The sequence below is a fragment of the Equus asinus genome, chromosome 15, assembly GCF_041296235.1.
Source record: "Equus asinus isolate D_3611 breed Donkey chromosome 15, EquAss-T2T_v2, whole genome shotgun sequence".
NCBI lineage: Eukaryota > Metazoa > Chordata > Mammalia > Perissodactyla > Equidae > Equus > Equus asinus.
Window position 1 is genome coordinate 25,144,966 of NC_091804.1, and position 142,459 is coordinate 25,287,424.

Sequence of the window (142,459 nt, forward strand, 5' to 3'; positions counted from 1 at the left end):
AAGCCATGGGGTGATGCAGAGGCCTGGCGTTGGTATGGAGAAGCCTTCAGAGGGGCCGATGTGCCCAAGGTAGTCTCAGCACCAAGTAACTGAGAATGGGCCTTGTCAATGCACACACGCATGCCAGCAAACATCAAGGGGCCTATCCAAAGGGAGTGACACCCTACACAGCAGTGCACACAGTAGATGTGTGTAGAATAAAGACACAGTTCCAGCACACAGTAGGTGTTCAATGAGACCTTATATGCATAATCCATAAATGGAGGAACAGTGCATAGTATGTAGCTGTCATGAAGATTCAACGAGATGATACACGTGAAGCACAATATATGCGCTCTGCGAATGTTAGCCGTGATTACGACGAATCCTGCCTATTATGCAGGAATCAGTCTCTCTCGTGACAATAACTGAAATCGGTAACCCAGTTAAGCTCTAGTGCTATTTTACCCCTTACTGGGACAAAGCACATTCACACATATTATCTTAGTGAATTCTATCAACAAGCCCAATGTAGCTAAATATTACAGTTATCTGAGGAAGAAAGGACTCAAGCAAGGACATTCCCCATGCCCCTCTGGTAAATGGAACTTGGACTCAGATTTCTTGTTGCCTAATCCAGCAGAAAATTGATCAGTCCAGCCTAACAAGGGATAAGTGACTATTTATCCATCCATTTACCTATTCATCTATCCCTCTATCCTCCCATCCTTGCATCTTCTCTCCCTCCTATCCATCTTCCCACTCTTCCACCTTCCCACGCATACATTCTCCCATTGTTCCATCTTCACAACCATCCATCCATCATCCCATCCTATTATCTCTGAGCAGAAGTCACCTCTCTGGCCTCACCTATTAAGCAGGGTGATTTTCAGGCTGCCGGCAGGGTGAGTGCAGCTGTCAAGGACCAGGGGGATATTCTTCTGTTCACCTTGCGCAGTTAAGAGTTCTGCAGTGATGTTTAGCTTCACACCCCCCTTTAACAGACTTCCAACCAGGGGCCTGTGGAGGAGACAGTCTGCTACCACATTCCAAGGTAGAGGAGGCTTTTCTCCTTGCCAGGAATGTCAGCCTCATCTCACTCCATCTAGCGCATACCTGTACTCATCTCATTTCTCAATAGGTGAAACCAAGTATCAAAGAGGTCAAGTGAGTTTCCCAAGTGACCCAAGGTCACTCACCATAGGAGCAAAAGAATTGAATTGGAGGCTCATGTCTGTTAGACTCCAATGTACCCTTTTTGGCTCCCCATGGTCATCAGAGTCTTCTTTGGTGAATCATCTTCCCATCCTCCCTTGGAGCCCACTCACACATTCACATTGAGGATCATGTCCAGAGGGATGGTGACATAGAAACGGCTGCCATCAGGGCTCTTCAAAAGGTCAAGATCCAGCAGTCGGGGATGAGTGATCTTCACACTGTCCAGGGAGCATCATAGGAGACAGAAACATTAGGTCCTGTAGCACAAAACCTAGAAACCACATTAACACAACTTTACCCATCCCAGAGGTGGAGCTGCCCATGATGGGGAGTCTCGCAGCAAAGGCCAGGTGGGTTTTGAGTCACGCATCAGTCTTTGTCAACCTCTGCACTGAGTCAGATCCTGACATGCACGTGGCCTTCTCCTCATCTCAAGTCCATGAGCTATTCCAAGATAGAGACTGTGTCTTGGTTATATTTGAATCCTGTATGCCAACTTAGAGACTTACAAAGAAAGGGGTTACTCCACACTGGTTTACTTTGTGGATTGATTAGTTGATGAGTGGATAGATATGTGTGTGAGTGGGTTGGAAAAGTAAATGATTAGATCAAAGGAATGATAGATGAATGGATGGGTGGATAGATAAGTGGATGAGTGAGTGATGTATGGGCAACTGGAGTAAGTCTTTCATAAACATTTATGGCTAGGAATCACTCATCCGGCCGTGACCTTCAGTGGAAGCTCAGTCAACAATGTTTATCAGGAAGACTGAGGAGCAGGGAAGTCAGGGAGAATGGAGAAAGGATGGAAGTAAGCCTCTTTTCTGGTCCAGCCACTGTGCCAGGTGATTTACGTCCTCTCCTGTCCCCCCAACAGTTTCTCTTTGTGGGTACCATAATCTTCCTTTTACAGATGGAAAAACCAAGCACAGAGAAACTGAGTGCCTTGTCCCAGGTAACTCAGCAAGTAAATGGTGAATTTGAAATCAAACTCAAGGCTAACTGTCCGTCTTCAAGTTAGGAGCAAGCATGTGAGCGGGAAGGAAGCTTGGAAATAGCTTTGATCCAGCCCTCTGAAGGACTCAGACTTCTCCAGCTAACTGGCACCAAGCTTTCCATTATGGTTCCTTGTGTAGAGAGCTCTCACATTTCTCATGGGAAAAACCATGTTAAATTATTCCATGGACATCACAGTGATGATGAAATTGAGGAGAGGAGCTTACACATTCTTGCTTACATCAAAGGCCACCTGTGTTCTAAAGGATTCCACAGGTGAGGAGAATGAAATTACCATGTGTAGTGAAAAAAGCCTTGACTCTGGACTTAAGTAAATTTGAGTTAGGTCCCTTGCTCTGCATCACTCTAGTTGTGTGGGTACAGGCTCCTTTCTGTGCCTCTGTTTTTCCATCTGTAAACTGAGGATTATCAAATTGACCTCAAAACATTGTTGGGAGGATTAAAGATGATGCTGGGGGTCTCAGGACATGCTTCTGGACTGAGGGCAATTACTGGTTCAAGAGGGCCATTATTACTTACTAGACTGTGAGAAGGGGCTCAGACTGAACCTGGGCTCATATTCAGACCACCCCCGCCCTCCTTCCAGGCCACTGCCTGGGACTGTCCGATCTCCAATGGGCCTTATTTCAGGGCTACTCACTCAATGATGTTCACGAAAGGGATCACGGTAGCAATTTTCCCCAGCAGGCCACCAAACACGGCTCTGGAAGTGACTCCTTCAGCCTTCAGGGTGCTCGAGAGTGGAAGTTTTTTGAGTCTGCCCAACAGACCCTCAGAGAGCAAGCCATCACTGAGAGCTGGAAATGGATATAGGGGTCCTCAGGAGTCAGATCTGACAATTCCAGATCATTAGCCCCACTCCCCCATTCCTCTCTCCCCTCCTCCCTCCAATGGGAAGCTGGACATAGCTCACACAGATTGTCACAGATGCTCACTTACCACTGGTCAAGCTTCCAGAAAACTCTGTGTGAACCAGCCTTAGGGATGGAGTCACAGTCAAGTGCAGGGTATGGTTCATGGGTGAGGACAGTGTAGGGTTCAGAGGTGAGGGCGGGGTCTGGTTCAGCACTGAGGGCGGGGTCTGGTTCAGCGGTGAGGGTGGGGTCTGGTTGAGGGGTGAGGGCGGGGTCTGGCTGAGGGGTGAGGGCAGGGTCTGGTTGAGGGGTGAGGGCAGGGTCTGGTTGAGGGGTGAGGGCAGGGTCTGGTTCAAGGGTGAGGGCAGGGTCTGTTTGAGGGGTGAGGGCAGGGTCAAGTTGAGGGGTGAGGGCAGGGTTTGGTTGAGGGGTGAGTGAAGGGTGTGGTTCAGGGGTGAGGGAGGGGTCTCGTTGAGGAGTGAGGGCAGGGTCTCGTTCAGCATTGAGGGCAGGGTCTGGTTGAGGGTTGAGGGCAGGGTCTGGTTGAGGGGTGAGGGCCAGCTCTGGTTGATGGGTGAGGGCAGGGTTTGGTTGAGGGGTGAGGGCAAGGTCTGGTTCAGCGGTGAGGGCCGGGTCAGGTTGAGGGTTGAGGGCAGGGTCTGGTTCGGGGGTGAGGGCAGGGTCTGGTTGAGGAATGAGGGCAGGGTCTGGTTCAGGGGTGAGGACAGGGTCTGGTTGAGGAATGACGGCAGGGTCTCATTGAGCGGTGAGGGCAGGGTCTGGTTGAGGAATGAAGGCAGGGTCTCATTCAGCGGTGAGGGCAGGGTCCGGTTGAGGGGTGAGGGCAGGGTCTGGGTGAGGTGTGAGTGCAGGGTGTGATTGAGGGGTGAGGGCAGGGTGTGGTTGAGGGGTGAGGCCAAGGTGTGGTTGAGGGATGAGGGCAGTGTGTGGTTGAGGAGTGAGGGCATGGTCTGGTTGAGGGGTGAGGGCATGGTCTGGTTCAGGGGTGAGGATAAGGTATGGTTCAGGGGTGAGGGCAGGGGCTGGGTCAGCGGTGAGGGCCGGGACTGGTTGAGGGGTGAGGGCAGGGTGTGATTCAGGGGTGAGGGCAGGGTCTGATTGAGGGGTGAGGGCAGGGTCTGGTTGAGGTGTGAGGGCAGGGTCTGATTCAGGGGTGAGGGCAGCGTCTGGTTGAGGGGTGAGGGCAGGGTGTGATTCAGGGGTGAGGGCAGGGTCTGATTGAGGGGTGAGGGCAGGGTCTGGTTTATCAGTAAGGACAGGGTCTGATTCAGGAGTGAGGGCAGGATCTTGTTCATTGGTGAGGGCAGGTTCTGGTTCATTGGTGAGGACAGGGTCTGGTTGATGGGTGAGTGCAGCGTCTGGTTGAGGGATGAGGGCAGCGTCCTGTTGAGGGGTGAGTGCAGGGTCTGGTTCATTGGTGAGGGCAGGGTCTGGTTGAGGGGTGAGGGCAGGGTCTGGTTGATGGGCGAGGGCAGCGTTTGGTTGAGGGGTGAGTGCAGGGTCTGGTTCAGCGGTGAGGGCAGCGTCTGGTTGAGGGGTGAGGGCAGGGTCTGTTTGAGGAGTGAGGGCAGTGTCTCGTTCAGGGCTGAGGACAGAACTTCCAGCGGGGCTGCTTTGTGGGCCAGCAGCCCACAGAAGACAATGAGGCCGCCAATTTCAAACATCTTGTCTCTTCCTTTGAGGCCGGAATGAGTGATCCAACGTGGTACCTATACCAGAGAGGAATTCATTCACCTGTCCCCACTCCCAGAACAGCTGGGAGAGCAGAGCAATAGCTAACCCTGCTCCCCATTTCCTCTGAGCCAGGCATTAGCCTGAGAGCTCCACACTCAGTAACAGCTGTCATCTCAGCCACACCCTAAGGCATGGGCACTATCACTTGTGTTGCACAGCTGAGGAAATGCAGGCCTAGTGAATTTAGGTAACCACCCCAAAGGTGGCAAGTACACAATGGAGATGGGATTTAAAAGAAGATCTGTTTGACCCTGAAGCCTCTGTTTAAATTAAGTGACCATCAGTTTTACTCTCCAATTTGGGTTGCTCACAATGGCTTGAATCAGACAAAGCAAATAAAAAGCTTTTATTGCTACATGCAACATGCTAGTGGCTGAGGCACTGAACTGCTTTGGCACTCTCCCCATTAAGTCTTTTCGTCTGGGTCCAGCCCTCAATGGTTTGTGGAAGTCGGTGAAAGTCACAGATTATCAAGCTCACACTGTCATAGCCACCCTTTCATCCAGATAAGTGTTGGGGGTTTCCTGGAGCCATCCAAAGTCCTCATTGCACAAGGAGAACCAGGGGAACAGAGAAGAGTAGTGAATTTCCTAGGGTTACACAGAAAATTGATGGCAGAGTTGTGGTTGAAGGTAGGTCTCTGAAACCTCCTATCACCTCCCCTCACCCCCCCCACACACACACACACTATATTTTCTATACCTTTCTTTTTTCTCTTCTTCCTCAAGCAAACCTGGACAAACATTTGGGGCAACCCCTGACATCTGGCTGCCTTATGCACCATCTGCACCATCCTCTCCCAGATGCCACCAACCCTCTCCTGGGCCTATTTACAGCCAGCAAAGTTGTCCAAAGCTGGAACTGGTGCCTACACTTCTGAGACACCTTGCTGCCTTGGGCAAAATTCCATCAACTGGCTGATTTCACCAAAGCACAGTCATTGTTATGGCTCTCTTCGATCGAAAGGGTTTTTTGATCCAAAGAGCCAGTTGTGGCTGGCCTGGGCAGGCAAACTCGGATAGGGGCCTCTGAATCCCTTTTGGGAAACATCTTTTATGGATCCAATGAAAGCTAAGGAGCCTAGTCCCAGAAAAATTCATCAAAATGTATAAAATTGGGTGGATATTAGGAGGTTTGTGAATCCTGGTCTGAATCCAAAAGGGCAACCTCATGTTAGAATTCTTACTGTAGAGATTTTGATTTAGGGTATGAACAGCAGACACATGAAAGAACCCGAACATGGAATTTCTGCAGTGTCCCCTGCAACCGTGTGCTCCCCGTCACCATCCAATTCCCTGCTGCTGAACATTTCTACATTGTGGTTACTGGTCTCTTAGGGAAGCAGAGTGAATGGCCATCCCACACCCCCAAAAATGGCCAGCTCTATTTCTCTTGAAAGACCCACAATCAGTGATCCTAACTGCAGTCAGCCAAGGCCCACCCCACAGTGAAGAGCCTGGTACCCCCACTACCATGGGCAGCGGAGCAGAAGCAGATCAGGCAGCTCTCACCTTGGCTTCTCAGAGGTCCTGGCGACTGTCCTGGTCTCCTCTTCCCTCTCCTGTTCACTTCCGCTGAGAAGGCAGCCTCTTTTATAGTGTGGGAATCAGGAAATGTGCGATCAGATGATGGGTTTCTAGATAATTCAGAATTCTGCAGTCTGATGGTGTTCTTCAGGGCTCTCCAAAGTAAATAACTGTCAATCACATAAGTAGGTGGGACAGTTAAGCCATTTGATCAGCAAATTAAACAGAGAACAACTTGAGATGATGATGTTTCTCAAGACGTCATGGTTTCATGAGGACGGCTCAGGCTGGGGACTCATGCTCTGAGTTAGCCTGGAAGATCAAATTTGGAACACGGGGAGAAGCAGCCAACTGGAGCCAGGAAGGGACCTCAGGCTCCTATCTAGGCCCTTTTCCATTCCTGGTCCAATTCTTTCTCTCCAAACTGTCAAAGTGTCAAAAAGAGAATCTGTCTCTGATTTCCCTACATCTAGGACTGTCTGTGTCCCTATTGCATGACAGTTCCATGCTGGGACAAGTGCCCAAAGACACAGAGACACTGTGGCAGAGTTAGAATGCAACTCGCTGGATAACAACAACGATATAGTGTCAACAGCTAACATTTGCTGAGCTCTTGCTGTGGCCTGGCTTTGCTTTTCACGCACATCATCTTGGGAATCTTCATAACCTTGTGTGAGGTGGGAATGAGGACTCCCATTTACAAGGGGGAAACTGAGGCTCAACTTGTGAGCTGATACATCCAGAGTTGCACAGTGGGCATGGGGCCAAGGCATCTGTGCTCTGCTCCTGTCTCTGAGTCATTGTGCTGAGGGATGATGATGAATTTTGAATAATCACTGACCATTTTGCTTTCCTGCGTTTGTGAATTTCATGCTGTCCTCAAATTTTTATATCCTGGAAAAGACTTTCCACCTTCCCATCCTTTAGGGATGCAGTGCATCCTGGTCTCTACTTTTACCCTTTCTTCTTCCATTCCCCACAGGAAATAATAAGCTTTTGTCCCTGCCACGTGGGCCTTTGGAGTCTCTTTTATAGACAAAAGTACTGAAGCATAGAGAGATTAAGGTCTTAGAGCGGTGAGAATATGTCTTGCCCTTCAGAACCTAACACCTTATGAGCAGAAGCGGCGAGAGGAGGAAGTGCACATTTATTGAGCCGCTACTATGTGCCAGGGGATCTCCTTATTGAACCTCATCTTGTCAGGAGTGGTTGGTATTGTTTTCCCTCAAAAGTCAGATAAGGAGACTGAAGTTCCTAGAGGATGACTGCCTCCCAGGGACACACAGCAAGTGAGTTGTGGTCGCAGAATTCATCCTCCTGTCTGATGCCCCTGTGATCAGTGAGCCATGCTGTCTTCCCTCCCTCTAGATCTTCTTATGAGAGTCTGGCCTATGACTCCAATGAGCCAGGGCAGTGGCTTTGACGTGATTATCCATTCAAGCACTCGCTAGAGTCTTCCCAAAACTTGTATTTTTTCAGTCAGACTCAAAGGGGTCCCATTGTTTGTTACCTTGTTGCAACCCCTATGGGTTGGGTCAGGTTGCTACTATCTTTTTGGAGAAACAGATGCAGGTACATAAGGGGTCTGATTCAAGTTGTGGACAGCTTACAGCCTCTGGTTTGAAGCCAGGAGGCTGCCTCTGTTATTATAGGAGAAAGGGGATGGATTTGGGTACAGATGGCCCTGGTTAAGATACTGTGACCCAGGGAAAGTCACTCCAATCCTTGAACTCCAGTTTCCACATCTGCCAAAGGGGTACCCCCCACCCAGTATCTACCTCACAGGGCAGTGGGGGATAACGTCGGGGGAGCTGGTGGGAATCCTAGTCCATAAATTCACGTGTCTAGATGTTTTTCTTTCTAATCTATCTATACTTTTGTTACCATATCAAATGCCATTTTGCTGGGCAACAGAAACTTCCCCATTTTCCCTTGGGGTTTTATTTATGTTCTAGAGACTTCATTTGTGCCGAGGGATCTGACGGAGGCTGCCCTGTCCCTGTTTTGACTGGAAATACAGAGACATCCATATTCCATCTTACCCTCCAATAGCCAAGACTCTGTCCTACCCTCCTGCCCAGAAGACTCTTTGATTTAGCATTTACTTCTCACTCCCTTGTTAGACCCCTGATTTTTCTGCTGTTTCTTGTTTCATTGGATAGACCAGGGGGAGCCAGCCCAGCCCATCTGCCTGGTTACATCTAGACCCTCCATTTACCCTTCTCTCCCTGGGGTCTCGTCATCTCTCTTGGCTCTGGAGGGGAACATGGGCAGAGACACCCCCTGTTCTTGAATCCATTGACTTAAGTTTTCTGTGTCCCTCCTCCCATGCCAGGTTTTGCCTGGGGAGTCGCAAGGGCATGAGACACTTTCCAGAACCCACCAGAACTATGTTCTCTTAATTTCTCTTGGATCCTCACACTCCACCAACCCAGCATGGGGAGTTTTCTAGTCTTGGGGACAATTAACCTTGCTTCAATTCACTATGTGTGCTATCCTTGATGTCGCCTATGCTATTAGTTTTGAAACTGAAAAACTCAGACTTAAAAAAACTTAAAGCAAATTAACCTACATAAAATTAGCTTTTGTCTTTTGGTGTATATTTCTATGAATATTGACTCATGTATGGGTTTATGTAGCTGCCATAATGATCAGGATATAGAACAGCTCCATCACCTCCAAAACCCCCTCTTCCCGCCCTTTTATAGTCACACCCTCCCCCAACCCACTGATCTGTTCTCTGTTACTAACATTTTGTCAAAGACCCAGGCTGTAGAAACTCAAAAGCTTTCTCTCTGCTTCTGATGAAGTTACCCTTCCTTGAAGCCACAGGGCTGCATGTTCCACTGTCCCAAGCAGGGAGGGGTCGTGGGGCGTGAGGAAACGTGGAAGCCCATGCCCCTGACATTTGGAGACAGTGTTTTCCGCATTGGTGACGTCAATGCCTTCCCTATGTGTTCCTCAGAAACTGCAGGGGGTGCCCTTTTCTTCCCACATATCACAGTGTGATTGTGGCTGAGAGCCTTTACTGGTATCATTTTTGTGAATCAAGGGATCCGTTTTTAAAGGGCAGAGCTAATTTTATTTTTCAAGCGGCTCTGACCTGTGCAAGGTCTGTTTTCCAGAACTTGGGAGTGAGATCCTGGTTCTGTTTCCTGGGAGGAGGGTCAGGAGGGGGCTGAGTTGGAAGGAGGCCTTCCGATGGCTTTAGAAACCCCAATGGTTTTTTTGAGGGGCAGAGGGCAAAAAGGGTTCACAGAGAACCTGGTGCTCCAATTTTAATGAGAAAAATAAGTTTTCCTAAGCCGAGTTTGCTCAAGTCAAGTTCCACTTACCTTGCAGATTAATCTTCCTCCCTACATTTACAGCGAATAATTATAATAGCTTTCCATGTGACACTAGCACTTTATCCCACCTCTAAGAACCCTATAGGGGCACTGAGGCTCAGTAAAGACAGTGACCTGCCCAAGGTAACCTCAGAGGGAAGAGGTGATGTCACACTCTCATTGGGGCTGTCCAGCTTCAGTGTTCTTAACTTCAGGAGCCAGTTAGAGTCACAGAATCTACAGTTCAGCAAGTGCCCGCTCATGTTCTCGGGAGCCTCCCCACCTGAGAAATCAGGCAGCTAGAGCTCCAAACCCAGCTCAGCACATGACTCTGGGCACAAGTCTTCTGCTCTTCAAGCCTCTGTTTCCTCATCTATCGTGTGGAGCTGATGGAACCCCTGTCCTGGACTGGGAGAGGGTTACATGGGGCTACATGCAGCTCGCAGCCCAATCCCTGGCACAGAGTCAGCCCTCTGTAGTGGAAGGGCCTGGAAGTTAAAAGCACAGACTGGGAGCACTGGAGAGAGCTCCTGAGCACTTGGGGCTGAACTTCCCCCCACCCAAGTATCATAATAGAGATCTATTGTGAAACAAGCTCTCAAACCCAAGGAGGCCCCTTGAGGAAGGAGGCCCCCAATCTGCCCTGGAGGATTAGGGAGTCAGAATTGAAAGATGGAGACATGGGGCTCTCTCCATATTTTCATCTCTGAGCTGTGGACACTTCCTTCCCTGAGCTTGTCAATCCAGCTGAGCACGTATTTCATCGTTTCCCCTCAGCGTGTGGGGAGGGTGTCAGAAGGAAGGGAGGGAAGACTGCAGGGGGGCATTTACAGAGGTCAGGAGTGTGGGCTCTAGAGTGTGGCTGCCTGAGTGCAGTCAACTTGGTCTTTCCTGGCTGTGTGACCTTGGGCGAGGGACTTTCTCTCTCTGAGCCCAGTGTCCTCATGCATAAAATAGGATAGCAGGTTTGTACTTCATGGGGTTGCTGTGAGGATTTGCTGAGATTCTGAATGGAAGCTCTGAGCACCCAGCTTGGCATACGCCAAGTCTTACCATGTGTGTGCTCCTATTATTAATACGTCTAGGTTATCTCCCCTTGATTCCATACTATACTTTCCCTCCCCTTGTGTGGAGGAGGGCAGGAATCAATATTTAATAATTGAAGAGTCATTAATCAAATAATTAGCAATGAATTAAATGACTTCTAGTAAGCATTTCCCATGGACCTAGCACACAATAAACATATTGCAAGTTTTTTTCACATACTCCTGCAAACATCCTGCATGTTAAATATTTTTTATTTTTAAAATTTTTATTAGGAGCCAGCCCAGTGGTGTAGTGTTTAAGTCTGATATACTCCCCATCGGTGGCCCTGGTTTGTGGGTTCAGATCCCAGGCAGGGACCTACACTACTCCTCAAGCTATGCGGTGGTGGTGACCCACATAAAAACAGAGGAAGACTGCCAACAGATGTTAGCTTAGGGTAACTCTTCCACATCACAAAAGCACAATTGTTAATTATAACATACATAAGAAAAACACACATAATTGACTAGCTCAATGAATTTTCATAAGCTGAACATCCTCTCCATAACCAGCACCCAGATCAAGAAACTGGATGTTACCAGTTCTCCAGAAGGCCCTCACACCCTTCCCAGGCATGAACCCTCTCCCAGGGGTCATCACTATCTTGACCTCTGACAGCGTGTATTAGTTCCACTGTTTTTGAACTTCCTATAAGAGGGAGATGCACCATGTGCTCCTTTGTGGAGCTTTATTATGTGCGTGAGATCCGTCATGTGGTCGTGTGTGGCTGGAGTTCATTTTCATCACTGTAGAGAATTCTGCTGGCTGACTAGCCCACGGATATTTGCCCATGCTATTTAGCCATTCTTTTGATGGGCATTTAAGGAGTTTTTACTCTGTTGCTGGGAGCAATCTTGTACATGTCTTGTGGTGCCTATGTGCACATATTTCTGTTGACCGCACAGCTGGGAGGAGAACTGCTTGGTCAGAGAGCAAGCATAAATTGGGCTTTAGTGGATGCTGCCCCCTGGTTTGATAAAGTGGTCATACGACTCACCTCCTACCCACAGTGTGAGGGCCCCTGTTGCTCCACATCCTGTGAGATTTCTGTTCCCACTTTGCAGGTGAGGAAGAGCAAAAGGGAAAGTGCCTTGTCCCAAACCTAGCTAGTGAGTCACAGGACCAGCATTCACCCATGATTTAACCTCAGACATTTGCTGAGCTCATATGCTGTGCCAGCCCTGCACTGGGGTGGTGGGGAGGGGGCGTCATTGGTCTCTCCAATGCGTGTGGTCCATACCCTCATGGAACTGCTCTTTAGACTGGATTGAATTTGAATTCAGATCTGTTCGGTGCCAACACATATGCTTTTCCCCTCTGTCACCTCTTCTCTACGCTCCCTTGGAGCCCAGCAAAGTGCTTGACGTGTAGGAGGTGCTCAATAAGTGTAGGTGGACTGAATGAGGGAATGGGAAATCTCCACAGAGCCTCCCCTGCATTGATGAGCAAACCCATAGATGGGCTTCTGGCTGCAAATTACAGGAAAAGAAAGAGTGTGTTCTTGGATATTTCTGGGCTGATGAGCAAACCCAGGTATATTTAGTCTCAAGATGGACCTTCGTCAAGTCTGACTTCTGGACCCTAAACCTCAGGGCCCAGGCCAGGGGACCTCTGCACCTTCAGAGATAGAATTTATTATGGGAGAGGACAGGATGTCCACAGGGCCTGTGGTAAAGTTTTTCGGGGCAGTGGAAGCCCCACTCTAAAGGAGGCGTAACGTCCCAGGGTGTGGAATCTCCTTCTGATCATCAGTGGGCAGCTGGAGGACACTAAGTCTGACATGCAGGGGGTTGGCTGATTCACAGTTGGTTGAGTTCCTGAGTAGCAGCCTGTTCTATAAGAAGAGGCGGTGTCAGTCACCAGCATGTCTGTCCCTCCAAATCCCACGTCCACACTGAAGGGAACCCTCATCCATCCATGCCGACCAAGGGCAGTGCCAGGAGCATTTGTGTTAGAACTCTTTCCAAGTGATAGCTAGTGATGTGCTCCTTGCTGTCTTCCATTCTAGAGACTGTGAGCGCCGTGAGGGCGGGGACCATATCTGTTTATCTGCAACTCAAGGGGCATGGTCTCAGTCTGGGGTGGGGCCAGTGCTCCCTAAAGGATTGAGTGGAAATCTTGGGAGAAGCCACAAGCTCTGGTGAGTGGTAGGTGTGAGTGACTTGGTGGGGCACAGCCGGCTTGGTAGGGATCCCCTCTGCTGTCCCAGCTTTCTCACAGGACAGTAATGGTCATCATCATGTGGTCACCTCTAAGAGATCTCAGAGCACGTGCAGACCCCCCTGAGCAGGCCTCGCTGGGAGCTCCATGGGGCACCTCTTCAAGCCATTTGCCACTCCTGAGTCCGCCTCCCTGGATGGACACAGAGTCACCCATGAGGCTTTTCAACAGTTTCACATCCAGCTGCCTGAGGACTTCACCGGTCAGAGGACACACCTGGGCCAGCGGCACAGACAGAAGGGTCAGACCAGAGACCAGGAAAAGAACCCTAGAGGCCTGTGGCTAGAAGCTTAGACTCCACTGGATTTCCACAATCCCTTGTATTGAACGCCAACCACATGCCATGCACAGCACTTTCTTGCTTTGTCTCTCTCAATCCCTGTGACATCTCTATCAGCTAGGGACCACACTGGTTCCCATGCTACAGATGGGAAAACTGAGGCTCAGCAAGGCTAAGTCACTTGCCCAAGGACACACAGCCAGCAGATGGCAAAACCGAAATTTTTAATAGAGATCTTTCAGGTTCTGAAACCCAGTGTTTGAAACTATTTGCTGGGCTGCCATTAGATATGCCCCGACCCTCAGACTCGAGGATGCCCACGGAAAAAATATTTTTCTCAGGCTTACGTGACTTTCTACCAGGTGTGGGATAACTTTTTTCAGATTGTGTCTGAAGTTGCGGAGAAAATGTTTCATCTTTGGTGGGCAATCTCTAGAAAGAGAGGCAGACGTACAGAATAGACAGATAAACACAGGCAGTATAAATGCCAGGTGCTAAGTGTTGAGTACACCTCACACAGTCGTTGAATCCTCTGCCAGCCCTGTCCAAGATGCATCGCCATCAGCAACAGTCAAAGGGGCAACTCAGAGGGATGATGTGACTTGTCTAAGGTCACATGGCTCCTAAGTGCTGATTAGACCAGAACAAGGTGAGCAGAGCTCCAGGGTCCACAGTCTGCCCCCTGCACTGTCCTGTCCATGAGCATCTGGCATGATCTAGGCATTCAGTGAAAGTCAGATGAATAAATGAATGGACATCCACCTAAGACTTCATTGCTTCCAGCATCCTGGAATTCCAGAGAGAAACCTGATGCAAAGCTTGCCCTTGAGGGACTCAGTGTGTTGAGGCTGGCAGACTTGGTCAGCGAGGGTATGGATCTTCATTTACCTGTTTTTTCTGTCTTGTTCACCACTGTATCCCTAGCATCAAGCATGCCATGCCTGGCACACAGTAGGCTCTCAGTAAATGTTTGTTGAATGAATGAGGGATGAGGAGGAGCTTTAGAGAAGAAGGGAAGGGTATTCCAGGCAAAGGATCAGCATGTGCAAAGGCACGATGGTGTGAAGATGCATGGCGTGTTGAAGGAGGGATGGGTCCTTCCAAGAGACTATAGGGCAGAGAGCTGCAGAGTAGGGCAGGGGAGAGGACAGTAGGGTCTTGAGTGACATCCAGCAGTTTGCTGTTCATCCAGAGGGCTCTGGAGAACCACTAGAGGGTTAGGAGCAGAGACTGCAGTCATGACCAGTTTTCTGTGTTAGAAAGTTACTGCTGCTGCAGGAGAGAATGCACTGAAGGAGGTGAGGTCTGAGTCAGAGGAAGGTGGAGGAGGCTCCCACAAAGGTTCAGGAAGTGGACTATGAGTCAGTGGCTGTGGCTGTGGGATGGAGAGAAAGGGACCAAGTCGGGGTGGCCAGGAGGTTATTGATGGGAGCGGGTGAAGAGGGGCTGTGGGGAGTGAGGAGGGAGAGTCTGGCTTCTGGGAGGTGGCAGGGCTGTCACTGGGGTGGGGAGGTGGGAGGACGAGCAGATCCTGGGGAAAGGGTGACATCCATTTTGGGCTCGTCCAGGAGGTGGTAGAGCTGTGCGGCCACAGCTAGGGCTGGTCACCCTGGGGAGGGGCAGCTGGGACCTTACTGAGTCAGGACTGTCGTGTGGACGCTGCTGGGCTCCACGCGGCAATCGCCTATCACCGGATCATGTGCACATGTGCCTTTATGATCTCATTATTGAAGGACCTGGGGACAAGAGAGAGGAGGAGGGGAAAGGGCAGGAGACGGAGGAAGAGCAGGGGTGGAAGCAGCTGAGGAGAAGAGTTGCTCTTTAGACAAATTGACAAACCGGCCCGGTGGGCTCCTCCTGGCCTGCATGTTGAGTCCTGCAGTCGGTGATTATGAGAAAACCGCTATGAGCCAGAGGGGCTTCTGAAAGTCCTTTAAATAGACCAGATTAGTGGCCTTTGGAAATTCAGAAGTTGAGAGTTAATCTTATTTTTAAAATCTTCACATCTTAGCTGCAGCCTCCTTTTCTTTGAGGACAGTGGATCTTAAAGGATGGTTTGACTAGGTGGAAGGAAGGTTGATGAGATAATTAGAGAGTTTCTCTCTTTTTATTATGTCAGTGTAGTGAACTCACATAGGGTTAAGTGAGCAAATGACCTGCTTCCACTGACCAATGATGGCCATCCACATGTCAGCTGAAGAAACCAAAGAACAGAGACCTGAAGTGACTTGCTCAAGATCACACAGCAAGTGAGTTCAGAAAGCAGGATTTGAAACCAGGTTGGAGTTAGAAAGATCTGGGTCCCCAGGTTGCCAAATTCCCCTCCCCCGCAGTGCCGGGTTCCCATCAGGAGGAACAGCACCCCTCAGACCCCACTTCTGTGTGATGCACAGTCTCAGGTCATTGCCGAATGCAAGGGAGGTGTTTCAGAGAACCACTCCTTCTGGAAAGATATCTGGATCTCGCCACAATCTAGCTGAATGTTGGTGATGTTGGCGCTGCACAAGGAGAGAGCAGAGGCCCCGCAAGAGGGAGGGACCACAGACGTGAAGGCCTCGGGCTGACAAACAGGACTGGCCCATCTGTAGAAAGGGCCTGGCAGTGGGATTTGGAGTCAAATCCTTTTACAGCTGCTCTGAGGGCAGGAAGCCCCTGCAGGAGCCCCGGGCTGCACGCTGTCCCAGGGTGTCCTGACAGATCCACACAGCTGATCTGTGCAACCCACAGCCTACTGCAGACCCAGACCCTGGGCCTGTTCTCAGACCAAGCCTCCCCTCTCACAAGATGGCCCCACCATCACCCTGGTGACCAGGCCCAAAACCCAGGAGCTGTCTGTGACTTCTCTCCAGCCCTCACCTCCACATGCAGCCCATTAGCAAATCAGGTTGGCTCTGTCTGAAAAATATATACTGAACTTGGCCACCTCCCACCACCTCTGTCACTTTCACCTGGTCCAGGTCACCATCACTTCTTGCCTGGAGATGCTCTAGTTTCTGGCTCCTTGTCATGAGCTTGGTCTCTCTTCAAACTTTTCTCCATGTGGCAGCCAGAGTGGCCCTAACACTCCTTGTCACTCAACATTCTCCACTGGTTTCTCACTGCCCTTGGAATAAAATCCAAACGCCACACCATAGCTCTTAAGACTTGCAGGTCTGGCCCCATCTACCTCTGCGACCCCATCTCCTACCATCCTCCCCCTTCTCACCTAGCCACACAGGACTTTTTCTCTTCCTCAAACACACCAGTCTCTTCCCTAACTCAGGGCCTTTGCACTCCCCACTCCCCATGTCCTTCACATTGCTTGCTTCCTTCTGTTCATTCAAGTTTCTATGTAAGGGTCATCTCTTTATAGGGCCCTCCTAATCAGCCCCGTCACTCCCTCTCACCCCTTATCTTGCTAAATTTGTCTTGCATATACCCCTCCATCTGAAATTATTTATTTACTTTGATGGCCTATCTCACTATGATGTGAGATCCAAGGCAGTGACCCTATGTCGGGTTTATAGCTGTCTTCCTGGTACCCAGCCCAGGTCCTGGTATGCAATAGGCACTCAATAAATAATTGTAACAACTATTAAAGGCATGAATGAAGGGAGGTGGTCATGACTGCACATATCAAGGAAAACCCTGCTGGTGAGTACTGGTGCTCATGAAAATGAGTGAGGGATTCGAATCAGAGAGATGGGAGCTTGAGGCTGGAGTGCTGGGGTTGCAGTTGATCAGCTTGGAGAGTGGGAAGCTGAGGGAAAGGGGAGGTGAGCAGGACAGGCCCAGTTCTGTGAGGTTCATGTAGCAACCAGAGGCTGTGCATCCACCGTGTGCAGCAGAGAAAGCTCCTAACCACTCCTGTGGGCGGGGACAGTTATCATGTCCATTTCACTGATGAGGACTAGAGGCCCAAGCTCAGGTTGCTCAAATGCCTTGCGCAGAGTCACACAGCTGTCAAGCAAGACAGTGGGGTTCGAATGTCTGACTCTAGTCCTGGGTCCCTTTGGCTCCCCAGATGTTTATCCAGGCAGTGCTTTCTGGGTTCCCATGTCATAGATGAGGCCAGAGTGGTTTCCTCAAGGTTGGTAGCAGAGCCACGATTTAAATGCAGAAACTTTTACTCCCAAGCCTTCACTTTTAATTACCTGATAGGCCACCTCCCCAAATGACCCCTTGTATTGGGGTCCCTACTCATCTTCTATTGGGCCTTACATCTCCTCCTTCTAATCTTCCTTTTCTTTCCCTCTTCACAGGCTTTGCGCCTCCATCCCCTCAGCTCTGCCCTCTGACCCAGAGTTTTATTAAGAGTCCCTGGGGCAGGGCTGGGGTTCAGGGTCTCACCTGCCTTCTTGATGCTGCAGGAGGTTCATGCTGCCAGTTAGCCAGCCCACCATCCCTGTGGCCATCTGGCCCGAGGCATTCAGACTGTCCAGGAGGTGGATGTTCTGGATTCGGCCTTTTGTGTTGTGCTTCATGAGGCCCTGGACAATAACTGGAAATGGACAGGGAACAAGTGACATGGCACAATGTCAGGGAAAAGCTGAGGAGTTTAGAGTCAGGAGGCCTAGGTTGCAGGCAGGTGCACCCACTTCTTGCTGAGTGATTGGCACCTGTCATCCCCTTCGCCCCCAACCCTGAGACCCACATTCTTGATTTGTGAAATTGTGCTTTGCAGAGTTGATGTGATGCACCTGCAGAGGGTCTGGCAGGCAACAGCTGCTCAAAGGAGAGGTTATGGTTGAAAGTTCTCCCATTGCTGTATCCCTGAATCTTGGACACAGAGCCTGGCATACAGGATGCAGATCACGATAAATATTGAAGAGAAAAATAGGTGGGCAAACACTCAGCTGCAGTCCTGAGACAGCTGATAAGAGCCTTGTAGACTGGAGGCCTACACCAACTGTAAGCCCCTGAGCCTAGCAACAAGCCACGCTGGGGTCCTGCTCACTTAACAGAAAAACTGCCACAGGAATCTGCTATTAGTTGTTGCAGCTGACTGTGCTGAGATTCCTCATGCCTGATAAAGTGACAGAAGAGACCATAGCAGCCACATGCAGCTGAACACTACAACCAGCAAGTCGGGGGTAGAGCCTAGCCTCCCTGGGAACCAACAGCAAGAGCAACCCTGCCACAACAGAAGGACACAAGTAGCCCATGTAGGGGACACCTCTGGAACATTTGAAACTGTTGATGAGTGGGAAGCACACTACTGGGCCTCATAAGATACCTCTCACATAAAGCCACCTCTCAAGTCGAGTTGTAGCTGACCTACTCAATACATAGATATAAGCAAAGAGAAAGAGGCAAAATGAGGAGGTGAAGGAATATGTTCCAAGTAAGGAAACAGGACAAAATCTGATAAAAAGAACTAAATGAAACAGAAATAAACAACCTACCTGACAAAGAGTTCAAACAGAAAGTCATAAGGATGCTCACTGATCTTGGGGAAAGAATGGATTAACTCAGTGAGAACTTCAACAAAGAACTGGAAAATATAAAAAAGAACCAATCAGAAATGAAGAATACAACACTGGCAATGAAAACTTCACTAGAGGGACTCAATAGCAGAGTAGATAATTCAGAAAAATGGATCAGTGAGCTCAATAAAAGTTAGAAAACATCCCCAAGCTGGACAGATAAAAGAAAAAAGAATTAAAAAGAATGAGAATAGTCTAAGGGACCTCTGGGACAACGTCATGTGCACTAACATCCATATTACGTGTCCTAGAAGGAGAAGAAAGAGAAAAAGGGGCAGAGAATCTATTTGAAGAAACAATAGCTGAAAACTTTCCTAACCTAAGGAAGGAAACAGACCTCCACGTATGGGACACACGGAGAGCACCAAACAAGATAAACCCAAAGAGGGCCACACCAAGACACATTATAATTAAAGTGTCCAAAATTAAAAATAAAGAGAGAATCCTACAAGCTGGAAAAGAAAGGCAACAAGTTACATACAAAGGAAACCCCATAAGGCTACCAGCTTACTTCTCAGCAGAAACCTTACAGGGTGGAGGGGAGGGGCATGATATATTTAAAGTGCTGAAAGCGAAAAACCTACAGCCAAGAATGCTTTACCAGCAAGGTTATCATTCAGAATGGAAGGAGAGAGAAAGAATTTCCCAGACAAGCAAAAACTAAAGGAGTTTATCACCAAGAAACCAGGTTTACAAGAAACGCTAAAGGGATTTATTTAAGTGGGAAAAGAAGACCACATATAGGAATGAGAAAATTATTTTTTAAAAAAAACAGTAAAATCACTAGTGAAGACAAAAATATAGTAAAGGTAGCAGATCAACCATCTATGAAGGTCAAAGGACAAAAGTACTAAAATTAACTAATTCAATGATAAGAGGGTAATGGATACACAAACACAAAAAAGAGTTTAGATGTGATATCAAAAACATAAAATGTGAGAGGAGGTGAGTAAAAAAGCAGAGCTTTTAGAAAAAGGTCAAACTAACGAGACCATCAACTTAATATAGATTGCTATATAGGTGGGTTATTATATATGAACCTCATGGTAATCACAAACCAGAAACCTATAATAAATACACAAAAAATTAAGAGAAAGGAACCCAAACATAATACTAAAGAAAGCCATCAAACCACAAGGGAAGAGAGCAAGAGAAGAAAGTAACAGAGAAGAACTACTGAAACACCAAGAAAAAAAGTAATAAAATGTCAATAAGTACATATTTATCAATAGTTACTTTAAATGTCAACGGACTACATGATACAATCAAAAAGCATAGGGTGGCCAAGTGGATAAAAAAGAACAAGACCAATATAAATGCTGCATACAAGAGATGCACTTCAGACCTAAAGACAGTCACAAACTGAAAGTGAAGGGAGGGAAAAATATAATCCATGCAAATGGTAATGAAAAAAGCTGGGGTAGCAATACTTATTTCAGACAAAATAGAAAATAAAACAAAAACTGTAACAAGAGACAAAGAAGGGCACTACATAACTATAAAGGGAACAATCCAACAAGAGGATATAACACTTGAAAATATCTATGCACCCAACATAGGAGCACCTAAACATATAAAGAAATTATTAACAAATGCAAAATGAGAAGTAGACAGTAACACAATAATAGTAGGGGACTTTAACACTCCACTTACACTAACGGGTAGATCATCCAAACAGAAGATCAATACAGAAACATTGGCCTTAAATGATACATTAGACAGGATGGACTGAGTAGATATGTACAGACTATACCATCCAAAAACCGCAGAATATACATTCTTTCAAATGCACATGGCACATTCTCGAGAAGTGATCAAATATTAGGCCACAAAACAAGTCGCAACAGATGTAAGAAGATTGAAATAATACCAACATTTTTTCTGATGACAACAATATGAACCCAGAAATCAACTACGTAAACAAAATCAGAAAAGCCACAGACACATGGAGATTGAACAAAATGCTATGGAACAAGAATTGGGTCAGTGAAGAAATCAAAGAAGAAACCAAAAAGTATCTAGAGGCAAATGAAAATGAAAGTATGACATGCCAAAATTAATGGGATACTGCAAAAGCAGTTCTAAGAGAGAAGTTTATAGCAAAAGAGGCATACCTAAACAAACAAGAAAAATCTCAGATAACAATCTAAAAGTTCACCTAAGGGAAGTGGAAAAAGAAAAACAAACAAAGCCCATCAGCAGTAGGAGGAAGGAAATTTTGAAAACCAGAGCAGAAATAAATGAAAAAGATATTTAAAAAAATAGAGAAATCAATGAAACCAAGAGCTGGTTCATTGAAAAGATAAACAAAATTGACAAACTTTTAGTTAGATTCACCAAGAAAAAAAAGAGAGAAGGCCCAAATAAATAAAGTCGGAAATGAAAGAGGAGCAATTACAAGGGGTGAGAAATACAAAAGAATGTAAGAGGATACTGTGAAAAAGTGTACACCAACAAATTGGAAAATCTAGAAGAAATGGACAAATTCTTAGAATCATATAACCTTCCAAACTGAATCAAGAATAAACAGAGAATTTGAATAGACCAATCACCAGTAAGGAGATTGAAACAGTAATCAAAAACCTCCTGAAAGATAAGAGTCTAGGACTGGACAGCTTCCCTGGTGAATTCTACCAAACATTCAAAGAAGACTTAATACCTATCCTTCTCAAAGTCTTCCAAAACATTGAAGAGGAGGGGAAGCTTCCTCACTCATTCGACTAAGCCAACATTACCCTAATACCAAAACCAGGCAAGGACAATACAAAAAAAGAAAATTCCAGGCCAATGTCACTGATGAACACCAATGCAAAAATCTTCAACAAAATACTGGCAAATTGAAAACAAAAATACATTAAAAAGATCATAGAGAGGCCGACCTGGTGGCACAGCAGTTAAGTTTGCATGTTCTGCTTCGGTGGCCTGGGGTTTGCCGGTTTGGATCCCGGGTGTGGACATGGTACCGCTTGGCATGCCGTGCTGTGGTAGGCAATCCACATATAAAGTAGAGGAAGATGGGCACGGATGTTAGCTCAGGGCCAGGCTTCCTCAGCAAAAAGAGGAGGACTGGCAGTAGTTAGCTCAGGGCTAATCTTCCTCAATTAAAAAAAAAAAAGATCATAGACCATGATCAAGTGGGATTTATTCCAGGGATGCAGGAATGGTTCAACATTCACATATCAAACAACCTGATACACCACATTAACAAAATGAAGAGTAAAAATCACATGATCACCTCAATAGACACAGAGAAAGCATTTGACAAGATAGCATCCATTTATGGTAAAAACTCTGAATAAAACAGGTGTAGAAGGAAAGTGCCTCAACATAATAAAGGCCATATATGACAAACCCACAGCTAACATCATTCTCAGTGGAGAAGAACTGAAAGCCATCCATCTAAGAGCAGGAACCAGACAAGGATGCCCACTTTCACCACTCTTATTTAATATAGTGTTGGAAGTTCTGGCCAGAGCAATCAGGCAAGAAAAAGAAATAACAGGGACTCAAATTGGAAAGGAAGAAGTGAAACTATCACTATTCGCAGATGAAGTGATTTTATATAGAGAAAACCCTAAAGAATCCACAAAAACACTTTTAGAAATAATAGATGAATACTATTAAGTTGCAGGCTACAAAATCAACATACAAAAATCAGCTGCATTTCTATGCACTAACAACGAAGTAGCAGAAAGAGAAATTAAGAATACAATCACATTTACAATTGCATTAGGAAGAATAAAATACCTAGGAATAAACTTAACCAAAGAGGTGAAAGATCTGTACACTGAAAACTATAAAACATTGTTGAAAGAAATCGAAGAAGACACACAAAAATGGAAAGATATTCCATGCTCTTGGATTGAAAGAATCAACATTGTTAAAATATCTATATTTCCTAAAGCACTCTACAGACTCAATGCAATCCCTAACAAAGTTCCAATGACATTTTTCACAGAAATAGAACAAAGAATCCTAAAATTTATATGGAACAACAAAGACCCCAAACAGCCAAAGGAATCCTGAGAAAAAAGAACAAAGCTGGAGGCATCACACTCCCTGATTTCAAATATACTACAAAGCTATTGTAACCAAAACAGGATGGTACTGGCACAAAAATGGACACATAGATTAATGAAACAGAATCGAAAGCCCAGAAATAAACCCACACATCTATGGACAGCTAATTTTCGACAAGGGAGCCAAGAACATAAAATGGAGAAAGGAAAGTCTCTTCAATAAATGTTGTTGGGAAAACTGGGCAGACACATGCAAAAGAATGAAAGTAGACCATTCTCTTACGCCATATACAAAAATCAACTCAAAATGTATTAAAGACTTGAATGGAAGACCTGAAACCATGAAACTTCTGGAAGAAAACATAGGCAGTACACCATTTGATATTGGTCTTAGCAGCATATTTTCAAGTAACATGTCTGACTAGGCAAGGGAAATAACAGACAAGATAGACAAATGGGATTACATAAAACTAAAGACCTTCTGCACAGCAAAGGAAACCATCAATAAAACAAAAAGACAACCCAAAAATTGGGAGAAGATATTTGCAAATCATATACTTGATAAGGGGTTAATATCCAAAATATATAAAGAACTGATGCATCTCAACAACAACAAAAGTAAGAACTCAATTAAAAAATGGGGAAAACATCTGAACAGACCTTTCCCCAAAGAAGACATACAGATGGCCAACAGGCACAAGAAACAATGTTCAACATCATTAACTATCAGGGAAACCCAAATCAAAACTACAATGAAATATTATCTCACTCCCGTCAGAATGGCTATAATTAATAAGAGAGGAAACAAGTGTTGGAGAGGATGTGGAGAGAAGGGAACTCTCATACAGTGCTGGTGGGAGGGCAAACTGGTGCAGCCATTATGGAAAACAGTACGGAGACTCTGCAAAAAGTTAAGAATAGAACCACTGTACGGCCCAGCTATTCTACCACTGAGTATTTTTCCAGAGAACATGAAAACATGAATGCATAAAGATACATGCACCCCTATGTTCATTTCAGCATTATTCACAGTAGCCAAGACTTGGAAGCAACCTAGGTGCCCATCCAGGGATGAATGGATAAAGAAGATGTGGTACGTATATGTACAATGGAATACTACTCAGCCATAAGAAATGATGAAATCCAGCCATTTGTGACAACATAGATGGACCTTGAGGGTATTATGCTAGGTGAAATAAGTCAGAGGGAGAAAGTCAAATACCGTATCATCTCACTCATAAGTAGAAGAGAAAAACAACCACAAATGACCACATAGAGGCAGGAGTTCGATTGGTGGTTACCAGAGGGGAAGGAGAGAGGGAGGAGGGTGAAAGAAGTGATTAGGCACCTGTGTGTGCTGATGGATTGCAATTAGTCTCTGGGTGGTGAACATGATGTAATCTACACCGAATCAAAAGATAATGATGTAAACCTGAAACTTATATAATGTTATGAATTAATGTTACTGCAATAAAAAATAAATAAAAACTTAAAATTAAAAAAAAAAGAAAAGAATTGCCTTTCAGAAAATCTTCTAAGTTATTTAGCTAGAGCATGTGCCAAAGAAGAAATCTTGACCAGAGATGACCATAGAACCAAGATCCTCCTTCCCATGGAACACAAGGACCGGGAGGCGATTAGAACTTGAAAGTCACACTCATCCAAAGCAAAGGGTCTCTCATTCATGAAGATCCTGTGTTAAAATTCCTTCTCCACCTCATCAAAAATATTTAGATCCCCATCATAAGAGTTTAGAACTTCATCCCAACTGTTCAGAACCCCATCATAATTGTTTAGAACCTCACCATAAATGCTTGAAGCCCTCCAGTCAAAACCTGTCCCACCAGCATTTCCACGTGCCAGCCTGTTCTCCCTAACCTCTTAAATTCTGCCCCAAATCCTGAGTCGGGGTGACAGATCTGAGGGCACATGCCCACTGTTCTCCCTGCAGATGGTCTCAAAGAATAAAGATTCTCGAGGGCTGGCCCTGCAGCCAAGTGGTTAAGTTCACGCGCTCCGCTGCAGGCGGCCCAGTGTTTCCTTGGTTCGAATCCTGGGCACGGACATGACACTGCTCATCAAACCACGCTGAGACGGCGTCCCACATGCCACAACTAGAAGGACCCACAACAAGGAATACAACTATGTACCGGGGGGCTTTGGGGAGAAAAAGGAAAAAAATTAAAAATCTAAAAAAAAAAAAAGAATAAAGATTCTCTCTTTTCCCAAAGGTTGATGTTGTAATCAATTGGCTGTTTATGTGCATCAGGCAACAGAACCCCAATTTTGTGTGGAAACAGTTTCTTTCTCTGGTGTAATCAATCTCAGACCTTTACCAGTAAGAGGAATTCACAGGGGCCTCCTTCAGGGAACTTGTGTCCCTGAAGACTCTTCAGTTATTGTAAAATTTTGGTTAATTTTCTCTAATAGTACATATCTTTCTTGACACTTTCAGTGGTCCTTGTGATTTACCAAAGGTAAAGAATCAGTGCTTTAGGAGGAGGTAAAGTTTCACTGCACAGGCTTTGGGTCCAGACTCACCTGGGTGTTAATCCTGGTTCAGCTACCTACTGGTGTGTGGCCTTTGGGTCCAACTTCTCCATGCCTTGGTTTTGTTATCAAGTCAGGTTTGTTTTTGCCCATCACCCAGAAAGTCAAGCTCCGAAACAGCAAGTTGTAGCAGAGAGAAGGTTTTAATCACAAGGCAGCCAAGTTTGGAAGTGAGAGAATGAGTCTCAAATCCACCTCCTCAAAAATGGGAACTCAGGGATATTTATGGGGTAGGGGGCAACGTGGTCTGAAGTGTGGAGATAGACGAGTGGAGGTGAGGAAAGCTGAGGTAACTGCTGATCTGTGCAAGCATAGTCAAAATTCATCCCTCCTCATAGGACGCATGTTCACAAACGATGGCATTAGCATGATCTGAGGGTGGAGTTTTTAGCCTCTTAACGTCAAAAGGTCACTTATGGGCACCTGCACAGGTCCAGTTGATGGATTAGTGGTCTCGACCAGGCTAAGTTGGACAAGGGGGTCCTAATTCCTGAAAAACAGCTCAAACATCCATTACCATGGTGACCCAAGTGCCTGGGAGGTGTTATCTATAGGAACCCTATAGATGTTATCTATAAGGCACTCAGATGGCTTATTGCCCAAGCAGCACAGTTAATAGCGGGTGGGTGAACAAGTAAAAGCTATAGCTAGTATTTGAAAAAAAGTTTAGTTACTAGTTCCCTAATCATCAATGTCTAACTGTTTACCAGTTTCAGTTTCCTCATCCACAAAGTAGGAGTAATTTTGTACCTATCAGAGGGTTGCCACGAGGATTAAATGAGATGAAATATGTCAGGTGATTAGCACCATGCTTGGCACAGGTGAGTTTTCCATAATTTACTATCATCATCATCATCATCATCATCATCATCATCATCATTTACTATTGCATCAGCTATCTTCAGCTTTTTCCCCACCTTTATGTCAGATTTTATACCATTTTCCTAGATTTTACCTAGATTTTGGTGACTACTTATACCTTGTTTGCAACAAGAAAATAATGGATTTTGGGGCATGTTTCTTTACCCCCCAAATGGATCCTTTACACTGCTTTTACCAGAATGAAGGCAGGTATAGAGACATTTTAATCTCTCTCTGAAGTTTTTATTTTCAGTGGGAGGATAGAGCTTTCTTGACACATTTTACTACAACTACACATGTGAATACACCTTGTCACAAAAGCATAAGAGGTTTCAGAAGGCTAAACATTTACTTTAAGACATGTTTGTAGCTGTCTCTGTTTTGGCCCTGTTCCTTTCCACCCAACTGGCCCACAGATGTCAATGTCCAGTGTTAAAGCTGTGGGTTCTACGTCGTAAGTCAAAGTTGAGTATGTCTATGCCAACAGGAGCTTTTCATTCAGTCCCAGGGTGGCAAGTGGCTGGGGCGCACTTTGTTTTTGCTGCTTTCCCTCTGAGCATTCTGCTACTTTGCCATCCACTGGCTACACATTGCTGATGCTGGAAGTGCAGTGGCTCCATATACAGCTGTAGGTGTCACTCTGGTGGCATATGCCTATGGATTCAGCCAGCTTGGGTTGTACATGTGGGGGAACTAGCTTTGCCTGAGACGGAAAGAAGGATCATGTCATGGAAACCACACAGAAACTTGAGTCATAAGGCTGCAGCCACAACGACCAAACCCCTACTAATGAGCGCTCAGAAAATGATTTCCACCCTTACAACAACCTGTCATCAGCAGCAGCAGCAGCAGCATCACCATTGTCACCCACATTCCCACTTAGAGATGAAGAAACTGTAGCTCAGAGAGGTTGAGATACTCCTCTACAGAAGTGGCAGGGCTGTGATTCAAGCCCAGATGTGCCTGAAAACAAAGCCTTGACCTAGGACATGCTGTTTGTCTTCTTGTTCCGCTAGTCCGGGAGATTCTCAGAGGCTGGGGCGTGGCTTATCTTGTGCATCTCTGTCTCCACCTAGCGTTGAACAAATGAATGAATGGGCCAACTTCTCTGAGCCTCAGGTTCTCTGTCTGTCAAATAGACTAACAATTTCAGGGGGGTTATGGGAATCAGATAAGACAGTGGCTCTCAGTACGGAACGAGACAGCCCTACATGAGGCAGGGAAGTCCCTCCATCTTCAGCCCTCCTTTCTCCTGTCTCCATCCTTTTCAGAATAGCATTGGACAGAGATATGGGCTCCCTCAGGTGGTCAGTTTGGATGGCTCAGGGATAAGCCCCCTGACTTCCCACAATAAAACAGACTTTGGATTTTCCCCCAAAGCTCTGGGGGTCTGTAGCTTTGTATCTCTGGCTCAATCTCTTTTCTCCTAAAAATTTTTAACATAATTCAGATCCCATAACTCTGCAGTGATTCACCTTTTTACCCAGAATAACACCTTTATTTTTGGCCCTGGCCGTGAGGCCCTGTGGTTTGACTGTAGCCTGCCTCTCACCTCATTCCCCAACACTTCTTGCTAATCTCCTTAGCTGCACTGGCTTTCTTTTGGTTTCTCGGATATGCCTAGCTTGCTCCCACCTCACCTCTGTACATTCTTTTTTTTTAAAGATTGGCACCTGAGCTAACATCTGTTGCAATCTTCTTTTTTTTTTTTTTTGGTTTCTTCTTCTCCCCAAAGCCCCCCAGTACATAGTTGCGTATTCTACTTGTGAGTGCCTCTGGCTGTGCTATGTGACACACCACCTCATCATGGCCTAATGAGCAGTGCCATGTCCACGCCCAGGATCTGAACCATCGAAACCCTGGGCCTCTGAAGCGAAAGGCACGGACTTAGCCACTCAGCCACAGGGCTGGCTCCTCACCTTTGTACATTCTGTTTCCATTGCCTGGACCCCTTTCCTCCACATTTTGCTTCACTCACTCATCCTGCAGGTCTTGGCTCAAATATCTCCTCTGAGAGGCCTTCCCTGGCATCTCATCTAAATCAGGCTGCCCCTGCCTTACTCTCTCTCCCAGTATCCCCCCGCAGGTCTCCTTCTTGACCCTCACTGGCATTTGTAGTCGTGTGTCTTTTCGTTCACTAAGTTGTTGAATGTCTTCTCCCTCTCAAGCTTCACAAGAGCAGAAGCATTCTCGCTTTGTTCTGCTCACATGGCACAGAGCAGGTGCTTGAAACGTATTTATTGAATGAGTGAGAACATTTTTTTCTCTAATGATAAAAGTCAACCATATTCACCATAAAAAGTTTAGAAAAAATATTAAGAAAATAAAAATCATCTATAGCCCTACCACTAAAGCCTGCTGACAACCACAGCCAGTATTTTGAGTTAATTTATTTTACGTACATTCAAATCTGGGCTCATATTCTAAACAATTTTGTATCCTGACCTTGCTGAGCATTTTCTTTTGATAGCAAATGCTCTTTAAAAGTGTTTTAATGCATTTAAAAGCATTGAAAGTGATTTTAATGGCTCTGCAACATTTCTTATTAAGAATTTGTCACAAAATAAATCCTCTCTTGGGCTTCTGGGTTGTTCCCAAATTTTCGCCATGAAACCAATGCTGCGGCAACCAGTCTTGCCCTTAAATTTCTCTCCAAGTCTCCGAGTGTTTCTTTAGGAAGTCCCCAAAGGTGGGAATTTATCACATGCAGTTCAAAAAATAGTAATATTTTCAGGATCATTCTGAGCCTCCATCCTGCCCAGGGTGGGGATTTTATCACCAGCTGCAGTTTCTCCTCAAGTGCCTTTTCCTGGGACCAGACCTCACTTGCTGTGGGCTTTGGCAGGTGCCCAGGTGTGAGGGGGCATCTGCCTGCTTTCTCATCTCCCCACCCCTGGCAACCACGGAGCTGTAAACATCTCTGACTGCCAAGCCCTCTGGGGCCCGGCCTGTCTCTGCTCACTGCCCTGCCCCACCTGAGCCTCATGGGACTGGGGTGTTGCTGGGCAGGGGGCTCCTGGCTCTCTGCCTCGATGGCATTGCTCTTGGGCACAGAAAAATCACGCTGCTGCTTGCCACACCTTTAGGGGTCAGGGGAGGTCTGAGGGCGGCTGTCTCACAATCATCCACCAGGACCTGGGTCCCCTCTTGGGGGTCTGGCTGCTCCCTTGGCCCCTTTCCTCTGCATTCAGGTCCTCCCAAATATCTCTGGGGTCCTGAGCTCCCCCTTTCTTAGAGACCCCAAAACTGATCTTTCCTGCTTCCTTCCTCTTCCTGCCTCTTGACCAGGGAAACTTTCGTAGGTGTGCAGGGTCCCCGCGTCCTCCCTGCTCCCCGTCCTCTCGGGCTTTTGAAGCTCAAGCCCTTTCTGCACTTTCTGAGGCGTCTCCTTCCCTGGGACACTCAATACCGCATTCAGAATTCCTCTCTGAGGGGCCGGGGGAGAACAGGGACTCTCGGGGAGAAAACTCTCCCTTTAGACACTCCCAGACGGCCCCGCCACCCCCAGAACCCCCCAGCATACTCAGAACCAGACTCCCTCTCCAGCAAGAATCATCTTTATCGCCGCTGAGATTTTCCACTGTGGCTGCAGCCATTCCTGGACCCCGAGGGTCTGGAGCGCTTGGGGCTGAGGGGAGGGGCTGGCCCGCGGTGAGAAGCAGCTATTCCTCCGGGACGGTCAGCAGCATGTAATCCTGTGGATAGAAGCGGATGCACCCCATCCATCCGCGCTCACCAAACCGGCTCTCCCTGAGCTGCCTGGCCACACCTGAGAGGGTCCGTGTGTCCTGAGGACACACCTTCCCCGTGGCAAGAAGGAAGGGTGGGGGACCCACTGGACAAGGGAATAGAATGGAGGGAGAGGGGGGCCTCGGGAATGTTTGTGAGGAAGGAACAGACCAGTCTTTAGGGCCCTCCCCCAAAGCCTGTGTATCAAGGGGCTGCTAATGTTTCTGCCGCATTGGGGTTCCTCCTGCTGGGGTTGCTCCCACCCACGATGCCCCAACCTCTGCCAGACCCAGCTACACCCCTGGAATCCATCTGCTCCTGCACCTGTTTTCCCCACCAAAATGGGACCTCCTGGAGGGTTAGGGACTGGGTCTAACTCATCTCTGTCTCAGCATCACCCAGCACAGGGCCAGGCACAGAGCAGCCAGTGACATATACTGACTGAATGAATGAGTGATAGTGAGTGAGTGATCAGGGCAGGCATGTAAGGATGTGCAGACTGTGCACTGCCCAACTCTAGGTGGTGTCATTCATGTAAACTACAGTATAGTGGTGCACCTGGAGTGGTGTAAGATGTAACCGGCACAGCAGTCAGGCACCTAGAAGTGAGTCAGCGAGTGAGCCGGCGAGCCCACCCACCCTCCCTCCCCTTGCCACTGTAGGTCTAGTTATGAGACACTGGGGGGGCTGGGCCCTGACTTTGCTCTTTTTGGCATTCAGAGCTATGGGGGCCCCTGCCCTCTCGGGCCCACCTCTCCAGGGTCTGTGGCATCATTTCTGGAGCAGCCCCAGCCCCTGTACCACCCACAGTGGCTCTCCCAGCCCTGACCTGCTGGGGTCACCCTGGGCTGAATCTAGGGGAGGCCTGAGGGTGGGGGTGGGGGAGGAGCACAGGCCAGACCTTCTGCACAGAAACTCCCGGTTCCCGGAAGCAGATGTCTAGTGTCTCCTGAATGTCAGGACTGGGAACTGGGAACTGGGAGTCCTGGGTCCAGGGCTGGGCGTAGGCTGAGGGTCCTGAAGTTCACACTTTGTGTCCGGGGTGGCGGGTCACATTCTGTCAAATGCTGGCGTGGGGCTGGTGGAACCAGCGTTCCTAACAGTCCCTTGTGTTGGTGAGGGGAACCCCCACTTCCAGCTCGGGGGGAGAACTGTCTTTACGTCCATTTTACAGACAGAGACAACAGGCTGAGAGAGGGGCAGTGGCTTGCCCGAGGTCACCCAGCCAGGAGCTTCTGTGTGATGCTCTCTCCCCGCCTCGCCCCTGAAGTCCCTTCTGAGCTGCTGCTTAGGAGTGGGGCTCTTTTGAAGGCAGGGCACGAAGAAATGAAGGGCCTCTCTCAGCTCCGCCCCTTCCCACCGACTCCCCCCCCGTCAGCCTCTTCTCAGGTCCACCCCACAGAGGGGAGGGAGAGCGCCGAGGAGGCAGGGCGGCCCCAGGGGCAAATGCAGAGCTGGCAGATTCCCCTGGAAGCCCCTCTGCGAGTCTTCTCTGCTCTCTGGTCTCTGCTGCATCTTTCCTCCCTGGCTTTACCCAGCCTAGGGCTGGCCCTGGTTCCCACCCTCTGGCGGTTCACAGACAGCAGGCGCCGGAGGCAACAGCCCTGTTCTGGGGATCGGGACACCAGATTCTAGAGTGGGGGGTGGAAGTCAGATGAACCCCAGTTGGAATCCTGTCTCGCCTGCCCTGGGCAAGTTTCTCTGCCTCTCTGAGCCTTAGTTCTCTCTTGCGTAAAATGGGAGAAATAATAGCATCCACTTCATGGGGCTAATTGTGAAGATCACCTGTGTAAGGCACCCACGCTCTGGGCGAGCCTTGGCTGTGGCGCCCTGAGGGATTCATGGAGGCCCTTGGAGCCTCAGTTTTCTCATTGTAAAGGGGCATCACGTCCAGGATGGCTGTGAGATAGGGGTGGTAAAGGGCTTGCCACGTGGAGGGCCTCCTCTGCCCGAGCCTCAGCCTCTGCCCTGCAGGGTGGGGACAAGGCACCTTGGGCCCCAAGGCCCTCCCAGCTCTGCCCTCCCACGTGTGTCTCAGGAAGCTCCTTTCTCAGCGCTTACCTCGGAGGGCTCCATTCGGGCCTGGTCGAAGGAGATGCCCTTGATGCTGGGCAGCGGGAGGCCTTGCTCTCTGAGCAGCTCTGCGAGAGGGGCAGGTCGGGGAGCTCAGTGCCCTGGTGGGCGGAGGCGTCTGTGGTGCAGGGCAGGGGCAGCGAGGGCCAGGCCAGCTGAGCCCCGGCTGCTTCACTGCCCAGATCAGGGAAGGGACCGGGGGTGCCCCCTCCCGCCTCCCCTTCCTGGGGGGGCGCTATCTCCATCCCGCATTGGGCAGCCCCACTCCAGACAGCCGGGTCTCTGAACAGCTGCTCTGCCCATTTACTAAGAACGTATCTGAAGGGAATTTCAGTAACCATGGACACATTCTCATGGAGATGCTCTTCCTGGCAGCATTTTAAGGAATGTTCGATTTGTTGAAGGCTTCTTAGGAATCTATTAATGAATTTTATTCTTCTTGTTGAATTGAGGGAAATGACTGAAAACGCTATGCGTTCCTCAAAATACTAAAATGGTGGCAGAAACAGAAAATGTCTCAGCAAAGGATTAGAAAGAAGTCAGCATAAACTGAAAATTACCCTTAAAACACTAGAAATTTGGTTATATTCATTAGAAAATATCCATTAAATATATCAAAGAAAAAATATTCATGAACATACTCATTTATCAAATATATGAAAAATAGTACTTCAAGTAAGTTTTTGGTAAATTGGTAAATGTACTAAACTTGGAAAATTGGTAATTTTGCAAATTAGGTTTCAAAGAGTTAACCGTTTGACCAGTTGATTTTTGGCAAACTGAGTTTCTGAGATTCGACCTTGAGGCCTGGCCTGGGCCCTCCTGCTCCCTCCTCCGCACTGGCCGGCCCTCTCCCCACGCCCGTCATAGCTCTGGGCTCAGGGGGAGGTCTGCCACCCCTGCTGGTCTGATGCGTTGTCCCCCCCAGTGAGGTGGGGGCGGACGGAGAAGAGGGACAGGTGTCTCTGGTCCTGTCTGTCCTCTGATCTTCAGAGGCCTCCTCACCAGCCTGCCAGCTCCCAGCCTCGGCACCCCCTCGTCTCACTCCTCTCTCTGTGTTGAACCCAGATGACCCTGCGTGTGGCACAGGCTTTCGTCAGTCTCTCCCCTGCCAATTCTCTCACCCTCAGGCCGCTTCTTGCAGGCAGTCCTCCCGCATTTCCTCAGTGGCTTCGGCCCTGCTCTTTTTCTCCTTGTGGGGGAGCTTTGGACAGGACTCTAGTGTGAACAGCACCCCTGGTGCTGTGCATCCCACTGGCCTGTGTTCACACCCTGCAGGACCATATAGGCTTCCCGGGTCAGGCCTAGCCCCTGGGTCATCTCTTGACCCTCGCCATGGCTCTCTGTGGTCCAGGATCTAAGATGCACTTGTTGTGTGAGCTGCCCATGGGAGGCACTGGCATGGGTGGGGCCCTTTCTCCCTGGTTCTTTGCCCCCTGCCAGGTCACTTTGCATCCTTGCCCACCTGGCCTCTCAATCTGGCTGCCTTGCTGGACCTTCCATCACCACTGTCCCCCACTGCCAACTGGTCCCCCTTCTCGAACACAAATCTGCTCACTTCGTGCCCAGAACCTTCCCTGGTTTCCATGAGCCAAACCCTTCAGCCTGGCCAGCATTTGAATCCCAGCCTGCCCTTCTGGCCTCACTCTGCAGTCCTAACACGAGTCCTCGAGTTGGAGAACAGAGAAAAGCCCCTTTTGAGGAACCAAGAAGCCAGAGTTCTGGACTCAGCTCTGCCAGAGACTTGCTGTGTGACCCTGGGTAAGTCACTTAACTTCTCTGGGCCCATCGGAAAGACAAGGAGGCCGAGCCAGATGATTTCTCAGAGGTGAGTAAGGTCTGAGCTGTTTATCCTACATGCACTTCCTGAGTGTCTGCTGGGTGAAGGGAACATGAGGGAAAACAAAGACAGGGGTCCCTCCCCTCAGGCAGCTTACCTTCTGGTTGGGGACACAGGTGCTGACCCAATAATCACGTGGGTGGGTGGGTGGTTGTCACTCAGCCCACCTCAGTGGAGGTGTAAGGTCAGGAGGCGGTGAGTTCTGGGGGAGAGGAGCCTGTCCAGGCTCCTCACTCCCGTGGAGCTCACGTCGACGCCCCTCCAGCTTTCTGGGACCACCTCCCCAAACCCCTGCACCCCCTTGTCTCAGGTCTGCTTCTGAGGGAGCCCAACTAGGGCGGTGGTGTCAGGAAAAGTTTGATTTGTCGCTGATGTCTAAAGATGGAGGCGGGGCCTCAAAACGTTCAGCGTCCTGCATCCCTCACAGAGGAAACATAGCTGCCCCGCTGGCGACATCGACTGAGCTGAGTGTGGCACCCACTGCAGGTGGGCGCGCTGGCCAGGCCTCCCCGGGCCGCTTCCTTTGGGCTGTGCCCTGCCCGGTCCTGCAAGCCTGGAGTTGCAGCGGTGTCTCCACCACTCCAGGGGCCCTTCCTGTCCTCACTTTCCACGCTGCTCCCCGCCTCCCCCCAGAAGCCCTGCGTGCCCACTGGCCCTGCCTCCGAGCTCCCATCACCACTAGCTCCCTGGGCGAAGGACAGGAGGGCCCCCGTGGCCCCTTCCCCACCCCCTCACACCTCAGACTTCAGCCTCCACCCTGCCTCCTCCGGCCTTGACCGTGGGCCATCCCTAACCAACCCCGGGGGACAAGGCAGAAGCCAGCCGTCTGTGCAAAGCCCCGGACATGGACGATGCTGCTCCAAGCTGCACGGAAAGTGGCATGAGGAGAAACAGCTCACCGTTGTGATGGGGCAGAAACGTCCTCTTCAGAAGCTCTAAGACCAAGGCCTCCAGACGTTCTTCCTACAACAATGAAAGAGGAACAGGAAGGTCGCCCCAGCTGGGTTGGCAGATTCTGACCACGGGAATGGGGGGCTCCAGTGTATAGGTACCGACAGGAAGTCAGGAGTGTCCTGGGGACTCCACTTTTAAAGGGCAGTGGAGCTGGATGACTAGTTAGTGAGGGGCCTGGGGAAAGTTGAGGGGCCTGAGAAAGAGCCACCCTCACCCCGGGTCTCTGACTATCTTCATGTCTCTTCAGGGCAGCCCAGAGGGGAAATAGGTGGGCACGAGGAACCTGGGGCCAGAGCCTCACAGGACCAACTTTGGGTCAGTCCAGGGAGGAGCTTCCAATGCTGAGAGTTGCCTGCTAATGGGGCAGGAATCTTCTCATTGCCATAGCAAGCCTCCTGTCACTGAGGGTGTTCAAGAGGTCTTGATCGGGGCTGCTCCAACCCATTTGGACAGACTGGAGAAGGACTCCCTTTCTTCAGGACACTGTTGTCCCATCTGTTTGCAGACTGTCATAAACACGTTCACATCTGTATTGTCTGTGATGTGGGTGGCTTGTACAGTGCACAATCTGTCCAACCATACGCTATAGCCCTGGTCTGGATGATGGCCCTCTGATGATGTCACAGAAGGGATCCCTGACCAGCAAAGATGATCTTTAGGACCTCCCGACCCTAGGTGTCTGTGCCAGTAAGGCTGGAGCGAAGCCTGAGGTAACAAGGATGGTAATTTTGAAGTGTTTCCTGGTACATGTTCTCAACTGACCCTTTTGTTCTGTGGTTTTTCCATCTTGCAGCCTTCCCCCATTAGGGCTAAGGCACGAGGCTCACAGTCCTGTGGATGTGGAGGATTGTGGGATGTCCCAGGGTGGGGACAAAGGGCAGTTCCTTTATGGGGCTCCCTCAGTCAAGCAGGCACAGTGAAAGCTCTTCTGGGGTAGGAGTGAGATCAGCCCCTGGGGAAGAGACCTCGTGCTGGTCCGGTGACTCGTTCACAGGGAGCAGGGAGGGCCAGACCAGTCACACCGCAGCAGAGTCCCCGCACCACCACACGCGGCGCAGGGGCCACAGGTGGCTCAGGACACCATGCTGGGAAGCTGAGGGGGGAGGAAACCCAGAGTGGGGACGCAGGGCCCTGCAGGGGGTGTACACTGGGCGCTCTCCCGGAAGAGGCCGACGAGGCCCTTTCCAGCCTGCAGAGGGGGAGGCGCCTTCCAAAGCCTGGCATCCTCCTGGACGTCTCTCACTGCTCTGCATGTCTAGGAGATCCTGCCAGCTCCACTTCCAGAAGACATCCAATCCCCACGGCCGCTCCCCCCTTGGCCGCCTGCCACCACCTGTCAAGCCTCATGACCCTCTGCATCACTCTGCCAGCTGCCCAGTGGCTCCCTGCCCCCAATACCGCGCCTCTGGTCCTCTGCTCCTCTGCTCAGAACCCGTCATCACTTCTGTCTCACTCGGAAAAGCCAGCCCCCTGTAGGAGGCTCTGCCTCGGCCCCTCTGCCCCAGCCCCCGGCCCTGAACCTCCTGCGCTCCCCTGCCTTGGGGCCCTGGGTCCCCTCTTCCCCACACCCCACAGCTCCCTCCCGCCCCCTCCAGTCTTTGCTCAATTGCCCTGTTTCTCTGAGGCCTTCCTTGACCTTCCTTTATTAATATTTCCCCCTCCCACCCTCCCCATCCCCCAGCCCCTCCTCTGCTTTTTCCGTAGCCTTATCCCCTGCCTGCTTACTGTGTGATTTACCTTTCTGTGCTTATGTTTATTATCTGGCCTCACCAAGCTAGACCGTGGGTTCCCTAATGGCAGAGACCTTTGTTTTGTTCACTGACACATCCCAGTACCTAAGACGAGGCTAAGCGTACAAAAGAATGACATGGATGTGTTTAAGTGCTGGGGGCTCCCGCTACCCCCCACGGGGGGCACAGGGCTCCAGGGCAGGATGAGATCCATGATAGAAAGCGAGGGAGTCTTTCAACCCCTACAGCAATGACCCAGGGCCTGCTGGGGGTCCTTCAGGACCAGGGGGCGAGGCTAACGAAACAGACTCACCTGACCTGCAAGGCCAGCAGGGTGGGGACCCAGGGTGACCGTGCTGCTGCCAGAGAAAAGAGGTCACCCTTTCAGGTCGTGGCCACTGCTTGGGGGGTGCAGTGCTCAGGGGCTGCCAGTCTTCCCTCCCTCCTTCCCTCCCTCCTTCCCTCTCCCCCCTCCTTCCTGTAACCACTCCGTGCAGCTGACAGCAGGCATGGAAACCTGCGCCCCTGAACCACACTCTCTCCCCCCATCTCTCTCTCTGTGAGCCGCCTTGTTTTGCTGAACATCCAAAACCAAAAAAATAATCACCTGTTTGGAGTGAACTGGAGTTCTAATTCCTGATTTTTTGAGGAAAACATGGCCTTTGAAAGGAGTTTCTATGAGGAATTAAAATTAGGTCAGAAGAGGAGAGGAATTGGCGTTCCAGCAGAGGGACTCCCTTCACCCCAGCCCCCTGAGTCCTTGTCCAGCGCAGTCCCCCCACTGGTTCTCTCCCCGCCCCAGCTGCTGGTCCACGGGTGCTCAGACCATGAAAGTGTGCTGTTGCCACAGGAGAGGGCACGGTAGGTGCTGGAGCTCCTGGGGGCAGGGGAGGCCGGGGCTGGACACGAGGGAAGGGGGCGCAGCTTGGGGGCGGGAAGGCCTTCTGCATCGAGTCACTTGGCTGTGGAATCACTGTTGTGGAAGCCAGAGGACCCCTTGGTTTTGAGGGATTTGTCTATGGGCCTCCATGTTTCACGCGGTCACCTTATAGACCAGAAACAGGACCTTCACCGGCAGCCAGAGATGACCGCCTTCTTGGCCGCAGACTCATGCCAACGAAGACCCCAGGATCCTGTTGTACACACTGGATGCTCTTGGACTCACCTAGTGTGGGGCGACCCTCCCGCCTCCTTAACTGAGGCCCCTTCAAGGGGGCCAATTTCAAGGTCCGTGGAATTGGAAATAGGAATCCCAAGGGGCTCCAGACAGAGAAGTTGAGACTTTGGGGGGCTGTATGTCCCCAGAATTCCTCCCAGGTCCAGCCGGGCCAGCTCTCGGGGAGGAGAGAACACAGACCCCTGCAGCCCCTCGTAAGCTTCATTTCTCTGACTTTTCTCCCAGGTTTGTAGACAAGGGCTTCCGATGCAGCCCAGTGCAGGGGGACGGCCAAAAGCCTTAACAGCCCCCCTGCAGGGCCACTGAGAGAGGGTCTCAGACGCAAAGCCCTCTGGTTGCTGAGGCCACCCTTGGGGAGGGCTGGGGCTGCACCTGGGGGAGCGGGTGTCCGAGTAGACAGTTTGAAGCCTGGCACGCCTCTTTGGGTGTGGACTGATGGAGTGTTAGCGCGGTGTGGCGGGAGGTTTCCTGCTGCCCTGTGCAGCCCGCCCTCAGTCCACCTGCCCTGGACGGGCCTCAAGTGGACCCAGGAGCCCAGGGAACAAAGGACTGCGAGCTTTACTCACCCAGGAAACGGAGACAGAGGAGGTGTTGCTGGGCCCCCGAAGTGCCAACGAGCCTGGCTGGATGGCCTTGGCCGTGTGGCCATCCAGGCGGACAGTGGGAGGGTCAGGGGTGCTGACGGTCAGTCCCACGCTCCCTCTGGATTGGCCAGAAGTCTGCATAGGGTTAAAGCAGAAAAGGTGCAGGCAGGAACAGTAGAGGTGTTCCTTAGCCCTCAGCTTGGAGGATTGGGAACAAGACCACCTTAGGAGTCAGGCTGTCTGAGTTTCATTCTAGCTCTGCAGCAACTTGCTGTGTGACCTTGGGAAAGTCACTCACCCTCCCTTGGCTGCACTGAGGTGAGATGACATCCTCCTTCTCCTGGGCATGCATACCAGGTAAGAGCATAGATTTTGGAGCCAGAGTCCCAGCTCCACCACTTGCAAGCTGTGTGGCCTGAGACAAGTTTCCCAATCTCTCTGTGTCTCAATTTTCATCTTGTAAGATGGGGATGATAATCGTACCTACCCCATAAGGTTGTTGTGGAGACTAAATGAGTTACTTTGTGCAAAGTGCTTAGAACAGAACGCGGCACCTAGTGACGCTGTACACCTGTTAGCTGTTGTGGTTATTGTTACTATTGTTGTTTGTCCATCAGGGGCCATATTCTAAGAGCCTTTGTAAAGAGGCCATTGAGCATGGATTTCAGAGTCCGGGACCGTGTTCAGATGCTGGTTCTGCCGCGTACTGAGCAGTGTGAGCGTGGGCCAGTGGATTCAGCCTGCGGAGCCTTGGCTTGCTCCCATGTGAGAAGCGGGGAGCGCCCAGGATTGGGTTGACCCAGGGGAGGGGCCTGGCACAGCCACTGCTCGCTGTTATCCACCGTGTGCACATCCGTCTGCCTCGGCAGGATCGGGGTTTCGTTGAGCCGTGGACAATAACGACAGCCAGTGCCGTGGTCGCCCGGGCGGGACCGTGGGCTGAGCGCCTTACTTGAATCGCCTCCTTCAACCTCACATTGCGCGAAGCACATGCAGGGATCTTTGGATCCAGCAGGAAACCCTGGCCGACTGAGCATGCGCTGTGGCCCACCCCACCCTGCCCCGCTCCCAGAGTCCCTCCCGAGATCCTGGCCAGGGTGCTGGGGGAGCAGCTGCAACACACCCACCTCGGGCCCGGGCTCCAGCTCTCTCAGTGACAGCAGCTGAATGAGGGCGGCCGCCTGGACAAAGGGCAAAGTGCGTGTTGGCCTTTAGAATCCTGCAGGTCCGTCCTGAGCAGGTCCAGGGGGGCGTCAATGGGTTCAACGAGATGTAACTGTCCCCAGCTGGAGACACCACCTGCACACCTGCCAGTCTCAGCGCGGGAGGACCATTCGCCAGGCTTCCCATCATGATCTCTCTGGAAAGTTCTTTTTCTTTGTTTCACTGATTTCTCCCCCAACATTTTATTGTGAAAGCTTCCACACTTACAGCAAAGTTGAAAGACTTTTATAGAGAACGTCTGTATACTTATCACCTAGATTCTTCTGTTAACCTTTTCCTATCCTTGCTTTATCACATTTCTATGCATCTATCTGTGCTCCATTGATTTTTGAAAACCGAAAATCATTATAGAAAACAGTGCAAAAAAGTAAAAAATAAAAGTCCACCCTAACAGCTCCTCCCCTTTTCCCCTAAGTCCTATTCTCAGGGTAACCACCTTTGCCATTTTGGAGCATATCCTGACAGACTTTTTCTACACACGTATAAACATGGATAGATGGGAACATTCTAAACACATGGTCCCGCACCTTGTTTGCTCCTCTCAATGTCAGCACGCAGAGAACAACCCCATTCTTTTTAACAGCTGCCTAGTATAGTGCGTTGTATGAACATAAGCTGACTTATTTTACCAATTCCTTATCGATGACACCTAGATTTTTATTTTTCACTCTATAACAAGTGAGGCTGCAAAGACGCCTTGCACGTATGTCCTTGCCCACTGCTGTAAGAATCTCTGCAGACGTAGAATTGCAGGGTTTACTTCCAGCTGTCTCAGAGCTGCCAACCTGTGTGGGATGGAGGGAAGGGCAGGGGGAGGCAGGAGACCTGGCTCCAGTCCTGATCCCGCCTGCTGGGGGACCTTGGGAAAGTCACTTTCCCTGTCTGGGCCTTGGTTTCCTCATGTGAAAAATGGAACAACTACATTAGATCTCCTCCAGATATGGATCTTAGGGTTTCACACTTCAACATTTACTGAGCACCACTGTGTGCCCTTCACAGAGTATACCATCCTTAGTCCCTGCCCTTGAAATGGGGGGACAGTGAACACGCAAAGTTAAATAAATAAACACACACAGTATACATACAGGTGTGTGTATGTGTATATATAACTTTACTCACACACATATGCACAGTGTGCTCAGTGTTCAGAAGGGAAAAGAACAGAGAGAGAGGGAAGGCGGGGGTCAGGGGAGAGCTTTCTTTAGACATTTAGATGCGGTGGTCGAGGAGGGGCTCTCTCAGGAGGCGACATTTGCACTGAGACCAACAGAGGAGGGACAGCGTTTCAGGCAGAGAGACCTGCATGTGCAAAGGCCCTGTGGTGGGGACCAGCCCCACCTGTGAGGCTGGAGTGTAGTGGGTGAGGACATGCGGCTGGAGAGGCGGCCAGGGGCCAGATCACACAGGGCCCTGGGAGCTGCAGAGGAGACTGGACTTTGTTCCGAGTGCGGTGAGGAGCTGCTGGGGGCTTCTGAGCAGTGATGGGTCTGGGTCCCTCCCTCATCTGATCCCCTCATCTGCCCTGGAAGTTGTTCTTCCTGCAGACCTCTGTGTGTGTTTCCTTGTCACCAGTCAAGCCACCTCCTCAGAGATGTCTGCACTGACTGCAGCGTCCAGGGTAGCCCTCTCATCTCTGCCAGCCACTTACTGATCCATTGCTCTGCTTATTATAAGATGAATTACTTTATTTATCTGACTGTTTTCTTGTTCAGTTTCTATTTCCCCACTAGACTCTGAGCTCCACGAGGGCAGAGACCCTGTGTGAACAGGGCCTGGCACACAGTGGGCCTTCAGTAAATACTTGCAGCATAAATGAATGCAAGAATGAATGAAGGAAGAGAGGAATAACTGAGGAGCCTGGGTGTTCAGGGAAGCCCTCCCAGAGAAGGGAACTTCTGCACTGGGTTCTGAATGCTGACTAGGAGTGCTCCAGAGGAGGGGAAGTGACTTACCTAGGCCCACTCAGAAAGCATGTCTGCCAGCTAGGCCTTGGTTTCTTCATGTGGAAAATAGAACAATAATGTTATGTGCCCCCTCCCGGCATCGCTCCCCTTCCTCGAGCACTCACTGTGGAGTCCTGGGGGTCAACGAGGTTCTCCTTGCTGGTGTAGAGGCAGGACAGGATGTCATTGTAGAGGAGGGGGTCTCGGGCAGGGCTAGGAAGGCCCAGACAGGCTGCGTAACTTGGAAGCTCAGAGAGGCTGCTTCCTTCTCGCCTGGTGTCTCTCTTCTCTCTCCTCACTTTCCTTTTCTGTTTTTCCCTCCTTCTTGCTTACTCTCTCTGACTTTCTCCTACAATTCTTTATTCATTCTTGATTCTCCCTCTCTGCCTCTGTCTCTTTATTTCTCTCTCTGATAAAGATCTCTGGGAATGTCAAGGAAGGAGAGATCACACCTGGCAGTGGAAGTCATGGCAGGCTTCCTGAAGGAGGTAGATTTTGTGCTGGGTAAATGTAAGCATCGTAGATAGTGGCCACCTTATGTAGCGGGTTCTGTGCTAAGTGGGTCACATGGGTTGGCTCATCTCTTCTCCACAACCACCCCATGTTGGCTGGGTTCTGTGAACAATCCCATTGTACTGGTAAGGAAACTGAGGCTCCTAGACATCAAATAGCTTGGCCAGGGCCCCAGCGATGGGAAGCAGTCAAGCTGAGATTTGACCTGGGTGGACACATCATGCTCTTAGCCTTGATGTTCAGCATGTAGGCTGGAGATGCTGGTGCGTGGTGTGTGCAGCTGTGGCCTGAGCCTGTCCCTGATGCCCTTGGTGACTGTAGACAGCAAGGCTGGGAGAGGCAGCCCCAGCCCTGCGTCTCAGCGAGGGGCTGAGCAGCCGCTGTGGGGCAGGAAGGCTGGGCACCTTCCTCTGCCCGGTGGGCGCACAGGAGTGGGCAGGTACTCACTGCTCCAGGACCTCGATGCTCAGGTTCCCTGGTGGGGTGTGGCAGTCGTCGAAGGCCACGCGGGTCTTGATCCCTGTCTGCTCCAGCCGTACCCCTATGTGAATGTTCTTGATGACGCTGAACCACAGGATCCTGCAGGGGCAGCGTGTCGAGGCCACTCCAAGCCACAGCCCAAGGGCGAGGCCCGAAGTCACAGGCCAGTGGCCTGCGGTGGCATGGAGGGCTCAAGTGAGAAACTAGGGGAGTTCATTAAAAGTAGAGTTCACACTGTGGAAAACCTGAACCATCTGACAACACCGGGCCAGTGTCCTCACAGGTGGCAATCACCTGGGGCTGACAGTGACCTGGAGATGGGCCACAGGCTCAGTCTCAGCCCGGCACCTGCTCGGAGCAAACGCTTGTCTAGGTTTGGGTCCCCAGAAGCAGACCCTGAGACCAGGATTTGAGATCGGGGAGCTGATTGGGGAGCTGATCCCAGGAGGCGCTGGTAAGGGAGGGAAAGTGAGGCGGGGAAGGAGGAGCCCATAAAGGTGTGTCATCAAGCAAGTCGTCCCACGGGCACCTGGGGCTCAGGCCCGCTGGGGCGCTGTGGGAGCCAGTGTGGCGCTGTTCCCTGCCCCTGAGGGGGGAGGAGGCGGGGTTGTTTATTCAGCAACCTCCAGGAAGCCCCAGGACCTGGAAGCCGTGGCCGTAGCTGTTTTGGAGAAGAGCCCAGCTTGGCTGGTGTCGGAGCCACTTGCCTCTGACAGCATCGTGTGGGCTGGGACAGACATCCCTTCACTGGGGCAGGTGGGACCCAAGACCAGAGCCCCTGCCCCATCCTCCAGGCTCCTCGGAAGCCCCCCGGCCCCCAGCAGACCCTATATGACCCTAGGGAGCCAGAAGAGACCTCCCCAGACAAGATGGAGCTCGACGTTCTCATCTCCCTTGTGAGTGGGGGTCAAACCCAGGTTTAATATGATTTAGAAAAGTCAAGGACTGTGATGTGTGGGACGCAGCCCACAGAGTGTGGCTGGGAGTCGAGGATACGTGGCCTGCACTGAGCAACTGCCCAGCAAGTGTTCGCGGGCCCTGGTGTAGGCGCCTCGCACAGGCTCCTGTCCTGGCCCCTCTGCGTCCCTCTCATCCCAGCCCGTGTCCTTTAGATTGGAGAAGCTCATCCCACTGCCTTCCCAGGCCGCCAGCCGTTCTGATGCCTGTTTTTGCCCTGAAGTTGGGGAATGCCTCTTCCTGAAACACCCACCTGCCCCTTCCTGCAGGGCTCCTTGTGTAACTGAAGGGCTCTGTGTGCTGGGGCCGGCCCAGAGGCTAGAGAACAGGGGCCCTGTTGTCTGTCCTGAACCTGCTGGCATCAGAGAGGCCAGGGAGACAATGGCAGTCACGCACTGTCCAAGTGGGAAGGGCCTTCAGTGATAAGGCCCAGCATCCCGGAGGCCACGTAACAGCAGTGATGATGACGTCACCCACAGAGGACGTTGTTTGAGCACCTTCCATGTGCTGGGAGCCCTTCTCTCTCATTTCATCCTCACCACAGCTGTCCAAGGTGGGGACATGATTCTCTCCATTTATAGAGAAGGAAACTGAGGCCCACAGAGGGGAAGCCACATCCCAGGGTCAACCAGCCATTGAGGGGCCAGGCCAGAACTCCGAGTCTGCCTCCAGAGTCATGCTGTTCAGAGCCCTCGACCCCCGACACCGCCAAGATCAACACAACATGCATCCCCCGCCAGCGAGGTTGTCCCACCATACGTGGTCTTGAGGCCAACATGGAGGGCACCACAGGCTTTCTTATTCCTGAAGCCCAGGGAGGTGGCCGAGACCCCGGACATTATCCACATGTGGTCTGATGTGGCCCACACAGAGCTCAGACATGGCCCCGACTAGCTCAGAGGGGTCTGAATGACCCAGATGTGGCTTGGATGTCCAGTCCCCAAGGCTGCTGGGGCAAAAAGACTCCTGAGTTGGGACAAGGATGCACTCCACACTACAGGAGTCACAGGCAAGTGTTTATTTTTCACAGAGAGGGGCAGTCTACAGAGTTGGCTCCCACACTCCCACTGGGACCCAGCCCACCCTGGATGGCCACCGCCCAAGTCTTCACCGGGAGAGAGGAGAGCGGTCCGGGGTTCTACGAGGAGGCCGGGGTGACCACGAGGGCGTCCTGGAATCGGAGGAGAGAAGTCAAATGGGGATTTTCCCTCCTTCCTTGTGGTTTATGCCCGTTGGTCTTCCACAAGGTGACCGCCGGCACTGGGGGTCATGATCCTGAACTCCCGCACACAGAACTCTGGGAAGGGTCAGAGGAGCAGGGTCTGCGTGTGAGCAGTGACGCTCTGCCCGGGTCGGGCCACAGGCAGAGCACCTGCACGCAGAGAGCGGGATTGTGCAGGGCTGTTGTCCCCAAGCCCGGCTGACCCCCAAACTCCTCGAGAAGTTGTATAGAATGCAGACTCCTGGGGGTCCCCTGGGACCCAGCAGGTAAAATGTTGACAACGGTCTGCCTCTTTTTTTTTTTGAAACTGAGTGTTATACAAGGAACTTAATCTATTAGATTTCCCCCAACGTTTTATTATAATTTCCAAACATACAGTACAGCTGAAAGAATTTGCAGTGAACACTTGCATACCCACCGCCTAGATTCCGTTAACTTTTTAAACCACGCTTGCCTTATCTTCTGTCTATCCATTTATTCAGCCCTTTGACTCAATTTTAAAATATCATATTATAAAACTATAGAAAGGAAATCAATATGCTGATAGCCCAAAACAAATGAAGAGAGCAAAACAGGAAATTTGGAAACAGATCCAAAGAGTGAAATGATACCTTCCCAACACAAACTGCACGTGATGGATTTTGTTACGCAAGTTGATTTTAAAACGAGGAAAGTTGCGAAATGCCCCCCAAGGAGAGCTACAAGAAATGAACCAAGCTCCAGCCATCCAGTTTTGTGGACGCCACTTGTCCATCCAACAGGAATCCAGTGCAGTACAAGTCTGAGATAAACTGCTTACGTTATAATGGGACTATTGTAATGTCGTCCATTAGTGCATGACCTGTGTTTTCGGACATCTGCTGGGTCTTATGGATGAGGAAACTGGGCTCAGAGAGGCCAAAGGACCAGCCTGAAGTCCATGGCTAGAGAGAGGCAAGGCTGGGATTTGAACCAGCCCTCTGGTCCCTGAATCTAGACTCTCGGCCTCTGTACCATCCATAGTACCGTTCTCATTATTCTCCATCACAGCCAGCTGAATGGTGGACACGGTTTTTGAGGTGGGCAGCTGATAATATGTCAAATATTAATTTGCCTTTGAAGCCATTTAACAAAGCTTCCTACCCTCCTGCCAAATGCAATCCCATTGGGGGCATTTTTGAGACTTCCTTTCCTCTGTGGATTTCTCCAGAACTAAACAGCTCAGGGATTCAGTGGTACCAATCCACAGCTTTGGGAAAATCAGGAGTAATGAGAGTTAAAGGTTTGGTCCCAAGTCCTCCTTGGCCTTGGGTTGGACACCTTGACCATGGAAGGGTGGCAGTCACCCGTGGATTTTCGTACTTGTTGATGAATACAAACTCCAAGAGGGCTGGGGTTTGGTCTGTTTTGTTCGCTGCTGTGATCAGTGCCTGGCACACAGTAGGTGCTTAGCAACTGCCTGCTGGCTGGCTGACTGAGATGGCCCATCTCACCGTCATTGGTTCTTGCAGAGGTTGGGGCTCAAAGCAGGGGGTTCTCAGGACAGGTGCTGGGTGCCAGTCCGACTCTGCCACCTACTGGGAGTGTGACCTTGGAGATGGACTTGCCATCCTTGAGCCCCGGTTTGCCCGTCTGTAAAATGGGGATTGTAACGGGATCCACCGCATAGGGCGGGTGTGAAGACTGTGTGAGATGCTGCCTATACCTGAATGCCTGGTACAAAGTTACGGGCTGTTAATATTATTCATGATAATACTCAGGGGTTGGGGTGATGCTGCTACAGCTCCCCTCCCAGCAGCTGCCACGGAGAGTCATTTGCTCAGCAAGCATTTATTGAGCATCTACTGCATGCCAGGCCTTACTGAATGAATGAACAAATGAATGAATGAATGACAGGTAGGGTGGAAACAGCTGGAGGTGTATTTACCCCAGGCTAGGACAGTCGCACCCTTACACTTCCAGATGAGGAAGTGAGGCCCTGAGAGGAGAAAGGGACTTGCCCAAGGTCCCCCAGGAGTGATCAGTGGGGCGAGGATTGGAACACAGGCCCCACCTCCCAGCCCAGGGCTCTCCCAGCAACTCTGCCCTCCCTGGGGCAGGACATGGCTCTACTCACATTGGTCAGAGAACATGAGGCTGCCTCGAATCCCAAGGCCTTCACCATTGACACTGGGATCCCAGAACTTAATTTGCCTGAAATAACAAATGTGGTCAGACACTGGTGGCCGGCGGTGGCATTGGGCAGCCGCGGGCAGGCTCACAGTTCCGAGAGGAGGCTTGGGACCTGGCACGCCTGATTCAGACCATGCCTTCTGCCTCTGCTCACACATTCTCTGGCCCCAGCATCCCTCAGCCTCATCTCCCCACCCTTTGCCTCCAGCACTGGCTTCTGGCTGACTCCTCACATCCTCTCACGCTTCTGCTCCAGAGACATCAGGAGCTCCCATTATCCACAGCAGAGGGATCTATATTTTGACATCTCCAACTCAAATCAAATAAAGAAATGAAAAAGGCAGGGTTGGCCTAGGTTCCAAGTTCTCCCCATCCCCATGACTGGGGGCTTGATGAGAGTAATCCCACCTTTTCTCTTGGCTTCCACCCTAGTGACACAGATAACAATGCCAACGTCAGCTGTGGCTAAGAAACATTGAGCACCGACTGTCTGGCACCCCTTTTTGCTCCCTGCAAAATCATCTTCTTTATGCCTCTGAGGAAGGTACTCTTATTTCTCATTTTACAGATGGAGCAAGTGAGGCTCAGGATGACAAAGCAGCTTGTCTAAGGCCAGGCAGCCAGCAGGAGGGGCGTCAGGACTTGAACCCAGGCCTGCCTGAGGCACATGGAGTGTGCCCTGGTTGGCTGTTGACACTCTGTCTTTTCCTACTGTTGGCCTGTGAGGCCAGGCATCGCCTGGTGCATCGTGGCATGCCTGGGCTCCGCCACGAGTAAAGGAGTGGGGCTGGGGAGTTGGGGATGGGAGAGGTCATTTCCAGCTGGATGACTGGGAAGGCTTCCTGGAGGAGACGGGATTTGAACCAGGCTCTGAGGCTGGACAGAAATGAATGCAAGGGGCCCCACATGGAGAGGAGGGCAGCAGAAGGAAAGCATTGCCCGTGAAGCCCTGGGGAGCATGTGGTGGGACAGTAAAGGACGCACCGTTTTCATTCGGCAGCAGGGCGGAGGTGAGCATCTCAGTGGTGATGTCTTTCAGAAGTTCAGGCTGTGAGAGAAAGAACACCATCACCCTGACTGAATCTGGAGTCTTCCCAGCCATTCCATCTCGAGGGCAGCCAGGGAGATGCTGGGACCCAGGTCCCCTGCTGGTCAGAGCTGCGAGGGCTCCCAGGGGACTGGAGAGGCTGGGGGTGGCACAAACTCAGCAGGCCCTGGGCCTGGGGGTGGGGGATTAGGGCAAATTAGAGAGATGCCCCCACTGTCCCACACTCAGGGGCTCCATGGCTCTGCTCTGTTCTGTTCCACTGCTCTGTTAGGCACTCAGTGAATGCCTGAGCCAGGAGGCTGGACTTTTTGGCTGATAATGGGGAAGCCAGCAAGCCCATCACGGGGCTGCCTGTGGGGGCCTCGTTCAAAGCAGGTCCTGAGCAATATATCTTTTTGAAATGGCCCATCCTGGGCTATCCTCCGTGTCTCCAGGGACCATCTGTTAATACTCACGTTGAACAGGCCAATGCCGGAGTTCATCAGGTGGATTCGATCGGTGCTGCAACAGAAGATGCCTGTGAGAATGGCCCCTCAGAGTCCATTCGTTTATTCAGTCCACAACTATGATTTGGGCACCTACTGCCCCAGGCACAGTGCAGGCTCTGGAAATATGGCCGTGGACCAAATAAAATCCTTGCCTCATGGAGCTTACATTGTAGTGGGGTGGCAGGGCAGAGAGAGGAAACAAATAGTGGCTAAAAGAGCAGAAAAATCACCCCCGGGAGTGAGGACCAAGGTGAATTGGGGAGCTCAGGCTTCTTCTAAGGGGGCACCTTGTTCCCAGCTCAACTATTTGCTGCCAGGTAGGAATGCAGGCCCACGGGGCTAGATATTCTGATCTTTATAAGTTGACAACTAGCTTATATTTAAAAAAACCTAACCCTATGCGGGCTGATCAAAACATATCTGAGGGCTCGACTGGTCTCAGGAGGCTCCAGTTCGCAGCCCCTGAACTCCCTCTGGGGCGGCAGGGGGACAGTGGGGCAGGGGAGAAGGTGGGCAGGCAGCTGGAGCCCTGCGCTGCTGGCCTGGGCTCCATGGGGCCTCAGTGTCCGGGCATGACTGTAGCTGCCTCTGTCTTGGAGGCATCCACAATGGGTGCCCAAGTCCAAGAAGATGGTGCTGGGCAGGCCGTTCGCATGGTCGGGGTCGGCCTGCCCCATGGCTGCTGCAAGGCCGCCTCCCTTTCCTTCCCTTTCTCTCATTCAGTGCCCAACAGCGGGACAGTCCAGGAGGGGCGGCCTCCCTGCGCATCCTGGAGCAACTTTCCCTGGAGGCCCACAAGCCAGAGGCTCGAAGCACTGGGCATTTAAAGAACCCGATGGTCATGAGGCGAGACTCGTTCTCATCCCCAGAATCTTCATAATGATTCACCTGTTTACCTGATTTGATTAAGGTTGAGCATAAGTCGGTCACCTTTGGTGTAAAACCACGCTTCCGAGCTGGCTTCCTGCAACAAGAAAAGCCCAGGCCCCTTTCTTTTAAGAATATGCTGCAAGAGTGGGGTGTGGGGTTCTGTAAGGAGGCTCTGGGGTCAAGTTGACACGTCTGAATCTCAGCTACTGGCTCTGTGCCCTTGGGAAAGGGCTGGACCTCTCTGGGCCTCACTCTCCTCATCTGTTAAATGGGACAGTACCTCCACCCTCTCCCCATTGACAGATGACCGCATAGGACTGTTGTGAGGAACGAGGATGAAGATGATGATGACAGCAGGCAATATGCATGGAGCCCTCACTGTGTGTCGGGCATGGTTTTAAGAGCTTTATATGGTCATCTCCTTTGATCCTCACAACCTATGCAGTGGCTCCTATTATTACCCCATTGTAGAGGTGGGGAAACTGAGGGACAAAGATCAGTAAGCCTCTAGTAAATGTTAACCATTATTATCATGGGAAAGGTCAGAAGCTAAGCCAGGTCTCAAATGCGGGTGCCAAAGATAGACATCAACTTGGCCTGGGGCTGCGGTGAGCCTGAGGGCAGAGAGCCAGGCTCCAGCTCCAGGCCAGCTGCATGCAGAGAACAAGCTTGTTGTGCAGGCAGCCCTGGGTGGCCTTTTGAAAAGAGCCTGCCGTTGGCCACAGAAGGGCCAGGTCACCAGGGAGTGGGGCTGGCCCGGCAGTCCATTCCCACTGCTGGTCCGGCGATAGGAGTATCCTTCAAAGCAGGAAGCCAGGGCATCAAGCATCCTGTAGTCTTGGTGAGTGGCACCCCTGAAATTGTGTGTGGACAACCTGCACAGCTGTACATGGTAACCCTGCTGTAAGGAGAGTGTCAACATGAGCCTCCTTCTGCCCACCAGGTGCCACCCAGACTCCTTGGTTAGGCACAGTTCTGGCACCCAGCCATGAACCCTGCCTCGTCTCTCTCTACCCTGCGCTCTCAGTAGTGGATACAGTGGGTGCCCCGCTCAGACCCCCTCCATAGGATGGGGCATCCATTGCTCAGCTGCTGAGTGCTGCTGCTAACAGCTCACTGCTGTCCCTTCCCTGGAGAGCGGCCCTCACTACATGGAGCTGCCCTTCTGGGAGGTCAAGTTCCTCCTACCCTGGGGCCGTTGGTGGCCAATGACTGACTCAGAAGGTGGGTACACAAGGCCCGGCTAATAAGTCACAGAGTCAGAGTCGGGCCCCCAAAGCTCCTGATTCTTGGTTGAGAGCTCCCCCACTCCCTCTCTGCTGGGTGACAAGAGAGGTGGAAACATTTATCAAAGCAAGAGGGCTGGACAGGAGCAGTGGACAGGAGGCTCCCCAGGATGCTCCCGACGTCTCAGACGACTGAACTCACGATGCCCAGGGTGAAGAAGGGGCGGCGGACTTCACTGGTGGCAAACACTTCCAGCACAATCAACTGGGCCACCTTGGCTCTGCCCTGGTCCAGAAGGAGCTCTGGGGTCTCCTGAGTTACGATCTTCACGATCTGTGTGGGTCCAAGCTGATCTGCAGCCTGGAAGGACATCACACCACCTGCGGCCTCCCACATGCCTCACCGTGGCTCACAGGCCCTGGGGGGCCCGACCTGCACCCACCTTCCTGGCCTTCCTGCTACTTCTCTGCTCTCCAGCCAGACTGTCCTTCTCTCAGATCCTGGAAGGGATTGTTGCTGCCCTCTCTGTCTGGAATACCCTTCCCTCCAGGGAGGCCCTCTCTAGTCTTCCAGACTGTGTCAGGCGCCCCAGTAACGCTCTCATAACCCATAGAAGCTGCCCTGTTTTCACCACACTTGCAACCGAACTATTATCTGTCTGATTATTTGATTCGAGTCAGACTGTTCTGTTAGACTGAAATCTCCGTGAGGACAGGGACTTAGTCTGTCAAAGTCACCAGTACTGGAAGGAAGGAGGGTGGACCTACACATATTTTATTCCCCAGAGGCCAGTGGACAGACCCCAGCAAACACCCATCAAGCTGCAGATGGGAACAGACCTACCGTTTCACTGATCACCTTCATGCTCGACTTTAGCCGGAGGGCCAGCTCAGGAAGCTGAGGATGAGAGGAGACCAGAGCAGGTCAGCGGGCAGAGAGGCGAGACACACCTCCAGCAGACCCACTGCTGGGAGCCCTGGAAAAGCTGGGTGGGCCTGGTAGTCCAGGCCACCTGTCTGTCACTGGTGGAAAACAGCCCTGTGTCAGCTGCTGTGGGGCATGGGGTCCCCGCTGGCCTGGAATTTCACTGTGGGTTGGTGGTGGTTGGGGTCTGTGGGAAGCTCCCTGCTCGCAGAGGACATAGAGAAGTGACCGAGTTCTTACTGTGGTCATGAAGGTGGTTGTTGGTGACCACTCCTCCTGTCTCACCATCCCAGCCCCCTACCCTGAGTTCTAATCCTCAAGAGCTTGGTCACCTGTTGTCTGTCAATTGACCTGAAGTCCTGATGCCCTCACATAACTTTGGGCCAACCCTTCCCTCTCTGTGCCTCAGTTTCCTCATCAGTCACCCTGGAGGAGTGGCACACTCTGGTTGACATGAGGTACTGCTTGCTGAGCTGTGTTGATAAGGATTCTAAGGCTGTGCTGGCATCTAGGTTCCGTGGAAAGGAGGGCCCTGATCGATTAGTGATGTCTGCCGTGGGCCCCATAGTGAAGGGCAGGGGCACAACTGCCACGTCTGGACCACTCAGTATCTGACGCCTTTGGCTTGACAGGACTGTTCTTGGTAGAGAAAGCAGGTGTATCAGGTTCCAGGGGGCAGAACTGGGACTGGGGATGGATGTCCCCAAGGGAAATTTTCAGCTTTAGATGTCTATGTCAGAGGCAAGGTCTGTTAGAGGAGGGGGTGAGCTCTCCATTACTGGAGGTGTTTAAACTGAGCCTGACAGGGGATTCCTGCTCAGGGGCTTAGGGGGTTCCTGTGCCCTGACTGATTCAGGATATTCCCATGATACAGCAGAGGTGGCCCCATCCTCTGTCCATGCTGAGGCTTACCACATAGTCCAACAGGACCATGAGTTCTTCTGGAGGGACCAAGGTAGCGACTGCAGCATTCACCACATCTTGCCTTATGGTGAGGCTGAAAGGTTCACCTTCCAGGGTGGGCATGGTCAGGGAGACTGCAGACTCATTGAACCACTTGGTCACTTTTCCCTGTGAGTCCAACAACTTGGCCTAAGGAGACACAGAGCAGAGAGTTGGCTGGGAACTTTAACTCCACAACTTACCCAGTAACAACCTAGAAGGAAAAGACACCATTCAGTCTGTTTCCCTTTTTGCATTTGCTGCCAGGAAGCTTAGCCTGGAATTCAACGCCTTGCCATAGGTGATGAGTTATCTCAGGTGCCAATCAACATCTACTCCACCTGACCCCTCAGATAACCTCTGACTTTTTCAAGCCTAGATGTCTTATTTGGCATTTAGATTTCAATTTAGATACCGGACAAACCCTTTGGATGAAGGGAAAACTCAAACTTGCAACAAAATGGATGGAAGTGTTTGATGCTGCAGTTTTCCAAGGGGTCCACGGAAGCTTGTCTGGGATTCTCGCTGCCCAGGTTGGCCTGGTCCCTCAGGGAGGCCAGCTCCAGTGAGGGTGCAGCCCCACAGTTTGCAGGGAGCTGAGTTACCAGGCTCCCGTGCAGTCTCATTTCATCCTCTCCTTGGTCACTATTATTATCTACATTTTACAGATGAGGAAACTGAGGCTCAGAAAGGTGACGAAAGTTGCCCAAAGCCACACAGCCAGGGAGCTGTGGAGCTGGGAGAGAACTTAGGTCTGCGTGATCCACAATGTCTTGAGTGATCTGTCTCGATCCTGGGCTCTTGGTTCAAGGTGACCAGATATTTGGGGATTGGCAGGGGCTCGCCCAGGAGAAAGACCAAGAGCCCAGAGCACACACTCCGGCCCCTGCCTGGGAAAATCAGGGTGGCGGACAGATCATTGGGGTCGAGATCTGTGTGTGGCCCTTGGATTCTACCTGCTGGCTTCCTCCGTCAGAATGGTTTACACGGCACACGTTCAGCCTGTGAGATTTTCTAAATCAGCCTGTGTGTCCTTACTGTGAGTGGCGTTTTTGCCCCTGAAACAGACCCATGGCGCCTGACCCTTGGTGGTCAGAGAAGGGCACTGAGTTCCCCACTTTACCCTCGAGGTCCCATGACACGCACCTGCAGGTGGAGCTGGATGACATCATGCTTGATGGCAGGAGACAGAAGGTCAAACTGCAAGTGGCCAGAGCTGAGGGAAACGGGCACTGCTCGGGACAGGAGAAAGTTCCATTAGGGCGGAGGGCAGTATCAGACAGGGCTGTTTGGGGGCTGCTTTCGACTGGGCTGCATCATTGCCCCGGGCGTGGGGGGTAAGTAGGGAGACGCAGGGGGAATGATGACACCGATGATGATCACGATGACATTCATGGAGCAGATGCAGAGCGCCAGATACCGGGCTGAAGCTCTACACGTGTTAGCTTGTAACCCTCACAGTAACCTCAGGAGGTGGGTCTCATCATTACCCCCATTTCACAGATACGGAAACCGAGGCTCAGGAAAGTGAAATGACTTGCTCCACGTCACACTGTGAAAGGATCTTAACCTCGTCAGTCCTACGCCAAAGTCCTGGTTTGGAACAAAACAGACCTGTTGCTTATAACTCTCTGCCTCCCCCATCAGACTGATTTGCACCCCTACCCGGGCGGGGTCTGGGTCTGTCCATCACATCCCTTGCGGTGGCCTTGGCATTCCCTCCTCAGGCTCCAGGTGGCGGCAGCATCTCATCTGCCCTGCTGTTCTGCGGGAAACCCGGAGGTCCGCTGAGGGGCCCATGGCCCCCAACACCTCCTCTCCCTCCCCAGACCTCCAGCCCTGCCCCTGGGGGACAGAGGAGCCAGATAGACTTCCGTTTGACCCCAGTGGCCTTGGCTAGTCTCTTCTCGCCCCTGAAACTGTTTCCTCACCTTACAATGGGGGTAAAATAATAAAACCCGCCTCAGGTTGTGCAGGACTGGTGCCCAGTAAAGCGGCTCAGATCGGAATGACACCAGACTTGGAACTTGAAGAGTTGAGTTTAAGCTTTCTCCTGTCACTAATTTCCTCTGTGAACCTGGACAAATGACTTAATTTCTCTGAGCCTCCATTTCCTTCTCTGTGAAGTGGGTCGTGATCACGAGCTCATGGAGCTGTCTGCAGAGTCAGCCAGTGTCCATGAAATACCCAGCCCAGCGGGGCTCCGCGGGGGCTCCATGCATATCGATTCCGTCTCCTCTCCCCCTCCTCTCCGTCGCCCTTTACAAGAGCTTCTTCAGATCCCAAGAGGAGACGGTAGAATTGTCTTCTTCCCACCAATTCTCTCTGAGGAGTCTGAGCGCGGCAGAATTCCGAGGTGGGGGCAGAAGCCTGCGTCGTCCCATCTCTGCTACTCTTGGGGAGGGAGAAGTGACCTCCTTCCTGAGCACACATCTTGTCTCCTCCCTGGTTCCTTCTTCTCTAACAGGTTACAGTGGTGGCTGTATCATTCACTCATTCACTCATTCATTCATTCATCCACTCAGCACACACTTGTAAGCACTTCTCCATGCCCGGCAGAGCACCTGCTGTGTGCCTGGAACTTTCCCGTAATCTTTTCATCCTCGCTAACAATCTTGTGAGGTAGAGAGTTTAGGCCCATTTTATGGATGAGGGAACTGAGGATAAGGAAGTGGAGCTGGCTTTCCCAAAGTCACGGACTGCGTCGATGGCAGAGTTTGCATTTGAGCTTGGGTTCAGCTGCTGCCCCCGCTGGCTCACATAAAAACCTGCACATAGTAGGCGCTCATGAAGCCACAATTGTGAATTCCCGTCTGCTCCTCCAACCTGCTGCTCAGGCCTGCCTGGGGAGGCCCGCCCTGGGCAGAGGCAGGGCCGGGGGGCCGGCTCAGCAGCAATGTAAAAGAGACGGGAGAGAGTGGTGCACTCACCCCTCACCAGGCGCAGGAGGTCCTCATGCATGTCCTCAAAGGCTGCCTCGATCACGGGACACAGCTGCAACAGCACAAACGCAGGGCCTCCATCAGCGAGGGGCCAGAACACAGCCCCACAGTGACCCGTGCCCAGCCCACCAGGCCTGAGTCCCGCCATTGTGCCCATGGCCAGCCAAGTTTTCATCCTTGGGGTTGAGGAGTCAGTGGTTCATCCCCCAGAGCCATCCCTGCTGCTCAGAGCCCACCCTGGCCCCCAGTGTCACCTGGGACTTTTTGCAATGGTTTGTCCCTTGCCCTATGTCCAGGGTGTGCCCGGCTCGCCAGCTGCCCTTGACATCAGACTCCTTGTCTTGTTCATGAGATCCCATGTTTTCCGTGAGAGGAAAATGGAGAATTCATTCCTTCATTCACTTACTCATTCAACAAATCGTTGCTGAGTTCTTTCTGCATGTTAGACTCTAGCACAGAGGCCAGCAAGACACACCCGGCCAGACTCACGGACTATCTCTTTGTGCCCATTGAGGGTTTCGAGCCCCAACACGTCCCTTTGCCCACTGAACTCTTCTCCCCTCAAAACTGCCAGCGGTTCTCAACAGGGGAGGGTTTTGCTCCCCAAGAGACATTTGGAAGTTTCTGGAGACAGAACTAAAAGTTGTCACAACTGGAGGGAGAGGGTGTGTTACTGGCATCTGGTGGGGAGAGGCCAGGGATGCTGCTAAACATCCCACAACGCACAGGACAGCACCCTCCCACAAAGAATTATCTCGCCCAAATGTCAGCAGTGCCGAGGGTGAGAAACGCTGGCCTAACCTAACTCTGGTCGCACCTGTTCTGCTTAAGGAGGGGCTTGCACATTTGACTCACTTGCCCTTGGGGCCCAAAGGCCTCGTCCTCTGGTCTAGGCAGCCCATTTTCCAGGGCAGTGCTCTGAGACTTTGTCATTTTGTCTTGGGTACAATTTCCCTAGTGGAAGAACTTCTGGAAGAACTTACTGTCAAGAAAGGACAATGCCCTTTGAGAAATGTTAACTTTTTCTCTGAAAACCCGTTCCCTGCTCCAGGCTGCTCTGCCACCCAGAACCCAGGGAGGGTGGAGGAGTTGGGCTCAGAGGCTCCCAGCATCCACTGCTGAGGGACCGTCTGTTCCCCGTGGGAAAGTTGTCCCTGGCCATCTCAGCACCTTCTCCCACAATTCCCCGCCCCTCACTTGCACCAGTGGGTCTCAACTCTCCTACACATTAGGATCTCCAGGGAGCTAGAATCCTGCGGGACACTAGGGCCTCACCCAGACCACTTACACAGGCGTCTCTGGGGTATAGCCCAGATATCTGTGTTTTTAAAAGCCTTCCCAGGAGGTTCTGATGTGCACCTGGAGTTGGGACCCACATAATTGCACTGAAAGGGGCTTCAGCATTTTCTAGATGGGCTCCTGCCAGATTTAAACATGGGGCGCCTGTTCCCTTCATGCCAGATGAAATATTCATATGACCGTCATATCAAATCCAGTGAATCATGCCGGGAAACCATGATCATTAACGGAATGCCAGTTTTCTCATGCTGTTCAATATATTTGGCTTTTCACCCTTGAAAACAGATATTAGGCAAAGAACATTTTATAATCCCAAGTTCTTGCCATCTTTTCTAGTAGGAAATACATTTTTAGCTATTAAAGTATGATGCCAGTTAAACTATAATTTTGCTGGAGGCTGGGAAAAAATTTCCTGCTGGGCCCTACTTTAAGAATCTCCCACCGTTAAATAGAAAAAGTGATTTGTTAAAAGGAAAAATACCTCACATAACAGAAGTCCAATTTTACAAAGTTATTTACTTTCAGATTCCTTTATGAAGGCTCTCTAGAATGGCTTAGTAACATATTAAACATGCTACAGTTATGACAATATTATGACTATCATACAATGACATAGAAACTAGACATAACTTAAGGAATACCCAATAGTATTGATCCCAAGTGCAGCCACGTAAAAGTCTGCGTGCTTGTGGATGGGGATTGGAAGGCAAAATGCAAAAGGGAAAACAGCAGCCAAGTTACAGTGGAAGAATTCCACGTACTTTCCCCCCAAAGTTGTTTTAGTTATCACATTGTCTTTTCAATTCAAAATAGTCTTAGCGTAATAAACTTATCAATTATCTGAGGAGGTGTTTTGAACCCCAGGATGCCCACTGCTGTGACTGCATCTTGGAATTTACAGTGGGACTCAATGGTCAAAGTGGGTGAATCCAACTTAAAGAGTTTTAGTTCACCTGTGACATATAAGGGCCATGTGAAGTGAGACTGACTTGTGTTTACTGACTCAGAAAAATAAACCCAGAAGGACCTGGTGGGCAACAGACCCCTGAAGACCACAGATTGGTGTGAGACACTGACTGGTATTCTCGAGCCAGCTTGTACCAGTTTGCAAGGAACAATGGCTACATTTGGGGGAATTTCTGAGCTGTGTGCTAAATCCAGACATTACTAAAAATTAAATTATGTAAACTTACAACTAAATTAATTATGCTAAAAGTAGAGTTAATGAAAACTCAAAACTCATTCGTTCCTAATTTTTGTTACATTTTCCTATTATCTATTGCTCTTGAGGATATTTATGTCTATCGCATCTGTATGGTAGAAATACCATAAAGCAGCGTGCTGCTACGCACTTCTTCCCAACTCTGCTCAATGGCATCATGCTAGTAGCTTGAACTGGCCGTGGAGGTTTATACCAGAGAAATCCTCAAATGCTACAATCAGGGCTCTCTGCCCTCCAGAGTCAGCTGTTAACAATTTGTCAGCACATCACTGATCAAGGTCTCCTGGTCGACTTCTGGCAGCTCCGTTAGCTCGACCTCAATGATCCATTGCTGAAAGAATGATCCAGGCGCAGAAGTCCCCCCTCCAGGAGACACAGGTCCCTAAGCACCAGCTTGCAGTTCCACCCCAGCCCCGCGGGGGGAGCAATCTTTGCGGGCCAGAGGGGCCCTGACTCCACTCACCTGGCTTTTCACCAGCGTGGGCAGGGTTGGCAGCAGGAAGCTCATGACCTTGTCGGCTAAGGAGTTGACCAGGAAGGAGAAGCTTCCGGAGGGGAGAAGGGGAGAGAGATTAGGAAGGGTCAGAGATGGTCACCTCTCCCCCGTTTCACAGAAGGGGAGACAGAGTCCAGGGCAGGAAGGAACCTGCCCAAGGTCACACAACCTGTCAGAGACGGGCTGGGAGTAGAGTCTACACCCTGGGCCAGGTGTAGACGGTGGCAGCGTTCTCAGGGAGCAGGGGCTGGGCGATGTCTCTAGAAGTTTGTGCCGCACACTGGGATGCTGGCAGCGGTGTTCTCCCCATGCTCCTGCTAAGGGGGGGGGGGGGGGTGGGAAGCACCTGCCGTGTGCCCCACCTGTGCTGAGTGCTTCACGGCTGTGGCCTGATCTGATCCTCTGCCTCTGCTCTGGACGGGGAGGCACAGGGGGGCGGCTTGCCCAGCGTCAACCAGACAGGACATGAAGGAGATGCGTCTGCCTGACCCCTAGGCATGTTTTTTCCCATGGCCCCACCCAAGCTGGCCTGCGGTGCTTTGAGGGGCCCTAGGAAGCCAGCGCCTCTCCATGTTTAAATGTTTGCCCCACTTCCCCGCATGATGCCTGAAGTCCCACCATTATGACTTTCATCCTTGATGTCTTGAACTTTCTTTGGCATCACACATTCCCTGGAAGGAGCCCCAGATCAAGAGTCGGGAGGCCCTTTCTTTCTCCGGTGTTCTCCATCTGTAAAATGGGTATGGCCACCACCTGGCTTCCCTCCCAGGCGTGGAGGGAGCCCGGCGGGAGGTGCCGGCACTCACCGACGGAGCAGGCTGAGGCGCAGGCTCCCCTGACTGTTGGAGCAGTTGCGGAGGACGAGAGTGCCGCCCCTCTCGCTGGTCTCCACTCGGATGATGGCCTGGGCCTCCGTCTCCATGTGCATCTCCACAATACTCTTGACCAGGGGCCTGGGGGTGGAGGTGCCCGATGCCGTGAGCACCATCCCAGCGCCAGGCTGGAGCAAAGCTGGTGTCCATCTCTGTCTTCCGGCTCTCTCACCGCCCTTCTCAAGCTCCTTTGCTGGGTTCTCCTCATCTCCCCAATTTTTTTTTATCCCAGGCTCAGTTTGTGATTCCTCTCCTGGTTTAAATCCTCTGCATTTTCCAACAGATTCCAAACTTATACCCTACTCCTTACTCAGGCGTCTCAAATTTGACGTGTACAAAACGGAACTATGATCCTTCCCAAACTTCTCCTCTCACGGCCTTCCCCATCTCGGTAGCTGGCCACTCCGTCCCGCCAGCTCCACAGGCAAAAGCCTTGGAGTCAGCCTTGGCTCCCCAGTCTTTCTCTCTCTCCCCCCTCATTCAATCATCTTGAATCCTGTTGTCTTTACCTACCTCCAAACCAGAATCTGACCACTTCTCACCACCTTCCTGCCCCCAAACCCTGGGCCGACCTGTCACTGTCTCCCCCTGAATTATTGTGGATTCTTTAAAAATGTTACATCACATCATGTCTTTCCTCTGCTGAAAACCCTCCATGGCTCCCATCCTATTTGGTAAAACCACTCCTCACCTCGGCCCCCAAGGCCCTGTGAGATTTGGCCCTGGCTGCCTGCTGGCCTCACCTCCCACCTCTCTCCCCCTCCCCCCTGCTTTGCCATTCTTTGAAAAATACAAGCTCATTCTTGCCTCAAGGCCTTTGCACTTGCTCTTCCCTCTGCTTGGAACTCTCTTTTCCAGATACCTCCATGGAGGAAAGGGAGGAATGAGTGGATGAACCTACCAGGCCGACTGTGCCTGACCGAGGGGACACTCACGTGTTGAATCCAGCTACCATGTCCAGAGGTACCTTGACCACCAGCTCCTGGCCATCGGCTGAAGGTTGTATCTGCAGCTGGAGGATGTTGGCTGAGGTGACTTTCAGCCTGGATGGGATGCAGAGAGATGAGATTCACGCCTCACGCTCAATCATCACCCCCAAACCTGCTCTCCTCCATCTTTCCTGTCTGCCTGGTGCCCAGTCAGCAGCTGGACCCAAGTCCTGTCCACTGACTCTTCCCCAGCATGGTCTTTCCATCCCTCCCCTCCACTCCTGCTCACAGCACCCCTTGGCTCCCTCCACTCCACTTAGGAGAGGAATCCCTGCTCCTTGGGCTGACCTGTAAGACCCTCTGGGATCTGGCCCTGCTGACCTCTCAGTCCTCACCTTGGGGTTTGAGCTCCAGCCATCTGACCAACTCTCCCCCTCTCCCTTTGCCCAGGCTGGTCCCTCTGCCTGGAGCGCCATTGTCTTCTTGTCTCCTGGTGAGCATGGAGTCATTGGCTCACCTGTGACCTCCATCCACTAGGAAGTGTCACCTTATCCCTTCACCCTCCCACCCCAGGCGACCCTCATCTGGGGTCCACCATTAGGGTTCCTGTGTCAGTCTCTAATGGTTTGTTAACTCCTCTGGGAGCTTCTCAGGGAGGGACTTCGTTGCTCCGTTCCTCACGGTCAGGCACAGGGCTGACACTAGTTGATGCTTGTGGACTGATCGATTGAGCAGGCAAAGCGTGTCCTGGGCAGGGGTGTGGGGAAGGAGCCAGCTCCCAACGTGGTTCCGCTCCACCTACCAGATGATATACTTCATGAGGAAGGTCACCAGGCTGCCTAGAATGGGGTTGCCCCCGGCCGGCTTCTCCCGCATGGTGCTGAGCAGCGGCAGCCGCCAGAGGATGTCGACAGCATCGTGGTCCTTCAGCTTCTGTGTCAGCTCTGGAGGCAGAGCCCAGGGATTAGGGCCCAGCAGGTGGGGCAGGAAGGATGGCTTGGCAGGGGCTCAGGCTGGGAGGGGGCATCACTCAGGGCTACTCAGACTTGGGCAGAAGGCGAGGGTATGGATGGCTCCATCCTGACCATCCCCACTGTGTACCTGTGGCCTCTAGGATGATGGCCCAGATGGGTCATTTTCACGTGAGGACTGAGGCTGGGGCACTGGGGGGACCGTTCATGCCCCTGAGCATTGTGAGCATCGGGCGGGCTCATTGGCCAGTACACCCGGGACACGGACCTGCATCCCTCCCACCTGCCAGCGGCAAACACTTCCGGAGTCAAGAGGTGGAGGATCCATGAAGCCCTTTTGGGGACCGTTTTGCCACCAAAACACGCTTGCTAACAATATTCTGCATCCACATCCTATGGGCCCGTTGGCCAAAGAGCCTCAGGTGCTGAGCAGAGAGAGGTCGAAATAAGAGCCCTGGGGTCTGATCCCTTCGGGGCTTTTCCCCTGGCAGCCAGACCCCATTTGGCTTGTGCGCAAAGCAGGTCAGAAGCCTGGAGAGGTGATGCTCCGAAACAGCCTTCAGCCACTGACTGATGGGAACTGGTCATAAACACCCAGCTCTCCGAGCTCTCTGGCAGGATGACTCAGATGTGTGTGCCCCGCTGTGCCCAGAGTCCCTGTGTGTTTTTACCTCTCAGCAACAAAGCCACACTTTTTGCCTGCCTCGTGACAATGACACTGGGCCCTGTCAATAGTCCTCCTTGGCCAGCTGGCACAGTGTTAAGCTGTGTCACTAGAGGCTCTGGAAGGACAGGAAGGAGGAAGGAGCTTGCCCTCCTGGCCCTGGGTGCTCCTGTCCCCAGGCTGCTGTGGTGTCACTGCCCAGGGCTGCGTGCTCTGCAGCTCTCCTGAGGGCAGCTTGTGACTCCTGCGGGCACCCAGCTCCTCCAGGCAGCTTCACAGAGCCGGCTTCCCAGGGAGCCGACGGCAGCCCCTTTCCTCGGGGCAGCTTCCCAGAGAAGCCGGTCAGCGCCCTGGTAGGCAGTTTGCCCGCTAGCCTCAGCCCGCCCCCTGTGGGCCAGCTCTGACCTGGGACGGCTCAGGACGTTTCTCCACCAGCCAGTGGGCTTCAACCACACTCTCCCCCTGAGGCTGGGGAGGGTTCTGCCCTCCAGCTTTCTTCTGTCCTTGGATTAGACCCCATCCCCCATCCCTAGGGTATCCTTTGGACCCTTTTTTCCTTCTCAGCCAATTCCCCATTACTCCATCCCCTGCTCATAATTCTTTGTACAAACTTATCTGTTGGGCTTACTGTGTGGGTCCTGCCTCCTGACGACCCCAACTCACTCATCGCCCAGACTTCCAGCTCCCAGTGGCACGTGGCTTGCTCTCACCTGCCTTGCTTCCCACTCTCCTGCAGGGTTTCCTGGAGTCACTTCCTAAGCCACCCCCTTGTCCACAGCTCCTCAACGCAGATTCTGCTGCTGGGGAAACCTAACCCATGGCTGCTCATCTCCAGGCTCCTTCTGGCTGAAGTTCCCTGTGCTTGTGATTCGCAGCATGGGCCCAGGGCACCCCTGCCTCTCTGCTCCCGGTCCCTGCTCAGGGATCCCTCCTCTGGGGGCAGCGCCTGTGTGGCCCTACAGGACCGGGCCCTGCCCCTGCCCATCCAGCCCAGGCCTGGCCCACTGCATGCAGAGGGCTGGTCTCTGAGTGCTTTACATGGACCTCCAGGGCCGACTGATTGTCATCCTCCTGGGGGACAACGTTCTGGAGCAGAGGTTCTCAGCTGAGGCGATTCCATGCCCTAGGAGACATTTGACAACCTCTGGAGACATTTCTGGTGCTCACAACTGGGCAAAGAATGGTGCTAAACATCCTAGAAGGCACAGGACAGCCCCCGCCCACTGCAGAGCTATTTGACCCACAGGGTCAGAACCGCTGGGGTCAAGAAGCCCAGCCTTAGAGTTCACAAAAGCTTTTGTCACTTCCTATCCTATTGGACGATCCCAACAACCAGTGATGCAGCCCCTCTTATTTGTTTCCAGAGGAGGAAACCGAGGTTCGGGGAGTTGCCCAGGGCCACAGAGCTGGAGGGCGGCAGAGCTGCGCCTGAGCTGCAGGCCATCAGAGTCCTAGCTGAGGGTCTGCGCTCCGGGACTGCTTGCACACTGGGTCCCCCTCTGAGGGGGTGTGCTGGCGGTGGGCTTAGAGGACAGCAGTAGGGGGACAGCTGCACCGTCGCACGCAGCACCACACATCCCTTCTGCAGGCCACGGAAGCTCACAGTGGCTGGGTTTGGAATCATGGAATTTAAGAAGGGATCTTGGAATTGTGGACTCTTGAGACCATAGACACCCCCAACCTTTATAACTCATCCACTCGAGTCTCACTGTGGACCTGGGAACCCAGCTGTGCCTTGCATACCCCCAGTGATGGGGAACTCCCTCCTTCCTTTGGAGGGCTGCTCCACCTGCCCCTTGCCTTATGGTGCTGAGGACTGGGTGACCAAGACTTACTTCCTTCAATGACTTCTGGGCTGAGGCTGAGAACCGCAGCAGGGCTGAGGGTGGCTCGGACCAAGGTGGCTGCCAGCAAACCACAGAGGGCGAAGGTCCATGGACTGGCCATCTTCCTGGGGTCAGTAGTAGCAGGTGGCAGGCATCAGAACCTGGGGTGAGCACAGCGGGCCCTGTTGGACAGCACAGAGGCCAAGGGCAGGCCCACCACGCCTGGTGACGTGGGGCACGGAGTCCAGGAGAGGCTGTCTGTTGAAATGGTTAGGAGAATGGGCTCTGGAGCCCAACTCTTTGGGTCTGTGTCCTGCCTCTGCTGCCAGGTGCTCTTTGTGTGGCCTTAGACAATCAGCTTAACCTCTCTGTGCCTCAGTTTTCTCATCTGGCAAGTGGGCATAATGAAGTAGTGCCCTTCGTCATGGCGTTTGGACGTAAACCCTTCCTGGCCCAACCTCGGCCAACCTCACCTCCTGCTTATTCCCCTCTTGCTCTCTGAAGTCCCCGTCATTCCGACCTGCCTGAGGTTTCCAGAACACACCTGTTCCCTCCTGTGTCTGTGCCTTTGTCCCTGCTCTTCCTGCTTCCTGTAATGCTTTTCCCCTTCCTTATCTGCCTGCTGAACTCCTATTCGCCCTCAGGACTCTGCCCATGTGTCCCTTCTCTGAAAGCTCTCCCTCTCCTTCCGCCTGAGACCCTGGACGGCACTTGGAGAGATGTTGCCCTGGGCCGGGGGTGTGCCCAGGACAGGAAGTTTGGTGGCAGGAGGGAAATGAGAATTCAGGTGTAGGACGGCTGTTTGCTTAATCTGCAATCCTAAGAGGGCTGAAGAGGGAGCAGGCGGCTGTCTGGAGGCAGGGAGAGAAAGGTAGAGAGAGGGAGAGGCCTGGGCATCTCCTGGGAAGGGAGCTGGGCTGTTCTGGCCCCTGGCTGCTCTGTCCCCTCCACGGGGCGGAGCGGCAGCAACTGCAACCTGGTCCTGAGCTTCCAGCTTGCGCCCTGGCTCTGCCTCCAAGCCCCCATGGGAGCTCTGCCCTCTGTGGACTGTCCTGCTTGGGGGAGGGAAGATGCTGACTTGCTTGGCTCCCACGTGGTTCTTGTTGCTAAAGACGACGTGGTGTCCCGATGACACATGTCTCCGTGAGCTGGAGCAGTGGGGGCCCTGTGAGACACCTGCATAATGACTCCACAGTGGCCTCCTGACCAGGCCTTGAACTCCAGAAGGGCGGGTGGGTCCACTTGCCCCCACTGTGTCGCCAGCTCCCGGCATGGGGCCTGGTACACAGTGGATGTTTAATAAACGAATGGTTGCTGAATGACTGAACGGCCTCAGGAGCCCTGAAAAAGGGGGATCTGAGTCTGCTACATGGGGGAGGTCTGGGTCGTGGGGACCCTGTCAAGTCACAGAACCCCCATCCCTGAGTGTCAGGAGGCCTGAGGGTGCAGGAGAAACATCGTGGGCCTGGGAGTCAGACAGACTCGAGTGGAGGCCTCTACCACTTGCTGTGTGATCTCAGACAAGTAACTTACTCTCTCTGAGTCTCAGTTTCTCAGCTTTAAAATAAGGAGTAGTAATAACACTTACATCACAGGGCTGTTCGAGGATTAAGTGAGACAGTCCGTTTGTGGCCCAGCGATCCACAAGCGCTCAATGACTATCAGCTGGTATTACAATTACGGTAGCTCTTACTGCTGATGCTGGGCCAGAAGGAACCACCTTGCAGTCAAAGCTGGAGAAAGAACTGACACCCGGCACTCGGCTCTTTTGTCCTGGGAGCCCCCGCCCCCACTCCATAGTCTTTTTCTTTCAAGCACCATGACCCTCTTTTCCCTCCGTTACCTTCACCCACCACTCTGTCCTCTGCTCAGAGGTGCTCAGGGAACCAGGAGGACAGTGGCGTTCCCTCCTGTGGGAAGGCATCTCCTCCCCGAGTCCAAGCACCGTGCACACACCCACCACATGGGACCTCACCTCCTGGCCTTTGCTTATGCTGTTCCCTATGCATGGGATGCCTTTCTCTCTTCCTTTGTCCAGCCAACTCTTACTCAGCTTATCAATCGATATGTCACTTCCTCCAGGAAACCTCCCCTGACTGCCCTTCACCACCATGACCCTGGGCTTTCCTTGAGCACAGCATGTGCCACATTGGCCCACATGGGGAGTTCCTCCAGGGCCACGACTGTCTGATGCTTGTCCCCAGAGTCACCCGAGCACAGGTCTGGCGCAGGGCAGTTGGCGAGTGCAGAGTGGGATCTTGTCATCGAGATGAGGTCAGAGAAAGACTCAACTGGTCCGAGTCCTCCATTACCACCCTTTGGTCTTGTGGGCGAGGGAGCTGGGCACCTCCCTACCCGCCGGCTCTGACCCTCAAGAGGGTCGTAGTGGACCCAGGGACCTCACCCTGGGGCCAAGCCTCCCTCCTGCCCCTGACGGGACCCCAGCAGGTGTCTCCAGCCCAGAACCTCCCTGGAGACTAGGCCTCAGCCCCTTCCCCGCGCTTTCACCTGGACACGCTAGAGTCCTTGGCTGCTCCTCTCCCACCTGGACAGCGGGTCTGGAAGTCGTCTTATGTCCTGCACACGCTGACCGGGCAGCCACCCTCTGCACTTGGGCCGAGGTCTCCAAGGTAAATATTTGTGGCTTCCAGTGAACCACAGCCCTGTCCGGAGGCAGCCTTGGGGCTCCAGCTTCCTGAGGTTGGAGAAAGGAGGGTCTGGCTGACTTGAGAGGTGGGTGGGGTATAGGGCATGTGTCAGGGCAGCTGGACCAGGTACGGTGAGGCCTGTACAAGGGGCTCCCTGCCTTCTGGACAGTCACTCCCAAGGGGACAACGATGAGAACAGTAGCAGTGACGATGCGTTAACGCCTAGGATGTGGCAGGTGCTACCCCAGGCTTTACATCAGTCCTGTCGGTGGAGCCTCATTCTCACCAGGGTCAGCGCTGTTATCCCAGGTTTGCGGGAGGAACTAGCCTCACACAGTCAGCCAGCGGCAGAGCCAGGATTCAAACAAGACCTCTGACTTCAAAACCCATCTAGGGGTGACTCCACAGCTTGCTGGACACAGGGGGCTTCTGGGGACAGACTGGGTTCAAGTCCTTGCTCCACCATGTCCATGCTGTGTGACTTGGGGCACATTCCCTAACCTCTCTGAGTCTCAGTTTTTCATCTGTGAAATGGGAATGATGGTTGCACCTACCTCCCGTGGTGCTGAGAGGAACATGGTGGATATGGCTTAGAGCATGGGTCTTGGCACAAAGTAAGTACTGGAAAACGTGAGCAGTTGTTGCTGTTACTGCATATAATAGGACAAGCCTTTGTTGAGAGGTTATCATCATAGGTTAGTCCAAATGATTAACTTGGGGGAAGGCAAGAATTGCCTGCCCACCCCTTATTCCTAAATACATCCAAGGACTTAGGAATGCACATCTCTAGGAATTAATTCACTGAAGAGAATAGGTTTGAATCCCATTTTTGCCACTTCTTTGCTGTGTAACTGTGGGCAAGATAATTCACCTCTCTGGGCCTTCAGTGTCCTCAGCTGTAAAATGGGGATAATAGTGCCCCCCAGCCCCAGGCTGCTGAGGTGCTCACAGCACTTAGCACAAGCTTTTCTTCATTCATTCGGCAGCGACTAGCACCTGCTTTGCCTTTCCTGCATCTTCAGGAATCCCGGTGATGATTTGTGGAGTGGATGAATAAGGAGGCAGGACCGTGATTAAGGGGGCAAATGAACAGCCCTGCAGGGGCCCTGTCACCCACTGCCCGGTGCAGGACTGGGCTCACTTAATCCGCACCCTCCCCAGAGGTTGGTCTGCAGCCCTGGGTTTACTGAGGGCACCTGAGGCTCAGAGAGGTGAGTGACTTGCTCCAGGTCCTGCAGCCAGGTGTGCCAGAGCTGGACTTGAGCCCACCTGTCTAGTCCTGACCACGTGCCCTTTACCACCACGCTGTCCTTCCCCTGCGACTCTGGGTTACTGTTGACGGTGGGATCCAAATGTGGCCTTTCGGCACAGTCTGGGGAATCGTCCTTGTAGCCCCACTCAGTTTAGAAGCCAGGACTGTGGTTCAGACCTGGGAGGGCCACTGCTGAATCCTGTCTCCATGTGCAGGGGGACAAGTGGGGGCGGTGAGTGCCACGAGGCCACACAGTGTGTGGCGGGGCCCTGGCTGGTCTCTCCTTTCTGGAGTTGTCAAGGGACTAAGGCAAGAGCATCTGCCACTCTGCCGCGTTTGTGAATGCGCCAAAGGCCCGGAACACCGACAGGTGAGATGCTTCAGGGGGCCAGGGAGGCCTCCAGGAGGGACCCTGCCAGTCCTCTGGGCACCTCTCCAGAGAGACGAACGTCCCCTCCTGGGCTCTCCAGCTGGCCGCGCCTGCCACCCGTGGACAATGCCTCTCTGTACGATGCCTCCGCCCAGCGCCAGGGCCTGGACCCGCATCAGCTCCTGCTTCCTCCCTCTCGGCCCCGGCACACTCGCCAGGGCAGCAAGCATGACTGCGCCTCTGTGGCCCAGCAGGCCGTGGAGCCGTGTCTCACGGGAGCCCTGCCCTCAATGCCGCTCGGCCACTCAGGCTGCTCAGGGCCTCTGTGTCCTGGCCTGGCCCCTCTGGCTCCCAGGCCTTTGCCTTCACTCTGTCCTCCTCCTGGAGCACCTCATCTGCCCCCTGCAAACGCCATCTTCCTGTGCGGGCGGCAGGGTGGGGGAGGCGGCTGGAGTCCAGCAGACGTGGCACAGTCCCTGCTCTCATCTTGTCAGGTGTGCGGCTGTGGGACACCGCCTTCTCTCTGGAAGCTTCTCTGTCCTCAGTGGTAAAACGGGACTGTTTTGAGCGTCACATAAGATGATATGAAATGCTTGGAGCGCCAGAGAATTTAGTAAATGATAAATGCTACTATTATTATTGGAATAGTAGCATCCCTGACCTTCAAGGCCCAGTTCGGAGGAGCATCTGCAGAAAGCTGCCTGATTGCTGGCCCCCGGCCCTCCTATCTTCTTGCCCTCCTGGGAGCCCCCAAAGCGCTAACCACTTACTCTCTTGGGGCTCAGATCCCCTCTGTCTTGAGGGATATCCATTTTCTCCATCCAGCCATCCATGCATGCATGCAATCATTGTTCATTCATTCATTACTCATTCTAGTCTCCTTTCCACCCTAGTCCCTTCTACCAAAATTCAATTTCCACCCAACAGCCCGAGTCAACTTTTAAAAACATTGCTCAGATCTTGTCATTCTTCTGCTTATTAAAACCCTCCAAAGGCCTCTGCAGCTCTTGCATGAAAATCCAGGCCCTACAAGGCCCTGCATGGTTGGCTGCTGTCCACCTCTCAGCCCTCATCTCTCACCATTGTGCCCCACTCTCTTCTCATTCCTACCTCGGGGCCTTTGCATGTGCTGAGCCTTCCCCCAGGATTGCTCTTCTCCCTGCTCTTCCCCTGGCTGGCTCCACATTCACCAAGTCTCAGCTCCGTGTCCCTTCTCTGGAGAGGCCTTCCCTGGCCGCTCTGTCTAAAGCAGGGCTCTTCTTGCTCTTCTCTCACTGCCCCCTGGTGCTGTCCTCACCAGCACTTACTCGAATCTGAATACTCGTGTCGTCCGAGGCACCACAATACCACAGATGCTGTACACCAAGAAGAGGGGCCAGACACGGTGCAAGCAGGTGGTCAAGAACTGATTGCAGAGCTCGTGGGTCCCTCATGTGGGGGCTCCTGACCCAGATCGAGGCAATAAAAGGGTCGAGAGGGCAAAGGAAGAAGACCTGTGAAGACAGGAGGCAGCTGCGGTCCCCTCTCCACTCTCCCGGTGAGGAGAGCAGCGAGTGTCCGCACCCAGTGCAGGCCTAGACGGAGGGGGCTTTCCAGGGACAATTTAGAGGCTTGAGGAGTGTGTCCCCTGGAGTTGGGAAGTGCAATGGGCTGAATTCTGTCTCTTGCCTGAGAGAAGCAGGCGGACGAGCTGAAGTCACGGTGGGCAGAGTGGCTCTGTGCGTGGAAAATCATTGCTCTCTGCTCCCTTTGGACGGGGTCGAAGCTTGTGTGTGTGTGTTTTCCAAGGGCCTAGTGTGGGTCCTGCAGGAGAGAGATCGGTCTGGGGCTGGTGTAAGTCCTTCCTAGTACCATCCCCTGGGCAGATGGGCGGATGAGGAAAGGGTGCCCGAGAACGAGGGGTGGCATGCAGGGCGCTCAGCCGCTGGAGAAGCTCTGCCGGCGTCTGGGGTTGCAGCTTGAGAGGTCAGGCAGGAGGTTTGAAAATACCCCCGTGAAGGTGCCCATGAGACTCAGCTCTAAACATTTTTGGCTCCCCAGGGAGTAGGGAGCCGTCTGCCTGTGCTCCAACCCTGCATGGAATCAGAGAGAGGGAAAAGGGGTGTGTTGGGGGGAGAGAGAGAGTGAGAGAGAGAGAGCGCCTCCTCTCCTCTGTTCCTCTTAAGCTGGTCTGTAGAAGCCTCGGTTAGGGGTGGGGAGAGAGTCTGATGTTAAATCAAAGCTGGGCGCTCCAACACCGCAAAGTGGCAGAGTGAAAAAGACCATCTCCATTTTACAGGTCACTAAAATGAGGCTCAGAGAGGAGAAAATAGGGTGTCATCACCCCCATTTTCCAGATGAAAATGGTTCCTGAAGAAGGGAAGTGACTTGTCCAAGGTCCCACAGCTGTAAAACGTGGAGCAAGGATGTGGACTCGGATCTGTCTGAGTCTGGAGCCCACACTCTGTCCCCTCTGTCCCATCGCCTCCAGCTGGGAAGAGGGACATCCTCTCCTGGGAAGTCTGTGATCCTGCGGAAAACCAGGAAGGGTCTCTGAGGACACGGCAGGGTCAGACAGATAGAAATCAGGAGGACTCGCCAACTGTTACTGTTTCAGACGGCAAGAAGGAAGCCACTCTTGGGTGGGCTCAAGTCTTCAATTTAAAAAGGCTCTTTGTTGGTATCAGAGATGCCACCAGAATGGCAGAAACACTTCACCTCTTGTGCCAATTCCAGTTGCTTGGTAATGGCTGTTGGAGAAGTGCTCAAGCATCTGGACTCAGCAGAAGAGCATGTGATGATCAATTAGCAATGTCTGCTGTGAGCAGTATAGATGCTGCCTCCTTGCTCCATCCCACCCCGGCATCCGCGTTGAAGATTTGGATTCCCTCGAAAAATATCAAAGAGATAACAGAGTGGGGAGGAAATCTCTAGACCACGTGGAATTTGCCAATGCCTTTGGATAAGTCAGTTCTTCTCTCTGGGCCTCAGTTTCCCCAGCTGTAAGATAAGCATGTTGGGCTCCGTGATGCTGTGGGTCAGGCTGAGTCTGATAACCTCTGCTTCTAGCAGAGGGAGCTTGGTAAATATGCAGCGAGGACTGCCCTGTTCCTGAGGACAGATTTGCTCTTGGGGAGGCTCATACCCATTGACCAGGGGTGTGCATAGATTCTGTCCAAGGGGATTGCCCAGAGGTGCAGGCAAAATGAACTGTTAGGATCCCCACTGCAGCCTTATCTGTAACAGCCCTGAAGAGGGACCAGCTCAAATGTCCAGTAACAGGGGATTTATTAAATAAATTGTGGGCCACCAGGTAGACATCACAAAACAACATAGAGAAGCCAATGGAAGGTTCTTAGCAGTGAAACAAACAGTTTTTTCTATTTTTTATTAATTTTTTAAATCTAGAAAAAACATTGCAAGAAAATGTAGCAGAATGGTAACAATGCTTATTTCTTGGTGACATCATCACAGACGACTTTTGCCATTTTCTTTGTATTTTCAGAATAAAAAAAATTTTGCCCTGAATACAATCTTTTGATCAGCAAACAACCCCATGAAATGGCTTGAGAATGAGTAAATAAAGGTTGGGCTGGAGACAAGGGGGTGGAGGAAGCCTCATTCCTCTCGCAGAGCTGGACCACAGCCCCCACCAGCTCAGGATTCCAGGGAGCCGCTGTGATGACAGCTGATAGCCGCAACAAAAGCCCAGTCATGCAGTCCCAGAACCACCCAGAACCACCGGGAAAGAGAGAAAGAAATGCGTGCTGGAAGCTCGTGGGCGTAATCCCTCAAGTGGAACAGGAACAGATAAGATTCAGTGCCAACCAACCTTGGCTAAGCCAGACTCATGGCTCTGCCAGGAGACAAAGACCAGATATGCTCAGTGAAGTGTATGGGGCTCTACAGGGACAGAAAGAACAGACTTGGGTCACGATCAGGGTCAACGCAGCAGAGGGCTAAGCGCTGTGATTCCCATCGACTTGGGCAGCGCGTGATCAGGTGGAGGTCAGCTGGCGGTCAGTTGGCATCAGTAAGTGCTCTAGGAATGGGAGACGCAGCCCAAGTGCTGGCGCCGCACCTGCCCCACGTGGGAAGTGCTTGATGGAGGTCGCACAGGGATTTTTACCAGGGCTGGATTAGTGAGACAAATGCTGGAGGAGTGTGGGACATGGGAAAAGGTGTGAAATGATAGAGCAGGTGGTGTGACCATGCTGTGATGGAGGTCCACACCCGCCTAGTGTGTGACAGTTGCCAACAGCCCAGAGGCCCTGCAGCACCTGACTGGGGAGGGGGATAGTTCAGAGCAGGCCTCATGGCAGAGGAGACAGTTGCGCTGGGTTTCGGGGGTGATGATAAGAGGCAGACAGGGAGGGTTAGGAGAGGGGGGCTTTCCAGGTGGAGGGGCAAAGGAAGGAGGGTGGGAAAGAGTGAGTCTGGGGGCTCATCTGAGCCTGTGATGGAACAGAGCTGGTGGCAGGGAAGTTTGCTGGGGCCATTTCCAGCAGAAGTCAGACCCAGGGTTGGAGGTGAGGTGGGCCAGGGGATGGGAACTGAGCGCCTACAGGGCTGGGGTCCTCGTGGCCCCTTGCATGCCCCAGAATGCCACAGGCTGCAGTGGAGCCTCCCTCGGGCAGGGGACCAGCAAGTCTGAGCCCCGAAACTAGGCCTCCAGGACCCTGCTTGTCTCAACACTCTCGCCTCAGCTCTCTTGGGGGCCTCTCTCTCTCTCACACACAAGCTGGTTTCTCCACGTCTTTGTCTCTTTCTTCCTGTCCCCTTCCCTCTGTGTCTCTCTGTGTCCCCATCTCCGTCCCTCTCTTGGGTGCCCCCTCAGAGGCCCAGGAGGGAGCTGGGGAGCCCTGTGGAGACCACAGGTGTTGGCACTTTGAGAGGTGACCCCCTTGCTGTGTGGCCTTGGGCAAACATCCTACCAGAAGTGACTTGGGCCCTGTCATTGAGCAGTGACTGACTTTGGCTCCGCTGTGGACATTGGAAGAGAACCACTTAATCATCTGAGCACTTACTCCTTTCCCAGGCTCTGTTCTAAGCACCTCTTAACTCATTTCACCCTCAACACAGTCGTGCTGCTGGGAGGTGAGCTGGGACGGTGCTCGAGAAGTGCTTATTAAAGCAGGGCCTGGAACTGAGTCAGGGAGCTCCTAATGTTAGGATTTCTATTATGATTGTTGCAGGTGTTATTATTGATATTGTGTAGCTGTGACTGGGTGAAGGAGAATTAAGAGGTTTTACAACCCAGGGGATGTGATGATAACTGTCCTTTAGGAGTTTCTGCCTGTTCTTGGAAACAGGGTCTGTCTGTGTGTGTGTGTGAGCTAGAAAATGCAAGGGGTGGGTCCTCTGGGAAGTGGGGTTCCCTGGATCAAGCCTCTGGAAGCATCTCAGTCCCCAAATGGGGAGCCTCAGTTTGGGGGGCTCAGAGGCTCAGCCTTGCCTCCCCACAAATGGCCATCCGCAGAGACAGACTCTGAGCAGCAGGCCCCACCACAGCTCAGCCTGGCTCTCTCCAGGTCAGGAGGGTGGGGACGTCCTCACCAGCAGCCCAGGGCAGGGTGAGGAGGTGCCTACACCTGAGCTGAGACTGCCGTGTGGGGGCCTGTGCAGTTTTAGGGGTCTGTCCCCAGTACTTCTCCCTGACTCCCTCATTCTCTCTGGTAAGTCAGGACTGCTGGGACAGACAGACGCAGTCAGCCAGCTGGTCTGTTGGTCAGTCAGCTGATTGTATGACACAGCCTCTGTGTGCAGCCACAGTTCTAGGTGCTTAAGACGTAGCAAGGAGAAAACAGACAGCCCCTTGCCCTCCTGGGGCTCCCATTCTCCTGGGGAGACAGAGGGTGATCCAGAAACGGGCAAAGAAATAAAAAACACGGGGCTCCATGGTCTCAGTTGTGAAGATAGAGAACAAAAATAAAGAACACGCCTGGAATGCCGGAACTATGCCGCCAGAGCGTCAGGAGGGCTGAAGGGGTTTCATGAGAGTGGTTAAGTGGTTTTATATACTAAAGGAGGGGCTGCCCAAGGGAAACAGGATGCCCTCCTTGAACACCCAATGTCCCCCACCCACACATCCTCCGACATGCACATCCAACACACATACACACACCCGCACCCAACAAACACACCCCCAACACACACACACACCCATCCCCCAACACCTAACACACATACCCAACACACACGCACTCCCCCATGGCTCTCCACATAAATATCTCCTCGCTTGACTTTTACATTTCACATTTGACTTTGGAACACAGTTTTAGAGATTAATTGTGTGTGAAGGAGGGGCTGCCTGAAGTACAGAGTAGGAATGGCCATACCATTTCTGATTTCTTACTACCTTCCAGACTGCACCTCCAGCCTGCAAGTTCACTGCTGTTACCTCCATTGTCCAGATAAGGAAAGGGAGGTGCAGAGAGGCAGGGTGACCTGCCCGAGGTCACACAGCATTTGAACTCTGGTCCCTCTCGCTCTGAAACTTGTGCTCTTCGTCTTTCAGCCATCGTCTCCCAGATGTGTTTTCGTCCCACCTTCACCTGCCACGTCTGCCTTAGCGTTTTGCAATGTCTGCCAACCCCTGGGATTACTGTTTACTCAACATGCGTTTTGGTAAATGGAATCATGTTTGAAAACTTAAATACATTTGATTTTCTATTTCTAGCAGCAAATTGTATAACACTACTCAAAGTGAGAAAACAACATCACTTCCCGTAAGTAGGAGGTGATCTCACAACTACAGTGACGATAACAATGGCTCTAATTAGACTTAATGAGCACTTAAGCACCCTTGGCTTCTATTGACCCATTTAGAGGTGGGCGATGTTTTATCCTCATCTGGAGAATGATGTTTGGATGACCCCCTTCAGAGGAGCAAAAGACTTTTCCTAAAGTCACAGTGGAAACAACAGAAGCACGTTGCTGGACTCTGGCTAGCAATGTTGCCTGCTTGAGGTGACTGGAGAGAAGGGCCCCAGTGGTTGGAGAGGTGTGGATGACATGCCAGCATTCCAGCGAGCCTTTCACACTGGAAGAAAGAGTAGGAAGGCCAATCACTTTCTCATGCCCACCCATGATGTGGGAGTAGCCCTGCTTCTGGAAAACCCGGCACCAAGCTATCTATCCTGCACCAAGAAATGCTTTGGAGCTCTTTCTAAGTGAGTGTGTGCCAGATGACAAATCTCTCACTGTGTGGGTGTTAGTGCTGCCTAAGTAGCTCAGATAAATACAGCCCATGGTTAACATAGGTTAGCATAAGGAAAGCCATCTTGTAGAAGGAAGCCATGTTGGAACTGTAAATGACCCTGATCCGCCAGAAACCCCCCTGACTTGTCAGTAATGCTTTACTTTGCAGATAGCCTAGATGAGTAAACACCTGCTTGTGAGAAATATGCATGCTCTGCTATGTCCATAGCCCTGGCTTACACATTAACCTCCCTATTGTGATATGGCAATAACTTTGTTCTTCAAGTTTTCTCAGGAGTGTAACCACCTCTAGAAAAGAGCCCTATGCTGGGATCAATCACCAGTGACAGGAGAAGAAGATGATGTGGTGTCTCAAGTTTTGCTACACCAGATGGTCAACATTCCAAAAACCCCCTTTTCAGCCCATTTGCCCTATATGACTGCTTCAAAATTTTGTGGTTTTAAGACAGTTCTTTGGGACAGTAGTCTGCCTTCTTCCCCCTTGCTAGCAAGCTGTAATAAAAGACCCTTTCTCTCCTACCACCCTGCCTCTTGACTGTTGGCTTGTGTTTGTGGTGAGTAGAAGACCCCTTTTGGTGGTAACAAATTTGGCAGCTCAGATGGCACTATAAGTCCTGTTCATGGCTAGTCAACCTCAAACAGGCAACCTGGTGGGTAAGTCCCTAGCAGCTGCTGAGGCCCTTTTGTCTTGGGGATTTGCCTTTTCTGCTTTCCTGTATGGATGCCGGCTGCCTCCTTATGCTGACTGTGGCAAAGAGAGAAACAGCTATGTCTGGCAAGTCCACAGGCTCAATCAGGAACAGGGCAAGTTGCCTCGGGGATGCCTGAGAACTCCCTTCCCCTCCATTTTGGATCTTGCCATTTACAGTAGGGCCATCGGGGTGCACAGTTGGAGTGGGAATAGTTGTAGGACCTTACCTGAAATCTGGGAACTAGTTCACTTTTGTCTGGTTTACCTGGTGCTTACTGTGTAGGTGTGGGACACGTCCGATTTTGTGTAATAATAATGCGAAGTTCACCATTGGTTCCCCGAGAATGCCCGTTGGGGCAAATTTTGAATAATTGGTTTGATGATAGCTATGAACCACTGACTAAGAAAAAGATGATTTTTTTAATTGCAACACTTCCTGGACACAGTATTCCCTAGGGTCAGATGAAGACTGGCCAATGAATGGCTCACTGAATTGTCACACCATCTTACAGCTGGAATTGCCCTGTAAGCAAGCTGGTAAAGATGATGAGGTCCCATATGTCCCAGTGTTTATGCTGTTATATCAGGATAAGAAAAGGCAGGGAAAGATTTCCTTATGGTACAAAGAACAGAAGGAGAAAAGGGACCAGTTTTACAGGAAACTCAGGAGGAAGAAGAAGATATGACATTCATTCAAACCCTCAACACTCCCCCAGCAGGATGAGCACAGGCTCCTGCTGCCACCCCCTCCTGCACCTCAGTCCCAGATGACGGAAAGGGGTGTTTGTTCTGACGAAGATTGAAGGGGCCTGGGGCTCCTTTGAACCTAAAACAACCTATTTATGTTTCCCCACAGGAACTCCAGGTATAATTGACAGGTACGGATTGATTTTCTAGTGGATACTGGCACCACCTATTCTATTTTAAATAGAAAACTGACCAAAAAAACAGCCAGTTCAACTCCAGTAACTGGGGCTTCTGGTCAAGTCTGAGATCTGTCTTTTTGTTTGTTTGTTTGTTTGTTTTGGTGAGAAAGATTGGCCCTGAGCTAACGTCTGTTGCCAGTCATCTGCTATTTTATGTGGGATGTCATCACAGCATGGCTTGATGAGCGGTGCTGGGTCCACACCCAGGATCCAAACCTGTGAACCCCAGGCCACCAAAGCGGAGTACGTGAGCTTAACCACTATGCCACCTGGCCGAACCCAGATTGGTCATTTTTATAGCCATTAGAATGCCAAGTGGGAGACTGAACTCTAAAACATAGTTTCATGTACATGCCAGAATGTCCCATCCCACTTTTGGGCTGGGATCTTCTTTGCAAACTAGACATAAAGGTAATTTTTACTCCAGGACAGCCAGACATGCAAGTCTCTTCAGAATAATCTCTAAGATTACAGATGGCCTTGCTGGGAATCTCTGAATCAGACCAGAACTATTGCCACCTGAAATGTATGGGCAAAGGGGACCCCAGGCAAGGCAAAGAATGCCCAGCCAATACAAATACCATTAAAGGAAAAGACAGCCAAGCCTAATTTAAAACAGCATCTGCTCAAACAAGAGCCCAAAGAGACATCCAACCCATTGTTAAGAAATTCCCGGAGACAAGACTGATTAGGCTCTGTCAGTCTCCATATAATACACCTATTCTCCCAGTGAAAAAACCTCATGCCAATGAGTACCGCTTTGTCCAGGACCTGCGTGACATAAATGAAGTGGTTCAGGACTTGTACCCTATGGTACCTAGCCCCTATACTATATTGACAAATATTCAGGTAGAATATTTGTTGGTTGGTTCCCAGTTTTAGACTTAGAAGATACACTCTCCTTTGTACCACGGGCTGAGGAAGCCCAGCAGCCATTTGCTTTTGAATGGCATGATACAGGACACAACAACATTGTTGGACTGTCCCCTCCTAGGGCTTTAAAAATCTCCCCACTTTATTTGTGGTAACTCTGGCTAGAGATTTAAGTCCTTTAAAGCTAAAGGATGGACTGCTGTTACAATATGTGGATGATCTGCTAGTAGCGAGCCCCTCTTAGGAACTATGTTTAACAAATACCATCAAAACTCTAAGTCACCTGACCGAGTGCAGATATAAAGTCTCTCAAAAGAAAGCTCAAATCTGAAAACATAAGGTCTCTTTTTGGGGTTCGTTATTTCTAAGGGAAAAAGAGAATTATTGCCCAACCAGAAAAAGACAATCTCCTGCCTGGGCCGTCCCAAACCCACTGACAGTTGCGAGGGTTTCTGGGAATGCCTGGCTTCTGTCGGATATGGATCCCTAATTACGGACTTATAGCAAAACCTCTATACGAGGCCTAAAAAGGCTTAGACTCAGAACCTCTGGACTGGACTAAAGAATGTCGATTGACATTTGACACCATCAAAACTAAACTGGTAATAGCCCCAGGTTTGGGTCTCCCAAACCAGGAGAAACCTTTTAATCGTTAAGAAAATGGGCAGCTGGGCATAAGCCTAGTGGTGCTAACCCAACAGCTAGGGACCCTTCTGAGACCTATGGCCTATTTCTCCAAACAATTAGATCAAACGGTAAAAGGCTGGCCTCCCTGTCTCAGAGCCGTCGCTGCTACTTGTGACATCCTACAAGAGGCTGAGAAAGTCACTCCAGGCCAACCCACCACTGTCTATGTACCCCACCCTGTCCTCACCTTACTGGAACAGAAGAGAGGAAATTGGCTCACGTCAGGCAGAATGGGCAAATATCAGGCCATCGTGCTAGATAACCCAAATGTCAGGTTGCAAGTCTCTTCAATCCTGAATCCGGCCACCTTACTCCCCAAGGAAACTTCACAAGCAACAGACCATAACTGTTTACAAGTCATAGAAATGGTTTATTCCAGCCAACCAGACCTAAAAGATCGACCATTTGAGAACCCTGAACTGGAGCTGTTCACAGACAGCAGCAGCTTCCTGGATCGGGGTAAGAGATGCGCCAGATGTGCAGCTGTGACTTTACGTGAGACTTTAGAAGCTGCAGCCCCGCCTCCAGGAACCTCAACTCAAAAGGCAGAAATCATAGCCCTAGCCTGAGCCTTACAACTATCTTGGGGAAAAAGGTGACTGCTTATACAGATTCCGGTTATGCATCTTCAGTGGTCCATGCCCACAGGGTGATCTGGAAAGAAAGGGGACTCTTAGCTGCTGACAAAAAAGAAATTAAACATGCTACAGAAATATTACAGTTATTAGAGACCTTTAATGAGCCTTCACAAGTGGCCATAATACACTGCCCTCGTCACCAAAAGCGCAAAGCCTCTATTGCTAAAGGAAATGGGCTGGTCGCTCAAGCAGCCAAGAAAACAGCCAGAACAAAAGGCTCTGCCATAACCGGCCCTTTGCTTCCTCAGATAAACTTGTCTGAGTATCAGCCAACTTACTCAGAAAGGGACTCAGAATGTGCAAGAGACTGAGGTTTCCTCTCAGACCCGCAGACAGGCTGGAAGATGAAAGACCAAGGAAGAATTCTTGTGCCTGAGGCTCTCCTCTACCCGCTCCTAAAACGGGTGCATGAGAGCACTCATTATGGGAGAGACAATACTTTACACTGGGCTCAAAAATGTATTGTGGGACCTAATTTTAAAAAGACTGTGCAACAAGTAACTAAGAGTTGCATGATTTGTGCAAAAGATTACCCCAAAACTGCTCCAGGGCCTCCACAGTGAGGAGTCTGACACACAGGGCAATGGCCGATGGAAGACTGGCAGATGGGCTTCACCCGAACGCCCCGCGCTGCTGGAGATTACCGATACTTCCTGGTACTGGTGGATACGCTTTCTGGGTGGGTGGAGGCTTTCCCCACCTGGTCGGAGAAGGCTGCTGAAGTCATCCAGGTTCTGTTAAAGGAGATCATTCCCAGATTTGGCCTGCCTAATACCACACAGGGTGACAATGGACCTGCTTTCGTGTTTCAAGTCACTCAGCAGGTTTCCAAGACATTAAATATTAGATGGACGCTACATTCAGCCTGGAGACCCCAGCCTACAGGAAAAACAGAAAACATGAACTCTAAAAAAGAACATTGCTAAAATCCGTCAAGAATCTCATCTCACCTGGGACAGAGCATGGCTGTTGTCCTGCTGCAGATTAGGGTGGCTCCCTGAAGTGGGCTTAAATTGAGTTCTTTTGAAATTTTATACACTCTCAGGATTTTCTTTTTCAGGTGAATCACCTGAAGCTCTAACAGATGTTGCACTCACAGCTTCTGTCAAATCCTTAAGAGCTGTACTGACTTCTATTCATGAGTTTGCCTCTAACAGGGCAGCTTACCCATCTGATGTGCCCCTCCATCCTTTCCATCCTGGTGGCCAAGTACTGCTGAGGACCTGGAGGGAACAAGGACCTGAAAACCAGCTAGCTGCCAGATGGACGGACCCTTTTGACATACTGCTGACCATGCACTCCTCTGTTAGGTCGCCAGAATAAAACCGTGGGTACATCACTCTCGGATAAAGGCGGCTCCAATCTCACAGGAAAGTGTAGCTCATAATAAAATGGATACTTGGCAAATTGAGCTGCTAAAAGAGTTAAAATATGTATTCAGGAAAAAACCTTAGCCTTTTCTATTTGTTTTCTTTCCTTACCATCACCTTAACTTAGAAAGACAATGCTTTGGTCCGTATCTCTCAGGCTGTTGCATCCTCTACGAAAGTCACTAATTGTTGGACTTGCCATCCCAAGCCCTCTTCCGTTCTCGAACATGGGGATCCACTGGTCCACCCTGTATATAATTTTTCCCAGATTCCTCCAGGTTGGACCAAAAGGCCCATAGCCAAAAGAGTGATATACTGGGTTAGAATAGCCCAGGTCTCCAGTGGAAGACAGGGGACAATTCCCTCCTTGCTGTATCCTTAAAAAGAAACCAACACAAATATGTTATGTCTTCTCTAGAAAGCAATATGTTGCCCATATGTGCAACTTCCCCAATTGAAATCCCCGCATAAGGACTTGGTCAGCAAGAATTAAGAAATTCCTTGCTGTTATTTTCAAACAAGAGCTCTCCCCCATGGACTCAAGTACCAGACACTTGGGATCCCAGATAATTCAGCAAAAAAGGAGCTCAATGCAACACCTGACAGCACTGTCACCCTACACTGTGCCTTAGCTTCTGCCTCCCCCGTGGGCCCCGTGATATGCCTTAGAGAAACTTAAATGGGCCCAGAACTGTTTTTCCTTTTTCCTGGGCGCCATTTCCCTCGGGTCACAAATTTGCACATACCACTAGAAGAAATAATTTAGACTTTCAATCTGTATTAACACGTCACCTCCCTGGATGCTGGATTTTATTTCTGCACAAAGTTTCAAAAGGGCAACCCAGACATCATGATTAAATCTGGCACAAGTGCACAACTTATTATAAACACCAAACCATCCTTGTCTGTAATCCAAATCGCCCCTGGAGAACCTACTGACTCAAGTTTTCCAGGTCGCAATTGGGTGGAAAGGCTGCACTGGCTATCAGTATAGACATTGATCATATGTACTGTCCCCCTGGAGGATATATATTCATATGCAGTCATAATGGAATACCCTGGGCACACAACTGTCTGTGGAGTCCTGCAGACTCAGGCCAATGTCTGTTGGGCACCCTAATAATGCCTTTAACTCATATTCTAATGAAGAAACTAAACATTGGACACATTCCCTAAAACTACTCAATAGAGTCAGCCGAGATTAATCTGGTGGAATTCCTGATGGGGACACTTATTTCTTTGGATAAACTCTGCTACCTTGGTGGGGAGTTGCAGCCCACCAACATGTTCTTTGAAACTTATCTTGTACTCTTGAAATTATAGCAAATGAAACTGCTAACTCTCTTGCTAATTTACAAACTTCTCTGGACCTTTTAATCAAAGTAGTCTTGGGTAACAGAAACGCTCTGGATTACATCCTTGCGGAACAAGGTGGTGTATGCGTGGTGGCTAACTCCACCTGCTAAGCTGTGTCAATACTTCTCCCCAAGTAGAAACCAGCACTAACAAAATAGGAGAACAAGCCGCCTGGATAAGACAAGCTTAAGTCATCAAACTCCTTTCCTGTTAGGAACAGGTGATTGGTTTACTAACCTTTTCTCCTGGATGCCAGCTGGAATTCAATCCATTCTTGCGGGTATCATAAAAGGTGGCCTTAGGCTCACTAATATATCTAGCCATTAAAATTGGAATAAAATGTATATCCACCTTAACCACCAAGGTCGAAGTCAACAGCAAGACAGTTTCCCCTTAGGTACTCCCCGGCTCGTTTTAAGAAGAGAGCAAATCTCTTCCATGCCTTGGTTCCCTCACATCACCCAACTTCAGTTAGAAGTAGCCAGATTGGACACGCCGGCTCTATTCCCTACAGCAGCATAGGATTATGCCAGGTGTAATAATCTGACAGGGGGTAAATTGTTAGCACCATCTAAGTAGCTGAGATAAATACAGCCCATGGTTGACATAGGTCAGCATAAGGGAAACCATCTTGTAGAAGGAGGCCATGTTGGAACTGTGAATGACCCTGATCCACCAGACACCCCCCTGACTTGTCAGTAATGCTTTAGTTTGCACATAGCATAGATAAATGAGCACCTGCTTGTGAGAAATATGCATGCTCTGCTATTTTCATAGCCCTGGCTTAGACATAAACCTCCTTATCATTATAAGGTGATAACTTTGTTCTTGAAGTTTTGTCAGGAGTGTAACGACTTCCAGGAAAGAGCCCTATGCTGGGATCAATCACCATGACCAGATGGTCAACATTCTGAGACGCCTCTTTTCAGCCCATTTACCCTATACAACTGCTTCAAAACTGTAGTTTTAAGATGGTTCTTTGGGACAGTAGTCTGCCATCTTCCCCCTTGCTAGCAAGCTGTAATAAAAAACCCTGTCTCTCCTACCACCTTGCTACTTGACTGTTGCCTTGTCTTTGTAGTGAGTGGAAGATCCCTTTTAGCAGGAACATGGGTGGCTGCATCCACTGTCATCAGCAAAGGCTCTGAAACCCAAACGAAGTGAGTTCTCGAAACTCTTTGCACATTTTCTGGACTCGAGACCTCCCTGGACTGTGAATGTCTTGCTTTCTGTTTATCTCAACTTCCTGGGGGCCAGGAGGGGAGCAGCCCTCAAAGTCACCCACACTAGATTAGGTTCCTGTGCTAACATTCACTCACTTAGTCACTCAGTCCTCCAGGAGAGAAGAGGTAATCAGGGGTGAAACACAAGACCTGCCTGAAGTTGGGGCATTGCAGGAACTCTCTTCAATGACTTCCTTCACCCCTGGAAAGGGACATTCAGGACGTCCCCTGCCTTCCGTCCAGCTTTGCTTCTCTGCACTTTCAGCATCTGCTGCTCCTGAGAGAAGTCTTTCCAGGGTTTCCTCAAACAGCAGCCCTGACTTCTGACCTGTTTCCACTCATTCCTCACCTCCCCCTCTCACCTCCTGACTCTCCCCGCAAACGGTGTCTCTGGCTTCCCTCCTCTCCACCCCCACTGCGTGACCTCACTTCAGGCCTCATCATCTCCTGCCTGAGGCAGTGGCCACAGCCTCCTCACTGGCCTCCCTGAGTCTGGCCTGGTCCCATCAAATTTCCTGTCCACACTGTAGCCAGAGCTATCTTCCCTCCCCCCTAATATTTTCTTATGAAAGTCATCAAGCACAGAGCAAGGTTAGCTTTCCCAATAACACTGTCTATCTACCACCCATATATCGCCCATCATCTTATCTGTTTAATGCAATTCAAACAAAGTTGGGAGTGCCAGGACCCACAGAACTTCAGCACATGCATCATCACCTAGAGTCCAGCATCAGTTTGCAGCTGGGCTTTTGGCTCAGAGGAGGCCAAGGTGCACCTTTCTTTTGTCATCCAGCTTTGGGTCCATCCAACACTAGCTACTCTTTCCATGACGCCCAAGTTCAACCCAACGAGATCAAAGTCGTGTGCTGGTGGGAAAGTGGGTGTCACGTCTGCCCTGGCCCCCAAGATTGGCTTTCTGGGTCTGTTTCCAAAACTGTTTGGTGATGACATCACCAAGGTAACTGGGGACTGGAAGGGTCTGAGGATTACGGTGGACCTGACCATTCGGCACTGACAGGCCCAGACTGAGGGGCACCTTCTGCCTCTGCCCTGACCATCACAGCCCTCAACGGTTGAAAGAAGCAGAAAAACATTAAGCACAGTGGGAATACCCCTTCGGTTAAGACTGTGAACATTGCTCAACAGATGTGGTACCCATCTTTAGCCAGAGAACTCGTGGAACCATTAAAGCGATCCTGGGGACTGCCCAGTCTGTGGGCTGCAATGCCAACATTTCGATACACAATGAAAAGCACAGATATTAAGTGTCCGTTTGCTGAGATTTGACAAATACATATGCCTGTGTAACCCAAACCCCTAACAAGTCACAGAATTTCACCACCAACCCAGAAAGTTCCCTTATGCCTCCTTCAAACCAATGCCCCCGAGCTCCCACGGGGTGGGTGGAAGTCAGTTCTGATTTTCTTTTTCCCCCATAGATCAGCTTTGCCTGTTCTTGGTGTCCTGTAAATGGAACACACGATATGTTCTCTACTGTGCTGGCTTCTTCCACTCAGCCTGGGGCTGTTGATACTCACCCATGTCGTTGCGGCTGTTGGTGGGTCATTCCCTTTCATGGACACACAGTATTTCATTGTATGAATACTTCTCAGTGCGTTCATTCACTCTCCCTCCTGTTGATGGAAGCTTGAGCTGTTTCCAGTTTTGGAATATTATGAATATAGTTTCTACTCAACATTTCTGGACAAAGCTTTTTGTGAAAAAATGTTTTCATTTCTCTTGGAGTGGAATTCCTGAGTCATAGGGTAGGGCTGTGATTACTTTTATGTGAAACTGCCAAAACTCTGTCCAAAGTAGTTGGACCATTTCACACACTTCTACCTGCAGCCTATGAGAGTTCTGGATGCTCCACTCCTGCACCAACACGTGGTGTTGTTGGTAATTTTAATTTTAGGTTTTCTCCTGGGTGTATAAGTGCCATCTTTTTATAAAGCTTGTCCCTGGCACCTCATGGCTCTCAGGAGAAAGTCCAACTCTTAGCCTTAGCTCTGAGCCCTCCAAGATCCAGCCCTTCTCTGTCCAGCCTCACCTTCTCTGCCTGCCTTTAAACTTTTCTACTGTATTCACATGAGTGTGTTTTTCCCGCATGCATGGGGTCAGTGGATTTTTTGCTGCTTTTACATGGGCTGGTTTTCCAGCCTGGAATGTGCTCCTGCCCTCACTCATCTGATGACATCCCAATTGTCCTTTCACACTCACCTAAGCTGTCACCTCCTCCAGAAGCCTTCCTGGACATCTCACTCAGATGAAGTCATTCCCTCCTTAGTGCCATGAGGGTACTTGCCAGATATTTCTCCTGCAGCTCTGATCACCCTGTTTGTAATTGCCTCACCCTCTGGACTGTGAATTCCAGGAGGGAAGACCCCCATCTGACTCACCCCTGTGTCCCCAGCACCCAGGGCAGGTCGGCACATAGTGGGATCTCAGGATGCATTTCACAGCCTCGACAGCAGCAGCAGTGACAACCGGAATAGTCACTGACAGCTGCCACGTGCTCGTGTGTGCTGGGCCCTGTGTGAAGCACAGCAACTCCCTCATTTAATCCTCAGCACAACCCTATGAGGCAGAGACATTACCATCCCTATAACACAGACGGGGAAACTGAGGCTCCGAGAGGTAAAGACGCTGCCCCAGGAAACGGCCGGGATGTGTCCAGACATCTTCCTACCATTTGGGCATCTGCTCAAATGTTCCCTCCTTCCAGAATCCATCTTGCATTTTCTTCCCCCACTCCCCATCCACAGCCCCACAATCTCTCTCCGTTACACGTGCCCACTTTCAGGACTTCATAGCCCCCAAACAGCCTGCAGTGGTCTTATTTACTTATTGTTTATGTGCCTATCATCTGTCCCCGCCCACACACGGTGAGGTCTTGAGAACTGGAACTTGTCACGTCCACCACGTCGCCCCAGGACATGGCCACACTGTGTGGCACACAGTCAGGACTCAATAAGCACTGGCTTAAAGTGGAACGGTGTACATCAGTAGCACATGGTTTTAAAAACTGTTGAAGAAACAGGGATAAAAATGATACATAGATAAGTAGATACAAAGATTTACATTTTGTTCTATACAAACTTTATCTTAGAGTTAAAAAACAAACAAATATTGAACTTTAGTCAGTGAAAAGCATTGAGTTGTATAAAGTGAACTGTGATCTACAATTTACTTTGAAAAGTGTCCAAAATGAAGATGGTTGGATGATGGAAGGATGGACAGACAGGTAGGTACCTGAGAGGTCAAGCAGAGCAAACCGTTAATTACAGAATCTAGGTGGCGGGTGTGTGGGTGCTCACTACACAATTATTTCACAATTCCTGTATGTAAGAACATTTTTACAATCAAATGTAGAGAGGAAGTCACACAGGTGCAGGATAAAAATTCCACCAGTACAGCAGGATATGGAGTGAAGCCCAGACATACAGTATTTTCACCCCAATCCACTCTATTCCTGCAATTTTAATCTCTGTGAACACGTCCTTATCTGTCCCTCCAGAAGGGCTTGTCCTTTTACAACAATCCCAGAAGGATCAGACTACACTGTGTTTTGCACATTGTTCCCCAACCCTTGTTAACATGTCTTGGAGATTTTTCCAAATCAGCATATATAATTTTAATATTTCATTCCACAGGATGTATTATGCCATAACTTTTCCCCTCGTCTCCAATAACGGGCATCTCACCCACATGAATCGCTCCCTCCTCAGTGCCCTGATGGTGCCTTCCAGCTGTTTCTTCTGCAGCTCTGATGACCCTGTAATGAAAGGGAGCATAAGAGAACACCACAGACGTTCCACCTCGAGGCACAAGGGCTGGCCTCTTTCACCCTCCTATGGGTCAGTCACTGCTGTGGGCTGTCCCTCAGGAGGGTGAGGCAGCTCCTGTCAGGTGAGGCAGTTCTCGAGAGAAGGGGGAGGCTGTGAGTTGCTAGTGGCCAACACTGACTATGGCCGGGGGTTAGGGCCATGCAGAGGGCAACTGGGCAGGGAGCACCAGTGTCTACACTCCAGCCCTCGCACTGCTCAGTGCACCTGGCTTTTCATAGGAAGTTCGCTCTATCTGGGCACAGCTGCTGCAGGATTCTGGTTGATCATTGCTATGACTGAACTGTGTTCCCCCCAAATTCCTGTGTTGAAGCCCCAACCCCTAGCACCTCAGAATGTGACTGCATTGGAGATAGGGCCTTTGGATAAGTGAGTAGGTGAAAATGAGGTCCTTAGGGTGGACCCTAGTCCAATCTGACTAACGTACTTTTAAGAAGAGGTGACTAGGGTACAGAGAGACCCTGGAGTCATGTGCACAGGAAGATGACCATGTGAAGAGGCTGCAAGAGGGCAGACATCCATGAGAGGCCACAGAGGAAACCAACCCTGCTGGCACCTTGATCTTGGGGTTCCAGGCTCCAGGACTGTAAGAAAATCAGTTTCTGTTGTTGAGCCACGCAGTCTGTGGTACTTTGTCATGGCAGCCCCAGCAGACTGACAGTCATGATTTGTGGGAAACTTACAAGACTTAGTCCCTGACGTTGCAGGTCATCATGAGACCTTAACTCATCATCTCCTAGTCTCCTAATCTCCCTCTACCATCCATCCTAAATTGCCCTAATCCTCAGCACTTCCACTGGTCCAAGCAGCTGGCTGGTCATCTGAATGGATGGTACCGTGTGAGGAACTCAGTGTTGGTCCCTGGTGTTGACAGGTCATACGTTCAGTGGCAGTTACTAGATCAGCCTTGGCAGCCCCAATCTTTAAATCTGGTTCCCTCCAGGTCCCTGCCTAAACTGTTAAGCCATTTGCCTCAGCCCATGAGACTATAAATATTTGGCCATTTCTCTCTTTTCTCAAAGTGGTTGACAAAGCACGCAGCCTATAGCTTTTCTCCCTGGGAGGATTTCCCCTCATTGCTGTCCTTCAGGGTCACCCCTGAGTGAGGCTGTAGTGAAACTGCCACCATTTCAGCTTATACCAACACACTGAGTGGACCCATTCATGAACCAAGCTCAGGTTTTTCCTCCTCCATCAGCTGGTCATGGGGAATGTCTCAAGTGGCCTTAGGTGTGAACTGAGGGAAGTGTTAGTACAACACCACCAGGTGACAGAGGTGACCTGGGAGGTCTGGACCACCATGCAGTTTTACTTATGCTTCCTGGACCATCTTGCACCCAAGCCAAATGTACCACTTTTGATTGATGATGGATTGCTGTTGGTCCTGCTGACCTATGACTTGGTGGATAACAGTGCCTAGTGTATGACGGGCAGTTCTGGTTACTTGATGCCCTATGGTCAGGTGCCCCTTCTCTACCAGGGCCCAGGAGCACGTCAGGAGCTGTTTTTCTAACAGCGTAGTTCTCTGCTGAAGATGGCAGAACTCTGCTGGTCTTCTCTCTGAGACTCCTCTACTGGGGTTTGTCAGAAACTCCACATGGCATCCTTTTCTATCACAGATGCTTCTGGTACCATGAAGGTGGCCTGGTCACATGGCTGAAGCAACAGCACTGCTTGAACTCCAGCCTGGAGCTGCTGCAGAGCCCATCACGGCTCTGGGCCCCACTCAAAACTAGCACAGAGTAGATGCTCAACAAACATTCCCCTCTGTGAGGGATGCAGTGCAGAGCAGAATGAATTACAAATACAAGTGCCTGTGGGCTGAGGTTGTCAGATAAAAACAGGAAGCCCAGTTAAATTTGAGTTTCAGATAAAAGAGGAATAATTTTTCAGTTTAAGTATGTCCCATGCAATATTTGGGACATATTTACATGAAAAATTATTTGCCATTTATCTGAAATTAAAATTTAACTGGATGTCCTGTATTTTTATTGGTAAATTAGGCTACTCTTCCTTTGTGAGCCAAGCTTTTGGTAGCATAAGACAAGTTGATGTGATGAGGACTGGGGGAAATGTGAATGCGTTTACAATCAGCATCCAATTGGAGATTAATTAGCATTCAAAGTAATTTAAAGAAAAAAGGAAAGATAATGCACGAGATTTGCTGGAGGCTCATGAGTTTGCAACCCCGGGGGAAAAGCTTGTGCTCTAGAGTTTCAGTGCTGGGATTCAGAACCTGGATCCACTGCTCACAAGCTGTATGCCCTTGGGCCTTAGAGTCCTCATCTCTGTGAGGATTAAATAAGATCCTGCATTTGAAGGGTTTAGAGTTACTGCTAAACACGTTAATCCTCAAGACAAGGGCAAGGTTGCCTTGCAACAGCTCCCTCTAGTGGTCACAGGACATATCTCCTTTAAATCGTCCCTTTCAAAGAAATCTGTTAAAATAGGAAACCTCACAATTTTCTGTTAAAAGTCCCAGCATCAACTTTCAGAAACAGAAGGAAACAACAAAGTAGATGCAAGTGAAACAGAAAAATGTTAAGTTTTCCTGGATAATGTGGTCAGAAGAAGAATTGGAGCGTCTCTCTTTCTGTTCTTTGTTCTCTCTCTCTAAAGCGAGGTTACAGTAGCATCACCCAAGGTATTAAAGAGACTTTCTTCTCGCTGCAATCAGAAGAAGGGAAAAGAATTTAAGAGAGAAGGAAAACATTTCGCTTTCATGATTCAAAGTTATTTGTCTAAAGTTGTCTCACACAGCAGGGGAAGTACCTGTCAACACTGCAGGAGACCCTGACAGAGGGCAGGGAAGTTGAAACCGTGCCCCTCAGCTCCACTTCAATTAGAGCATTTCTGCTTTTTCCTGGTTTGAACGTAGTGGGAAGGGAAAATTGCTATTAAACAATCTCGGCAACAACACAAAACCCGAACCCTGGACTGCAGTCACTTCCACTTTCTAGGGAGGCTGAAGAATTGGCCTGAGGAGAAATGTCTCCTTTACTTAGGAAAACGTGCCCTGGGCCTTTGGCCCTTGTGGGCAATGCCCAGGGCAATATCTGGAATGGACAGGGGTAGAGTGGGTTAGAAACATGCCCACAAATTCCTTGGTGCTCCTTCAAGGGGCAGGAGGAGGGGGAATTCTTCCCGCCTTGGGTGAGGGGTGGGTTTAGTGATTCACTTTAGTGAGGAGAATACGGCAGACAGTGATGGCAGGGGACCTTCAAGACTAGGTCCTAAAGTCTCTGCACCTTCCCTCTGTCTCTGTCTGGGATCACTTGCTCTGGGGAGGCCAGCTGCCATGTTGGGAGGACAGTCAAGCAGCCCGAGGGAGACATCCAGTGGCAAGGAACAGAGGCCTCCAGGCAGCGGCCATGGGTGTGAATCATCTTGGAAGTGGATTCTCCAGCCCCGGTCAAGCCTTTGGAAGATGCAGCCCTGAAAACATCTTGACTGCAACTTCGTGAGAGACCCTGAGCCAGAGCCACCCAGCTAAGCCGTTCCTATATTCCTGACCACAGAAACTATGAGATAATAAATGTCGCTTGAGCATAAGCAAAATGATGCCCTTCCTGTGGAGAGGGTTTTCAGCTGAAACCAGGACTCAACTGCTGAATGTCTCCCATTTCATAGCTTAGAGGACTGAGTCCCAAAGAGGAGGATGCCATGCAGTGGGTTCTGTGCCACATTGCTGTTAATGCTCAAGACGGCTGTGGGACCGTGACTGGTCTTGGCTCCTTTGCATTCAGGGTCACAAGGGAGTAGGAGCAGGTCTGGACCAGACCCAGTCTCTGGCTCCTGCTCCACTGTCTTATCAAGTGCCCAGGCTCTCAAGTGCATCCACCAGAGGAGCAGGGACCCTCCCCTGCATCCCTCCATCTTCTACTTGGAGGCTTGGAGGTGGGGAGACACTGATGAAGGTCCCAGTTTGTCTTTGTTCTTCCCTCACTTCACATCCATCTTCCCTTCCTGTCTGCCTGCCCTGCTGACTTCAGGCTCCAACACCAGATGCAAAGACAAGAGAGTAACAGAGCCCATGTAACCAGCTCCCACAGCTCAAGAAATCCCTTGTTGTAGACATCACTCCTGGTGCTCTGTACTGATGGAACCCTGACTGACACTGATACTGATTCTCTCTTGTGTCCCACTCCTGGATTCTGGTTGGTCTGCATGGGAACCAATGATTCCTTCTGGAAAGATTTGGAAGCTAACTCAGGACAACAGCATTTCTTCAGCACCTGCCATGTGCTGGGGCTACTACACACTATTTTGTGTTCATAATCATGCTGTATGTGCCACTATTATGCTCCCTTTCCTTTCCAATGATGAAATGAGGCTCAAATGATTTGTTTGAGATGCTATTATGGGAAATAACTGGCATGAATGATAACTGGCTTACATTTCTTGGGCCCTGACTATGTGTCAGTCACTATCACAGTGATGAGGAATTGGGCTCAGAATGTCTGATCAGTGGAGTTTGGAGGAAGTAATTATACATCACTTTCTGCCTGGCCCTTACTGACTTCTTACCCATCTGCCAGTCCTCACTAGCCTGAGTTGGTGACCACGGAGATCTGCATTCCAGATGGTGTAACTCGAAAATGGAACATGCAGTGAGTGTGTGAGTGACGAATCACACTTTATTGCATTAGGCCACTGAGGTTTCAGGGCTCCACTGTTACTGCAGCACAGACTCGCTCTGTTCTAACTATTACCATGAAAATTTAGATTCCAATTTTTAAAAAGTGAGCAAATTTGGAGACATCACTATGATGATAATTAATAAAAGAAGGAAATAGGGAGTTTGGAATATAAAAGAGAATGAAACAGGTGCCACAGAAACGGATGAGGTTTTATGATGAGACTTGGGAAAGAAGCAGGATTCTGAGTGACAGTGGACCCAGGCTGTTGGGAGTAAGGTGGTGGGGGTGAGAGAGAGAAATCAAGTCAAGTTGTTGAAGTTTGAAATTAATGACCAGAGACATGAAGCATGTTGTAAGGGCAAGATCCCAAGGACAGTCCCTCCTCCTAATGGCTGACGCTGGAGGCAGGGGTGGCTCTGAATGGCTGGTCACTGTGAGTGAACTGCCTTCCTCCTTTCCTCCTGAGAACACCTCTGCTGGGTCTGACTCTGGGCTTGAGGGGCCAGCGCCTGCCCTCTAGTGGTCCAGAGTGTTCGTGGCTAAGGTGAGCCCTGCAGTCCTCAGTCCCCCTAGTGGATCAACTCCAGCTCATGGCACATCTTTGAGATTTGCCATGTTTGTCTGTCAGAGTCTTCAGTGGCCTCTGTAGAATATGAGAGGCAATGCCACTGGAAAAAGTAGGCTTGCAGAGCCTGGGATGAAGGACAAGGGCTGTGAGCAAATTTATCCAGAGACAAGACACAGCCTACAGAGTCAGAGAGCCTGGGTTCAAATCCTGGCTCCACACTCACCAGCTGTGTGTCCTGGGCGAGTGACCCCATCTCTCTGTCTCAGACTTTCCGCCTGTGAAATGGGGCAATAATGACTCAAGCTTCAAGGGTTATTTGGAGGATTAGTCAAATTAATCTCAAAGAATGCTTGGAGCAGAGCCTGGCACAAAATTGGGGCTCAGTAATGAGTATGAAGTCTCCTTGGAACTCCTGTGGGGGGTGTGGGATCACCTTGGAAAGCAGAGTGGGTGTGGTATGGGGAGGTTGACAGAGGATGAGCGACAGCTCCTCTGATCTCCCTCCTGCGGGTCTGGCTGCCTGGCTCCTGCTCCAGCCCCAATCTGGCCCAGCTGGGTGATTTTAGGGATTTTACTCAACCTCTCTGTGTCTCTGCAGAGGGAGGCGATTAATAACAGTACCTACCTCAAAGGGCTGTGTGGAGGGTTAAGTAAGTGATTACAAGTAAAGTTGCAGTCACATGCAGGACTATGAGCCACAACTTCCCCTGAGCCTTCCTAAATTTCTGACTCACAGACACCATAGAATATCATGAAATGAGTGTTGTTGTTTAAGTCACTCAATTTTGGGATGATATATTATACAGAAATAGTAATTAGAACACAAATAGGGAGGACTCCTGCACACTATTTTGTGACAGAGAGCAGGGGCGAGACTGAATGCATGCCATTGTCCATCACAAGTGAATGCAATTTGCTTCTGAACTCATCATCTGATGTGTATTGAAAAGAACACATTTTCCAGATCCATAGCTACATACCAAGCACCAGGGGCTGCAGTCAACTGTTCTAGTAAGTATACCACAACTGTGAGGGCACTTGGTTAAATTTCTGGTAATCCATACTCATCTGCCATAAGCCATCTGGTTTGGCAGATTGGAGACTTGAAATAGATGGAATAAGCATAATCCATTCTTTCTTTCCTACTGAATGAAACTAAAACCTGGGACACAGTGAATGAGGTAGCTCTCTGAGGATTCTGAAAAATAACTGATGGCAGGTGAATGGGGAAGGAAATCATAACCTAAAGAATGAATGATCCATAGGTGAGTTTCCTGGGTTTTTATCTCCTCTGTATCTTTCATCCTGGACTCAATGGCAGCATGAATCATGGAACTACACACAGGTATGAACACAAACAGCTTCAAAAGAAGTCCTCTCTTTCTGATCCAAAAGGTAGGAATGAGGGACCACCATGAGTAAAGACAGTGGAAGAAATCTCCTTTGAAAAACACAGCCCAGAGAATGTGGGTTGGAACTTGAATCTAATGGGTTATCCTGACTCTAACAGGGTCAATGCCATGACAAAACAAACACCCAGCCCCCTCAATGTTCTCCATAGGATTTATACAAGATCCAGATTCCCATAACATAATATTAAAAATGTCTAGCATACAGTCCAAAATTACTTGAAATACAATTAGGTAGGAAAGTCTGGCAAATTCTCGGGTGAAAAGACAACCCATAGGTACTAACTCTGAGATGATCTAGATAATGAAAATAACAGATTGTGACTTGAAAGCAGCTAGTATCACCATGCTCCAAGAACTAAGTAGTAACATCTTTGAAATAAACCGAAACATAAAAGTCTCAGAAGAGAAATGGAACCTTAAAAAGGAACTACATGGAAATTTTGGAATGTAAAAGCAAAAATAAAATCAGTGGATAAGCACAACAGCACAATGGAAATGGAAGAGGAAGTGGTCAACTAACTTGAAGATAAATCAGTAGACATTATCTAATCTGAATAAGACGAAGATAAAAAAGCTGAAAGAAATGAAAATAGCCTCAGAGTTTGTGGGACTATGACAAAAGGTCTACATTCATATCATCAGAGTCCTGAAACAAGAGGAAGAAAAGAGTGGTGCAGAAAATAAATTTGAAGAAATAATGGTGACAACCTCCAAAGAAGTCTCACTTTCAGGATGGCAGCATGAGGGGTTCTGGGGGCCAATTCACCAGTGAAACAAATGTAACTGGTGAAAATTATAAAAACTCCAGACTTTCAATTTCAGTTTTGACACGTAAAGAGCCTGGAAGCTGTCACTCCCATCCTCACAGCAAGAAAAGAGCTCAACAAACTGAAAATCAACAACTCTCTCAGTTTTGTCAGAGAAGTGTGGTCCTAGGGCAAGCTGCCATCCTGAAATCTGGAGAGATAGATGAACACGTAGAATTACAGGCAAGATCAGCTTACCTGAAGGTGAGGCTGCTGAAGCCAGTAACAAAGAGGGACCCTTCAAAGGTCGTTATGACAAATTGCTGAAAACTGAATGTGGACTAGCTAGAGAATTAAAAACTCCTGGGGACCCAGTCTTAAGGTCTGTCTACCATTTTGTCAGAAATCCTTGGGGAAAGGCTATTCATACTGACTGGGGGAGCTCTGAGTCAGATCAGGTAAAGACAGCCTTGAGAATGGGGTCTTCCAGGGAACTATCAGGCAGGTCAAATAATGACCATTCTCTGGGAACGTGGCTTTGAATTTGTCCTGACCCCCTTCAGCCTCCCTCCAGTGGCTGCCAGGAGACTGATTTTCACCAAGATTGTGGGTGTTTGGTTTTCAAGTCTACTGTGGAGCTGCAGAGTGGGAGATGGGACTAAGCAAAGTTAAACACCACAAAGCTCACTGTTCTCACCAAGATTCAGCAATTTTTATTGAATAAACACCCCCTAGATTGCTGTAAGCTTTGGTTAATTTCAGAAGTTGTGAAAATGTTTGCTCTGACATTTTTTTTTTTTGCCAGTTTTCTCATTGCTTTTATGGAGGAGAGAATTTCCAAGGTCTTTAATATGCTATTGTCACTGATATCCTACTAGAGAGATTTTAAAATCTCTCTATTTCATTTCAAAATGAAAATATTGTCACTATTTAAGAGTCATAAATGTGTTCTGATAAACCTGGCCCCCTGCCAGACTCTTTTGTATCGAGGGGGGTCTTAGACTAGTTAGTTAGGAATTGAAATTGTTAGGGGAGGGAAAGACCCATCTGTGGGCTGTAGGAAGAAGTCCAGGGAACAGTGGGAAAATAGTATCCAGAGGTCGGCAGTGGCTGTGTGTCCAGGCAGGAATACAGTTTGGTGCCACAGTCACAGGGCAGCAGGACCAGTGCTGATGGTCCCAGGTGTGTGTGCCTGTCCTAAGCATTTTGCGTCTTGGAGCCTCAGCCATGGGGGTGTCTCAGTCCTGAAGTAATGCCTGCCCAGAAAGGACATGACAGTAACTAATGCCTGAATTCTCCCTAAGCCCAATCAGTGTTGACTGCTGGTTTCCAGTCTGCAAATTCCTTCTGTCCTTCAGGTCACTGCTGAGGTGACATTCACAATGATCATTCAGCTGCTTAGGGGATTTAAGTACTCATCCTCAGCTCAAAGATCTCGTGCTTCTGTGGGCCTGGATGATGCTTCCTCCCTTATATCCTCACCAGAAGACACAAGCTGGTTTCCTACGATAAGCCTTCCTGCAGTTCTGAACTATGGGACTGTCTCCCTACGATGCCATGTCGGTTTCTGGCAAGAGTAGGTGGAGAGTGATGGCTCTGGGCCTGATGACAGATGTTCGGCAGGGGTTGAGAATCACCAACCTGAATCTGCTCATTCTCACAAGGTCAGTGGGGTCTCCCAAAGAGAAACAGACATGGTTTTCTGTGAAGTCTTGGATGTTTCAGGCCTTGATTTGCCTTTTTGTCACTGTGTGACCTTGTGCAAGTCATTCACACACACCAAGGCCTCAGGTCTCCTCATCTTTGGGGTGAACGGGTTGGCTTGGTCCTCTAAGGACCTTAAACAATGACAGTGTATTTATTTTTCCTTCGAGGGGACAACCTTCCCTAGCCTGAGCAGCCCTGTTCTTCTCCTTTCTTGCCTCCAATTTTTCATGAATCTTATCTGCATTCAGTGTCAACTTCCTTACATCCCTACCTCTTCCCACTTACTTAAAATCAGACTTCTTCCTCCAAAAATATGAGTCTCATCCAGAACATCGATTATCTTTTTATTTACAATTCCAAAGACACCTCTCTATGCCTATCTTTCTCAAGACTTTAGTAATGAACACTTTGGACCCCTTTGTCCTTCCTCTTACACTTTCTTGTTGTTATCTTTCTCATCGTCTTGCTGGGAACAGAAAAGAGGTCAGTACAACTGGATGCTTGTAAGCAAAAGCAGAGCAGTAGATGACTTGTGTATCCATCAGCTTCCTGGACATCTTCCTCGGGGTCTCCCAGGCAATTCCACACAGAGTGGCCACAGCTAAAGGCATAACCTTCCTGCTGGAATCAATTCATCCTCCCATATTTCCAGTTACCTTCAGGCTCCCCAACCTGAGACGTGGATAGGAGCCTCACCTGCTCCCTCACCATTCCAGGTTCACCTCCTGAACACCTCTCAAATCTGCCATTTTCACTTCTTGTGTAGTAACCCATGTGTCCTCATCTCTGCCTAGAGTGTTACATCTGCCCTCAACCCCCTGTCCACCCTTCCTAAGGACAGCAGAAATCCACACTCATCTGGACATGTCCCTGACATGCTTAAGACCATTAAGATCTCCAATGTAAGGCCCAAACTCTGTTCTATGGCACAAACTGCCAAGGCCTGGGCTCTTTCCAACCTATGAAGCCTCAAGTTATGCTTAAGAATAACAAGGCTCCCTGTGCATGGGAAGAGCAATTTTATTTGGTGAGGAATATGGAATATAACAAATGCCTAATGGGAAAGGATGGGGAGCAGTTCTCTCAGAGAGAATGCTGCCCTGGTGTTCAAACAGCAGCCATGTCATTGTCCAGAACATGGGACATCCTTTTGTGAGCCCTCAGAAGCTGGGCAGGGAGTGGATTGAACAGCAGGAAATGGTTCTGTTGGGAGAAGACCCCAATCAGATTGGAAACTCAAGGTCACTGGCTTTTCTCGGCATTGGCCCATCATCAAACCCACCCTCCAGATGCAGGGGAGGAGGCTAAGATCCTGGGGATAGAGATCTTGTCTCAGTCACAAGGGTAGTCCAGGCCTAGAGTAGAGGGCTTCTTGTGCATGTATTTGATTCAGTGTTTGTCTGTGTATCCATGAGTACTTGCACATCATGAGTCTGCAAATGTGTGCACATGTGTGTGAGCATGCTGGTGTGAGAGTGTGCCTCTATATGTCTGCATAGATTTCTATAGGTCTGAGTGACCACGTGTTTAGGCATGTGTGTATGTGTCTGTGAGTATCCATGACCATCTGTGTTTCTCTTTGTAGCTATGATGCAGTGCCACCTGTGTCTCTCCATCTCTGTCAGCATTTCTGTGGAGGTCTCTGTGCATCTCTGTCTCTCTCTATGTGGCTCTTTGTCTCTTTCTTTGGATGTCACTGTCCCAAAGTCCCTGCTGCCCCCTACTGGGAGCCAGCTCCCAAATCCTGGGGAGTGGGGTACAACACTCACCAGGTCAGCAGAGGCCGGTCCCTTCCTGGAAGCCTAGGCATTCAAGGCAAAATCCTGCCCATAGATAATCAAGTCTGGAAAATTAAAAAACCACCACCACCATAGACCAGAGTGATGATCTCAGTGTGAAGGAGTCCTGGGTTACCTCACATGCCCCTGAGGCCTGGGGCCAGGAAATGGGGACTCTGGCGATTAGTCCAAGCCCACGCAGGGGGGCCTCGCCTCCTCCACCAACCAGCCCAGCTGTTCTCAGTGTCAGGGATGATGGGGGAGGCAGGGTCTATACCTCAACACATATGGATAAATCAAGGCACAAAATAACTCAAACTGGGGAGAGTTGAGGCTGGAGGGAGCTAGCATCCTATGGTGCGCAGGGACAGATCTCCTCAGGGGAAATCATTGCTCCTGCAGAGGGGGAGCTGGGGCTTACCCACAGTGGCCTCGACCAGGGTGAGTTCCATGCTGCTGAGAGCCCCTGTGAGCCTAAGGCACAGCTGACCCGGGAAGAGAGGGGAGTTAGGCAAAGTGGCACTGTAGGTGGATCCTGGAAGCAGCAGCATCCCAAGGATGGATTATCTGGGGAGATTTTCTATCATTTCTCTGTGTCTGAGAGTGTTTGATCCTCAGCAATCCCACATCCACACTGGGCAGAGGAGAGACTGAAGGCTTGTGTGTGAAGTGCCATCACACAAGGAGCCATTGTTCACTCTGTGACGTGACATCTGTTTCTAAACAGGGTGGACTGCTCTGGGAGGGGTGAGTTTCTGGTTATAGGAGGCACCCAAGTATGGGCTGGAAGAGTGCTCGTCTGTGCCATAGGGGGCTGCGCTGGGAGCTTCTCAGGGCAGGGGCCAGTCCTGTTGACTTGTAGTTGGACCAGCACAGGGCCTGGTCCAGAGCAGGCACAAACCAATGTATTTTGAAAGATGGGAAGAAGAAACACGCACAGATGGGTGAATAGAGAGATAGACTGGTGGAAGGAATTTACTTATCAAGCTGAGGGACTCAAAAAGCTCACCCCAGGGCCCTCTTTCAGCCTGATAAGCTCTAAGAGCCAAGGATCAGGAGCCCCCACTTCTACCCACTTACCTTGTCCTGCACCAGCCCAGGAAGGATCTTGCCGAGTCTTTCGGAGAGGCAACGAAAGGGGACGGGGACCCATCTGAAAGGGAAAAGCCATGGGGTGGTGCAGAGGCGTGGGGTTGGTATGGAGAAGCCTTCAGAAGGGCCACTGTGCCCATGGCAGTCTCAGCACCAAGAAACTGAGAATGGGCCTTGTCCATCCACACCCACATGCCAGCAAACACCAAGGGGCCTATCCAAAGGGAGTGACACCCTACACAGCAGTGTGCACAGTAGGTGTGTGTAGAATAAACACATTGTTCCAGTACACAGTAGGTGTGCAATGAGACTTTGTAGAATCTATAGATGGTTGAACAGTGAATAGTATGCAGTTGTCATGAGGATTCAACGAGATGATACATGTGAAGCACAGTATATGTGTCCAGTAAATGTGAGCCATGATGAGAACGACTCCTCCATATTATGCCAGACTCAGTGTCCCTTGTGACAATTACTGAAATCCGTAACCCAGTTAAGCTCCAGAGCTATTTTACCCCTTACTGGGACAAAGCACATTCAAACCGATTATCTTAGTGCATTCTGTCAGCAACCCCGATGTAGCTCCATATTACTGTTATCTGAGGAAGCTGAGACTCAAGTTGGGAAGCAGTGTCCAAGTTCACACAGGAAGCCCTCCACCTCTCTCCATGCCCCTCTGGTAGCTGGAACTTGAACTCAGATTTCTTGTTGCCTAAACCAGCATAAAATTAGTCAATCCAGCCTCAGAAGGGATAAGTGACTATTTACCCATCCACTTACCTGCTCATCTATCCCTCTATCCTCCCATCCATCCATCTTCCCTCCCTCCTATCCATCTTCCCACTCTTCCATCCTCTCACTCATCCATTTTCCCATTGTTCCATCTTCTCAGCCATCCATCCATCATCCCATCCTATTGTCTCTGGGCAGCAGAAGCCACCTCTCTGGCCTCACCTTTCAAGCAAGATGATGTGAAGGCTGCCAGGGGAGTGAGTACAGCTGCCAAGGACCACGTAGAAGTTGTACTCATCATCTTTCAAAGGTAAGAGTTGTGCGCTGACATTTAGCTTTGCAACCAGCTTTAACAGACTTCCGACCAGGGGCCTGCAGAGGAGACAGTCTGCTACCACGTTCCAAGGCAGAGGAGGCTTTTTCTTCTTGCTAAGAATGCCACCCTCACCTCACTCCACATAGCCCACATCTGTACTCCTCTCATTTCTCAGTAGGGGAAGCCAAGGCTCAAAGAGGTTAAGTGAGTTTCCCAAGTGACCCAAGGTCACTCAGTATAGGAGCAAAAGAGCTGAAGTTGGAGGCTCATGTCTGCTAAACTTCAACGCCCCCTTTTTGGTTCCCCATGGTCATCAGAGTCTCCTTTGGTGAATCATCTTCTGATCCTGTCTTGGAGCCACTCACACATTCACATTGAGGGTCATGCCCAGAGGAATGATGACATAGAGACCACGGGCATCACGGCTCTTCACAAGGCCAAGATCCAGCATCTGGGGATTAGTGACCTTCACACTGCCCAGGGAGCAACATTGGAGGAAGAAACATTAGGTCCTCCAGCCCCAAAGCTAGAAACACATTTAACCAAACTTTACCCACCCCAGAGGTGGAGCTACCCAGAAGGGGTGTCTTGCAGCAAAAGCCAGATGGGTTTTGAGTCATACATCAGTCTTTCCCAACCTATGCACTGAGTCAGATCCCGACACACACATGGCCCTCTCCTCATCTCAAGTCCACGAGCTATTCCAGGATAGAGACTGTGTTTGGGTTATATTTGTATCCTGTATGCCAACTTAGAGACTTACAAAGAAAGGATCTACTCCACGTTGGTTGACTTTGTGGATTGATGAACAGGTGGGTAGATGGATACGTGGGTGGGTGCATGGAAAAGTAAGTGGTTAGATGTAATGAATGATGGGTGAATGGATGGACAGATGGGTAAGTGGATGAGTGGATGATATACGGGCAACTGGAGTAGGTCTTTCATAAACATTTACCGTTAGGAGTCACTCATCCTGCCATGACCTTCAATGGCAGGTCAATCAGCCATGTTTCTCATGGAGATTGAGGAACAGGAAGTCAGAGAGAATGGAGAGAGGATGGAAGTAAGCCTCTTCTCTGGGCCGGCCACTGTGCCATGAGATTTACATTCTCTCCAGTCCCCCCAACAGTTTCTTTCTGTGGGCACCATAATCTTTTTACAGATGGAGAAACCAAGCACAGAGAGACTGAGTGCCTTGTCCCAGGTCACCCAGCAAGTACATGGTGAATTTAGAAATCAAACTCAAGGCTATCTGTCTCTCTTCAAGTCAGGAGCAAGCACCTGAGTGGGAAGGAATCTTGGAAATGGCTTTGATCCAGCCCTCTGAAGGACTCAGACTTCTCCAGCTCCCTGGCATCAAGCTTTCCATTATTGCTCCTTGCTTGGAGACCTCTCAGGTGTCTCGTGGGAAACACTGCGTTAGATTATTGCATGGACATCACATTGACGATATAATTGAGGAGAGAAGCTTACACTTTCTTGCTTATATCAAAGGCCACGTATGTTCTAAGGGATTCCACAGACGAGGAGCACAATATTATCATGTGTGATGGAAAAAGCCTTGACCTGGACTTGAGTAAATTGGAGTCAGGTCCCTTACTCCACATCAGTCAAGTTGTGTGAGCACAGGCTCCTTTCTGTGCCTCAGTTTTTCCACCTGTAAACTGGGGTTTATCAAATGAACCTCAAAGGGCTGTTGGGAGGATTATAGATGATACTGGGGACTCAGGACATGCTTCAGGACTGGGGGCAATTACTGGTTCAAGAGGGTGTTATTCCCTACCAGACTGTGAGAAGGGTCTCAGACTGAGTCCTGGGCTCATGTTCAGACCACCCCCGCCCTCCTTCAGGGCCACTGGGTGGGCTGTCAGATCTCCACTGGGGGTTTTCTGCTGGGGACAAGGCCCTATTTCAGTGCTACTCACTCAATGATGTTCAGGAAAGGCATTGCTGAAACCATTTTCCCAAGCAGGCCCCTAAACAGGCTTCTGGAAGTGACTCCTTCAGCCTTCAGAGCATCCGAGAGTGGAAGATTTTCGAGACTGCCCAACAGACCCTCAGAGAGCAAGCCATGGCTGAGAGCTGGAAAGAGGTATAGGGATCCTCGGGGGTCAGATCGGACAATTCCACATCCTTAGCCCCACTCCCCCATTCATCCCTGCCCCCCTCCCTCCACTGGACAGCTGAACACACACACAGCTGAAACAGGAAGTCACAGACTCTCACTTACCACTGCTCAAGCTTCCGGGAACATCTGGGATACTCACTTCCACGTCCGGAATCATAGACGAGGGCAGAGTTGGGTCCAGGGGCGAGGGCATGGCTTCCAGCAGGGCTGTGGTCTGGGCCAGGAGCCCACAGAAGACAATGAGGGCCCCAATTCGAAACATCTTCTCTCTTTCTATCTGAGAACAGAGCAAGCAGTCCAGCATGACACAGATACCAGAGAGGAATTGATCCACCTGCGCCCTCCCCCAGAACACCAGGGAGAGAAGATCCATAGCTAACACTGCTCCCAATTTCCTCCGCGCCAGGCCTCAGGGTGAGCACTGCACACTCAGTAACCGATGTCATCCCAACCACACCCTAAGACGTGGGCACTCATCACTCGCATTGCACAGGTGAAGAAATGGGGGCCTAGTGAGCTTAGATAACCTCCCCCAAGGTCACAGGTACACAATGGAGATGGGATTTAAAGCCAGATCTGTTTGACCCAGAAGCGTCTGTTTAAATTAAGTGACCATCAGATTGACTCTCCAATTGAGCTTGCTCACAGTGGTTTGAATTAGACAAAGTCAATGAAAAGTTAAACACAGATGTGGCTGAGGAACTGAACTGCTTTGCCACTATCCCCATTACGTCCTTCGGTCTGGGTCCAGCCCTCAATGGTTTGTGGAAGTCCTTGCAAGTCACAGAATGTCAGAGTTCACACCTCATAGCCACCATCTCATCCAGACCAGCGCTCGGGAAATCCTGTGGCCGTCCAAAGTCCTCATTGCACCAGGAAAACCAGGGAATCAGAGAGGGGTAATGACTTTCCCAAGGTCACACAGCAAATTAATAGAAGAGTTGTGGTCAGAGGTAGGTCTCTGAACCCTCCCCTCAGCCCCTTCCACACACACACACTCCACACACACATTATCTTTCTTACACTTTCTCTTTTCTCTTCTCCCACAAGCAGATCTGGAAGTGACTTCTGGGGCAACCCCTGACATCTGACTGCCTTTTGCACCATCCTCTCCCAGATGCCATCAACCCTCTCAAGGGCCTATTTGACAGCCAGCAAAGGTGCCCAAAATTGGGACTGATTCCTACACTTTGGAGACACCTGTTTTGGACAAAATTCCATCAACTGGCTGATTTCTCCAAAGCACCATCCTTGTTGTGGCCGGCTGGGATTGAAAGAGCCTGTGGTGGCTTGCCTGGGGAGGTAACTTGGATCGGGGCCTCTGAATCCCTTTTGGGAAATAGATCTTTTATGGATCTAATGAAAGCTAAGGAGCCTAGTCCCAGAAAAATGCATCAGAATGTACAAAATTGGGTTATTTTAGATTTGTGGATCCTGATCCGAATCCACAAGTGCAAACTCAAGCTAAAACTCCTACTGTAGAGATTTTGATTTAGGGCATGAAGAGCAGACACATGAGAGAACCCGAACGTGGAATTTCTTCAGTGTCCCCTGCAGCCATGAGCTCCCCATCACCATCAAATTCCCTGCTGCTGAGCATTTCTACTTTGAGGTTTCCGGTCTCTTAGGGAAGCAGAGTGAATGACCATCCCACTCCCCACAAAATGCCCAGCTCTGTTTCTCTTGAAAGACCCCCAATGAGTGATACTAACTGCAGTCAGCCAAGGCCCAGCCCACAGTGAGGAGCCTGGGACCCCTGCTGCCCTGGGCAGCGGAGCAGAAGCAGATCAGGCAGGTCTCACCTGGGCTTCTCAGAGGTCCTGGCGGCTGACCTGGCCTCCTCTCCCCTCTCCTGTTCGCTTCTGCTGAGGAGGCAGCCTCTTTTATAGTGTAGGAATCGGGAAATGTGTGATCAGGTGAAGGGTTTCTAGATAACTCAGAATTCTGCAGTCTGGTGGAGTCCTTCAGGGCTCTCTAAATTAAATAATTGCCAATCACATAAGTAGGTGGGACAGTTAAGACATTTGATCAGCAAGATAAACAGAGAACAACTTGAGAAGGGGCTGTTGCTCAAGACTTCATGTTCCATGAGTGGGGCTCAGGTTGGGGACCCATGCTCTGAGGTGGCCAGGAAGATCAAATTTGGAACACTGGGGGAGGCAGCCAACTGTAACCAGGAAGGGATCTCGGGCTCATATCTAGGATCTTCCATTCCTGGTCCTATTCTTTCTCTCCAAATTGTCAAAATGTCAAAAAGAGAATCTGTCTCTGATTTCCCTACTTCTGGGACATCTGAGTCCCTCTTGCATGACAGTTCCATGCTGGGGGTGACACATCCTCACCAGAAGGCTGGGAGGGAGGGGCTGCTGCTCCTTCTCCACAGATGAGGAGACTAAGGCACAGCAGGGACAAGTGCCCAAAGACACAGGGAGGATGTGGCAGAGTCAGAACTCAACTCACTGGATACTAATAACCATACAAACAGTGTCAACAGCTGACACTTGCTGAGCTCTTGCTGTATGCCAGGCCCGGCATTGCTTTTCACATACAGCATCTCATGAATCCTGGTAACTTCGTGTGACGTGGGAATGAAGACCCCCATTGACAAGGGGAAACTGAGGCTCAGGGTGTGAGTTGACACATCCAGAGTTGCACAGTGGGATGGGGCCGAGGCATCTACACTCCGGTTCTTTCTCTGAGTCACTGAGCTGAGGGACAAAGATGCCTTCTGAACACTCACTTACCATTTTGCTTCGCTGCATCCTTGAATTTCACACTTTCCTAAAATTTCACTTTTATATCCTGGAAAAGTCTTTCCAGCTTCTCAGGCCTGAGGGATGCTGTGCATCCTGGTCTCTACCTTTACCCTTTCTTCTTCCCTTCCACACAGGAAGTAACAGCATTTGTCCACACCACTTGGGTCTTGGAATCTGTTTTACAGGTGAAAATACTGAGGAATGGAGAGATCAAGGTCTTAGAGCATCAAGAACATGTCTTGCCCTGCTGAGCCTAATGCCTTATTAGCAAAAGCAGAGAGAGAAGGTGGAAATGCACATTTCTTGAGGACCCACTATGTGCTGGGGGCTCTCCATATTTGAATCTTGTCTTGTCAGGAATGCTTGGTATGGTTTTCCCTCAATCATCAGATAAGGCAACCAAGGTTCAGAGAGGGTGACTACCTCCCAGGGACACACAGCAAGTGAGTGATAGAGTCAAAATTTGCCTCTGTGTCTGACGTCCCTGTAATCAGTGGGCCACGCTGCCCTCCCTCCAGGTCTTCCCTGGAAGCACTCCCACTTCCTGAAAGAGTCTGGCCAATGACTCCAAGGGCTGGGGCGCTGGCTTTGAACTCCATTATCCATTCAAGCACTCGCTAGAGTCTTCCCACAGCTTGTATGCTGTCAGTCATCCTCAAAGGGGTCCTAGTTTTTGTTATCTTGGTGCAATTCTGACACGTCCCAGTTTTTATCTTGGCGCAACTCTCATGGGTGGGGTCAAGTTACTACTGTCTTTTGGGGAAACAGAGGCAGATAAGTCAGGGGACTGATTAAGTCTGTGTGGCCAGTTACTGGGCTCTTACAGCCTCTGGTTTGAAGCCAGGATGAGGCTTCTGTTATTCTGGCAGAAAGGGGATGGATTAGGGCACAGATGGCCCTGCTTCAAATGCTGTGACCCAGTCAAGTCTCTCCAAGTCTTGAGCTCCAGTTTCCACATGTGTAAAAGGGGAGGGTGACATCCACCTCACAGGGCTGTGGGGGATAACGTCAGGGGAGCTGGTGGGAATCCTGTCCATAAACACATGATCTAGATGTTTTTCCTTCTAATGTATCTACAGTTTTGTTATCATATCAAATGCCATTTTACTGGGTAACAGAAACTTCCCCATTTTTCCCTGGGCTTTTATTTTTGTTCTAGAGACTTCATTTCTGCTGAGGCATCTGAAGGAGGCTGCCCTGTCCCTGTTCTGACTGGAAATACAGAGACATCCACATGCCATCTGGTCCCCGATGGGGGAGACCCTGCGCTTCCCTCCTGTCCAGATGCCTCTCTGATTTAGCATTTACTTCTCATTTCCTTGTTAGACACCCTGACTTTCCTACTGTTTCTTAATTCCTTGGGCAGGACCAGGGGAGCCAGCCCAGCCCCTCTGCCTGGACCTCTCTAGACAGTCCAGTTAATCTTCTCTCCCTGAGGTCTCATCCTTTTTCTTAGCTCTTCAAGGGAACATGGACAGAAATGCCTCCTGTTCCTGAATCCACTGACTTAGGTTTTCTGCGTCCCTCCTCCCACGCCAAGTTTTGCCTGGGGAGCCGCGAGGGCATGAGACACTTTCCAGAACCCACCAGAACTATGTTCTCCTCTTTTCTCTTGGATCCTCACACTCCACCAACCCAACATGGGGAGTTTTCTAGTCTTGGGGACAGGAAACCTTGCTTCAATTCACTGTATGTGTGCTATCCTTGATGTCGCCTATGCTCTGAGTTTTGAAATTGAAAAACCTAGACAAAAACATTTTTAAAAAAATTAGCCTACTGTAAAGTTAGCTTTTTCTCCTGGTGCACATTTCTATGAATATTAATTCTTGTGTGGGTTTATGTAGCTTCCATAATGATCAGGATATAGAACAGCTCCCTCACCCCCAAAACCCCCTCTTCCTGCCCTTTTATAGTCACACCCTCCCCCACCCACTGATCTGCTCTCTGTCACTACTGTTTGTCAAAGACCCGGGCTGTGGAAACTCAAAAGCATTCTCTCTGCTTCTGCCAATGTTGCCCTTCCTTGAAGCCACAGGGCTGCATGTTCCACTGTCCTGAACAGGGCAGGAGTCGTGGGGCGTGAGGAAACGTGGAAGGACACGCCGCTCACATTTGGAGACAGTGTTTTCCGCGTTGGTGACGTCAATGCCTTCCCTATATGTTCCTCAGAAACTGGAGGGGGTGCTCCTTTCTTCCTGCATATCAGATTGTGGCTGTGGTTGAGAGCCTTTACTGGTATCGTTTTTTGAATCAAGAGATACATTTTTAAAGGGCAGAGCTAATTTTATTTTTCAAGCGGCTCTGACCTGCGCAAGGTCTGTTCTCTAGAACGTGGGAGTGGGTTGCTGGTTCTGTTTCCTGGGAGGAGGGTCAGGAGGGGGCTGAGTTGGAGGGGGGCCTTCCGATGGCTTTAGAAACCCCAGTGGTTTTCTTGAGGGGCAGAGGGTAAAAAGGGTTCACAGAGAGCTAGATACTCCAGTTTTGATGAGAAATAAATTTTCTTAAATAGACTTTGCTTAAGTCAAGTTCCACTTACCTTGGAGATTAATCTTCCTCCCTACATTTACAGCTAATAATAATGATACCTTTCTACAAGACACTAGCGCTTTATCCCATCTCTGAGAATCCTGTGGGGACACTGAGGCTCATGGAGGACAGTGACCTGCCCCAGGTCGCCTCAGAGGGAAGAGGTGATGTCAGAGTGTCATTAGGGCTGTCCAGCTTCAGTGCTCTCAACTTCAGGAGCAAGTTTGCATCTCAGAGTCTTCAGTTCAGAAAGTGCCCGCTCATGTTCTCTGGAGCCTCCCCACCTGAGAAATCAGGCAGCTGGGGTTCCAAGCCCAGGTCAGCCAATGACATTGAGCACAATTCTTCTCCTCTTCAAGCCTCAGTTTCCTCACCTATCACGTGGAGCTGACAGCACCCACATCCCGGGGCTGGGAGAGGGTTAATGGGGCTACAAGCAGCTCGTAGCCCAACCGCCGGCACAGTCAGAGCTCTGCAGTGGAAGGGCCTGGAAGTTACAGGCACAGACAAGGAGCGCTGGAGCGATCCTCTGAGCACTCAGGGCTGAATTGATGGTTAAATTACCCCCCATCCCAGACTCAGTATCATAATACAGGTCCATTGTGCAACAAGATCTTTCAGGAGAAAACACGCTGAATCCTCAGCTCTGCGAACCTTAAAGTGGAAGCAAAGAGAAGGGGAGAAACCCAAGGAGGCCGCTTGAAGGAGACCCCCAATCTGCCCTGGAGGATTAGGGAGTCAGAATTGAAAGTTAGAGACATGGGGCTCTCTCCAGATTTTCATCTCTGAGTTGTGGACACTTTCTTCCCTGAGCTTGTCAACCCAGCTGAGCACGTCTTTCATCATTTCCCCTTAGCGTGTGGGGAGGGTGTCAGAAGGAAGGGAGGGAAGACTGCAGGGGGCATTTACAGAGGTCAGGAGTGTGGGCTCTAGAGTCTGGCTGCCTGAGTGCAGTCAACTTGGTCTTTCCTGGCTGTGTGACCTTGGGCAACGGACTTTCTCTCTCTGAGCCCAGTGTCCTCATGCATAAAATAGGATAGTAGGTTCGTACTTCATGGGGTTGCTGTGAGGATTTGCTGAGATGCTGAATGGAAGGTCCCAGCACCCAGCTTGGCGCATGCCATGTCTTAACATGTGTGTGCTCCTATTATTAATATGTCCATGTTATCTGCCCTTGATTTCTTAGTATGGTTTCCCTGCCCTTGGGTAGAGGAGGGAAGGATCAATATTTCAGAATTGAAGAGTCATTAATCAAATAATTAACAATGAATCAAATGACTTTTAATAAGCATTTCCCATGGAAATAGCACACAATAAACATTGCAATTTTTTCCACATACTCCTACAAACATCCTGCATGGTAAATATTTTTTATTTTAAAAATTTTTGTTAGGGCCTGGCCCTGCAGTGTGGAGGTTAAGTCCTGTGTGGTCTGCGCCACCTGGTTTGATAAAGTGGTCGTACGACTCACCTCCTACCCACAGTGTGAGGGCCCCTGTTGCTCCACATCCTGTGAGATTTCTCTTCCCACTTTGCAGGTGAGGAAGAGCAAAAGGGAAAGTGCCTTGTCCCAAACCTAGCTAGTGAGTCATAGGACCACCATTCATCCATCATTTAAGCTCACATATTTGCTGAGCTCACATGCTGTGCCAGCCCTGCACTGGGGAGGGGGGTCATTGGTCTCCCCAGTGCACGTGGTCCACACCCTCATGGAATTGCTCTTTGGGCTGGGTTGAATTTGAACTCAGATGTGTTCGGTGCCAACATTTATGCTTTTCCACTCCATCACCCTTTCTCTACACTCCCTTGGAGCCCAGCAAAGAGCTTGGCATGTAGGAGGTGCTCAATAACTGTAGGTGGACTGAATGAGTGAATGGGAAATCTCCACAGGGCCTTACATGCATTGATGAGCAAACCCATAGATGGGCTTCTGGCTGAAAATTACTGGAAAAGAAAGAGTGTGTTCTCAGATATTTCTGGGCTGATGAGCAAACCCAGATACACTTATTCTCAAGATGGACCTTCATTAAGTCTGACTTCTGGACCCTAAACCTCAGGACCCAGGCCGGGGGACCTCTGCACCTTCAGAGGTAGAATTTATTATGGGAGAGGACAGGACGTCCACAGGGTCTGTGGCAAAGGTCTTCGGGGCAGTGGAAGCCCCTCTCTGGGGAATGTCCTTCCAATCATCACTGAATCACTGGAGGACACTAAATCTGGCATGTGGAGGGTTGGCTGGATTCACAGTTGGTTGAGTTCCTGAGCAGCAGCCTGTTCTGTAAGGAGAAGAGGCAGTGTCAGTCACCAGCATGTCTGTCCCTCCACATCCCAGGTCCACACTGAAGGGGACTCTCATGCATCCATTTGTGTTAGAAGTCTTTCCAAGGGCTATAGTGACATGCTGCTGCTGCTTCTTTTTTTTTTTTTTTAACAATTTTTTAAATTTGAATTCATAATAGCTTACATCATTGAGAAATTTCACTTGTACATTATTTCTTGACTGTCACCGCATAAGTGCTCCCCTTCAACCCCTGTGCCAGCCCCCCACCCTCCTTCCCCTGGTCACCACTGAACTGTTCTCTTTGTCCATGTGTTTGTTTATATTCCACATATGAGTGAAATCATCAGGTGTTTGCCTTTCTCAGTCTGGCTTATTTTGCTTAGTAAAATTCCCTCCGGGTCCATTCATGTTGTTGCAAATGGGATGATTTTGTCTTTTTATATGGCTGAATAGTATTCCGTTGTGTATATATATCACATCTTCGTTATCCAATCATCAGTCGATAGGCACTTGGATTGTTTTCATGTCTTGGCTACTGTCAATAGTGCTGCAACGAACATAGGGGTACACAGGTCACCTTGGATTGTTGATTTCAAGTTAGATTTCAAGGTAGATACCCAGTAGTGGAATGACTGGGTCATATGGTAGTTCTATTTTTAGTTTTTTGAGGGATCTCCATACTGTTTTCCGTAGTGCCTGCACCAGTTTGCATTCCCACCAGCAGTGTATGCGGGCTCCTTTTTCTTCACACCCTCTCCAACATTTGCTATTTTTCGTCTTGGTGATTATAGCCATTTTAACAGGTGTAAGGTGGTATCTTAGTGTACTTTTGATTTGCATTTCCCTGATGATTAGTGGTGTTGAACATCTTTTCGTGTGTTTATTGGCCATCTGTATATCTTCTTTGGAAAAACGTCTGCTCATATCCTCTGCCCATTTTTTGATAGGGCTGTTTGGTTTTTTGTTACTCAGTTGTGCAAGTTCCTTATATATTATGGAGATTAGCCCCTATTGGATATATGGTTTGCAAATATTTTCTCCCAATTGGTGTGTTGTCTTTTGTTTTGATCCTAGTTTCTTTTGCCTTGCAGAAGCTCTTTAGTCTGAAGAACTCCCACTTGTTTATTTTTTCTGTTGTTTTCCTTGTCTGAGAAGCCACGGTATTCAAAAAGATCCTTTTAAGTTTGATGTCAAAGAGCGTACACCTATATTGTCTTCCAGGAGTTTTATGGTTTCAGGGCTTATCTTAAAATCTTTGATCCATTTTGAGTTCATTTTTGTGTATGGCATGAGATAATGATCTACTTTCATTATTTTGCATGTGACTGTCCAGTTTTGCCAACACCATTTATTGAAGAGACTGTCTCTTCTCCATTTTATGCTCTTGGCACCTTTGTCGAAGGTTAGCTGTCCGTAGATGTATGGTTTTATTTCTGGGCTTTCAGTTCTGTTCCATTTATCTGTGTGTCTGTTTTTGTACCAGTACCATGCCGTTTTGCTCACTATGGCTTTGCAGTCCATTTTGAAGTCAGGAATTGTGATGCCTCCAGCTTTGTTCATTTTTCTCAGTATTGCTTTAGCAATTTGGGTCTTTGGTTGCCCCATGTGAATTTTAGTGTTCTTTGTTCTATTTCTTTGAAGAATGTCATTAGGATTCTGACTGGTATTGCATTGAATCTATAGATTGCTTTGAGTAGTATGGACATTTTAACTATGTTTATTCTTCCAATCCATGTTCATGGAGTCCTTTCCACCTCTTTATGTTGTTATCTATTTCTTTCAATAATATCTTATAGTCTTCACTGTATAAGTCCTTCACCTCCTTGTTAAATTTACTCCTAGGTACTTTATTCTTTTTGTTGCAATTGTAAATGGAATTGTATTCTTGAGTTGTCTCTCTGTAAGTTCATTATTAGAGTACAGAAATGCAACTGATTTTTGTAAGTTGATTTTGTACCCTGCAACTTTACTGCAGTTGTTGATTATTTCTGGTAGTTTTCTGATGGATTCTTTGGGGTTTTCTATATATGAGATCATGTTGTCTGCAAACAGTGAGAGTTTCACTTCTTCACTCCCAGTTTGGATTGCTTTGATTTCTTTCTCTTACCTAATTGCTCTGGCCAAAACCTCCAGTACTATGCTGAATAAGAGTGGTGATAGTAGGCATCCTTGTCTGGCTCCTGTTCTCAGGGATAGCGTTCAGTTTTTGTCCATTGCGTATGATGTGTCTGTGGGTTTGTCATATATGGCCTTTATTATGTTGAGGTAATTTCCTTCTATCCCCATTTTGTTTAGAGTTTTTATCACAAATGGCTGTTGGATCTTGTCAAATGCTTTCTCTGCATCTATTGAGATGATCATGTGGTTTTTATTCCTCAATTTGTTGATGTGGTGTATCACGTTGATTGATTTTCAGATTTGGAACCATCCCTGTGTCCCTGGGATGAATCCCACTTGATCATGATGTATGAGCCTTTTGAGGTATTGCTGAATTCAGGTTGCCAAAATTTTATTGAGGATCTTCACATCTATGTTCATCAGCAATATTGGCCTTTAGTTTTCCTTTGTTGTGTTGTCTATGTCAGGCTTTGGTATCACAGTAATGTTTCCCTCATAGAATGTGTTAGGAAGTGTTCCATCTTCCCTAATTTTTTGGAATATCTTGAGAAGGATAGGTATTAAATTCTCTCTGAAAGTTTAGTAGAATTCCCCAGGAAAGCCGTCTGGTCCTAGTCTTTTATTCTTTGGGATGCTTTTGATTACTGTTGCAATCTCTTTCCTTGTGATTGGTCTATTCAGATTGTCTGTTTCTTCTTGATTCAGCATTGGGCGGTTGTAAGAGTCTAAGAATTTATCCATTTCCTCCAGATGATCTGTTTTGTTGGCATATAGTTTTTCATAGTATTCTCTTATAATCCATTGTATTTCTTTTTTTTTTAAAGATTTTATTTTTTTCCTTTTTCTCCCCAAAGCCCCCCAGTACATAGTTGTATATTCTTCGCTGTCGGTCCTTCTAGTTGTGGCATGTGGGACGCAGCCTCAGCATGATTTGATGAGCAGTGCCGTGTCCGTGCCCAGGATTCGCACCAATGAAACACTGTGCCACCTGCAGCAGAGTGCACTTAACCACTCGGCCATGGGCCAGCCCCCAATCCGTTGTATTTCTGTGGAGTCTGTTGTTATTTCTCCTCTTTCATTTCTAATTTTGTTTATCTGAGCCTTTTCTCTGTATTCTTTGTGAGTCTAGCTACAGGTTTGCCAATTTTATTTATCTTCTCAAAGAAGCAGTTCTTTCTTTCATTGATCCTTTCTACTGCCTTTTTTGTTTCAATAGCATTTATTTCTGTTCTGATTTTTATTATTTCTCTCCTTCTGCTGACTTTGGGTTTTGTTTGTTCTTCTTTTTCTAATTCACTTAGGTGTAATTTGAGATTGCTTATTTGGCATTTTTCTTGTTTGTGAATGTGTACCTGTATTGCGGTGAATTTCCCTCTTAATACAGCTTTTGCTGCATCCCATATGAGTTGGTACAGGTATGTTGTCATTTTCATTTTTCTCCAGATATTTTCTGATTTCCCCTTTATTTTCCTCAATGATCCATTGCTTGTACAATAGCACGTTGTTTAGTCTCCACATCTTTGTCACTTTCTCAGCTTTTTTCTTGTAATTAATTTCTAGCTTTATAGCATTATGAATGGAAAGATGCTTGTTATTATTTCAATCCTCTTACATTTATTGAGGCTTGCCTTGTTTCCCAACATATTGTCTATCCTTGAGAATGTTCCATGTGCACTTGAGAAGAAGGCGTATTCTGCTGTTTTTGGATGGAGTGTTCTATATATGTCTATTAAGTCCAACTGCTTTAGCTTTTCATTTAATTCCACTGTTTCCTTGTTGATTTTCTGTCTGGATGATCTGTCCATTGATGTGAGTGGAGTGTTGAGGTCCCCTACTATTATTGAGTTATTATTAATATCTTCTTTTAGCTTTGTTAGTAGTTGCTTTATGAACTTTGGTGCTCCTGTGTTGGGTGCATAGATATTTATAAACGTTATTTCTTCTTGATTGAGTGTCCTTTTGATCATTACATACTGCCCCTCTTTGTCTCTCTTTACCTGTCTTATCTTGAAATCTACTTTGTCTGATGTGAGCACTACAACACCTGCTTTCTTTTGTTTGCCATTAGTTTGGAGTATCATCTGTCACCCCTTCACTCTGAGCTTGTTTGTCATTGGAGCTGAATGTGTTTCCTGGTGGCAGCAAATTGTTGGGTTTTGTTCTTTAATCCATCTTGCCACTCTGTCTTTTTATTGGAGAATTCAGTCCATTTACGTTTAGGGTGATTATTGATGTATGAGGGCTTAATGCTGCCATTTTATCACTCATTTTCCAGTTTTCCTGCATTTCCCTTGTTTCTTGTCCTGTATGTTTTGGTCTACCCATTGAATTATGTAGTTTTTAATGGTGTGTTTCTTTGTTTTTTCCTTATTTATTCTTCATATCTCTGTTCTGCTTTTTTGTTTAGTGGTTACCCTGAGGTTTGTATTCACAATTTCTTGTATGAGATAGTCCATTTTCTGATGGCCTCTTATTTCCTTTGTCTAAACTGACTCCGTCCCTTTCCTCCTCCCCTCCTAAGTTGTTTTTCTCATATCTCATCCCATCTTGTGTTGTGAGTTTGTGGCTAAAATGACAGGATTATCTTTGTTTTGGTGTTTTCCTTTCCTTTATCTTAGTGCTATAGTTGAATATTTGATATCCTATCCTGATTCTGTATACCTATTTATCTCCTTACTCTGTGTTTTGTGACCTTTTCTCCCCATTTTTTTCAGGTCATAGGGCCTACCTGACGATTTCTTGTGGGGGGCTCTTGTGGCTATGAACTCCCTTAGCTTTTGTTTGTCTGGGAAAGTTTTTATTTCTCCCTCATATCTGAAGGTTAATTTTCCTGGATAGAGTATTCTTGGCTGAATATTTTTGTCTTTTAAAGATTTGAATATGCCGTGCAGTTCTCTCCCAGCTTGTAATGTTTCTACAGTGAAATCTGCTGAAAGCCTGGTAAGGGTTCCTTTGTAGGCTATTTTCTTCTGCCTTGCTGCTTTTAGTACTCTTTCTTTGTCATTCATTTTTGCCAGTTTTACTGCTATATGCCTTGCAATATATCTTTTTACATTGACAAATCTGGGAAATCTGGAATCCTCTTTCACACAGACTTCCCTCTCTTTCCCTAGATTTGGGAAGTTCTCTGCTATTATTTCTTCGAACAAGCTCTCTGCTCCATTCTCCTTCTCTTCTCCTTCTTGAACACCTATAATTCTTATGTTGCATTTATTCATTGAGTCAGATATATCTTGGAGACTTTCTTCATTTCTTTTTAGTCTTACTTCTCTCTCCTCCTCAATCTGGAGCATTTCAACATGTCTAACTTCGATTATGCTGATACACTCCTCTAGGATGTCCACTCGAGCATTCAGGAAATATTTATTTTGTTTTATCTCTTCCATCTCTAAGGTTTCTGATTAATTCTTCTTTATAGTTTCAATCTCTTTTGTGAAGTAGTTCCTGAAGTCGTTGAATTGTTTCTCTACATTCTCTTTTATCTCATTGAGTTTTTTGATGATAGCTATTTTGAATTCATTGTCATTTAGCTTGCATATTTCTGTGTCCTCAGGATTGAATTCTGGGTGTTTGTTATTTTCTCTCTTCGTGGAGATTTGATGTAGTGTCCGATGTTGTTAGAGGAGGTGGGTCAGGTTTTTCGCATTCTGATATTATTTGGTTGCAGTTACTGTCTATTGCCACTGGGTGGGGGTTGAGAGCTGCATATTCTGAGCCCTCTGCCTTCAGCTGAGATCCCAGGCAGTGGAGCAGGCAGGGTGGGTGGGGAAGGGGTGCTTTCTCCTGTGTGCTCTCCCAGCCTTCTCGTTCTTGCTATTTTGTCTCCTGGGATGTTGGATTGATAAGGTCACTCCCTGAGAAAGCTCTCACCCCATTATAGGGCTTCCCTCTAGGCTGCAGAGGCCCTAGGGAGTCCTTGTTCCCTTGAACGAGCATTCCCCTCCCCCACTCCTTCCCTCATGGAGCCTCCTGCAGCAGCGACTGCATTCTTTACGGGAGGGAGTGGAGATCTCTCTTACCCCATTCCAGCTCCTCTGAGAGGGTTCCAGCCTCTCCAACCTCTGTCATGTGGCTGCATGTCTTTCTGAAAGTTTTGTATTATGTTAGGATGTCCTATGTTGGAGTACGGATGCCCCTTTTTGTTTTATGTTGGAGGGAAGAGAGTCCTGGGCAAGTTCACTCTGCCATGATGCTGATGTCACTCGAGAAAAAGCTTTTCTTAAATCTGAAAAAAAAACACCAAAAACCTCAAAAATCAGCAATATCTCAAGCAAAAACCCATAAAAATTATAATTATCCCTATCCGTTTATTTAGGCCTTTGTAAATGGTTCTTGATCTTATTCTTCTGTCAGCAGCTTATGAGGTCATCAGTTTCTCTGTTACAGTTCTGTAATTTCTACCCAGTTTAGTTTTATGATCTGCACGTTTATCAGAAACCTGTACTTTAGAGTAAGCACCGGGGTACTTTCCATGAATTTCTCTGAAGATGAAACATATTTGCAAAAACATCAGAATAAGACAGCTACTGTCTGCAAATAACAAAACATCTAAAACTGGCAATTGACAAAGACATTTGACCATCTCTGTGATATACAGCATTTTGAGATAATGACCAGAATTATGGCTGACAGAACAGATCAGAATTTTTAGTGTTATATAATTTTGAGACACTGATATCAATAATATTTACCCACATATTACCATTTAAGAAAGTTTATTATTGTTTATTTGACAATGCTTCCCATGTAATCTAATATACCAGATAAGCCTAATTAGTTTACTATGTTTTCTTATAGGAAAAGAAAATCTCTCTGAGAAGTGTCAGGGGGCCTCTGAAAATCCCCAGAGAAATTTTCTCTTCTCTTCCAGGTCAAAAGAAAACTTTTATTCAGGGCTTGGATATTTGTGTGTGGGGGAGCTTGTCAAAAATATTAAAAGGCAAAGAAAAATCCTTTATAACTTCTTTATTAAGAATAGACCAAAAGTTTAAGGAGATTATTGTTTTGAGAGAGAAAATCAAATTTTGATTTTGCACAAGCTTACTTTTGAGATTGAAACTTATTTACTTAATACATTTATTTTAATCTCAGCCAACTTGACCATACATAAAATTCTTTAGGGTTTTACTTTCACAAACCTTTTTTTACTTATTTTTTACATTCGGAATTTGTCCCAATACTTTAGGACAAATTTATTTTCCTTAACTCAAGAAACAAAAATATTTCCATTCTTTATACCTTTTTTACTGAAAATATATATTTTACTTTCCCTGTGTACAGACCTTTTAGAAAGATGTGTTTTCTCATAGAAAATTCCTCAGCATACATAAAACACGTTTATCAGTAAACCTAAGCACTTTTCAGTTTTGTTGATATAAAAATCCAAAGGCAGACAAATATACGCTTAGTAGTTTAACCTTTAATGTTTTATCTTATATGGAAATGACCTAGATACCCAATAAACTGTTATTATTTAACTATTATTATTAGTAAAGCTATAAAGTTTATTTCCAAAAAGATTTTGGAAGCTGTCTTTTTTAGTATGCAGACTATAAAACATAATTATTGTACTTAAAAATTCTTACCCAGTTTTAGCAACTATTTTTAATTATTCTTAAAAACTTCATTTGACATTAAAGCAGTTAACCATCATTTTAAGTTGTCTTAAGTACATACATCATAATGTATATAATTATTCTTAAAAAGTTTTCCCCAAAACTTTTATCCTTTTACATTATTTAGTTTACCTGTCTTTAGCAATTATATTTAGATCATATACAAAAAACTCATGAAACATCAAACAAAATTAGTTATTGTACTAAGTTATTAGTTTTGCTGATAAATTTTGTAACAGATATAACATGAGTTCATTTGACCAGTAAACCCACGCTGTATGTTTGCATTATATCCAATGCTGGTAACTTTAGGATATGTCTATTTTAAATCAAACCAGCAAATTTAAACAGGATCTTATTTACTTAAGATCATTTTATATTATGTTCAATAACTTTGTCTTTTAGAATTTTTGGCATATTAATCAAAGACTGTGTTCCATTATGAGAGGTTTTGAATCCTCTCTTTTCTGAAACAGAGGTTTCCCAGAATGGCCATTACAATTTTAAGTTATCTCAGAAGTTTATTTTTTTTTTAAGATTTTTTAAATTTTTTTTCCTTTTTCTCCCCAAAGCCCCCCTGTACATAGTTGTATATTCTTCGTTGTGGGTCCTTCTAGTTTTGGCATGTGGGACGCCACCTCAGCGTGGTTTGATGAGCAGTGCCATGTCCGCGCCCGGGATTCAAACCAACGAAACACTGGCCGCCTGCAGCAGAGCACGCGAACTTAACCACTCTTCCATGGGGCTAGCCCCAGAAGTTTACTTATTTTTACTTGCTTAATTTTAGATCAGGAATTTCAGGGGAACTGAAGTTATGTCAACTTTGCCTGGATGTTTTCTTTGGGAATAAATGTTATGTCTAGCTGGGAATGCTTTCCCTATGTAATATTGTAATACCAAAACTTGTTAATGGAATTCTAATGTAAGTTATAATTAAAAGTATAAGAATTGGTAAAATTAAGATAAAATTTGGTAAAAATTGGTATGTTTAAATGGGCTGATTTCAGTTCACCCAAACTGGTGTATTTACATAGGCAATTGGAAAAGCCAGCTACAACAGCAGAAAGCCTGTTTTAATCTTTTGAGGCTTCTAAATAAAATCACAAATTCTTTACTGCCTCTTTAAGAGAAAATAATTAAACATGCCAGCAGCCAAAGCCAAATCTGCTGCTTTTCTCTCCTCTCTTGCTGAGCTTCCCAGCAACCTGAGCTTTGCTTCAACTCCCCTGAAATTTGTGATCTAAAATTAAACAAGTAAAAATAAGTAAACTTTTGAAATAACTTAAAAATGTAATGGCCATTCTGGGAAACCTCTGTTTCAGAAAAGAGAGAATTCAAAATCTCTCATAATGAAATGTAGTCTTTGATTAATATGTCAAAACTTCTAAAAGACAGTTATTGAACATGATATAAAATGATCTTTGATAAGTAAGAGCCTGTTTAAATATGCTGGTTTGATTTAAAACAGACATATCTCAGATTTATCCGCATTGGATATGATACAGAAATACAGCCTGGGTTTCCTGGTCAAATGAGCTCATGTCATCTCTGTTACAAAACTTGTCAGCAAGACTAATAACTCAGTATAATAGCTGATTTTGTTTAATGTCTCATGAGGTTTTTATAGATAATCTAAATATAATTGTCGAGAACAGGTAAATTAAATAAATGCAAAAAAGGATAAAAGATTTTGGAAAAACGTTTTAACAATAATCATATATTATGGTGTATTTACTTAAAACAACTTAAGATGATGGTTAACTGCTTTAATGTCACATGAAGTTTTTAAGAGTAGTTTAAGCCTAATTGTTAAAACTGGGTAAGAGTTTTAAGTACAATAATTATGTTTTATAGTCTGCATACTTAAAAAACAGCTTCCAAAATCTTTTTGGAAACAAACTTTATAGCTTTACTAAGTTAAGTTAAATAATAACAGTTTATTGGGCATCTAGGTCATTTCCACATAACATAAAATATTAAAGGTTAACTACTAAGCATATATTTGTCTGCCTTTGGTTTCTTATATCAAAGAAACTGAAAAGTGCTTAGGCTTATTGATAAACATGTTTTATGTATGCTGAGAAATTTTGTATGAGAAAACATATTTCTAAAAGGTCTGTATACAAAGAAAGTAAAATATATGTTTTCAGTAAAAAGGTATAAAGAATAAAAATATTTTTGTTTCTTGAGTTAAGAAAGATAAATTTGTCCTAAAGTACTGGAACAAATTCTGAATGTAAAAAATAAGTAACCAAAGGTTGTGAAAGTAAAGCCCTAAAGAGTTTTGTGCATGGTCAAGTTGGCTAAGACTAAAATAAATCCAATTAAGTAAATAAACTTATATGTCAAAAGTAAACTGGTACAAAATTAAAACTTGGTCTCCTCTTTCTTAAAAGGATAATTTTCCTAGACTTTTCATCTGTTCTTGATAAAAAGATTATGAAAAGGTTTTTTTTTTTTTGGCTATTTTAACTCTGTTTCCCCTTGACTGTTTCTGTTGTCACTTTGAATAGATACCTGAACGTGGTTTCGCAGTGAGTTTTGTTTCCTATCTGCACAAATCTTTTAAAGCTTTTAATATTTTTGACAAGCTTCCCCAAACACACAAATATTCAAGTCCTGAATAAAAGCTTTCTTTTGACCTGGAAGAGGAGGGAGAGTTCCTCTGGGGATTTTCAGAGGACCCCTGGGACTTCTCAGAGAGATTTGCTCTCTTCCTATAAGAAAAAAATACTAAATTAATTAGGCTCGTTTGACATATTAGACTATATAGAAAGCGTTGTCAAATAAGTAATGATAAACTTTCTTAAATGGCATTATGTGATTGAGTGTTATTGATACAAGTATTTTAAAGATTATCTAAAATTCTGATCTGTTCTCATTGTCAGCCATAATTTTAGTTATTATCTCAAAGTGTTGTACATAACACAGATGGTCAAATGTCTTTGTAAATCGCCACTTTTGGGTGTTTTGTTATTTACAGACAGTTGTTTGATGTTTTTGCAAATGTGTTTCATCTTCAGAGAAATTCATGGAAATGTCTCTGACACTAGAAATACAGGTTTCTAATAAACTTTGAGATTATAAAACTGAACTGGGTAAGAAATTATAGAGCTCTAACAGAAAAACTGATAACTTCAGGAAACTGCTAACAAGATTAAGATCAAGAACCAATTACACAGGAAAAAATAAACTGATGAGGATGATTTTAATTTTTGATTGACATATTGCTGATTTTTTAATGGTTTTTTTCAGTTTTAAGAAAACTTTTTCTCTATTCTCTTAAGGAACTATGATTTATAGCAATCTGTAAACAAAATTGAAGCATTCATCTTTTTCTCCCCATCTGAGCCCTCCAAAACGCAAAAACCCCTGATGAGTAAGTATCCTTATTCTTATGGCAATATAGTTGTTTGCATAAATTCAATAAGAATCTGTTCTTCTTATAACAGGACACGATTAGAAACACTGGTTATAACACCAAGGCTTTGACTGGAACATCATATTTGAGCAAAACACAAAGCTCAGATATGACAAGACAGCTTTTGAGGAACAAAGGTTGACATTCTGGAATAAAGCCACTTGGAAATATTGGCCTGGTACCTTGCTTATGGGTTCAGTGACCTGGCAAGGTTGAGCAAAAGATGTTGCTCCCGGTAGCAGACACAAGGAACCTCAATATTTTGGGGAATCTCAAGAAGAGAGGGATTCACCCAAATCTGTAGGTACTGCAGGTGGAATCTGATGACAGGTCCTTTGCTTGGCTTTCGTCGAGAGACTTTTAAAGTTCAACCAGAGATTCCTTACAAGGTTCCAGCAAAGCAGATTTGAAAGAGCCTATATAATCAATTACTATTCTTGCTGTACTTATGTAAATAATTATGCCAAATTTATTAAAAACTAGAACTATTTTGCAAACCAGTTAGTCTTAATTTGACTATGTCTAGTGAAACTGAGGGTAATTTTAGAGAGAGAAAAATTATGTTTCAATAGAAACTATAATGCATATTTGTAGATGTTGGATTTGGGTTCTGTCAATTGTCTTCAAGATTTTTTGTTACATCTGTTAACCAGACTGGATCCTGAATTCTTCTAGTCTCCTGAAATATCTGGCTACAAACCTCCAAACTAACATTTTCAGGATTTTCCCCATCATTTTCACTCAGAATCATTGAAAACAAAACCTGCCTTTTTTCCCCTGAATCCTTGCAAACTGAAGCTGGAGGACTTGAGACAAACTTAGGAGAGACTCACGTCTGCTGCGGGGTGAGCCTCTCAGAAAGCCACCTGCGTGCCCGATGACACCATCAGGGACATTGCAAACTGCAAAAGATGCTTTGAGCCTGACTTCTAGGAATCTTGATTGGCTGCCCCCTGGGCTCAAGAACTACTTTATAATTTGCTCCAACCATGCACCTTGTTTTTCTCTTTTTGTTTCTCTAGGAAAACTTCTTTTTTTTTTTTTTTCCCGTCTTGATTTTTTTTTTTTATTAATGTTATGATGGATTACAAGCTTATGAAATTTCAGTTGTACATTTTTGTTAGTCATGTTGTGGGTACACCACTTCCCCCTTTGTGCCCTCCCCCCACCCCCCCTTTTCCCTGGTAACCACCGATCAGATCTCCTTCTCAATATACTAATTTCCACCTATGAGTGGAGTCATATAGAGTTCGTCTTTCTCTGACTGACTTATTTCTCTTAACATAATGCCCTCGAGGTCCATCCACATTGTTGTGAATGGGCCAATTTCGTCTTTTTTTATGGCTGAGTAGTATTCCATTGTGTATATATACCACATCTTCTTTATCCAATCATCAGTTTCTGGGCATGTAGGCTGGTTCCACGTCTTGGCTATTGTAAATAATGCTGCGATGAACATAGGGGTGCAACGGACTCTTGAGATATCTGATATCAGGTTCTTAGGATAGATACCCAGTAATGGGATGGCTGGGTCATAGGGTATTTCTATTTTTAACTTTTTGAGAAATCTCCATACTGTTTTCCATAGTGGCTGTACCAGTTTGCATTTCCACCAACAGTGTATGAGGGTTCCTCTTTCTCCACAACCTCTCCAACATTTGTCGTTCTTGGTTTTGGATGTTTTTGCCAATCTAACGGGGGTAAGGTGATATCTTAGTGTAGTTTTGATTTGCATTTCCCTGATGATTAGCGATGATGAACATCTTTTCATGTGTCTATTGGCCATATTCATATCTTCTTTTGAGAAATGTCTGTTCATGTCCTCTGCCCATTTTTTGATCGGGTTGTTTGTTTTTTTGTTGTTAAGCAGTGTGAGTTCTTTGTATATTATGGAGATTAACCCTTTGTCGGATAAGTGGCTTGTAAATATTTTTTCCCAATTAGTGAGCTGTTTTTTTGTTTCAATTCTGTTTTCCCTTGCCTTGAAGAAGCTCTTTAGTCTGATGAAGTCCCATTTGTTTATTCTTTCTATTGTTTCCCTCAACTGAGGAGTTACAGTGTCCGAAAAGATTCTTTTGAAACTGATGTCAAAGAGTGTACTGCCTATATTCTCTTCCAAAAGACTTATTGTCTCAGGCCTAATCTTTAGGTCTTTGATCCATTTTGAGTTTATTTTGGTGTGTGGTGAAAAAGAATGGTCAATTTTCAATCTTTTGCATGTGGCTGTCCAGTTTTCCCAGCACCATTTGTTGAAGAGACTTTCTTTTCTCCATTGTAGGCCCTCTGCTCCTTTGTCGAAGATTAGCTGTCCATAGATGTGTGGTTTTATCTCTGGGCTTTCAATTCTGTTCCATTGATCTGTGGACCTGTTTTTGTACCAGTACCATGCTGTTTTGATCACTGTAGCTTTGTAGTATGTTTTGAAATCGGGGATTGTGATTCCGCCGGCTTTGTTTTTCTTGCTCAGGATTGCTTTAGCAATTCGTGGTCTTTTGTTCCCCCATATGAATTTTAGGATTGTTTGTTCAATTTCTGTGAAGAATGTTCTTGGGATTCTGATTGGGATAGCATTGAATCTGTATATTGCTTTAGGTAGTATGGACATTTTAACTATGTTTATTCTTCCAATCCATGTGCAAGGAATGTTTTTCCATCTCTTTATGTCATCGCCTATTTCTTTCAAGAAAGTCTTGTAGTTTTCATTGTATAGATCCTTCACTTCCTTGGTTAAGTTTATCCCAAGGTATTTTATTCTTTTCATTGCGATTGTGAATGGGATAGAGTTCTTGAGTTCTTTTTCTGTTAGTTCATTGTTAGTGTATAGAAATGCTACTGATTTATGCACGTTAATTTTATACCCTGCTACTTTGCTGTAGTTGTTGATTATTTCTAATAGTTTTTCTATGGATTCTTTGGGGTTTTCTATGTATAAGATCATGTCGTCTGCAAACAGCGAGAGTTTTACTTCTTCGTTACCTATTTGGATTCCTTTTATTTCTTTTTCCTGCCGAATTGCTCTGGCCAGCACCTCCAGTACTATGTTGAATAGGAGTGGTGAAAGTGGGCACCCTTGTCTTGTTCCTGTCCTCAGAGGGATGGCTTTCAGCTTTTGTCCATTGAGTATGATGTTGGCTATGGGTCTATCATATATGGCCTTTATTATGTTGAGGTACTTTCCTTCTATACCCATTTTACTGAGGGTTTTTATCATAAATGGGTGTTGGATCTTGTCGAATGCTTTCTCTGCGTCTATTGAGATGATCATGTGGTTTTTGTTTTTCATTTTGTTGATGTAGTGTATCACGTTGATTGACTTGCGGATGTTGAACCATCCCTGTGTCCCTGGTATAAATCCCACTTGATCATGGTGTATAATCTTTTTGATGTATTGCCGTAATCGGTTTGCCAAAATTTTGTTGAGGATTTTTGCATCTATGTTCATCAGTGATATCGGCCTGTAGTTCTCCTTCTTTGTGTTGTCCTTGTCAGGTTTGGGGATCAGAGTGATGTTGGCTTCATAGAATGTGTTAGGGAGTTCTCCATCTTTCTCAATTTTCTGGAACAGTTTGAGGAGAATAGGTATTAAGTCTTCTTTGAATGTTTGGTAGAATTCTCCAGAGAAGCCGTCTGGTCCTGGACTCTTGTTTTTGGGGAGGTTTTTGATTACCGTTTCTATTTCCTTACTTGTGATTGGTCTATTCAGATTCTCCATTTCTTCCTGATTCAGTTTGGGGAGATTGTAGGAGTCTAGGAATTTGTCCATTTCTTCCAAGTTGTTCAATTTGTTGGCATATAGTTTTTCATAGTATTCTCTTATGATCGCTTGTATTTCATTGGTATCTGTTGTGATTTCTCCTCTGTCATTCCTGATTTTATTAATTTGCGCTTTCTCTCTTCTTTTCTTGGTGAGTCTGGCTAGGGGTTTGTCAATTTTGTTAATTCTTTCGAAGAACCAACTCTTTGTTTCATTGATCCTTTCTATTGTCTTTTTTGTTTCAATATCGTTTATTTCTGCTCTTATTTTTATTATTTCCCTCCTTCTACTGACTCTGGGCTTTGTTTGTTCTTCTTTTTCTAGTTCCGTTAGGTGTCGTTTGAGGTTGCTTACGTGAGCTTTTTCTTGTTTAGTGAGGTGAGCCTGTATTGCGATGAATTTCCCTCTTAGGACTGCTTTTGCTGCATCCCAAATGATTTGGTATGTCGTGTTCTCATTTTCATTTGTCTCCAGATAATATTTGATTTCCTCTTTAATTTCTTCAATGATCCATTGTTTGTTGAGAAGCGTGTTGTTTAGTCTCCACATTTTTGCACCTTTCTCTGCTTTTTTCTTGTAGTTGATTTCTAGTTTAATAGCGTTATGATCAGAAAAGATGCTTGATATTATTTCAACTCTCTTGTATTTATTGATGTTTGCTTTGGTTCCCAAAATATGGTCAATCCTTGAGAATGTTCCATGTGCACTTGAGAAGAATGTGTAACCTGCTGTTTTTGGATGAAGTGCTCTATATATATCTATTAAGTCCATCTGGTCTAATTTTTCATTTAATTCTATTATTTCCTTGTTGATTTTCTGTCTGGATGTTCTGTCCATTGGTGTTAATGGTGTGTTGAGGTCCCCTACTATTATTGTATTGTTGTCGATGTATTCTTTTAGTTCTATTAAGAGTTGCTTTACAAATTTTGGTGCTCCTGTGTTGGGTGCGTATATATTTATAAGTGTTATGTCTTCTTGGTGGAGAGTCCCTTTTATCATTATATACTGTCCCTCTTTATCTTTCTTTATCTGTTTTGCTTTGAAATCTACCTTGTCTGATATTAGTATAGCAACACCTGCTTTCTTTTGTTCATTATTAGCTTGGAGTATTGTTCTGCATCCCTTCACTCTGAGTCTGTGTTTGTCTTTGGGGCTGAGGTGTGTTTCCTGGAGGCAGCATATTGTTGGATCTTGTTCTTTGATCCATCCTGCCACTCTGTGTCTTTTGATTGGGGAGTTCAATCCATTTACATTTAGAGTGATTATTGAGACGTGGGGGCCTACCACTCCCATTTTGTGTCTTGTTTTCCGGTTTTCTTCAGTTTCCTTTGTTTCTCGTCCCATGGTTTAATCTGTTCTGATGTAGAGCTGCTACTCTCTGTTGTTGTCCTTCTACTTATCTCCTCTGCTCTTGGTTTTGTAGCCCCTTTCCTTTTTTGGATTTTTCAGGAATGAGGGTTTTCCTGAGGATTTCCTGAAGAGGAGGTTTTGTGGCAATGAACTCCCTTAATTTTTGTTTATCTGGGAAAGTTTTTATTTCTCCATCATATTTGAAGGATATTTTCGCTGGGTAGAGAATTCTCGGCTGTAGATTTTTGTCCTTCAGATTTTTGAATATATCATTCCACTCTCTTCTAGCCTGTAAAGTTTCTGCTGAGAAATCTGCTGATAGCCTGATGGGGGTTCCTTTGTAGGTTAGTTTCTTTTGCCTGGCTGTCCTTAGTATTTTCTCCTTGTTGTTGACTTTTGCTAGCTTCACTACTATATGCCATGGAGTTGGTCTTCTTGCATTGATAAAGTTTGGAGATCTATTGGCTTCTGTCACCTGAAGATCCATCTCTCTCACCAGATTTGGGAAGTTCTCAGCCATTATTTCTTTGAATAGGCTTTCTGCCCCTTTCTCCTTCTCTTCTCCCTCTGGTATACCTATAATCCTTACGTTGCATCTCCTAATTGTGTCTGATAATTCTCGGAGAGTTTCTTCATTTCTTTTTAGTCTTACTTCTCTCTCCTCCTCTGCCTGCAGCAATTCTACATTGCCATCTTCCAAATTGCTAATTCTTTCCTCCATATTATTGGCCCTACTGTTCAGAGCATCTAGATTTTTCTTAATCTCCTCTATTGTGTTCTTCATTTCCAATATTTCTGTTTGGTTCTTCTTTATCAAATCAAACTCTTTTGTGACATAGCTCCTGAACTCGTTGAGTTGTCGGTCAGAATTCTCTCTTAACTCATTGAGTATTTTAATGATGGCTGTTTTGAAGTCATCATCATTTAGGTTATGTATCTCATTTTCTTTGGGATTGTTTTCTGTGTATTTGTTATTTTCTTTCTGTTCTGGAGATTTAATGTATTTTTTCATATTGCTTGATGTTGTTGATTTGTGCCTCCGCATAGAGATAGAGTTTAGTTGCTCCTTTCACTTGTTTCAGCTGCTGCGGTGGGGGAGCAGCTGTTTATACTGCACCAACCAGGAACCCTGTCCGCAGTTGCTAACTGGGCCTGGGCCCCTCCTCGTAGTCACAGTGGTCCTTTGGATTCCCTCCTCTGCCATGGGGGCCGTCACAGGGGGGCTTCAGGCTGCTGGTGCCTACTTTTGCAGCCCACCTAGACGTGCTCCCTCCTTGGGGTCTGCAATGGTGTTATGGGCTTTTCCAGCGGCCAGGGGTGGGATCACTTATATTTGTCGCTCCGTCGCTGTCGGCACCCACCAAATCTCACTTGTCCTCTATGGGTCGCAGGAGAGCTATTGGCATCTTCTACAGTCTGTGGTTAGTTCACCTAGCTATGCTACTTTTGTCCCGGGGTCTTCCAGCCTTGTGGCTGCTGGTTGGGTGCCTTCTACTGGTGCTGTGCAGAGGCTTTCCCTAAGGCTGCTGTGAGCCTGTAGGGTTTCCCCCTAGGCTACTAAGCTGGGTCTCTGGAACTCTCTCCAGCCCCAGTCCTTTCTGAGATCTCCGGCAATCCCTAGCCTCTTGGGGTGGGCAACGGCAGCTGGGGGTCGCCCCGCCCTCAGGGCTTCTCTCTGGGCCTCTGCCGGAGCCGTGAATGCTGGGCGTGGCCCCTCTGCTAATGGCAGACAGAGAGTTTTGTCTGCTGCCCGGGCGGAGCTCCGGCGCTTCCCCTCCGGGTCGCAGAACCAGCCTTTGAAAGTTCCCCCCGCCCCGGTCCTCTCCGAGATCTCCGGCAATCCCTAAACCCACGGGGCGGGCAACGGCAGCTGGGGGTCGCCCCGCCCTCAGGGCTTCTCTCCGGGCCTCTGCCGGAGCCGTGAATGCTGGGCGCGGCCCCTCTGCTAATGGCAGACAGAGAGTTTTGTCTGCTGCCCCGGCGGAGGTCCGGCGCTTCCCCTCCGGGTCGCAGAACCGGCCTTTGAAAGTTCCCCCAGCCCCAGTCCTCTCCAAGATCTCCGGCAATCCCTAGACCCACGGGGCGGGCAACGGCAGCTGGGGGTCGCCCCGCCCTCAGGGCTTCTCTCCGGGCCTCTGCCGGAGCCGTGAATGCTGGGCGCGGCCCCTCTGCTAATGGCAGACAGAGAGTTTTGTCTGCTGCCCCGGCGGAGGTCCGGCGCTTCCCCTCCGGGTCGCAGAACCGGCCTTTGAAAGTTCCCCCAGCCCCAGTCCTCTCCAAGATCTCCGGCAATCCCTAGTCCCACGGGGCGGGCAACGGCAGCTGGGAGATCTCCGTCCCCTCCGTGTCTCTCTCTGGGACCCTCCGGGCGCCCCGAGCACCAGGCTGGGTCTCCCCGCCAATGGCGGGGAGAGACTCTCCCCGCGGGCTCAGGTGTGCAACTCCAAAGTTTCCCTCTGCGTTTAGGAGTAATTGCAGGGGGTTTAGGTAGGGTTCTGGTCACCTGTTTCCACCGTCGCTCCTCTGTTGTGTGCTCGCTCCTGCCCTAGATGTGTGTGGATCCTCTGGGGCCGTCCGTTGGAAGAAAGCCGCTTGCAGGTACTAGGCTGCCCATCGGGGTCGGAGAGTTTTCACCTATTTCCACATCCTCCCGGAGGAAAGTCCATCCGCCTTCCGATGTATAGTCGCGTGGGTGTCTCAGACGTCCTGAGATGCTGTCTGGATATCCTTTGTCAAGCGATAAGTGTCCAAATAATTGTAGACTCGAAGGGCGAGAGACAAAGAGGACTACTCACGGCGCCATCTTGGCTCTTCTCTCTAGGAAAACTTCTTATTAAAATACCTGGTTACTCACATGATACAGGCCTAACTTTGGGAGCCTACATGCGTCATCACTTTATTAAAAGACTGGTTCAGTGAGATGGAACAAACTACGCCCTGATTCAGCAGGAAGTAGCTAGATTGGTTGCCACCCCAAATCCCTCAAGATTGAAGGATGGACATAAAATAGGGGGGAACTGATACCGACCCTGATATCAGTTTCCCTACATTTAACCCAGTATATATGGGGTTAAAACCAAAACACTTTTTCCCTGCTTACTCCCTGGCTTCCTGGCTCCAGAATCCACTATCCTCCATGGAGAAAGACACTGGCAAGGACGAGCACTTGGATTCATTATCTCTTCCCTGCAAAGAGCCAGGCTGGCGGGAAAGCTCCGACCAGCAAGGCCATATGCTCCCCCACCCCCACCTAAAACCCCAAAGAAAAACCTTTCCTTTTAGCTTTTCGGGGAGTTTGGGATTTCAGTGTTAGCTGCCCTCTCTCCTTGTTCAGCACTGTGCAATAATAAAATTCCTACTTTCTTCCACTACCTCCAGTGTCAGAGATTGTCTTGCTGCACAACAGGTGAGAAAACTCACTTCAGGTTCGGTATCAAGGCAAGGATTTTATTTGGTCCACTGCCATACTTCCAGAGTCTGCACCATGCCTGGGGTAGGTTCCCAATACATAGTTGTTGACTGAATAAATGAATGGACTCTGAGGGACCATTCTCACGGGCATCTTCTGTTGCAGCGCCGATCAAATCCACCTGATGAACTCCGGCATTGGCCCGTTCAATGTAAGTATTAACAGATGGTCTCTAGAGACATGAGGGATAGCCAAGGATGGGTCATTTTGAAAAGACACATTGCTCAGGATCTGCTTTGAACAAGGCCCCCACAGGCAGCCCCGTGATGGGCTCCCTGGCCTCCCCATTATCAGCCACAAAGTCCAGCCTCCTGGCTCAGGCATTCACTGAGTGCCTAACAGAGCACTGGAACACAACAGAGCAGAGCCATGGAGCCCCTGAGTGTGGGGGCAGCGGGGGCATCCCTCTAATGTGCCCCAATCCCCCACCCCCAGGCTGAGGGCCCACTGAGTTTGTGCCACCCCCAGACTCTCCAGTCCCCTAGGAGCCCTCACAGCTCTGACCAGCAGGGGACCTGGGATTCCAGCATCTCCCCTGACTGCCCTTGAGATGGAACAGCTGGGAGGACTCCAGATTCAGTCAGGGTGATGGTGCTCTTTCTCTCTCACAGTCTGAGCTTCTGAAAGACACCACCGCTGAGATGCTCACTTCCGCCCTGCTGCCTAATGAAAATGCTGTGTCCTTTGCTGTCTGACCCTCCGCTCCCCAGGGCTTCACGGGCAATGCTTTCCTTCTGCTGCCCTCCTCTCCATGTGGGGCCCCTTGCATTCATTTCTGTCCGGCCTCAGAGACCAGTTCAAATCCATCTCCTCCAGGAAGCCTTTCCAGTCACCAACCTGGAAATGACCTCTCCCATCCCCAACTCCCCAGCCTCATTCCTTTACTCGTGGCAGAGCCCAGGCATGCCACGATGCACCAGGTAATGAATGGCCTCACAGGCCGACAGTAGGAGAAGACAGAGTGTCAGCAGCCAACAAGGTCACACTCCGTGTGCCTCAGGCAGGCCTGGGTTCGAGTCCTGACACCTCTCCTGCAGGCTGCCTGGCCTTGGACAAGCTGCCTTGTCATCCTGAGCCTCACTTGCTCCATCTGTAAAATGAGAAATAAGAGTACCTTCATCAGAGGTATAAAAAAGATGATTATGCAGAGAGCAAAAAGGGGTGCCAGGCACAGTCAGTGCTCAACGTTTCTTAGACACAGCTGATGCTGACACTGTTATCTGTGTCACTAGTGGTGGAAACCAGAGAAAAGGTAGAATTACTCTCATTAAGCCCCTGGTCATAGGGGTGGGGAGAACTTGGAACCTAGGCCAACCCTGCCTTTTTCATTTCTTTATTTGATTTGAGTGGGAAATGTCAAAACATAGATCCCTCTGCTGTGGATAATGGGAGCTCCTGACGGCTCTGGAGCAGAAGCATGAGAGGATGTGAGGAGCCAGACAGAAGCCAGTGCTGGAGGCAAAGGGTGGGGAGTTGAGGCTGGGAGATGCTGGGGCCAGAGAATGTGTGAGCAGAGGCAGAAGGGACGGTCTGAATCAGGCGTGCCAGGTCCCAAGCCCCCCGTGGGAACTGTGAGCCTGCCCACGGCTGCCCAATGCCACCCCAGGCCACCAGTGTCTGACCACATTTGTTATTTCAGGCAAATTAAGTTCCAGGATCCCAGTGTCAATGGTGAAGGCCTTGGGATTCGAGGCAGCCTCATGTTCTCTGACCAACGTGAGTAGAGCCATGTCCTGCCCCAGGAAGGGCACAGTCGCTGGGAGAGCCCTGGGCTGGGAGGTGGGGCCTGTGTTCCTATCCTGGCTCCACTGGTCACTCCTGGGGGACCTTGGGCAAGTCCCTTCTTCTCTCAGGGTCTCAATTCCTCATCTGGAAGTGTAAGAGAGCGACCATCCTGGCCTGGGGTCAATACACCTCCAGCTTTTTCACCCTATCTGTCATTCATTCATTTGTTCATTCATTCAGTAAGGCCTGGCATGCAGTAGATGCTCAATAAATGCTTGCTGAGCAAATGACTCTCCGTGGCAGCTGCTGGGAGGGGAGCTGTAGCAGCATCACCCCAACCCCTGAGTATTATCATGAATAATATTAACAGCCCGTAACTTTGTACCAGGCATTCAGGTATAGGCAGCATCTCACACAGTCTTCACACCCACCCTATGCGGTGGATCCCGTTACAATCCCCATTTTACAGACGGGCAAACCGGGGCTCAAGGATGGCAAGTCCATCTCCAAGGTCACACTCCCAGTAGGTGGCAGAGTCGGACTGGCACCCAGCACCTGTCCTGAGAACCCCCTGCTTTGAGCCCCAACCTCTGCAAGAGCCAGTGATGGTGAGATGGGCCATCTCAGTCAGCCAGCCAGCAGGCAGTTACTAAGCACCTACTGTGTGCCAGGCACTGATCACAGCAGCGAACAAAACAGATGAAACCCTGGCCCTCTTGGAGTTTCTATTCATCAACAATTACGAAAATCCACAGGTGACTGCCCACCCTTCCATGGTCAAGGTGTCCAACCCAAGGCCAAGGAGGACTTGGGACCAAACCTTTGACTCTTATTACTCCTGATTTCCCCAAAGCTGTGGATTGGTACCACTGAATCCCTGAGCTGTTTAGTTCTGGAGAAATCCACAGAGGAAAGGAAGTCTCAAAAATGCCCCCAATGGGGCCAGCCCCATGGCACAGTGGTTAAGTTTGCACATTCCACTGAGGAATCCCAGGGTTCACCTGTTCAGATCCTATGCGGACAGAGTCCCGCTTGGCAGCCATGCTGCGGCAGGCGTCCCACATATAAAGTAGAGGAAGATGGGCACGGATGTTAGCTCAGGGCCAGTCTTCCTCAGCAAAAACAGGAGGATTGGTAGCAGATGTTAGCTCAGGGCTTATCTTCCTCAAAAGAAAAAAAAATGCCCTCAATGGGGTCACATTTCTGGGGAGATTAGGAAGCTTTGTTAACCATCTTCAAAGGCAAATTTACATTTGACTTATTATCAGCTGCCCACCCTCAAAAACCGTGTCCATCATTCAGCTGGCTGTGATGGAGAATAATGAGAACGGTACTGTGTATGGTACAGAGGCCGAGAGTCCAGACTCAGGGACGAGAGGGCCGGTTCAAATCCCAGCTTTGCCTCTCTCTAGCCATGGAGCTCAGGCTGATCCTTTGGCCTCTCTGAGTCCAGTTTCCTAATCCATAAAACCCAGCAGATGTCCGAAAACACAGCTCACGCACTAGTGGACAACATTACAATAGTCCCATTATAACATGAGCAGTTTATCTCAGACTCGTACTGCACTGGCTCCGTGTGGGATGGACAAGTGGCGTCCACAAAACTGGATGGCTGGAGCTTGGTTCATTTCTTGTAGCTCTCCTTGGGGGGCATTTCACAACTTTTCTCTTTTTAAAATCAACTTGCGTAACAAAATCCATCATGTGCAGTTTGTGTTGGGAAGGTATCATTTCACTCTTTGGATCTGGCAGACCTTTGTCAACATTTTAGCTGCTGGGTCCCAGGGGACCCCCAGGAGTCTGCATTCTACACAACTTCTCGAGGAGTTTGGGGGTCAGCCGGGCTTGGGGACAACAGCCCTGCACAATCCCGCTCTCTGCGTGCAGGCGCTCTGCCTGTGGCCCGACCCGGGCAGAGCGTCACTGCTCACACGCAGACCCTGCTCCTCTGACCCTTCCCAGAGTTCTGTGTGCGGGAGTTCAGGATCATGACCCCCAGTGCCGGCGGTCACCTTGTGGAAGACCAACGGGCATAAACCACAAGGTAGGAGGGAAAATCCCCATTTGACTTCTCTCCTCCGATTCCAGGACGCCCTCGTGGTCACCCCGGCCTCCTCGTAGAACCCCGGACCGCTCTCCTCTCTCCCGGTGAAGACTTGGGCGGTGGCCATCCAGGGCGGGCTGGGTCCCAGTGGGAGTGTGGGAGCCAACTCTGTAGACTGCCCCTCTCTGTGAAAAATAAATACTTGCCTGTGACTCCTGTAGTCTGGAGTGCATCCTTGTCCCAGCTCAGGAGTCTTTTTGCCCCAGCAGCCTTGGGGGCTGGACATACAAGCCACATCTGGGTCATTCAGGCCCCTCTAAGCCAGTCGGGGCCATGTCTGAGCTCTGTGTGGGCCACATCAGACCACATGTGGATAATGTCCAGGGTCTCGGCCACCTCCCTGGGCTTCAGGAATAAGAAAGCCTGTAGTGCCCTCCCTGTTGGCCTCAAGACCACGTATGGTGGGACAACCTCGTTGGCGGGGGATGCACGTTTTGTTGATCTTGGCAGTGTCGGGGGTCGAGGGCTCTGAACAGCGTGACTCTGGAGGCAGGCTTGGAGTTCTGGCCTGGCCCCTCAATGGCTGGTTGACCCTGAGATGTGGCTTCCCCTCTGTGGGCCTCAGTTTCCTTCTCTATAAATGGAGAGAATCACGTCGCCACCTTGGACAGCTGTGGTGAGGATGAAATGAGAGAGAAGGGCTCCTGGCACATGGAAGGTGCTCAGACAATGTCCTCTGTGGGTGACGTCATCGTCACTGCTGTTACCTGGCCTCCGGGATGCTGGGCCTTATCATTGAAGGTCCTTCCCACTTGGACAGTGTGTGACTGCCATTGTCTCTCTGGCCTCTCTGATGCCAGCAGGTTCAGAACAGACAACAGGGCCCCTGTTCTCCAGCCTCTGGGCCGGCCCCAGCACACAGAGCCCTTCAGTTACACGAGGGGCCCTGCAGGAATGGGTGGGTGTGCATTTCAGGAAAAGGTATTCCCCAACTTCAGGGCAAAAACAGGCGTCAGAACGGCTAGCGGCCTGGGAAGGCAGTGGGATGAGCTTCTCCAATCTAAAGGACACGGGCTGGGCCGAGAGGGACACGGAGGGGCCAGGACAGGACCCTGAGTGAGGCGCCTACACCAGGGCCCGCGAACACTTGCTGGGCAGTTGCTCAGTGCAGGCCACGTATCCTCGACTCCCAGCCACACTCTGTGGGCTGCGTCCCACACATCACAGTCCTTGACTTTTCTAAATCATATTAAATCTGAGTTTGACCCCCACTCACAAGGGAGATGAGAACGTCGAGTTCCTTCTTTTCTGGGTAGGTCTCTTATGGCTCCCTAGGGTCATATAGGGTCTGCTGGGGGCTGAGGGGCTTCCAAAGAGCCTGGAGGACGGGGCAGGGGCTCTGGTCTTGGGTCCCACCTGCCCGAGTGAAGGGATGTCTGTCCCAGCCCACACGATGCTGTCAGAGGCAAGTGGCTCCGACACCAGCCAAGCTGGGCTCTTCTCCAAAACAGCTACGGCCACAGCTTCCAGGTCCTGGGGCTTCCTGGAGGTTGCTGAATAAACAACCCCACCTCCTCCCCTCTCAGGGGCAGGGAACAGCACCACACTGGCTCCCACAGCGCCCCAGCGGGCCTGAGCCCCAGGTGCCCGTGGGACCACTTGCTTGATGACACACCTTTATGGGCTCCTCCTTCCCCGCCTCACTTTCCCTCCCTTACCAGCGTCTCCCGGGATCAGCTCCCCAATCAGCTCCCCGATCTCAAATCCTGGTCTCAGGGTCTGCTTCTGGGGACCCAAAACAAGACCAGCGTTTGCTCTGAGCAGGTGCCGGGCTGAGACTAAGCCTGTGGCCCATCTCGAGGTCACCGTCAGCCCCAGGTGATTGCCACCTGCGAGGACACTGGCCCGGTGCTGTCAGATTTTTCAGGTTTTCCACAGTGTGAACTCTACTTTTAATGAACTCCCCTAGTTTCTCACTTGAGCCCTCCATGCCACCACAGGCCACCAGCCTGTGACTTCTGGCCCCCACCTTGGGCTGTGGCTTGGAGCCAGCCTAGACACGCTGCCCCTGCAGGATCCTGTGGTTCAGCATCATCAAGAACATCCACGTCGGGGTACAGCTGGAACAGACAGGGAACAAGACCCACATGGCCTTCGACGACTGCCACACCCCACCAGGGAACCTGAGCATCGAGGTCCTGGAGCAGTGAGTACCTGCCCACTCCTGCGTGCCCACCAGGCAGAGGCAGGTGCCCAGACTTCCTGCCCCACAGTGGCTGCTCAGCCCCTCGCTGAGACGCAGGACTGGGGCTGCTTCTCCCAGCCTAGCTGTCTACAGTCACCAAGGACATCAGGGACAGGCTCAGGCCACAGCTGCACACACCACGCACCAGCATCTCCTTCCTCCATGCTGAATGTCATGGCCAAGAGCATGATGCGTCCACCCAGGTCAAACCTCAGCTGGACTGCTTCCTAACACTGGGGCCCTGGACAAGCTATTTGACGTCTAGGAGCCTCCGTTTCCTTACCAGTACAATGCGATCGTTCACAGAACCCAGCCAACATGGGGTGGTTGTGGGGAAGACATGAGCCAACCCATGTGACACACTTAGCACAGAACCTGCCGCATAAGGTGGCCACTATCTATGATGCTTACATTTACCCAGTACAAAAGCTACCTCCTCCAGGAAGCCTGCCATGACTTCCACTGCAAGGTGTGATCTATCCTTCCTTGAAATTCCAAGAGATCTTTATCAGAGAGAGAAATAAAGAGACAGAGGCAGAGAGGGAGAATCAAGAACAAATAAAGAGTTGGAGGAGAGAAAAGGGAAAGCAAGAAAGGGGTAAAAAAAAGAAAAAAGAAAAGGAAAGCAAGGAGAGAGGAAAGAGAAGACAGAGATACCCGGTGAGAAGGAAGCGGCCTCTCTGAGCTTCCAAGTTACGCAGGCCTGTCTGGGCCTTCCTAGCCCTGCCCAAGACCCCCTCCTCTACAATGACATCCTGTCCTGCCTCTACACCAGCAAGGAGAACCTCGTGGACCCCCAGAACTCCACAGTGAGTGCTTGAGGAAGGGGAGGGATGCAGGGAGGGGACACATAACTGTATTGCTCTATTTTTCACACAAGGGAACCAAGGCCTAGCTAGCAGACATGCTTTCTGAGTAGGCCTAGGTAAGTCACTTCCCCTCCCCTGGAGAACTCCTAGTCAGCCTTCAGAACCCAGTGTAGAAGTCCCCTTCTCTGGGAGGACTTCCCTGAACACCCAGCCTCCTCAGTTATTCCTCTCTTCCTTCATTCATTCTTGCATTCATTTATGCGGCAAGTATTTACTGAAGGCCCGCTGTGTGCCAGGCCCTGTGCACACAGGGTCCCTGCCCTTGCAGAGCTCAGAGTCTAGTGGGGGAATAGAAACTGAACAAGAAAACAGTCAGATAAATAAAGTAATTCATCTTATAATAAGCAGAGCAATGGATCAGTAAGTGGCTGGCAGAGATGAGAGGGCTACCCTGGACGCTGCAGTCAGTGCAGACATCTCTGAGGAGGTGGCCTGACTGGTGACAAGGAGGCACACACTGAGGTCTGCAAGAAGAGGAAGTCCCAGGGTGGATGAGGGGATCAGATGAGGGAGGGACCCAGACCCATCACTGCTCAGAAGGCCCCAGCAGCTCCTCACTGCACTTGGAACAAAGTCCAGTCTCCTCTGCAGCTCCCGGGGCCCTGTGTGATCTGGCCCCTGGCCGCCTCTCCAGCCGCATGTCCTCACCCACTACACTCCAGCCTCACAGGCGGGGCTGGTCCCCACCACAGGGCCTTTGCACATGCAGGTCTCTCTGCCTGAAACGCTGTCCCTCCTCTGTTGGTCTCAGTGCAAATGTCGCCTCCTGAGAGAGCCCCTCCTTGACCACCGCATCTAAATGTCTAAAGACAGCTCTCCCCCGACCCCCGCCTTCCCTCTCTCTCTGTTCTTTTCCTTCTGAACACTGAGCACACTGTGCGTATGTGTGTGAGTAAAGTTATATATACACATACACACACCTGTATGTATACTGTGTGTGTTTATTTATTTAACTTTGCGTGTTCACTGTCCCCCCATTTCAAGGGCAGGGACTAAGGATGGTATACTCTGTGAAGGGCACACAGTGGTGCTCAGTAAATGTTGAAGTGTGAAACCCTAAGATCCATACCTGGAAGAGATCTAATGTAGTTGTTCCATTTTTCACATGAGGAAACCAAGGCCCAGACAGGGAAAGTGACTTTCCCAAGGTCCCCCAGCAGGCGGGATCAGGACTGGAGCCAGGTCTCCTGCCTCCCCCTGCCCTTCCCTCCATCCCACACAGGTTGGCAGCTCTGAGACAGCTGGAAGTAAACCCTGCAATTCTACGTCTGCAGAGATTCTTACAGCAGTGGGCAAGGACATACGTGCAAGGCGTCTTTGCAGCCTCACTTGTTATAGAGTGAAAAATAAAAATCTAGGTGTCATCGATAAGGAAAAATAAGTCAGCTTATGTTCATACAACGCACAATACTATGCAGCTGTTAAAAAGAATGGGGTTGTTCTCTGCGTGCTGACATTGAGAGGAGCAAACAAGGTGCGGGACCGTGTGTTTAGAATGTTCCCATCTATCCATGTTTATATGTGTGTAGAAAAAGTCTGTCAGAGCATGCTCCAAAACGGCAACTGTGGTTACCCTGAGAATAGGACTTAGGGGAAAAGGGGAAGAGCTGTTGGGGTGGACTTTTACTTTTACTTTTGCTTTATATATTTTTGCACTGTTTTCTATAATGATTTTCAGTTTTCAAAAATCAATGGAGCACAGATAGATGGATAGAAATGTGATAAAGCAAGGATAGGAAAAGGTTAACAGAAGAATCTAGGTGATAAGTATACAGATGTTCTCTATAAAAGTCTTTCAACTTTGCTGTAAGTGTGGAAGCTTTCACAATAAAATGTTGGGGGAGAAATCAGTGAAACAAAGAAAAAGAACTTTCCAGAGAGATCATGATGGGAAGCCTGGCGAATGGTCCTCCCGCGCTGAGACTGGCAGGTGTGCAGGTGGTGTCTCCAGCTGGGGACAGTTACATCTCGTTGAACCCATTGACGCCCCCCTGGACCTGCTCAGGACGGACCTGCAGGATTCTAAAGGCCAACACGCACTTTGCCCTTTGTCCAGGCGGCCGCCCTCATTCAGCTGCTGTCTCTGAGAGAGCTGGAGCCCGGGCCCGAGGTGGGTGTGTTGCAGCTGTTCCCCCAGCACCCTGGCCAGGATCTCGGGAGGGACTGTGGGAGCGGGGCAGGGTGGGGTGGGCCACAGCGCATGCTCAGTCAGCCAGGGTTTCCTGCTGGATCCAAAGATCCCCGCACGTGCTTCACATGATGTGAGGTTGAAGGAGGCGATTCAAGTAAGGCGCTCAGCCCACGGTCCCGCCCGGGCGACCACGGCACTGGCTGTCGTTATTGTCCACGGCTCAACGAAACCCCGATCCTGCCGAGGCAGACGGATGTGCACACGGTGGATAACAGCGAGCAGCGGCCGTGCCAGGCCCCTCCCCTGGGTCAATCCAATCCCGGGCGCTCCCCGCTTCTCACACAGGAGCAAGCCAAGGCTCCGCAGGCCGAATCCACTGGCCCAGGCTCACACTGCTCAGTACATGGCAGAACCAGGATCTGAACACGGTCCCGGACTCTGAAATCCATGCTCAATGGCCTCTCTGCAAAGGCTCTTAGAATATGGCCCCTGATGGACGAACAACAATAATAACCATAACCACAACAGCTAACAGGCGTACAGCGTCACTAGGTGCCGCGTTCTGTTCTAAGCACTTTACACAAATTAACTCATTTAGTCTCCACAACAACCTTATGGGGTAGCTGTGATTATCATCCCCATTTTACAAGATGAAAATTGAGACACAGAGAGATTGGGAAACTTGTCTCAGGCCACACAGCTTGCAAGTGGCAGAGCTAGAACTCTGGCTCCAAAGTCTATGCTCTTACCTCGTACACAAGCCCAGGAGAAGGAGGATGTCATCTCACCTCAAAGCGGCCGAGGGAGGGTGAGTGACCTTCCCAAGGTCACACAGCAAGTTGCTGCAGAGCTAGAGTGAAACTCAGACAGCCTGACTCCTAAGGTGGTCTTGTTCCCAATCCTCCAAGCTGAGGGCTAAGGAACACCTCTACTGTCCCTGCCTGCACCTTTTCTTCTTTAACCCTATGCAGACTTCTGGCCAGTCCAGAGGGAGTGTGGCACTGATCGTCAGCACCCCTGACCCTCCCACTGTCCGCCTGGACGGCCACACGGCCACGGCCATCCAGCCGGTCTCGTTGGTGCTGCGGGGGCCCAGCACCACCTCCTCTGTCTCCGTTTCCTGGGTGAGTAAAGCTCGCAGTCCTTTGTTCCCCGGGGTCCTGGGTCCACTTGAGGCCCGTCCAGGGCAGGCGGACTGAGGGCGGGCTGCACAGGGCAGCAGCAACCCTCCCACCACGCCGCGCTAACACTCCATCAGTCCACACCCAAAGAGGCGCGCCAGGCTTCAAACCGTCTACTCAGACACCCGCTCCCCCAGGTGCAGCTCCAGCCCTCCCCAAGGGCCTCCTCAGTAACTAGGTGGCTTTGCGTCTGAGACCCTCTCTCAGTGGCCCTGCAGGGTGGCTGTTAAGGCTTTTGGCCGTCCCCCTGCACTGGGCTGCATCGAAAGCCCTTGTCCACAAACCCGGGAGAAAAGTCAGAGAAACAAAGCTCACGGAGGGGCTGCAGGGGTGTGTGTTCTCTCCTCCCCCAGAGGTGACCTGGCTGGACCTGGGAGGAATTCTGAGGCTCCTGCAGGGGCTTCCTGCCCTCAGAGCATCTGTAAAAGGATCTGACTCCAAATCCCACTGCCAGGCCCTTTCTACAGACAGGCCAGCCTTGTTTCTCAGCCCGAGGCCGTCACGTCTATGGTCCCTCCCTCTTGCGGGGCCTCTGCTCTCTCCTTGTGCAGTGCCAACATCACCAACATTCAGCTGGACTGTGGCAAGATCTGGATGTCTTTCCAGAAGGAGTGGTTCTCTGCAAACTTCTCCCTTGATTTGACACTGACCTGAGACTGTGCGTCACACAGAAGTGGGGTCTGAGGGGCGCTGCTCATCCTGATGGGAACCTGGCAGCTGCGGGGGAGGGGAATTTGGCAACCTGGGTACCCAGATCTATCTGACTCCAACCTGGTTTCAAATCATGGATTCTGAACTCACTGGCTGTGTGATCTTGGGCAAGTCACTGCATGTCTCTGTTCCTTGATTTCTTTGGCTGACGTGTGGATGGCCCTCATTGGTCACTGGAAGCAGGACATTTGTTCATTTAAACCTACGTGAGTTCACTACACTGACATTAAAAAAAAGAGGGATGCTCTGAATATCTCATCATCCTTCCTTCCTCCTGTTCAAACCACTCTCTAACATCCACAGCCCCCAAGGAAAGGGCTGCAGCTAAGCGGTGAGGATTTTAAAAATAAGATTAACTCTCAGCTTCTGAATTTCCAAAGGCCCCTAATCTGGTCTATTTAAAGGACTTTCAGAAGCCGCTCTGGCTCATAGTGGTTTTCTCATAATCACCGACTGCAGGATTCAACATGCAGGCCGGGAGGAGCCCAGGGGGCCGGTTTGTCCGTTTGTCTAAAGAGCCACTCTTCTCCTCAGCTGCTTCCACCCCTGCTCTTCCTCCGTCTCCTGCCCTTTCCCCTCCTCCTCTCTCTTGTCCCCAGGCCCTTCAATGACAAGATCATAAAGGCGCATGCGCACACGAACCTCGTTGTGGAGTTCTGGCTGGAGAAAGACGAGTTTGACCGGAGGGATCTGGGGATAGGCGATTGCGGCGTGGAGCCCGGCAGCGTCCACATGACAGTCCTGACTCAGTAAGGTCCCAGCTGCCCCTCCCCAGGGTGACCATTCCTAGCTGCGGCCACACAGCTCCACCACCTCCCGGATGAGCTCCAAACGGATCTCACCCTTTCCCCAGGATCTGCTCCTCCTCCCACGTCCCCACCTCAGTGTCGGCCCTGCCACCTCCCAGAAGCCAGACTCTCCCTCCTCACTCCCCACAGCCCCTCTTCACCCGCTCCCATCAATGACCTCCTGGCCACCCCCACTTGCTCCCTTTCTCTTCATCCCACAGCCACTGCCCCCGGCTCATAGTCCACTTCCTGGACAGTTGTGGGAACCTCCTCTGGCTTCCCCTGACTCAGACCTCACCTCCTTCAGTGCATTCTCTCCTGCAGCAGCAGTAACTTTCTAGCACAGAAAACTGGTCATGTCTGTGGCCTCTGCTCCAAACCCTCCAGTGGTTCTCCAGAGCCCTCTGGATGAACAGCAAACTGATGGATGTCACTCAAGGCCCTACCGTGCTCTCCCCTGCCCTACTCTGCAGCCCTCTGCCCTCTAATGTCTCAGAAGGAACCATCCCTCCTTCAACATGCCATGCATTTGCAGACCACTGTGCCTTTGCACGTGCTGATCCTTTGCCTGGAATACCCTTCCCTTCTTCTCTAAAGCTCCTCCTCATCCCTCATTCATTCAACAAATATTTACTGAGAGCCTACCATGTGCAATGCATGGTGGGCTCAATTTTGGGCAAACAGTAGTGAACAAGACAGGAAAAACACAGGTAAATGAAGATCCACACCCTGGCTGACCGAGTCTGCCAACCTCAACACACTGAGTCCCTCGAGGGCAAGCTTTGCATCAGGTTTCTCTCCAGAATTCCAGAAGGATGGAAGCAACAAAGTCTTAGGTGGATGTCCATTCATTTATTCATCTGACTTTCACTGAATGCCTAGATCATGCCAGATGCTCATGGACAGGACAGTGCAGGGGGCAGACTGTGGACCCTGGAGCTCTGCTCACCTTGTTCTGGTCTACTCAGCACTTAGGAGCCATGTGACCTTAGACAAGTCACATCATCCCTCTGAGTCACCGCTTTGACTGTTCCTGACGGTGATGCCTCCTGGACAGGGCTGGCAGAGGATTCAACGACTGTCTGAGGTGTACTCAACACTTAGCACCTGGCATTTATACTGCCTGTGTTTATCTGTCTATTCTGTATGTCTGCCTCTCTTTCTAGAGATTGCCCACCAAAGATGAAACATTTTCTCCGCAACCTCAGACACAATCTGAAAAAAGTTATCCCACACCAGGTAGAAAGTCAGGTAATCCGGAGAAAAGTATTTTTCCCGTGGGCATCCTTGAGTGTGAGGGTCGGGGCATATCTAATGGCAGCCCAGCAAAGAGTTTCAAACCCTGGGTAAAAGAACCTGAAAGATCTCCATTTAAAATTTCAGTTTTGCCATCTGCTGGCTGGGTGTCCTTGGGCAAGTGACTTAGCCTCACTGAGTCTCGGGTTCCCCATCTGTAGCATGGGAAACATTATGGTCCACAGCTCATGGAATTGTCACAGGGATTGAGAGAGACATGCATGGCATGTGGTTGGCGATCAATACAAGGGAGCACTCTTGCCATGATTGCTTGTGGAAATCCAGTGGAGTCTAAGCTTCTAGCCACAGGCCTCTAGGGTTCTTTTCCTGGTCTCTGGTCTGACCCTTCTGTCTGTGCTGCTGGCCCAAGTGTGTCCTCTGACCGGTGAAGTCCTCAGGCAGCTGGATGTGAAACTGTTGAAAAGCCTCATGGGTGAGTGTGTGTGTCCATCCAGGGAGGAGGACTCAGGACTGGAAGATGGCTGGAAGAGGTGTCCACAAGGAGCTCCCAGCGAGGCCTGCTCAGGG

The 142,459-nt window shown here is 49.1% G+C and overlaps 2 protein-coding genes and 1 long non-coding RNA gene across 3 annotated transcripts; all 3 read right to left on the minus strand.

Annotated features, from left to right (window-relative positions):
* Positions 1-29,698: 29,698 nt before the first annotated feature.
* Positions 29,699-34,734, minus strand: LOC123277181 (uncharacterized). Its single transcript, XR_006513933.2, has 3 exons — positions 34,698-34,734; positions 31,947-32,026; positions 29,699-29,851 (listed from the first exon to the last, which is right to left on the minus strand). It is a non-coding gene; the product is annotated as an uncharacterized lncRNA (long non-coding RNA).
* Positions 34,735-44,364: 9,630 nt separating this feature from the next.
* LOC106833747 (BPI fold-containing family B member 1) lies at positions 44,365-84,361 on the minus strand. The gene is made up of 16 exons (XM_044748437.2): positions 84,226-84,361; positions 63,463-63,614; positions 60,795-60,936; positions 59,999-60,106; positions 58,998-59,144; positions 58,159-58,240; positions 55,163-55,226; positions 53,379-53,464; positions 52,203-52,382; positions 51,210-51,263; positions 50,568-50,726; positions 49,166-49,233; positions 48,237-48,282; positions 47,718-47,781; positions 46,678-46,754; positions 44,365-44,531 (listed from the first exon to the last, which is right to left on the minus strand). Exons 2-16 carry the CDS (start codon positions 63,572-63,574, stop codon positions 44,499-44,501), a joined length of 1,422 nt encoding a protein of 473 aa, XP_044604372.1. The 5' UTR covers positions 63,575-63,614; positions 84,226-84,361; the 3' UTR covers positions 44,365-44,498.
* Positions 84,362-96,035: 11,674 nt separating this feature from the next.
* Positions 96,036-101,913, minus strand: LOC106833767 (BPI fold-containing family A member 1-like). The gene is made up of 6 exons (XM_070486358.1): positions 101,754-101,913; positions 101,449-101,605; positions 99,889-99,996; positions 99,430-99,579; positions 98,464-98,536; positions 96,036-96,071 (listed from the first exon to the last, which is right to left on the minus strand). Exons 1-6 carry the CDS (start codon positions 101,911-101,913, stop codon positions 96,036-96,038), a joined length of 684 nt encoding a protein of 227 aa, XP_070342459.1.
* Between the last annotated feature and the right edge of the window lie 40,546 nt (positions 101,914-142,459).

What these genes read in the sequence shown, in the direction of transcription:
- LOC106833747 (XM_044748437.2), bottom strand. Translation starts at nt 63,574, where the DNA reads ATGGCCAGTCCATGGACCTTCGCCCTCTGTGGTTTGCTGGCAGCCACC. An exon ending in CGCCTCAGCCTGCTCCGTCG is followed by an intron (nt 58,241 to 58,997) that starts GTGAGTGCCGGC and finishes CCCCTCCGGAAG; the next exon opens with CTTCTCCTTCCTGGTCAACT. An exon ending in CCACGCTGGTGAAAAGCCAG is followed by an intron (nt 55,227 to 58,158) that starts GTGAGTGGAGTC and finishes GTGCTGTTGCAG; the next exon opens with CTGTGTCCCGTGATCGAGGC.
- LOC106833767 (XM_070486358.1), bottom strand. Translation starts at nt 101,913, where the DNA reads ATGTTTCGAATTGGGGCCCTCATTGTCTTCTGTGGGCTCCTGGCCCAG. An exon ending in CACATCATCTTGCTTGAAAG is followed by an intron (nt 98,537 to 99,429) that starts GTGAGGCCAGAG and finishes TTTCCCTTTCAG; the next exon opens with ATGGGTCCCCGTCCCCTTTC. An exon ending in CTGGGCTGGTGCAGGACAAG is followed by an intron (nt 96,072 to 98,463) that starts GTAAGTGGGTAG and finishes TTCTGTTCCCAG; the next exon opens with CAAGACGATGAGAAAGATAA.